Source organism: Ambystoma mexicanum, chromosome 4q, assembly GCF_040938575.1.
Source record: "Ambystoma mexicanum isolate Mex_15411 chromosome 4q, UKY_AmexF1_1, whole genome shotgun sequence".
In the NCBI taxonomy this organism is placed as follows: Eukaryota; Metazoa; Chordata; class Amphibia; order Caudata; family Ambystomatidae; genus Ambystoma; species Ambystoma mexicanum.
This window is the reverse complement of record NC_090928.1, coordinates 800898024-801042202: the sequence shown is the minus strand read 5'-3', so window position 1 is coordinate 801042202 and position 144179 is coordinate 800898024.

Here is a 144179-nt window from a genome sequence, read left to right as displayed (position 1 = left end):
CGCTGACAACTCCCTATTTCCCTTCTTTACCCCTCTCCCATTTTCTCCCCCCCTTCTTCACTAAATATAATTTCTAACCTAACTCCATGAATCCATATTTTTGCCAAGTCACGTCTTGTGCACATGCCCTTTCTCCACTTCTTACCAACTCAGCTGAGCAGGCGTACTTGGGACTTCAACCTCCCCCTAGGATACCCCCTTCAGCAGCACAATTCAGCTTGCACCTTCAGCTCTATCGTCCTCCCCTCAACCATGTGCATTCCAGCCAGCCAATAGCTGTGGGGTTTGATATATACTACAGGGCCTGGGGAAGCAGCCCTGTAGTTCTGTTTAAGTTGCTCAACTCATAGAAAGAGCACATTTTGGGAGGCTTATAACATTGCCCCCCCTAGACGAAACATTACCAAACCAATCCAAGCTAGCGCGTATGCCTAGCTTGGATTGGTGAGGTTTTGTTCAGAGAGGGCAAAGTTATGGGGGGGCGGGGCTAAAATGTGCGGTTTTCCTCATAGATGCAATGTAAAACAAAGTTTGCTCATGCCTGCAGCCCAAACCATGGAACAGGTTTTCACCAAATTGGCGCCAGGAGCGGTGGCTTGGTACTGAAAGTGTGCTTTTGTAAATCTGGTGTAAATCCATCCAGTATTCTTTTTTTTTAAAAAACAGCCAAAAGGTAGGTACAAAAATAGTGATATTTAGGTCCGGTCCTCTGACTCACTTTCCTATTCGGACCGCAGACACCCCTCTGGGCCAATCAGGGGCTGGCATGATCTTTGTGGACAGCGGGCGTGCCTGCTGATTGCATATTCAAAAAACGAAGATGTGTCAGTTATTTTGAAACAGACGCCATGTTGGATCCCCAAACTGCTGCCGTTGTCTGTGAACATCGCGGTAAAAACATATTTGAAAACACAACATTGCACTTGCCAAACCTATGAAACTATGTCTGGGGAGGTGAGGGGTGATGAGGATTGTATGGGATATGGCCATAAAAAGTGATGAATGTGATGTATTTGTTCCCTCTGATATCCGCAAACGTCTTAGATGTCCGGGTTCCTTTGTGTGATGTTCGTGGACATTTGAGATGTTCGGGGGCATCCATGCCTATTTCTGAATTACAGGGTTGGTGAAAAGCAGTTTTTGTGTGGCTTATAACTTAAGCACTACTCAATGAACTGCAGTAATTGTGTGATATCATTCTAGACCAGGCCTTGAATGGTTCTACAAAGTTTGGTTCTGTTTTGCCAAGAGGGAACAAAATTAGAGGTTGGGTCCCTAAATAGTTGAAAGGCTTATAAATTTGGTGCCATTTGACGAATCTGCACAAAATTGTGGAAAAAGATTTTAGACACAAATGTTAATGGTTTTGTAAGGTTTGGTGGGATTTTGTGAACAGGGGGCAAAATTGGAGGGGGGTCTCAACATTTTCAGATAGCTTATATCTTTGTTGACATTTCACAAATTTGCAGAATAGATAGCAGAATGATTATAGACTCAACCTTGAATTTTTGTGGAAATTCTGAATGGATTTTGTGTAGATATGGCAAAGTTATATGACTTTTTTTGTATGTACATTTTGACACTATTCAAAAAATAAAACATGGATGGATTTGCAGCAAACCTGTGCAAGAAGAATTTGCAAGGATCCGAAAGCATGGTTTCACAAATTTGTTTGCATTTTATTTTTTTAAAGTTTCATAACGTAGATACGATGGATTGTGTCAAGATAAGGTAAGTTATATGACTGTTTTTTGTACGTACATTTTGACACCTTTGAAAAACTAAAACATGGACACATTTGCAGCAAACCTGTGCAAGTAGCATTGGTAAGGACTCGAAAGCGTGGCTTTGGAAATATGTCTGTGTTTTATTTCTGGAAAAGTGTTATGCCATTAGGTAGAAACATTGTGATATACATTTGGTGACTGAGGTATTGCCTGTGGCCATGGGCAGTGGCCAGATTATGGCCATGACCCTGAGGTACTGGCTATGGGCTAAAGTGTTTTGAAATCGGGATAGGTTTCAACGGGAAAATGGGATTGCAGCAAATATGCATCAGAAGCATCAGCAAGAACATCAAAGCCTGCTTTTGCAAATATGTCCTTTGTTTTATTTTTTGTCAATTGTGAAAATGTAAATACACAACACAGTGATATACCTTTGATGTCTGGGCAATGGGCCTAACCCTCAGCAAGGAAAAATGTGCACTGTAATTTGCTTATTGGGGCATGCAGAAAGGCCGAAGCTGTAGGTTTGAATGGGAAAACAAATATTCTGCTTGAGGTTACAGCCTGAAGTTCTGGACTGGATTTCAACAAAGTTGCAGGACGAGCATCAGCAAGGATCAGTAAGCATGTTTTTGCAAATGTATCTTGTGTCAGAAAGTAAGTAGAACAACTAGTCATATAGATTGGTGTCTAGGTAGTGGGCCTGGCCCTTGGCAAATTCAAATGTATACTCTGATTTACTTATTGTGGAATGCTGCATGGCCAAAGCCCATTCCCCATGGATTTTGGAGACTGGTATGGCTGAAAGCCATGAGCACTGGCCATTGGTCACATTATTAGGATATATTGGACACTGAGCTAGGATGTAGGGAAGGTGAACTGAATAAAGGGGTGGTTTGGTGGGGCTGGGGTGATGGTCGAACCTCATGCCATAGGCAATTCAAGGATGATTTGCATCCCCAGCATGCGCTGCTGATAACAAAACACAGTTTTGCATTGTAAAAAATATGTTTGTTAAAGGAGGTTTATAGTTCTCCTATATATGTTAAAAGTGGAACTATTAATGGCTTATATACAGTGATGTAACATCATGGAACATTTTGACGTATTAAATTGACAGAATAAACGTTGTTAAAGGGATGTTTTGGGTAAGATGCACCCCATCCTTGGGACTCCTCCGCCCCAGCAGTCAACTAGTGGTCTCCCACCTTGGCATCCCTAGTCCCTTCCCTCATGGGCTCCCATGAGCACTTGCCCATCTGTATTGCCCTTTCTATTTATGCACTTCTCTCACTGCACATTGCATATGTGCATTTATAGGAGCACTGTGTACAATTATTGTATGCAAGTAAGAGAAATTCAGATGCAAAATGTTTGTACAACATTATTAAGTGGTATCTGGTTTGGGGAAGTATAATATGTTGATATGGTTATATGCAGAGATTTTGGAAGTGATTGTTGGATGGATGTGTAACTGTGTGAAAGCAGGCATTGAGGGAGTTTTACAAATATAAAAGTAAAAAGTGTAGAAGGGCTGTCCTGTGCGATGGTGGCCATGTGCCACCCAGGTCTTTTAATGATGCATGGCGTGGAAAGGGAACTGCAGATACCTCAGATACTTATAAAGGTGTATGAACTATGGGCCTTATTGTATGCTAGAGAAAAGTATTTGGGACAGAAAATTGGTTCTGACTTGTTATGCTTTTCTTTAGTATACAATTGTCCATTGTTACCTTTAGCATAATATAAAGCTAAAGTTACGCCTAATGGTCATATTGCATTTCATTATGACAAAGGAGTTATGTGATGATGTCATGTGAGCGCGATGGCAATGTTGGCCGTCGCGCATGTGCAGAAAATAAAGTGGGCGTTCCCAGGCTCTCCAGTGTGCGCCTGGGAACCCGAACTGTCAAGACCTGTGTCCTGCGACTCCTTCCAGGTATTGGCGGCAAGGCCTGACAAAGGGGTTCCTGGGGGCTAACCATCGAATGTCACAATAATGACCCTTTAACAAAACGTTTCCATTGAATTTCATATGCTTTTATTAGTGCAACTTAACCATAAGGTCCCTTAAACGTTTTTTTCTGTGAATTTCATAAGTTTTTATTACTGCAACTTAACCATAACAGCCCTTTAACAAAGTTTTTTCACTGAATGGTACAACTTCCTAATATCATATTTACCCCCAATATATCAGCATTTTCACCAGTCCAAAATGTTTTAAGTAAAAACAGTGCAATTCCCCCCATCCTAGCAACATTTGTAACTTTTAAATTAAGTTTCTTCATTTTTTTAGCACTGTTTCCTGTTCACCAACGTCCGCAGACTTCTGACATCACTGCACACTTTTCGGACAGTGTCACACAGTGTGATGTTGTGTTCGAGAACATGTCTGTGTTTCACGAATGGGTCTGGGCTTCGCAAAACAGTTAAAAACTGCATTTTCGGCTAGCAAGTTCTAGCAAGTTTCAAGTTGAAAATGTACCCTTGCACAGCTCCTAGACCTATTATTACTGATTTTTCATCTGCAGTCCAGGAGAAAGCACATACTTGGAACAATATTAGCACAACTGCTATTTAACTTCAGAAATGGCATCAGCCATGGCCATCCCTAATGCCCAGGAGCCACCACCACCACCTGGAAGGTCTCCACAACGGACACAATGCAATCATACACAAAACAATCAAGACCACCAGGAAGATGAGATAGAAGAAATCCTTGCCTCCAGCACCCAGAGAAAATCATGGTTTGGCAGTTTTTTACCACCGTTTGGGATGTACAGAAGGCTAAGGCTACACAGGTTAAATGCACTGAGGGCAAAATTGTACTTAGTCGCGGACAACCTGGGCAGTACTTTGCACACCTTGGGGCGCAGCCTTGCCTTGGTCTTTGCCGTGCCCTGGTGGCCGCAGTGGGCCAGCTCTATCACTCTCTTGACCAGCATATTCGGGATTACCATCTGCCGGCCTCGTAGCATCAATCCTTCTGCCGTTCTAGAGAGTTTGTGTCGGACTCGCCACAGCTGTTGTAGTTCGCGTTGAATGTCTGTGTCTTTGCAAGTTGTGCCAGCTAGAGTTGACCTCCATTCACTGCTAACAAAAGTGAGCCGGAAACATTCATATTCGCTTGAGACCCTTGCCACTCCTTCCAGCATCAGGGCTACTGGTTTCGCTGAGTCCACCACTTGGCTGACATGTTCCTCACTGTCCAAAGTCGTTGTCGCTGCCTGATCACTGCCGCACCGGGGATGTTTGTCGTGTTGTGGGTTCCCAGTCGGTATTGTAGTTTTACCCCATATTCCATGAGAGCTAGCATCCATATTTCTATCTGGGTAGTGGTTTGGAGGATGAACCCGCTAAGTTTGGAATTAGTGGCGTGTGGTCAGTAATCACAGACAACGGTTTTCCTAGAACATAGATACAGAAGTGCCAACAGCCCCACAGAACAGAAAGTGCCTCCCTCTCAATTTGAGAATATCTTTGTTCTGTCACCGTGAGTGCCTTGCTGATATAGACTATGGGTCTCATTTGTCCATGGATGTCGAGCTGAATAATTACTCCAATTAATTCAGACCCCTTCCCTGGACTGAAGAACTCCATGGTCTCTCCACCTGTAAGAGCTTCCTTTATGATGCCAAAAGCTTTCTGTTCGGTATCTGACCATGTCCATGCAGTGTCTTCCCTGGTCAGGGTCTTGAGAGGCTCTGGGAGGGTTGTCGAGTTCGGGATAAATCTCCCGCACTAGGTCACCATGCCAAGGAAACTCCTAACCTCTGATATATTTTCTGGGGGTTTCGCCTCTTAATAGTCGTTCACCTTCTGCAGGTCTGGAGAGATTCCGTTGGAATGGAAGATTAACCCAAAATATTCTATGCTGTCTTTGAGAAATTTGCATTTCTCACGGTGTAATGTTAGGCCTAGATTTCTGATCCTTTCAAGTGTCTTTTCTAACCGGCTCATTTGCTTGGTCTCTGATGCGGCATATACCAATATGTCATCACTCAAGTTATTACACCTTCCAGGCTCGCAGGGGCACCTCTGATGACATTCTGGAAACCTTTGGCCACCAAGGAGACACTGAAGCTCAGGTGCTTGTATTGATATAACCCGTGATGAGTTGTGAATGTCGTTATATATCGCAAGTCTGGGTGTAATTCTAACTGGTAATATCCAGATCGCAGACTACAATGGGGGACAACCACAGGGTTGAGCCGTCTATCTTTCTCAATTATATCAACGTCCACGAGGTTCTGTAGCTCTCTTTCTACTTGCGCTCTCAGGTGGAAGGGTATGCGCCTATGTTTAAGCGATGTTGGGTGCACTGTCTTGTCAATATGCAATTTGATGGGCTCACCCTTGAGTTTCCCAACGCCTCGGAAAAATGTGATCGGGAGATCTATCATGAACTATTTAATGTATTAAAAAATGTACTTATCTCAACAAAACATTATTTTGGAGTGTTGTTGTTAATACAGGAACTAACATGCATACACAAAGGAAATGGCTCCACCATACACCATAGAAGTACAGCATTTTTCATCTGGTAATATTGGCTAGTAAAATAATAACTTCAATCCTATCAGAATGTTGCCTAATGTTAATTATGGAATAAATAGCTAATAATTGAAGACTTACTACATACTTGTGTTAGTAAAACAATACATATGAAGACCCACAATATAAACAAATCGGAGGCACATACAGGGAAACTTCAGTAAGGAGGAAAGAAACAAAACCACCAAAAAATGACAACATTAGACTTCATCATCATGTACAGAAATGAATTGCGTGTTTCAAGATTGGTTATTTCCCCATGTATGTGCACCATGAGCTGTGGCCAAATCCTAAGGAAAGCACCTTAACAACATTCAACAAGTTTATTGTTATTGTTATTAGCACCTTTTGAATTTTGAAATGTTCAGTGAACAACACCACATGGCCTAGATATGTCAGTGAACAGAAAGAAATGGGCCAGATATGTGTTGTCCTCAGTGATGCCATCAATGACATTTGTGATGTCATCATTTTCCTGGGTGTTAATCTTAGCAGTGCACAGTGGTGTTGTGAGATATGGTTGCTTATCTTACCAAAACTGGTGAATTTCAGGTTTTGTCAGTTTTACTTACAACCCTAAAGTCCCTTTAACAACGTTTTTTCACTGAATTTCATAGGTTTTTATTAGTGCAATTTAACCATCACGTCCCTTTAACAACGTTTTTTCATCATTAAAACCATCACATGGAGCAACACTCACACATTTATCCTGTCATTTCTGATTACCCCATCCTAATTTCATGTGCCCAAACAGGTATAAAGGTCTTCATCTAGGTTATATCCTCTTGGTTTCTTCGTTTCCAGATCTAGGATGTATTTAGTCTCCATTTGATGCAGCTCAAGATCTCTGTTTCCCCCTCTACAATTTGTCTCTATGGTGTGTATGGCAAAAAACGTGAGGCCTTCTAATCTGCCATTGTGTTTTTCAAGAAAATGTACAGCCATAGGATAAGAAGGGTCGAAGTTCTTGATGGTTCTCATTTCCTGGAGATTCCATAGCATTGTTTGCCATTGGTAGAACCAACGTACCCCAGTGCACAGGGACACGTCAGAACATAAACTACATATTCATTGCTGCAAGTGATAATACAATTTAGTTTGACTTTGTGTCCCAACACCGGATACAAATAGCTGGACTTGTTTTCAGCAAACTTGCAGTGGGTACATTTATGGAACCCAGGCAGTCTTCTATTTAGCCAGGTTCTAGAGCTACCAGAGGTATGAAGCTTTGAACTAGCACATCTTTTAAGGAGGCAGATTTTCTAAATGTAATGTTCACTTTTTCTTCTAAGATGTGTGATGGGTTTGTATTCAGTTTTAACACATGCCAATGGCAGTGTATTATTTGTCGAATTGTAAATGATTTCAATCCGGCACACACCCAAGTCAAAGCCCAGCATGTAGTGCACAACTGAAACCCTTATTTATTTTTGTCTATAAGTTCAATATTCTGAACAATATACCACTCATATCACACCCTTATTTATGTATTTAAAATTGAATCACAATATGTTTTAATAGATAAACAACAATCACCAATGTGGTGACAGCACACTGAAGAATATCTTTAATACACTAGGAATAAGTAATGAGCAAAACAAATGCAGCACAGTAAATAATACTTTTGTGTTGGTTCAGATCAGATAGCACTATGGTTAGAGGTTCCCCCTGCAAAACCCCTCCACCCCCAATAGTCAATGCAAAGTGATGGGAGGAGAGAGTAGGTATTCAGCAATAGCACAAATCAAAAAGAATATCAGTCCCACTTCCCCCTTCAAACACAAGAGAAAAACAGAATTGACTTTTCAGCTGTCAGATTGGCTTTTACAATTGTCTTTAGAATTGACTGGGCAAAAACACCAAATGTGGTCAAAAATACTTAAATTGTCATACATTCTTATGAGAGCCGCTTTGAACAGTTGCACACAAGCACAAACAATGATTTGGTCAGCAGAAAACAATTGAAATCTTAAGGTCCAAGTCGGAAGCATTTTAAAGGTCTTTTATTGAGGGAGTTATTGAGGTTTTAGTAAAGGTCATTTTTGTGAAATAGGCATGAGAATGGAAAACAGAAATGCACTTTTGAAAATGACAAATGGGTTTGCTTACACTAGAGGATGACTCTGAAAAAGTGAATACCACACAGGGATCTTACATTCACTTGATCAGAGTGACCCGCCTGCTAAGGAAACTCGACTTCTTCAGATGAGAAAAGGGTCAGCGCAAAGATACTCCTAACAATACTGGTTCTGAATGAAAAATAGGAGGGGTTTGAGATAGGGATAAGGCAATGCCAAGATACTATGGATAAGTTTCTAAATGGGACCGTCAGCTCTGGTCATAGGATTGGGTCTGGTCTAGGAACAACAGCACATCAGGCACGGTACTGGAACAGCTAGGCCGGTCACCGGAATTGCACAGGATCTGCCCTCCTAGTCTGTGGGTTTTTGAATCAGCTGGATTGCTAGTTCCTCAGGCCAGCCTAGTGGTGGCAAGCCAGAGGATTTCAGGATACTGGTTCAAAAGGCCTTCTCACACCACACTGCGCTTTACTGAGCAGAGAGAATACATTTGAGGATTTGGGCCTTGCTGGAAATCAATGGCTCTCTATTGCTGGCAAGAGTTTTGGCATCTGGATCTGGAAGAATATTAAAGCTGGATGTAGAATGCTGGATCAGAGTGCTTCGCCGGGATCAGGAAAGTAGCTGGATCAGTGAGTTCCTATGTGTTGTCAGCTGTCTATATTTATGCTATAGGATGACAACGCAAAGGGGGTGTGTGGGCCGACTTAGCTAAGCTTGCCCCTGTGAGCTGGGATTGGACAACACTTCATCTCCGCCTTGCAATTTGAGTGATTGGATCAAGGCCGGATGATGTCAAATTTTATGATTTGCTTTACAGTCCTCAGAGACCTCCCTTTAGCCACTGGTCTCAAAATTGGATTTTATACTAAATGTACATTTATACCTTGGTCACCTTTATACAAATCACACACAAAGATGCCATATCTTATGTAGCAGCTATTCCTCAAAACCCTGCAGCGATGGGATCTTGCTTAAACTTTCTACAGAAGTTTGCCCTTTTCGCTATGAACAGAATTTCCAAATTCTAACAGTAATACATTTTGTATAAAACCACTTATATTGCCATTCCTGTCCATAACATGTCACACAGTTCTACTGCCTCTTCACACGTACAGCCAGAAATTGAATTAACAACTCTGTCCTTTTTCACCATTTTGAATAGCAAGTTATGAGTCTTTTATATATTTGTTCTTTGTTCATGTTTATCAACAGATGGTCCACCTCTTTTTGTCTCCTTGCAGTCCAGGGCATCCCCCTCCTTGCTTGTTCCTTTCAGAGGCCATTTACGACCCCCTTCTCACTTCCACTTTCCTGGGTTGCAGCTTTGTCATTGTTCCTTCGCTTTCTGTAGACAAGATTCTGTTCTAACCCGCAATTAACACCTCCCAGTGTGTTTCTGCTGAGAGGAAGGCCCTCCTTCTGGGAGGAAAACCTACTTTTCCAGTTCTTGCAGCTTCAGCCAGGCTAATTAACGTCTTAAACCCAGCAAAAACCAGATTCATTACAACAAACATAAATACATTTCTTTCTTGGCCTTAATATCTGTAGGAAAAACACAACTAAAATCTGTATTCCTTTTTGGCAACGATCCTTTTTATGTTTGTTAATCCAGAAAACCTTTTAGTTCTAGGTCCTTTTAAAGTTTCCTCAGTACTCCTCTGACAGCTGTCATTCAGGTAGCCCCGGGTACTGCACCCAGATTTTGGCCTTTGCTGTTGGTTTTCAGACAATCCAGTTTGTCTGAAGAATGTTCTGCTCTTCACATTGGGACTTTGTATGTTCACAATGTTTCATTGGATACATGAAATTTAGCACCATATAAGATTTTGAATGTTGAGAAGTGTTGTGTAAAGGCATTTGAGAGTTTTTAGCAACAAAGCAGATGCCATTTGTAGGCACATTTTTGGGTTTCACTTGCAAAGTGCTGCTTCTCTCTCTGCACTCTGTTTGCTGGTCATGGAGCCCACTGGCACAATTTGCAGGATGTGCTCTATCCCACCGTACATGCACCATGGGTGGCAGGTTGTGCATCCCTCTTCTTGTGTGCTGAAGCACAGGGTTTTTGTAGGTTTTTGGCACGCGCAAGGGTTTTGCTGCCATTTTGCTGCCATTGTTGCTGTTTCTTTCACCATAACTGGCAGGGTGATGCCACATAGCATAGCGGAGTGGGTCAATACATCCCACAGAATATGGCTGGAATGAGCCCAAAAAGCAAGAATGAGAAGACTCTGATTGACTTCTTGTTTGTTATCTTGTTTTTCATTTGTAGTCAAAAAGAGATCACAATCTAGATTTCGAGCTTTGGTGTACGCTCTTTCCAGAATTGCCTTAGTGTATCATTGTTTCAAAAAGTTTTGCCCGGTAGTACGGTATTACCTGTTGTATGTTTCTAGTTTGGTACAGTTATGGCATATTCTAATACATTTGGTATATGATATGCTCCATTTGAGGGTGGAAAGGTGATTACTGCTGGCAAAAAACGGCATGTTGAAGCTGGTTGGTTGTATTTGTAATTGTTACTCCACGTCATCTTGCTTTGAAGGTGAGTGTGTTGCACCAGAGCTATTTTATGATACAGCTGTTATCATTTCCCCTTGGTCATGTCTCACTACTACATCCCGAAATTGATTCTGTACTGTATTTTTCTGTGAACATATTTTTGTTTAGAATCATAACACATTTTTTAGAGTCTTTTTCGGTGCCTTTCCATAAAATGCAAAGATCATCTATATAGCGAAGTCAAAGTAGGATGTTGTCGGTATATTTGCTGTTGATTTCAGTCACGACTATGAATATTTCCACCAACCCATCAAAAGACGAGCATAGGTGCAGCAACGGTCGTACCCATAGCTGTTCCCTACAGTTGGATGTAGTAGTCATTGTTGAATAGAAACATATTATTTTTCAGGCAGATATCAACCATATCTATGATCATTTCACTATGTATTAAATAATTAAGAGACATTTGCCATCTGCATGTTGGATTGATGTGTACAGTGATACAACATCCAGTCTGGTTCCCATGCCATGTCATTGATTTTGATGAGGAAATCCTTTGTATCACGGAGATATGATGAAAGGGTATGTACTAAATGAAGTAGTGTTTCATCAACGTACTTGGATATATTTTCTAATAATTCTCCATTAAGCGTTACTATCAGTCTTCTGGGTGGTCTCTTGGCATTTTTATGTAGTTTGGGCAAGAAATAAACCGTTGGCTTTTTTAAAAATTTGATTAAAATTCAATCCTAATAATCCTGATCAAGAAAGCCTTTCTGTACTCAATTGTGGAGGATAATCGTAACATAAAGAGCAATTCCTGGAGTAGGGTCTTGTTCTAGTTTACGGTAGCAGCTGATGTCAGACAGTTGTCTCTTTGCTTCCTTTGTGTAGTCAACTTTATTTTGAAGGGCTATGTTGGTTCCTTTGTCGAAAGGTTTTATGATACATTCGGGGAGGTCGGCAAGTTCTTTAAGGGTATCCCTTTCTTTTTTAGTGAAGTTATTCTTGAGACGGCCTTGCTGTCGTCTGGCCTTTTTCATGTTGTGTACGACTAGATCTTGAAAGGCTTTGATATGCCCACCCAGTTGAAAAAGGGGATTGAACTTGGATTTGTTGTTTAGTTTGCTTTTTTTGGGCCAGTTGGTAGTTAAACATAGCGAGTTCAGGTCAGCAGCAGGGGCAGAATCATCAGTGGAAGCTCCAGATGCGCCAGATCTAATATAGTATTAATATCTTCTGTTGCTACGTGTGTTTTCCCTTCCAGATGAATGGTAGCTTTTTGTTTAGGGGGATTTATGCCGAAGATATTTTTTTCACCTAATCTTGCACATATATTGGTAAAAATCAAATCTGGTTTCTGCATAATTGAAAAGGCTGTTGGGCAGAAATTGAAGCCATACTCAAGAATGTTCTTTTCCTTCTTCAGTGAGTATGTGGTTGGAAAGATTCACAGTACATTTATTTTCATTATCCATATTCTTTTTGCCATCTTCTTTACAGAGCGAGTAAGCCTGGCAGTCTTTACCGGATCGTGTATGTTTGCGCCGTTGTCCCTGCCTTGTTTTCCTTTTCCTGCCGGTCTGCCTCAACCTCTACCTTTGCCTCGGATTATTGTTGTTGCTGTTTCTGCCATCCATTCCTAATAGCCGAATTTCTTCTAAAGAATTAATGTGACTGGGTAACGATTGACTTTTGCTATTGCTATATATATATATATCTATATATATATATATATATATATCTATATATATATATATATATATATATATATATATATATATATATATATATATATATATATACTATGGTGCAGCAATAGTAGCCACCCTATAGTTAAGGTGTTTCGGACTCCCATAGGAACCCCTCAAAATTCAATTATTAATAACTTTTGATTCGAGTAACGGATTTGACCGAAATTACAAAAGTGATTAAGGACTTGCAGGCTTCCCCAGACTGCAAAGTTCCGTAGAGATTCATTGAAAAATAGAAATGTTATTAAGAAGACCATTTTTTTTTATCCGAAAGTGTGGCCTACTTTCTATTCATTTTCACATAGACAAACAAGGTAATTTTTTGTGAAAACGCACAGCCCAAACCACCTGACGGATTTTAACTAGGTCCAAAACAACTTGGGCATGAAGCATTGACTTGCGATCCATGCATGGTTTTGAGTTATTCCATGAAGTAGTTATTTAAATATTTGACAGAGAAGGGGGGAACCCCCTTCTCAAAAATAGATAGCTATATCTCTGTGATGTACACAAATCCAGGTGTTTTTAGAAATGAAACAGCCGCCATCTTGCTTTTCTCTTGATGCACAAGATAATAGCGGTTATAGCCAAAGATAAAGGGAAACGAAAAGTAGTTAAAAAGCTATTTTCAGGATAAAATAATTGTAAATTAGTTTAGTCTGGAGTTGGGGAGGTTTCTGGAGGACACCAAGTAAAATTTGGGAGTTATAGGAGGTCCAGGGACTGGGTTTGCGGGGTATAGCCTCGAATAGCCGACATCTAAAAGCAAACTGCTTCACAGAAACAGTGTCTGTTGTGGGGAGAAGGGAGATGGCAAGAGAAATGAGGAGGCATCAGGGGAGTGGCGGGAGCTGGCACAGATGAGGGGGGCACTTGGTGAGGGCCTGGGCTGGCAGGAACACATTTTCTTTTTCTGGCCATTTTTCCGATATTCACAGCTATATTCGAGGCTAGACACGACTACAGATAACCATGGGTAAGTGTAGTCTCACGCCCGTGGCTATACATTTGGGGTGTCTGCGCTTTCATTCTTTTTAATTGGTATTTTTATAGGTATATTCCTGCCTGTGATGCGGTAGGTATTTGGTAGTCTCATATATTTTGGCTGTCTGTTTTTTGGACTTTCTTACATGTGACACTGTGGAGAAAAACAGAAGAACATTGTTTGAAAAAGTCAATACAAAAAGGAGCCACCCTACTCTAGTTTTAGATGCTGATGCACTGTATTTTAGCCTGTGTGTTGTCACCCATTTTATTTTATCTTGTATAATTGTACCAATTAAATGTATACCCACCTAGTTTACTGTCATGTATTATAATATACTGTGCTTTCTTTACCTTCATCTACCTTACATAAGTAAATGTGCAGTGTTTTACTGTATGGATCTTTTAACTTCTATTGTATTATTCTACCTGAAGTGAGTCCCCCCACTTTAACTAACAAGTTGTAATCGCAGTTATAAAAAAGTCAATGAACTCTAACTGGGCTTATATTTAAAAAAAACATTATTGGTATTATTTTATTGTATTTTTATATTTAAATGAGAAAGGTAGTCCTTAAATGAGTGGTATGGGGTACACTGAGTGTAGTATTTTACCACATTTGGACTGCTGTTTTGATGTTATGAAGGTACACTTTATTTCCTTCATCGATTAGGTGCACTCCATGTCTAGAGAAATTGGCTATGTAGAACTGTATGTTGTTGTTTGAAATCCATAAATGGCTGTGGTCTCTCGTGAATGTTGAAACTACTCAATTTCTGCCTCTGAGTCAGATTGGAAAAGATAAAGAAGGTGTGAGGAAAATATTCCATTTGTTTTTCTTGTTTCATCATTAAATTATTAAAGTAAGGGACACACCTTGTAAATACCCAAAATCATTGCCACCACAATGAATTAGCATGATGTTTGGGTGCCCTGTACTTTTCAGACTGAACAACTTTGAAACAGTCCTTTCTAAGATTAATCTATAATGTATGTATGTATAACAATCTATGCAATTTATATGCAAAACGTTCATATTGTAACCGTGGCTAGAAAAAATGTCAATGAACTCTAGCCATGGTTATGAGTGAAAAATTATTTTAGAAACGGTTTTTGTCTGTTATTTCATTGTATTTATGTATTTATATGGGATAGATGTTGTTTTATTGTATTTGTATGTTTATAGGTGATAAGTAATCATTAAAAGGATTGATTTGGAGTACACTGAGTGTAGTATTCTACCACATTTGGCATGTTCTCTTTATTATCATGTACTTTACATAACTCTTTTTAACTACCACTGTCTCTTTTGTCATTAATTTTCCATACTCTGTTTCTAAAAAAAAAAAACAATCCTGTCGTCGCGGCTACACAAAATGGGGCATCATTGGTTTATTCATGATCACATCTAGGAGTAGCAATGACTGGGGGTGTTTTTCCATGACTATCCCAAACCCACCCCATGTGCTGCTTTGTTACCCGCAGCTATATATTGTGCAGGCATGGGAAGGAAACAGCCACTGATTCGTTGTGCGTTGGGTAGCCGCGGCTATACACATTTATTGACATTTTTATATGTGTGTGGTTAGTTGTCTTGGAAAGTGTATTTAAGATGTATTGAGTGTGATATTTATAAACAGTTATTGTAACATTTGTAATTTTTTTATTAATTAATAATTAATTGATTAATAACACATATAAGTGTATGCACTTGAAAAAGGTAAATAAATATGCAAACAAAGTTTGTTGGAAACAAGTTTATTTGGGGGTGGATGTTGTTGTGGGTTTTCTTTTTCTTTTAGTTTGAACCCATGATACATCTTCTTTGTTAGCCCAATTATCTGGATTCTTACTGTCCATGATTTGCCTTACATGTTTAATGTCCTTTTTAATTAAGTGTACTTCTTTTTGAACATTAGTTAATAGTTGTTTTAATTCTGTTAATGAATCCATGATTAGTGTCTTGGGTAGTTCTTGTGGTGCTTCTTGTTTAATTATTTGTGATACTTGAATGACTTCTTCATCTGTTTGAAAATATTTTAAATCTTTTCAAACCTTGAAGATATAGTACACTTAACAAATATGTGTGTTGCTCGTACAGGCATTTAATAGTAGTTAGATAATCTATATCTGTTTGGTGACATATTTGTTCCTTACAATATTATTGTTTGTCACATTTTACATAAATATAAAGAATGGACTCACAAAATCCTGAATGTGATTTATTTTCTTCTGGTTCCTTTTTTTAGCATCTTCTTTTTAATGTCTTCCTCTGTAGGATAATTGTCCTCCAGATTCCATGTAGTTTTCCATTTTAGTGTGGTAGAAATATATACTGCTTGTCAATTCAGATATGGAAGAAGAGTACATGAGGAGGGAAGGTGGCATTTCTTGCATTTAATTTCTGTTTGGTTGTTCATTGTTTGTGTGGTGGATGGCTGCCAGTAGTATGTCAAGTACCTCAGATGCTGTTCAACTGTTGAACCTATCAGAGAATGTCCTTTTTTTAGTGATGTTTTGTATATGCCAAAAAACAGCAGCCAATGACACATTGGGTCTTGTCAGCGGGGTTATAGCTGGGAGTACCAGCGATCAATTGGACATCATGTATTTTTGGGTAGTTGCAACCGCAACTGTAACTATCACCTTAACCGCGTGTACAATGGTACCAATTCTTCTGCATTGATCATGATCTTTAATGGATTTTACAGTACACAATGCTGCATGTGTTTTTGATTCTATGCATGCCCTCATGTGTATCTTTGTGTTGTTTCCATTTTCACACCTTGTAAATATGTATTTTTGAATTTGGAAAATGTTACGTGTAGACGCAGCTACTGTTGGTTGACTGGAACTGTGGCTATCCACACTCCAATTGGACATTGTTATTTTGTGGCAGGCTTTGGTATCCGTGGGTATGAACCCACTAAAGTATCCACAGTTATAGCTGTTTGTATTTTGGTGCAGTGATCATATTATTTTATGGAGGTTTTAGCACAGATTTGTACATGTTTTTCTGTTGGATGTTCTCACCTCAAGGCATGTGTGATTTACATTTAAAACCTTTACAATATATGTTTTTTTCACTGCAATTTAAAAATGTACATGTACCTGCGGGTACGGGAAGGTACTTTCAGTGCAACCAGGGTTATAGCCGCGTTTATGTCATTTGTCAAATAAAAAAAATAGTTTTATTTAAATGTGTTTCTACATGTTCTACAAAGTATTCTTTAGAAGGATTGTTTTGGGTTTTATTGACTGTTATAGGTTATAATCAAAATGTGTTGGGTATTTTACTTGTTTGCTTTGTACAATCCTCGTTTTGTGCTATTGATTTCTAAAAGCTATGGAAGTGACCTTTTTGTGAACTTTTGACTTTCTGATTCCAGAACTAAGATCGTGCACATGTTCTGTGTTTGGTATTGGGAAGATCTGTTCATTATTTGGAGCAGCTGAAGATGAGTGATTGTGTGTTTGTCTATAGTTCATTTGTTGTTTATACACAATAAATTAGGTAGGTTTAGGTTTCCGATTTAGTCAAGTTTATAAGTATTATTTGGAAAGTAGGGTTTTCCATATTTTACTTCAGTGTTTTCAGGAGAGTGATCAAGCAGTAGCACATGTTATGCTATGATTATGTCTGAGAAAAAATATATTTCCAATTAAAGGTTGTTTCTCACTGACATTGTAATATGTGAAACACATGTTGGCCAATGGGAACTTTCACCTCCCCTCTAAAGCACTCCCTTGTGAACCTCCTCCTGAAGAAGCCTTCTGCTGATCCTTCCTCTCTGGCAAACTACCGCCGGATCTCTATCACTCCTTATCTGGGCAAACATCTAGAAAAGATGGCCATCTCCCAGTTTACTCTGCATACCAAAACTGTTTGTTGTCTCCATGACCATCAGCCTGGCTTTAGAGCAGCCAGAAGCACAGATACTGTTCCCTTGAACACATGTGAATACCTACTCTCAAATCTCGACTCTAGCCTTCCTTTTGGCAACATCCCCCTTGATCTTTCCTCTGCTTTTGACATGGTCAATCACGCCATCCTGATCAATCTTCTCTGTGAGAACCTGGGCATCATGGATCAGGGCGTAGCCTGGTTGACCTCCTTCCTCTCTGATACACCCTCCCAGGTCAAACTGGGGTTATTTCTCTCCACCACCTCTCTCTCTACATGTGGTGTTCCGCAGGGCTCTAACTTCTCACCCTGGCTCTTCGAACTTTACTTGGCACCATTGGCTGATGTCATCTCTACCTTCTCTCCTAACTTTCAGTGGTATGCGGATGACACTCAGCTCTCCTTCATGCTCCCCTCAACCTCCTCTCCTCTCTCGCTTATTCCTGATTGTCTATCCATGATCCAGGAATGGTGGGCCTCTAAAAACCTCTGCCTGAATGCCAGTAAAACTGAGATCCTTCTCATTGGGACCCATGTTCCTGCTTTTGCTCTTTCACTCTGGCTGCCATTCCTGGACCCTCTGCCTGTGCCTTTCTGCAAGGCAAAAACCTTGGTGTCATCTTCGACTCCACCGTCTCCTTCTCTCCTCACATCTCAGATGTCACTAAGAAGTCCCACTACCAGCTGCAACTACTCAGAGGTATTCTTCCTTTTCTCACTTTCCCCCAGAAGCTCACTGTCTCCGGCACCCTGGTTCTCTCTGGGATGGATTACTGCAACAATCTGTCTGCCTCTACTCTTCAACCTCTGCCACTAATCCAGCACAAGACTGTGAGAATTGTCCTTGGCCTCAAGCCCAGGGATCGTATCTCGCCAGCCCTGAAATCTCTTCACTGTCTCTCGGTGGCTGCAAGGAACATGTTCAAGACCCTCTGCATTGTCTACAAGACTTTCTAGGGCTGGGCACCACACTTCATCCAACTCTCGCTTCCTAAGCACTTTGCTTCTCGAATCCACTTCCAATGCTCTGGGGTTAAGATGCTTCTCCAGGCTGAGAGTGGGGGGTAGACATCTCTCCTCAACGGGTGCCTCCCTCTGGAAAAGCCTCCCTGTCTCTCTCAAACTTCAGCAGGACAACCTCAGGTTCTGGAAGCAACTCAAGACCTTCCTTTTCACTTCTGCTTTCTCTCTCTCCCCAGCTGATGTTCATGTCTGCTGCACTAACTGGTTACCTGGCATCCCTCTGAACCTTATGGGGCCCAGGTTCATTCATGACCAGTAGCCAAATGCACTGCCTCCAGGCCTACCGTGCACTTGGGACTGTATCTGAAATCCTACAGTCCATTGCCTCCTTGCACTTACTTAGAACTGGCCAACCCAGCAGCATTTATTTGAGCTTTGCTTAATGCACTCTCCCTTTCCCTCCCCCTGGAATTTCTTCTCTCCATTCCACATGCACTTGCACAATCTGAATGACACAAGGCCTGGTAAGATTGTTTGTTTGTCCTCACTTTGTCTCCCCTTCCTTGTCTTATTGCACCTAGAAACACGTGTGTACAGGCATGTTATAAATGGCCTATTTTATCATATCATATCAATGTTTTTTTGCTTTTTTATGGAGATGTCTGGAATCTACCAGCTGTGAGAAACCAGATGGTATCTCACCCGCTAGTCCCCAGGGATCTCTCTCTCTGGTGGCCAGGGCCTATGGATCCAGACACTGGGGGTGGACCAGAGCGGGGAATCACCTGGGTGAGGGGTCTTCAGGGAGTGGGGGTGAGATAGCCAATGGTGAGACGCAGTATACCCCCTTTTTTGTTCATCTACCCCATCCTATTTTTTAGGTTTTTTTCCAAAGTCCCAACGCCCCCCATTTTTTACACAAACACTGGGCAGAGGAAGAGGGTGCCTGTGAGTATCCAGACTAACTCTCTCACATCGTACTGGACATGTCCCTTTAATTGGGTCAGGCAAAGTGAGGCACTTTGGTATCCCTACATATTATCCCTACCAAAAATATCGTCGTTTATCTCGCCATAGGCGATATTTTTGGGGGGGATAATTTGTGGGAGCATGGGTTGCGGGGGTGTCACCTGCACATTTAAAAAGAATGCAGAGGTTTCGGGGGGGTGGGGGTCCCCCGCAGGGTCCATGGCTCAATATCGCTGGAAAAATATGGTGATATTTTTGTAACGCAATATTTTTGCAAGGATATTAACACATGGAACCTAAGCGCATACAGCCGATACCTAGTAGTTCTCCTCACATGAATAAAAGGCAATACCTAAAGACACACAAAGAGTAAGGCAGAACATGAGAACAAGCAGAACTACCGGCTTGAAGGAACACCTTCTGGAGCAGAGCAACAGACCAAGGGATGAGAGCTGCAGGCCGAAAACCCCAAGGCTTCCCTACTGGTGATTGTTGCCTTCAAAAGGCTGCGAAAGATGCGAGGAGAAGGCCATATCCCACAAGTGAAAATTGCATTGTGTTTCAAGAATGCCAGTGACCCTTCCGGGTGAATGGCAGACTTGACGAGGCAAGGTCAAGCCTGGGGTACTAACCTTGAGTCAAAAATCAGAAAACATAAAACAAGAAAGAAGCGCATACTGCCAGTGAGTTGGCAAGTGACCTGAGAGTCCGGTGTGTTAAAGTGAATGAAGTAGCAACGTCATATCACAAGTGAAGGTTGCATGTGTGTGAATGAGATGCGAAGAAAGGCAGACCCGTGAATGAACTTTAAAGTGAAATTCAAGTGAAAGGTCAGAGACTCTAAGTAACGGAGTGGTCCAGTGAAAGTAAGTAGCCCATTTGAAGGTCTCTGTGAAAGGTGCATTGTTTGAAGCTAAAGGGTGAACAAACGGCCAGAGTGAAAGTAAATAGTGAACATTGAGTCAAAGTGGTCCTGCAGTGGTCTGTAAAGAAAGCCATGAACTTTCGAAAGACTTCGACATCCGAAAGTGGTCTGAGCCCGATTGCGGGAGACCCAAGGTATATTAAGTTTATTCCCCTTGCAGTTGCCACTAGTGGCCATACTTTTTACTTATTGCTTTTATTTATTTTATTCATCCCATGTACTGCACTGTCCCCTCACCACCCCCTCACACTTTTACCCTTCGCCCCTCCCCTGCACTTGTGAAATCTGAATGACACCTGGCCTAGTAGGATTGTTGTCTATGTCTTCCCTCTGTTCCCCCCCTTGCCTCGTCGCGCCTTGAAACACTTGTGCATAGGCACGTTATAAATGCCATATCATATCATATCAAGGGAGCCCCCGTGCAACTTCATGTGAATTGTATCGTGAGAGGTTTAAGGCCGGTAGAGGGGGACCTGCAAGAACTGTGTGGTGAAAGGTCTGAGCCCAGCAGAGGGGGACCCTTGTAAACATTTTGGTTAAAACATTATTTTGAAAGTCAGAGAAAGGAACTTTAAATGTCAAAGGCCAGGTAGGCCTCGATCCATGGTTTTGACATGTGTACTTGGTTGGAAGCTGAGTCAGAGTGTGTCCTCCTGCCTACTTTTTTTTATTTGAATGTTTTTGAATGATATTGTTTCATTACAAAACTTTTCATTCATGCTTTATCAACATGGTTTACAATCACTATAAAAAAGGAAAAACAAACAAAAACTACAAGAAAACACACAAAGGAATTTGCATTTCAGGCCCTTCCTCAAGTTAAAGTTGAGGGACTAAAGCAGCAGAAATTAACTTTCATTCAATGAATGGCTAAGACTACTGGTTTCCAGTTATATTGTTCCAAAAATGAATAATGGTTATTATCAAGTTTTTATTGGTGCCTGCCAATATCTGGGCCCAATGCTTGTGTAGTGTTCTGAGGGGCACATGCTTTGGGAGTCTTTCTCTAAATAGGTTTCTTAATTTCCATAAATTTGGGACACTCCCTAATGATGTGGAATAGGGTTTCAACAGTGCCCTCTTGTTCGCAAAAGCGGCAAAATGCCATTGATTTCGGCAGTTGTCTGGAAATGATGAGAGCTTCATGTGTAGGTAAGAGATTCAGACGAAATCTGAGAAATCGATCTCTGATATTTCGATCTGGGAATATGGCTAGATATGCAGTGAGCTGGTTGATGGGTCTAATGTCTATATCGCAGTTGATGTTCATTTTGAATTTGTTTTTGGAGGCGATAGTCTTTATCCAGTCGTTCTGTACCAGTCGTTTTTTGCTGATTATGGACGATTCACAAGAGACTCCAAGGTTATGTAGTTTTCCCTCATTAGCTCCACTATGGCAGTTTTCCATGCCTTAAGAACAGTATCAGCTGTCGAGTTCTCTCTGGTGCGGAGGATGTCGAGAGCCTGAATATTGTCATTGTTTATGATTTTTCTGTCAAGTTTTTTCCACATGACAATGGAGCTGAGGGACAATGGGGAGTGGCCATCACATGCCAGATCCTTACCGCAGGGAATGAGTTAGACAGTTTTAGGATTTTCCGCCAGAATGTTCCTTCTAGCGTATCCCAAATAGCTCGATCGATGTTAATCAGGGTTTCACTCCCATACGTGATAATAGCACTCACCTTTTGCCGGTAAAACGTTATGACTGGTTTCATCGAGAACTTCCCATATTTGAAGTGGATTGTGGAACCTTGCCGGGCCACGGAGGCTGTCTTAATTTGAAGCTGTGAGATCCAGTCTTTCTCTATCTCAGAGTGATTCAATAGAATTCCCAAGTACTTGATTGAGTTTTTCCATTGGAGCTTTTTGTTATCCATGAAGAATGATGTAATTTTCTGTTTGGTTTGCCTGTTATTGGTCGGAGACATGATCTTGGTTTTGGTTGTATTGATCTCTAGATTGTTCTGCTTCACGTAATTCTCCATCTGGGAGATGCTTCTTTGTAAGCCTACTGTGGTAAGGTCTTGGATCACAATGTCATCTGCGTACAATAAATGTGGCACAGGTATGGCTTTAAGTTTCAGTGGGTTGGCTTTACGAAAGTGATGTTCCTCCGGAATGTCTGAGGTATATAGATTGAATAACGTTGCTGCCAAAGGGCAGCCTTGCTTCAAGCCATTGTTAACATCAATCGGCAGGGATAGCGTTCCATTACGAGGTGTCATCCTGCCTACAAGGTTCGCTATACCTCGTGAGGCCTAAAGTCAGGAGGAGAGCTGGTTCAGTCACATTATCATTTGAACACAGACTTTTCATTTTTGGATACATGTTCTCCTTTTTACACTTTTTGTACAAGAGATAGGGCAGTCATTAGGTTTTTGCTAGTATAGGCCATTTTGATTTGACAGACTCTAATAGGATTGTATTGTTTATCGAAAGTAACAACAGTGTGCTACGATCAATGCGCTGATACAGAAATAAATGCTTTGGGCCAATTTGACAAGCCCCCATATTCAAGAGAATCATGAACAGGTAACTGTCACAAAATTAAATATTCAAGTACCGTGTCCCATACATGATGCTCTTGAATGCGGGCTTGTCATGGGCTTGCTTTCTTCCACCATGATGAAATGATAATGAGATAATTTAATGTGTCGCTGATATTTGTTTTGTCCCGATTTAAGACACAGAATTAACTAATCTGCCTTGGCAAAGACCACACATGTCGAAACATGTGTTGGCACAAAGAGCAGAAAGACTGAAAATAAATCACCACTTGCTTTACACAACTGAAACCTTTATTGTCTAAAACTAATTTGTCCCTAACCATTTATTCCTGTATCAGTGCATTAATCTTGGCACATCGTTTTTACTTTTCAATAGTACGCTAGGCAGGGGTTAGCCTATCTGTTCCATAGTCTGCAGCTGACTACCACACTTCTAGTACAGTTTCCGTCTAGAGCCACAGCACCCACAAAACCTGGTATACCCCATTATCACTTATTCCTGTTTTGTTTATCGTTTGATAGTCAAGAGTACTCCCATCTTAGTTATAGGACAGAATAGGAGTTTTCTCCAACCCCAACATTTTCAATAAAGGCTTTACAAATTGTATCCATTGTGTCACTGTCAATATGTGTGATACCATGCCTTCCCTATACAGCTTACAGGGAAATTTAATTTCAAAAGGTAAGTTTGCAGTAAACATTTCTTCTCTTAAGAAGTGCTTTGGGAATTGTACTTTGAAGTTATGGCTAGAGTAAGCCAAGTATTATTAAAGTCCTTTGGAGTTTCGGGCAAAATATACCAAGTTAATGGTTACTGAGAAATTATGAAGCAAAGTGAAGAAGGTAAATTCATAGTTGTTAAGTGGCTAAAGCCTCATAGTTTTCATTCCAGCTTTTCGGCAGTAATCCATCAAATGTGTTTGCCTTTTTTTATATAGGTATGACCTTGCAAATCACATGGTTTATGCATATCTTTCTCTAATATATACATGCGTTATCATGAATTGTTTGGTTATGAAAGAAATAGTTACTGAGCCATATAAGATTATCTCACTTTTCATGTAGGCCTATCATCCCAAAAATGTACTGTGCCAACCACAGATATATCACAACCCGACAAACTCAGTGCCCGCCTAGTGAAACTCTACTTTGCTCATCTTATCTACGCTATATGAGCTGCTCAATACCATCCCACATTACTCAAGCACTTAGATTAGCGGTCTACATGGGGCATTTATTTATACTGTAGTATTTCCAATCTCATCCAATTGTTGCATTATGTAGCTCAGCTATGTTCAGTTTCTTCACTAAGAATATGTGTGAAATTGAGCATATAATTTCGGTCACAGATTTGAAAGTAGATTCCATCACTGTATTGTATATAGAACAGTGTAGGACTATAATGTTCTGCACCAATGCATGAACAAGTCTAACCTGTGTGGTAGACAATAGAAAATGTTGGTAGTAATTTATAAATAATAATTAGCAACCATACTTGGTATTTTCACAATTTGCTTGAAAATGATGTGTTTTGTAAGGGCAGGAACCTATTTGGGTTTCATGCTATGTAATCACTTATGTTGTTACACAATGCACAGATGCAAGGAGATGTAAAATGAATAAGGGTGCAGAGTAATTTCTATAATTAAACAAGCAGCATACCTATACCCATGAAAAATAGTGCGGCTGTGTTTGTGCTTTGAAGTTGGATATCATGCTCTTTTTGTAGGTAAATTGGTTGCAGCGTAGTTATTCTGGGGAGATTGTCTCAAAGGCGAGGAGTCAGTTAACTTTGATGCCCTAGCTACTTGTTGGCTTGTAGCACATGTTTTTCGACTGTTTATGTAAGCATGTAATCTCTCAATTTTGGTATACCTTGTTTAGAGCAGACTCAGTGGTTATATCAGCAGCTGCCTTTCATGTATGGAAATAATTTTAAAAATTAGTAGGAGGTGCTTGAAAGGCAAAAAGAAACAATGATAATATGCCGGTTTCAATTATGAAATTCTAGTTGACTGACATTTTAGGTAATTAGCAGAATGTGTATAAAAGGACGAAGGAATTAATAGTAACATGTCTGGTTGTAATTTACAATTTTTAAATCTGTATTTTCTATGAAATATATGTACAAATATGTAGTGTATAAGAATGTGATATTTATTATGTGTTTAAGGCTTGCCCAATAGCCACATTACATTAAAGAATTTTTTTAAAGAGTCAGTTTCATCATGTATGGATGCTGAGTGCACATCATATTAAAATAAGATACCTTCTAGTTAAACTGTATGTGTGTAAAACACCAAGTATGTCTCAAACACTTCTGACGGGAACTGAAGAACATTTTGTTTCTACAGTGCAAATGATAAAATAGTATGTGTACTTAGATGAAACACGCACAGGAAGTGGAAATGATGATCCTATGGTTTAAAATGATCTCATTTTTCAAAAGTATAAAAACATATTGCAATGTTTAGTTTGTCTTTTACTGAAAGACCTGACATTGTTTGCATATCTTGTTGGTGTATTCTTTATAAGTCTCAAGTGCAACTAGTGCACATTGAGAAGAACATTAAACACAGTCTACAAGATGTTTGGAAAGAACTGTATCTGTATTTGTTTGTAGAACAACGATTTGACACAAGTGAGGCACTTTATGTTTGTAGACATTGTGTTGGGTTTTATAATCAAACAAGTATTCCTCCAAGAAGTGACTTGAATGACATGGCAGTGCTTGATATCCCTGTTGTGCTTACAACATTACATTGCAAACTGTTCATCCTTTCCAAGTTACTCTTAGATTGCAAACAATGATGTCAAGCCTGCCTAAAAAATCATTAGTACAAGGTGTGAGAGGCAAAGTTGTGTATTTACCTCTCGATTTGTAAGAAAATTTCAACACTCTAGGAGTGAAGCATGACATTGCAGATTCTTTGTTTATTTTGGTAAGTGGTGTTTCCACTAATGATAAGAACATTTGGCAAGACACTTCTTGGAGGAACATTTGGCAACAGTTTATAGATATTGAAAAGGTGAAAAATGCATTGGCATTACTATTGCCGGTCCGATAGCACAGAGAGTAGAGCGCTTGCTTTGACATATGGGCAGAGCCTGCTGATGCAGTTTTGAATCCTTGCACGGCCAAACTCAGCCATTGATCCTTCCGAGGTTGATAAACGAGCACCACACACTGTGGGTAATAATAAGCAGCACCTATACCAGCACCTATACCAGCACCTATACCTGAGGGTTTGTAGCATTATATAAATTCTAAATAATTATTAATATTATTAGAGCACAATGATTTATACAAAGGCAGTCTGACTGTACCAGACTTTCTTGAGTCCCACAAAAAAAAGCAGCGAATGTCAGAGCCAACTTCTATCTGTTGCAGAAGGGAGTAATTTGTATGAATATTACACTATTCATCTTCTACACTCATGTGAAGTCATGGGCGACAGTTTAGAATTGTATCAAATGAAAGCAATGAAAGGTGCACTAGTCAGCATCTGGGAAAAGACGTTAGAAGCTTGTTGTTTCCCTATGCTTTTTTCTACCGGTAAAGGAGGCAGATTGGATGATCAGGATGTTTCAATCTCTTCTTCAGAGTATCATAGTACAAGAATGTATTCTGAGCATTCCCGATTCCACACCAATGTTGAATATATTTTTCACTTATTGAATGAAAGTGAATTTTCAACATTACGTTATGCTGTGCTCATACACTTCAGACCAGAACTAGATTTCAAAATCTTTCTGAGATGCTGCAACAGGTGAAAGAGAAAAATGAGGTTTTAGAGGGTAAACTTACCAATATTCTTGCTACAATGAGAGAAAATAAGGAATATTGGTATAGGAGACACTCCAAGGTTAGATGCCTCATCAGAAACTTGGCCCTACAACTTGATATGTGACTTTAAGTTGCACTAAGTATTGTTGGAATGATCTTGCAGAGTGGATTCCATGAAAGTTATCCACCAGAAGAAGGTATAGAACACATGACACCAGGAGAATTGTGTTGCATGGACCCTGTTGGTGTATGGCAGTTCTTTCCCCACAGATTTTTATACATGTTTCACTTCATATGTAATAAAGAAAATGGTCCTCTAGGCTCTGTGGAACATTTCTTTTGGAGAAAAGAGTACCATGCACGTGGGTCTTCACATATACATATGCTGTTGTGGATTAAATATGCTTCTCAATTTGGGAAAGAAAGTGATGGCTGTGTGACGGAGTTCATAGAAAAATATGTTACTTGTTCTGTTATATTCTGATCTATGGAACAAGGTGGAAAGATTACAAAGGCACTCATGTGGAAAGTACTGCCAGAGAAAATACAACAGTAAAGACAAGTACTGCAGATTTAGCTTTCCAAGGCATGTGACACCATTTAGTCAAGTGAACAGTTTGATGTCATCTGTTCGACACCATGTTACTGGTAAGTCACCAAGAAATACATATAATCTAAAAAGAGATAAGGAATTCCAATTAATTAATAATTACAATCCTGTCATTGCTCAGCTTTGGAATGCAAATAATGATGTATAGTATATTGCTGATGATACAACAGCTGTTGCTTGTTATGTTCAGCATACATGACAAAAGCTGAAAAGACCAATGCAGCTGAGGTATGGGCAGATTTAGCAGCAGTTAAAAGTCTTATTCCGAAACTTCTAAGCTTTGGTCTTAAAATGCTCTCACATAGAGAGTGTGTTAGCTATGAAGCTGCAGATCGGCTAACTAGTTTGCATCTTTATGGAGGTAGCATTAATGTACTTTGGTTAAGTCTTGGCCAAGCTAGTACTAGTACTAGAAATAGTGTACTGAAGCCTTTGATTGAAATTTAGCAGTTAGCAAAAACAGTACCTTATACAGACATTCTGAAAACTAACTTGATTGATACATATTATCAAAATTGATCTGTAGAGTTGTGCCTTGTTTGTAACGATGAAGTAAATTAACTGCAAAAGCAAAGCAAGGAAAAATAACTTTGAGAGAAGGTGAGAGTAAAAAGCTGAACATTGAACTTTGAGTCAAAGTGGTCCTGCAGAGGTTTGTAAAGAAAGCCACACACATTTGAAAGTCTTTGACATCCGAAACAGTCTAAGCCCAATTGAGGGTGACCCGAAGTATAATAAGTTTGGGGAAGGGAGCCCCTGCAATTATGGCTGAACTTTGTTGTGAAAGATCTGAGCCCGACAGTGGGGAACCCACGTGAACTTTGTTTTGAAGATGTCTGAGGCCAACATAGGGGCACCGGGGTGATCTTTTTGTTTAAACGACATTTGAAAGACCAAAAACAGAGACTTAAACGTGGAACACCAGGCGTGCCTCGATCCACTGCCGGTAAAACCAGCAAGGCTGCCTCCAACCTCATAATGAGGCCCATTGTCACAAAACTCAACCGGCCACTCTCTACTTTTTTCTGTTTCTTGTCATGATAAATGATGACTCACTGTCTGATACTTAGACAATATTGTGTGCATCCTGTAGAGCTTGTACATATCTTTTTGCCCAATAATTTTGAAGGTTAGCTTTGGTGCTGTGCACTAAATCAAGTGCCCTTGTGAGTCAAGTTTTTCATTTAATAGGGCGTCATAGATTCTGATTATCTTCTCAAGAATGTCATGACATATACTTAGCTTGAGCACTAATTCAAATGTGTAAATGCAATTGGGCAGAATATTTAGATCAAACAGCAGTTCACTTTTGTTTGAACAACTTGGGTGAAGTGTATCTGTGTCACCGAGGTGTGCCACCTCTGTGTGCACCACTTGAGTGAAGTGTATCTTTGCCATGGAGGTGTGCCACCTCTTTGTGAACCACTTGAGTGAAGTGTATTTGTTCCACGGAGGTGTGCCACCTCTGGGTGAACCACTTGAGTGAAGTGTATCTGTGCCACAGAGTTTAACAAGATCTTCTGGAATATTACAAACAGCATGAACTGCATCACAACGAGCACATCATCTTGTCTCGGACAGCCATTTCGTAGCGTGTGAATGCAGAAAACCCTGCAAAGCGTCCCATATTTTAATTGATGCACAGAAAACATGAGATCATTTTTGAAGAATCAAAAAAGGTCAACTGATTCTGTTGGTGTCTCTGCTGCATGAGCAACAGTTAAGTTCAAATTGTGAGGACAGCAGAGCACGTAGAATGTGCCTTTGTTACAGTTATTTATTCTTCTTCGAACAACCCTTTGCTGCTCTTAATTGAGCAGCATTATCATGGGTGGACTGAAAACCAAACAACTCGAGGCCCTGGAAATCATTTTCAAAGTGCTCCAATATTAAACATTTTGAGCAAGCCCAACCTAGGAGGACATTTGAAAATAAAATAGGTAACCACACAAAAGAGGCCCATGGGGCAGAGGCTCAGCAGGGAATCTCCAGAGTTCCCGGCAGGCCAGTCCTGCACTAAGCATTGACATAGCACTGCCCTCCAATGCTCAGTCCAGCGTGTTTCAGTCTCTGGATGTAATTCTTGCAATGCATCAACAGTTGTGTTTTTTACAAATGCAAATCCCAAGCCTGACTCCTTCATTACATAAACACCTTAGTGAAGCTTAACATATCTGGCAACGATTTATAGTTATTCCTATATGAAACATCAGGTGTGCAGGCCATAAGAGCACCAAAATAGTTTGCTTTCCGTACATTACAGACAATGAATTGTTCCAACTCTCCAGCAATAACCTGAAGAAATTCATTTTGACTGTCATGTTTGAAGTAGTGGACAGTTGTCATGACAGGGTCATACTTTGCAAGCCATTGGCATTGTTCTCTTCGTAGGAACTACCCCAAACTAACTCGAAAAGCCAGATTTTGACTTGCCAGATGCAGCACGTAGCTTAGAACCCTGTGCCGTGTTCTGTTCAAGTCACATGTGTTCTTCAGATTATTTAACGATTGTGCAGGATACTTTGTAGAGCAGTGGATAGGTCCATCCAGGATACAAATGCAATCCTGTGGCCCAATGACTTTCCATGCTCTTCTAAAGCTTGAGAAGGTCTTGACCATTGCCGTAGTCCACTTGTACACAAAGATGAATTATTGGAATTAGTGCTTGCCAAACAGCATGCAACAGAAACAAACATGAATCACATGTCTTTGAATATAGGAGGCATGCTCGTTTATTCTTCACATTGCCAGCATGCTGCCTGTAATGGTAAGAGGAAAACTGTCACTCTCCTGTTTGTGGAAGCCCAACATGCTGTTATCTTGGTTGGCTGTGGCTGTTGTTGTTGTAAGCCTATTTGGGTTTGGATCAGTTGTGCTGGTTAAGTGACAGAGGTGTTGTTGCTACTGCCTGATCCACCATTTCTGTTGCATGTGTGGGCACGGGGGGGTGGAGGCGGTATTATGATAACTGATGGCTCAAGGGGGGTGTTGTGGTTTCTTGTGTCATTTGGGTTTGCGGGGGACTGCAGTTCGTGTCTAAAGTCCAGCATCATTTGCTGTATGTCCCTCATGTTCACACACAATTTAGACAAAATATTACTTTTGTTACCTTTGCCTGATCATTCGCTTGACTTCTTCTTCTTTGGGGGTAGTGAGGTATCACCTAAATCAGTTGCCATGGGCATCCCTTCTTTAGGTAGGCCGTATAGGTTTTCGCTGACCCAGGCCCAACCATAGTGTTCAGCTGCCTCGATTGCTGCGTAAGCAGGTGGGGTGATTTTTCTTTTGGTGGTGTGCTTGCAGTCCCCTGCATTTTTTCGTTTGGGAGCCATCTGCCTGTCAATTCGAGGAAAAACGATTTTTATTCTGTGTACAATATTTGGTCACTCGTAACTGTATGGCTTGTTTCTGCGCATTTAAACTGATTTTCTTGTAAAAACAGGGTGGGGGGTGTGATTTTTAAAGAAGGACTGGTGTTTTATAAAAGGTTTTTGCCAACCTCCCTTGCTTGTGAACTGCGCTTTGTATTGTGCTACATGGCTCACGGGCTGCAGCCCTGCGTTGCTTTGGGTCGTCTTGCTTCCAAAGCAAAAGTGTTGCAGTTGATTTAGGATCAAGTAAAACAAACTATTGTTTTTCTACAAGAAAAAATCCCTGTTGAGTTGTGACACGTGGCGCCGTACTTGATTTAATGTGTGTGGTCCGTTCTCTATGCAGTTTGCCCCGTTGCTTGTTATTTATACTATCCATTAATATGTTTGTTAGCGTACAGTTTCCAAGCCATTGCTTTCAACTATTGTTACCTTTACATAGTACACGCCTTGTCAGTCACGCTGTTCTCTGCGTCGAGGTCAGGAGGAGGGGTTTGTATGTGCGTGTGCTGATCGGGCATGCTGTTCGGTGTATGTTGAGATTGCATACACAGCCAGCGTGTTGCCTGTTGCTGTGCAACCCGGGCTGGGGGCTCGACTTACTTGAAATTTGTAGAAAAACCGTGCCTCCCAGTGCAGGGCTGCTACTTTGTTTTCTTCTCCTTCCTGGATTGTGCCGCAGACACTGCCGGAGCTCACGGGCTTCTGCAACTCCACATTCTGCACGTCTTTGAACAGGACGATGTTCAATAGAGTAAAAGGGGGCGAAAAAGACACAGCGAGTATGGTGAACTTTTGTTTAGCTAGAAAGCCAAACCTTAAGAAGATGCCCAGTTAAAAACAAACTTCAAAAGGAGGAAGAGATGGAGGACAGTGAGTTCACAGTGTACCTCCAGCCTGTTTGAGTCCCCATTCAGGGTCTTCAAACAGATTGTGTTTTTCTGTTGACCTGGAAGGTCTTTGAAGTGTATTTGTTGGAGGCCGACCCAGCTCCCAGGCCGGCAGAGCCGAATGTCTGTTCCCCCAGGTAGGGGGGGGGGTGTTCCTTCTCTCTATGCCTGCCTATGTTAGATCCTTAAGGTGCTTAGCACCCTGCTGCTTATTGGAAGGGTGAGGTGCTTTTCTCACCTCCCCCTTCCTTTGCTTTATCCTGGAGGGAGACTGCTGTCACCTGACTAAGTGGTGGAGTGGAGAGGGGCCAGATCTGGATAGTGGGGGGAGCTCGCCCTCTCCCAGGCTTACTGGATGGTACCAACAGCTACCCTGCCTCACTTTGGGAGGCCATACAGCATTGCCCAGACTTATGCCACTCTGCTGCCTCTCATTACTAAGCACCATGTTTGTTTCAGATCCCAAAGGCTCTGAATACAAACACAACATGCGGACCAGGAGGAGGTTTCCCTACTCATAGACAGGTAGGACTATCCCCCATGCAAATAAAGCACACAATGGACCATGCTGCCTTCAACTCAGGAAAAGGACAGCCTCTCATGCTCCTTAGGGGCGAGCTGCCACGCTTGAATCTAAGATGGGTTGTGTTTTAGCCCAGTGATGTATGTCTTTGTTTGCCATAGTCCCTGTTAGCTACTGTTGTCCCAACAGTGTGTTTCTGTTTTGCTTTGCCTAAATGTTTTCTCTTATGGGTTGAGGACTCCCCGCTGGACTTGGAGCACTAGATGTCAGGACATTGTTCAGACTGCTAATCTTCAATGATGTGGAGTAAGTTGCAGCATCTTTACCACGTTGTGCACCTTAGGAGATTGTTTACATTTATGTTTGGGACCTCTAATGTTTTAAATACTCTAGCTTTTTCTGAATCTTCTTGAAATTGCAACCTAAGGGATCCATTGTAGGGAAGACATTTTCGACTATTTTATGTCAGGGACAGATGAAGTTGTGCAGTTATACTAAATTGAGGTGTTTCAGGGCACTTGTATTGCTCAGTTTGTCTCCCTTTTAATGGTTCGTTGTGTGCTGTTTTTTACTGTTTTGCTCGCTTTTGGCATTTTTGAGGAAATCCCTGTGTGACTCATTCCCCTTGCTTTCAAGATAAACGCCTTGCCCCTGAACTATCCTGCATTGCTTTGTTTGCAATTTGGTTGCTTCTTTGAATGGACTGATATCGTGTTCTTATTTTCACCTCCCTGTCAGTGGAGTTGTGCAACAATTGTGAGCACTGCTGATTTTGTGTGTGTGCTTTTGAGGATTGCACGGTGTTGGGGTAGTTCCAGGGTGTTGTGGCGGCATGGTTACTACTATGTGAGGATTGGATGATTGTATGCCACCTTGTCGGGTGCTCTGTTTGACGCATGCTTCCCATAAATGGCTTGGCTTGTTGTTTCCCCTTCTGAGTGTCATACAGGTGCAATGTGTTGGAGGGGTCAAATCCTAAAAATTCAAGTCGGGGGAGTCATCAACAAACGCAATGAGATGTGACGTCGCCAGAAATGTGCATATCAAGTTGAAAAATGCACATTTCATCAAATTGGCTTTGCATAACCATCCAAATTACACAGGACGAATGGCATTTGCCTGTCATAAAATCAACACACACACAAAACCAAGGGAGGATATTTTCCTCTAATAGTGTTTTTGAAAACATTAAAAGGAGTGCATGTTTCAAACTCCAAGAACCAACACAAATGTTTTCCCTGGGACTTGAAGTACTGAAATGCGACAAGTTGCAGTACCGAAATGCGATATTTCACCTTTAGTTGCTTGTTATTTTTCATCAGGTTAAATAGTGCAGTGCTGAAGGGTCTGGCCTGCAAACCTAAACCTGACTACTGCGTTTTGATCCCTGAGGTCATCTTTAATTCATAAATTCAATTTTCTCATTTTGGGGGGGCCTGAGTCCACTCTTTGAATAAAGTGGGGGTACTCCGTCCCCCTGCGTGTACCCTCGACTTGAGCCCAGCTGTTTTGTGTCCTCACCTTTGACTGCAAGTGAGGACATTCCAAGAGCCAATTAAGTTATTCTTGCCCCAAGTGGGTCTGGAGATGCTGTAGTCTGATGGGACAATAAGGCAGGAAGGCTTCTCAGTAGGCTGGCCCCACAGAGTTAATGCCCTTGTGGTGCTAATTGCAGCACCAATAAATCAGCACACACGGTGCTCACAGTGTCACGGGCTCTGGGCTTGCGCACTCAGCCATGCCTCTTTCATACATTGTGGCAGTTCTAACACGCATGACCTCCTGATGCCATGGGTGTGTGCTAGTAGGCGCAGTGGTGGGCCTGCGTTTCCGCTACCGTGATAAGTGTATACACCACCACATTCCTCCTCACCTTTAATAATGTTGTGCAAGTGTTCACTGGTTAATATTATCACCCCATTATAAAGTATTTTCACTTGGTAGTCTGGTACATCTCCTTTCTCTGCACTGTTTCTGAAGTGGTTCTTCATTGGAATGGTTAGCATTCTAATTCTCCTCTCGCAGTATGCAGTCCATTGAATGTTTCTCTACTATTGTCATTTCTGCAGAGGTTTTCATTCATTGTGTGACTGGTCAGTGGTTTTGTGCATTGGATCATTCAAGGGCACCACGTTGAAGTCTGAAGCGTTCCTTGTCATGGACAACTTTCTGCAGCAGGCAGTTACCATACTGCACTCCTTTGCAGCCACTGTGAATGGGCCTGGGGTCCAACAAAAGATTTAATTTGCTTTTATTCACTAGCATGTGTGCTCAGTTCCGGTTCCTTAGCTTCTCTCCGGGTGCTATCCACTATGTTGCACTTGATTTTTTGTGCTATGGTTTCTACGCATCTAAACTGGTGGGCGACCACCCTGTATTCGTTACAAGGGTCGCCCTTGGTTCCCTCGCTAAAAAAATGCTGGCATGTGCCATTCCTGTTGCTCTGTGGAGTGTGGACCTACATGCCTTCAGGATTTGGAATATTGCTATTTCTTTGTCTTCTTGGAGCTCCACTGCAATCCTGAGTGTTTTGTTTAGGTGTGCATAAAGCATTCTGCATCAATGCTAGACTTGGGCCAACAGGGCATAATTCTCCAGTGCTGGACACAAAAGTCAGTTCGCCATTTCTTGATTTTGCATCCACGAAATAGTAACCCAGTGTCACACGTGAGGGGCATGGGTAGGGCATGTGTGGGGGAGATCTTCTCAACTTTTCTGGTTACTGTGCTTGCTGCTGTGGAAAAAACTCTTTCCACCTATGGATAAAGTGTAAATACAACCATTAATACGTATGTGTGTCTCCCATCTTGCAAGGAGCCAAAGTCTGCAGAGACATTTTAAAGGGTAACTCCCCTCAGGGTACTGACCTGCGGGGAGCTGGTGGAGCAGTGGCCCTGTTACCTGACAGGGCATGCATCTTGATATAGATGGGCTGCGTTGGTCGTTCCTCACACGGGTGATGTGAGAGGAAGTCCACAAGGTTACCTCTGCAGGGTGGTATTCAAGATCAAAGTTCAATTCTTGAACTTGGAATGCCCACTTCTCTACGCACTCTGGAAGGTGAAACAATAATACTTTGAAAGAGTGGAGGAGTGACTTGTGGTCAGTTGAATTGTCTATGTCATGAGACAACAGCAACTGACTCATTCTTGATTTTAGAGTAACACTTCTCGGCGGTGGTCAAGGTGTGTCTTACTTCTCTAGTGGAAGTTCTCTGGCTGAGGTGAGTTCCTAGTCCATGGGGCTCACGTCCACCATCAGTTCTGTGGCGAGGTTGGGGCGGAAGTACACCATCTTTGTTTCTTCAACTAATGCTTTATTTTTGAATGTTCAGATGCAGGGGTTTGGAGTCCCTCCCTCATTCCCATGATTCCATTGTTTGGGTGAGGCAGATTTAAGTGATTATGGCAGGGTTGCAGATGAATCTAGCACAGTAGTTTATCATTCCTTGAAATCTTCTTACTTCTGATTGATTCTAAGGGGCAGGAGCTGCATTCGGGTCTGCTGGTATGACTTCTTTTTAAACACATATGTTTATTAGTTTCTTATTGTACAATACCAGTCCCCTTTTCCTGACTTCTTTTTAGAAAACAAATCCAAATAATTCTCTTAGAGTGCTCTAACCTGTAAGTTGCTTTAAAATGGGGGTCATTACGACCCGGGCGCAAAGGGATACCGGACACCGGTAATGACACCGGTGCCGGTAATCCCTTTGCGCCCCCTTCCGAGGTCCCTATGAGGGTCCTTCCTTAACACCTGGTTTTAGCAGGCGTTAAGGACGGGACCCGCAAAGGGACTTCAGAGCTAATAACGGTACAGTAATTTACGGTGCCGTTATTAGCAACCTCCCCATTCCCATTGAGCCCTATGAGGGCTTAAATGGGAATGGGGATTGCCCTTTTCAATGGGGACTTACAGGTCCCGGAAAGGTCGGACTAGACCGGTAAGTCCCCATTGAACCAGGGCGGACACGGTACCGGTAATGGTGGTAGTCATGGCGCTAATTGCTAATAGCGCCATGACTAGCACCAACCTCGGAATGAGGCCCAATGTGTTACTACATTGTTTTCTCTTCTTTGTTGTGAGCTTAGTTCAATACCTTTTGACTGCTGCACTGGATGCTTGCCTGTGAGTTTGATGCAGTGCATTCTTTAAGTACGAATTGCTGCGGGTGCATGTGAGGTTCCTGAGTGTTCCGAGAGTGGTTGAGAGTGAGTATGGCACCCGTGCTTATGATCATGTACCTCAATTTAGGGGTGGGCAACATTTCTGCCAGTGATACGAAATTGGTGAAAATCGACACAATTGCATTTTTCTGGCACGGTGGTACTGATTCACCATATGTGGGTGAAGTTTCCTCATTTCAATACATTTCATTAGCTTTGCCAGTGCTTGTAGTTCGTGTACCTCTATCTAGTGGAGGGCAAAATTGCTGACCGTTACATGAAATTGGCAAAATGTGCTCCAAATTTCATTTTTGCGCAGTGGAATTTCGAATTATTGTCCAATTGTCAGCGAATTCCGCTTATTTCTGTTTTTCTTTTGTGCTGGAAACAATTTGCAGACAACCAGCAATTTCCAGGAAAACAGCAACATTTCGATGAGAAACTCCTACAACCCAGAGGGATGTTGAAAATGGATCCGAGCCGAAGCTTCCCTACTCGTTTATGAAGAACAAAGTGCTCTTCTATGTAAGGAGTGACTCCACTAAATGAGTCATCGGTTAAATGGCAATAATAATGTCCTGACCTCCGATGAAGTAGACGATGATAACCTTGGATTGTGCAGGAAGCGACTGCCATTTTTGCAACGTGGGTTTGTGTGAGTTGGCACCGGATGATGAAGTTGAAAGCAAGATGAAATGCGTTGAAAAGTTGGCAAAGGGTGTACAGGGGAGCCTGGAGATTATGGTTCGGTGGTAATAAATGGGGGTAGCAGAATAACAGCGTGTGCTAATTGCAACCACTCACACATATTTCATATTGCTTTTTTTATTACCTTGTGGATCCAGGTGGGATGTGCTTAGGTTCATGTAACTTTATAGGCTGCTACATCATTACCAATCAGGATGAAGAAGTTAAGGGGTCTGCTTTGCCTCGGCTTCACAGGGCCTCTGTATGAGGATTAATGGTCTACAATAATGATTATGTCATCTGGAAAGTAGGCTTTTGGTATAGCACGCTCAGAGGTAGATTGGTAAGTGGGGAAAAAGGGCAATTGCCCCCCAGGCTGCCTGGGCGGCCGCCTCATGGGACATAGCTCTTAAATGTAAAAGAAAAAAAATGAAAAAAATGAAAAAAGATGAACTCCTTCAGAATCTTGCCACAAAGGAACTGGGTGCTTCAAGGCCTGCTTGTATTCCGTGTACTTGGGGCAAGCCATTCGTCTTCATTTCAGCAATGTTGTAGATGTATCTGGGTGACCCGCACACATGTGCCTCCACAGTTAGTAAGAGGGCGAGGAGTCTAAGCTGCAGGGGCATGTTCATACTGCCCAATGGCAATGTATGTATTCAAATGACTGATTCTGCGACCTTGGGTGGTTGGATGGTAATGTCACAACGCCTGCTTGCCAAGGAAGTAATGGTCCATATCTCATTAGAGTGTGTCCTCTGTTTGATTCTGTACGAATGCTTTCCCTACGTTCTGGTGAATTTCTTGATCACCAGTGTGTTCATATAAAAATAGTTTTATAGCGCCCTGAATAGCACACAGACATGTTACGTATACAGTGGTTATAGAAATGGCTGTTGGACTGTTTGTAGTTGTTAGGGCAGTTTTTCTGAAGTCCAACTAAGGGCTTAGTAAAACCATACAACTGAGATAGTACAAAGCTCTGCTCTTAGAATAAGGCTGCACCACCTGAGCATAGACAGAGAAGCCAGGCATATCTTAGGAGGGAGAGAGGGCTGCAGGAAGGTACAAAGAACACGTAGTATACCAAGGGTTCAAAAGAAACACTTTAAACCAGAGGCGTTATACAAAATAAAGGTTTATTATAAATACAGTTAGGCCAAGTTAAGTCTTGGGGTAAGTACTTTGTCATAGAGTCATAAACACATTATACCAACTCCACACAATGCTTTTAAGGTACACTGACCAAAGCATTAACCTTGTTTAGAAAAATAATTGTATTTCTAGGCAAGGCAGATCTTATCATTCACACATTTAGAATAGAACACACCTATTCATGGGGAGTAAAACCATACGTTACTTTCTGATTACTTTCAGTAATACAAGGGTAGTAGACCCTGGCAGTTGTGCAGTGATACTCAGTTGAGAAATCACATAATAAACCAACCTGCAAGTATACTATTCTGAATAGGGGAACACCAATTTAAGCAGCAGTAGAAACCTATAACCACAATCAGGATACCATACAGTTATACTAGGTGAGTAAGTCATTTTGGTGTAATATAAAATTACAGTTGCTTTTCAGCTCTGTTTAACACAGTCCAAGGTAAGCTAGAACGCTTTACAATGATTTAGGATTGCATGAGGCAGACCAAGGTCAGCTACACCTACAGAAAACAATTTAAGGATGGCACACAGCTATTCTTGGAAGGTAAAACCTAATGTTGTAATATTCTATTACAATTGCTCTTTAGGTCAGTGGAACACAGACTAAGGTAAGCATTAACTATTTAACTTATTTTAGGATGGCACACAGCTATTGAAGGTAAGTAAAACCCTTATACTTTTTAAAGGAGCTAACAGCACCTTAAAGGTAGGTATAAACTAAGACTGTTTTAGAATCTGTAGAAAACAGACCAGGGGAAGCAAAACCCAGTTGATGAACTTACACACTAATATTCTGAAAGAAATAGTTAAGTGAAGCCAACATCATTACTTTTGGGAAAAGGTGCAACTAATTCACTGGTGAGTAAAATAACCTTACATATACTTTTTAGACTGGCAAAACACATTCAAGGTAAGTAAGGACAATTGTGACTGTTAACTCTCAGAGTTACAGTTACCAACCAACTCTTTTGAAAAAAAGTAACTTTTAAACACTTGCTATACATTTCAAAGACAAATCATTTTCTTGTCCAGTCCATCCCTAGTCCATTACATGAGTTCTCTCAAAGGTAGAAGAGGGACCCTGGTGGTCTAGGAGACAGCTATAGGCAGGGTGAGATAGGTGGAAGTTGCAGAAAAAGTCTGAGCTCCTGTGGAAGACTGTTCAAACCAGTAAGTATTTCACTTTAAAGTTAGTTAGGACCCAGGGACCTCTAAGAGGACACCCTAGGAGTATTCCAGTAGTGGGCCTTGGTGAACTGGATGAGAGGACTCTCAATCATGAGAAACACCCAAAGCTATACAGCAATCACACAGGCTTAAGGTAAGTAAATACCCCAACCAACACAGTACCTCAGCACAGAAGAAGAGTTTGCAGCGGGGAGACTTCAGGATCTTCAGCCAAAAACCTGGTTGATTAATTCCTTGTCAAGACTGAAGACAGGTTTCTCGAATGGATTTTGCAGCAGGGAGAAATGGGTACGGCTCCGGGCAACAGTTTCTTTGTGGCTGGATGCGGCTCTGTGGTTTTGTCACCCTTTTCAGGAGCCAGAAGAAGACAGAATATCGCTTATTGGATTTGCGCCGCTAATCTGGTCCAGCCCTCTTGTGAGGGGACTTCAAGGACTGAAATCATGTCTCTGGAGGTCCAGCAGAATGCCACCAACATTTTAACTTGATTCAGAATTCTAAAGACCATGCACTGCACAATGGCTCAAGGTCCCAGGGTTTTGGGGTATTGTAGCCCGTAAGGTTGCAGCACAACATTGGACAGCCAAAATTCAGGTCTTCTTGAGTTTAGTGGATCTCACTGGGTCGGGTTGTCATTTTAGGAGTACCCGGGTTGCTTGGAAGGAAGGGTAACAGCAGGCTCCAGTTACTCAGCAGGGTCTCTGGTTGCTCGAAATCATCTCAGCAATGGTTTCTTCATCTTCCTCTTTAGATTCAGGTCCAGTGGTTGACTACTTCTCCAGCTTCCAGGATCAGACTTTTATGCGGGAACCCAGCCAATCAAACAGATGTGCAACATTGAAACATGGGGGATTGCCAGTCCTTTCAGGACAGCCAGCCTCCCAGTTTGAACTGGATTCTCAGAGGCAGGCTGGAAGACAAAGGGCTGCAGAGTGTTGTAGTCCTCCCTCGCCTCCTGCCTTCACAGACACTATGGCGCCTGGGCAGGCCTGATCAAGGTCTCCTGCCAAAGACACCAATCACAGAATGGACTTTCCCACCCTGCAGCAAAGGGGAAAGAACAGAAAGGGACAAGAAGTGTGAAAATGGCAAAAAAAAGACAGGGGCCATTTTGGTGAAATGAGAACCCACAGGTACCTTTACTGCAGTGGTGAAAACAGCCCCCAGTCATTTAAGGTACGCTTGTCCCTGTAACAGAATTGTTACAGTGCTAGAGCGAAAGAGGATACATTGTATCCCCCAGCACTCCACACAGAGGCATTGCTGGGGGGGCTGAGGGGGTTATAGCCCCAGTTCTTTTGGTTGTGGCCCGGATAGAAGCTCTGGCGCTACAAGCAAAAGACTAGCTAGCCCCGAGTCTTGATAGTCCCGACTTTAGTGTAGCCCTGAATCCTTTCCAGACTTAGAAACACCCCTGACTCCACATAATGTGGGATGTGCTGGTTTTCACCTAACACAATATAGGAGGAATAGAACTATCCTATCTACCCTTGGGAACTGTAGTTCTCACAGGGTTAGCCAGAGAAAATAAAAAAGGAGCCTAAAGGTCAACCTTGTAACAATAAAAAGGTATATACCAAAAGTTGTCAAAGAGGATCAAATTAAAAGGACACTGTGGAAAGTCTTCAAAATGACACTCATAAAAAGAGTAAAATGATCTGTGAGTGTGGAAAAAGGGTCCCACTCACTGAGATATAGGGAAAAATAAGCTACCAGTCCAGCAAAAAGTTCACAAGTGAGGTAGATTAAGCACTGAAATTAAAATCTTCCCTAATAGTAGTATTTTCTTTTGGACATAGCTAAAACCACACATATAAATATGTAATATTCAGGTAGTAATAATTAGAAAACTACAAACTAAGGGGGGCATTCAGAGTTGGGCAGATTTTTACATACTGCTGAAGAATGTTAGCAGCTCTGCCTGTTGTATTTCTAAAAATCCATCCTAATTAAAGTTAACCACCAGCAGAGTACCTGCAGTGCTATTTCAGAATTACCATCTCCGATGGCGGTAATATAAAAAGGTTTTTTAACATTTTCTTTCAGCCATTCTCTGCATCAATGTGAAGAGAGAAATAGATTATGTACAGTAGTGGCTCATATCAGTACTGTAGATTTTCTTTATGCACAAAAGGGTAAATTCCGGCCCTTTCATGCATTGTATGTGTGAGGAGTCAATCAGAGGTGCTCACCTTTTTAAACACTCAGCAAGGCCCTTAGTAAAAAAGAAATGTCACTCTAGTGAAGGGAAGTAGCTGTGCTTCCGTTCTGTACCGTGACAAGGTTTAATATGTGGTCACACTCAACTGAGAGAGTTCATTTCCCCCCCAATCAAGGTGGCACAGAACAAAGCACTATTATTCAAATTCAGTATGGTAAGTCCCCCAACCCTTCTTGCACCCAACCCCAACAAATACCTGGTGGCACAATGGACTAGGAACCAGGCCGGTATGTAGTAAGAATGTATATTTATTAATTTATTTAAAACAAATTTGACAAACAAACATCAGCCACTAATGCTGTGGCAACACAAGAACACAAATGACTTCCATAATGGCACCAACACAGAGATAATATTAAAATATGCAGTCACCAGTTACCACAGCTTTCTTTTCTAATCACCCACCAATACAGAAATATAACAATTCAAAACACACATTTATTGCTGATTTGGTTATAATACGTTTTACTCCCAGCAACCCCCACTATCCAAACATAAATTAGACTTGACCCCTCTGATTTGAAGGCCAGTGGCAGAGAGTGGGACCACAATGGGGAAATCGTTTTGAGTTCTGATAGAAATGCATTCTATGGAAAAGGGATTCAAGGGGAAACATTGTTTTTCACTTATTACCACAGATGCAGTATGAGGGAAAGATAAACAATGGGAACATTCACCTTGCCACACCTAAAAAGAACAGGCAGGGCTTTGTGGTTTGGGTCAGAGCACAATGGGAAAAAAGGGGAATTTTTTTTTCCACCACACATGCAAAGGACATACAAGGCTTCATACTTCTGATTTAAAATGAAGGGGATCAATGTTAAATTGTATTTTGCACCCTCCACACTCACTTGGAAACAAAGTTTTGGAATTCATTCTGTTGGATTCAGGACCCCTGCCCCTTCTGTAACAAAGCCAGGGGTTTTCTTGCCAATACTCAATCAAATCTTTATGTCTATAGTGGTTCAAAACACACTGGGAGGAGTTTGTTAGTTTTGAATGCTAACAAAACACATCTCGTGATTTCTGTAGGGGAATTCATTGATTTACTTTAATTAAATATGCTATGGATCTACACAGACAATCAGGGTATTTTGCTATGGGGAAATACTTCAAACAATGCTTGAGAAATGCAATGCCTACACAATCTATGGCTTTGGGATAGTTTTACTTAAAGGAGAGGCCTTGTTGTGGGCATCAAGGTACAGCAGGGCACCTCTGGGACAGCAAAGGTGTCAGTCAAGGATAGTCAAGGATAGTCCCCTCTGGCCTCTCTGCTTGGGTGTTTCTCGCAAGAGTTCAGCAGCAGGTTACCTCCCGGAATAAGTGAAAAGGCCCAGTTCTGATGCAAACTGGTTTACTTCTAGGGCAAATGACATCACAACTTGCAATGATTCCCAGGGAAGGGATTGGTTGGTGTTCTCTACCGGCCTCCCACCGGTGTGCTAATAGGACAAGGAGATGAAGGGTGTGAGTTATGATAGTTTAGGGTGGAGAAAGCTTTGTTATCCCAAACTGACATGTGGGTTTGGCATGTTTAAACTCTGAACATCTACCAACATGGCAAGTACCCTCATTTTTCAAACCTTTATATGTATGGATATAGTTTTAAGAACTACATTTTAAGGCAAATCAGATGATGCTAATCTGAAGTCAGCCCACCCTTGCAGTGCGGAAATACAGTTTTCCTTCAGTTACTCATGTACCGCATCAGTGAAAACTATGATACTTCATATTTCCCATGTTAATTTTATCCTTCACCCTCACACAAACTTTAAAAACTCTCGGAATCATAGGCCCAATTCAAATTTTCCATAATAACTTTTGTTATATTTACCACACAAACATCGTTTTGGCATGGTTCAAAGGGGATTACTGTCACCTGCAATAAATGCCAGGAAGGAGCGTTGTGGAATATACACTGCCCTTTGTATGCAATAACATGTATCTTTCTATTAATTAAGCTCCAGCCTCACAGGCCTCATTCACTCTGGCCCTTACTTTTTTCTCTTAAATTGTATTTCCCTTTGAGCATGTGACCAGCCAGACGCTGGCTCATGTTTATCTTAGCCTATCCCTTCTTGGCCTTGTAATGGTCTGGCTGAAGCTTTAATGCATATTGTATGGGAGATGTGACCTCAAGGTCACTTCTGCTGAAAGAACAGGCATGGCTTTATCTATTCCCACCGTGGATTAAATCTAGGCAGTGTATTTCTTTGTAATTTTTAAGCAATGGGCCTGATTGATTGTTGACAACCAGACCTCTCTCTCTGGGACAATCAGAAGAAAGGTCTTTGAGGTTAACCTCTTAAGTGCCATGGGTGAGGTATCTCACCCATGGCACTTAAGAGGATTACCTCCCTGTTGCCAAGGATGAGATACCTCGTCCTTGGCACTTAAGGGGGTAATGAAATAGAAAACGTTAGAAGGTATTGTATGGCCAAATACCAAAATCACCAAAAAAGGCCTTGGCACTGGGGGGGTGGATCCAGGAAATTAAAAGGTTAAAGTTTCATTTCAGGAGAAATGCCCGGCTGCAGGTATCATCCTGCAAGAAATGGCTTTTAACTCACACACAAGGCATTTTACAACACATCTGGGCCTTATATCCATGTGTAATGTTCTTCTTTAATCCCACAGTTGCAAATGACATGAGTATCACTTCTGCATTGTCCATATGTATCGAGCAGTTATCTGAGAAAACCATGTTCAAATTGAAACCAATTAGGCACCTCTCGCTGTGTAATGTCATTTTGTGATGAGGAAAAAGGAAGTTCTTTTATTTCTTATAATTGTAATAAGCTTGGTTTAGCTTGAGATTTCAGGACCACACTCTGGTATTACATTGAAGATAATGTACACACTGTTATCAGTCTCTTTCAGTAGAAAGTGTAGCTTTCCATGGATTTAGTAAAGCAACATTGTCAGCCACACGTCTGTCTTTTCCTTGCTGAAATGCATTGCGCATATCTTCGCACTTTTGAGATTTAGGCATGTTTTTGGTTCAATAGGCCTCTTTATTTCTGGCATTCACTATTTCTGTGCTGGCTTTAGACTTCAATAGGTCTTTATAAATCGCTCTGGGCTCTTTATTTCTGGAATTCAGGGGGTATATTTTACCCCACAACAGCAAAAATAAAGATTACAAAAAATTGGTGCCAGTTTGGATTTTTTACCTCCACCTTTAGGGTGGAGGTAAGCATAGGTGGATATTCTGCAACATCGGTGAATGGTTGGTGAACCCATGGAATACCACCTACGGTATTTGATCAAAACCTAAATTGGGTGGATAGTAACATCAACTGTATTTGCCAAATACGGATGATTTTAATGTTACCACCAAGCTCTGAATGACCCCTAAGCGCCAGATTCATGGAATTACAATTCAAAGTGACTTTGCCCTGCTGACACAAATGCTGATTCATTGAACTGTGAAAATTTTATTTTTGCAGTGCAAAGTGAGCGCAAAGTCATTTTGTACCGCAAAAATGACTTTCTACTGACTTTGCACTGCAAAAATACACTTTGCACAGTTCCATAAATCGGGGTTTGTGTGAGCAGTGCAAAGTCACTTTGAACCATGCAAAAGATTCCATGAATCGGGCCCTAAGTCTGTTATCATTTTCCACTGTCTTGTCCAGAACACTCTTCTCCTATGTTACCAACAAAAGAAATGCATTCAAATTGACACCTGATTCATATTTTTATATGCAAATGCACATGAACACAGACACATCATTTCACATTTACACTGTCACAAAAACACTCAAGCACAAACAAACCCCACCTTATTTGAAGACACAAATACATTTACTAGTCAGCTCTTGTTCCCTCTTCATCACCAGTATGATGCTTGGGCTAAAATATGGCACTGCGCTGGTGCGCAGTGCATTCTGGGGGCACTCAGAGCCATAATGGATATTTATTCCATGCCTCAGTGGAAGCTGCATTTGTACACAGATTTTCAGCTTGGTTAGCAGTATTTCACTGAAAAACATGTTTTCAATGTTAGTTGTTGCTTGTGTTGATTTGCCTGGCTCATCCAAGGACACAGAGCTCGGAGAGGCTAGCATCCGCAGGTGCCGGCTGGTACCAGATAAGAAGGTTTGTTATGCCCCGTGCGAAGGTTGAAGATGAGTTATGGAAGTGTTTTCCGTGGTGCTTTAGGAGAGGGAAGCACTTTGCTAATTGGGGTTACCATCGGTCGACACAGCCGGCAACCAACGGTCACTCATCAACACGCAAGCGCTAATGCCAGAAGGTTCGAGAAATTGCCACCCCTTTTAAGGAGGGCATATAATGCAAAGTTCTGCAAAGGTCAGGTGGGAAAAAGCACAAAGACCTCAGTCGGCGTGGGGACGCCTTGTTCCGACATACCTATGGGCTTTTGTGCTCTCAGCCTGGCTGGTACCGGGGTCTTCCAGCAGCTTCTGGCGAGATGAGGAATTCAGTTACGCCCATGTGGTGTATTTTTGTTAGTTATCTTTTCTGTGATTTATTCTCTTTTACAACTTATTGCTTTATATATGCTTAACTATGAATAAATAGCCATATAAGTGCTACTTATCTTCTAACTGTGCGTGTGGGTATGAATCATTGCTTCTGCCTACCTGCGTTCAAAGTATTTGCTTTGCTATGCAATGTACTGGTGATTAATAACTGTCTGTGCACTCTTAGCGAGCAAGACAATTTGGCGACGAGGAGGGGATGGAAACATTTTTGACTCAAGAGACCCAGAGAGCAGCTCGGACGGTGAGTCAGATTCTAAAGCATAACTCAATCAAAAGACAGTGATGGCTAAGATGGTTAGAAGATGGCGTGCCGGACCCCACCCGCAGAATCCTGCAGGCGGGTTTGTGGATTTAACCACGCTGGAAGATTACACTCAGCAGGAGGTTGGGGAAATCATTACTTGTTTGAGGCAAAAGTCAGGGGAACCTTTACTGACATGGATGATGAGATTGCTTGATGGGGCGCAGCAGAGCTGTTGGTGGACGCGACAGACTCACCGCGCTACCTGCCTTTGTCAACTGACACCAGTATAAAGGAGGTCTTAAGGGCAGCGTTGGCCCCTGAGGATGATGGGCAGGCTTCACAGGTGTCTTTGTTGCACATGGCGGCCTATGCATGTAACCGCAAGTATCCTATTCCCACATCCTGGCCTAGTGAGGAAAAGCAGTGGTACACTTTAAAAGGTCAGAGAGCATGCTATGAAGGAGGCAATTCACGTAGATGCACCAGGACACATGGGGGCCATACCGCTTTCAGTTTCAACCAGGAATATGGTGATAAGAACTGCCCCACCCACATAAAAAGGTGTCATTATGGCATTGCTAGTAGGTCTGATGGGCAAATCCACTGATGAAGTAATATTGGTGATGGACTAGAAGAAGATGAAGCCTCCCCTGCTTTCTGAATTGGAAGCTGTGGAAAAAGGAACACAGGCATCAAATCCCCACCTTCCACACTTCATACATGATGTGACCCTGAGCAAATCTCTTCGTCACTGTGCCTTATATTCTTTAAATATCTGTGGGGAAAGCCTCACTCAAATGGGTTTATACTCTACTAGTGTGAAAACCTGTCTACACAGGCCCAAGTGCGTGACGAGAGACATTTTCAGAGTGGTAATACACTTTATGGTATATTTGGTTGTAATTGATTGTAATTAATAGAAAAAATATTTCTAGGTTTTCATTAACACAGTAGGAACACAATATATCGTAAGGCAAGAACCTCCCTCAATCAGTGACAACTGTCGAAGCATGCAATCTCTACTGTGCATGACTGTATTGGACAAGCATATGTTATCAGTGCGATGCAGAAGATAAAGTACATATCCTAAGGCAACAGCTCCCTCTAGCAGTGGCAACAATTGAAGCGGGCAGTCTCTACTGCACATGACTGCATCTGACAAATAAACATCTAGCCTTTTATTATATTGTATGATAATGTTACTCTCTAAATAATTATCATTTTAACAATTGATGTTAAGAAAACTGGTGAGGAAGCAGGATGATAAGTGAGTGTATGGGTACACAGGGCACAGGTATGGCTCTATTGTAAGTTTGGGAGGCAGGAATCCAGGCATAGATATGTTGCCATGCCAGTTCATATTTGTTACTGAGAGCAAACCTAGAGCTTTGGTTCAGCAATGGCTTTGCTCTTCCTACTTGCAGTGTTTCCCAGGGGTCTAACCTTTCACCCTGGCTTTTCAACCAATACCCGGCAACTCTCGCACACTGCATTGTCATTTTCTACTCCAGTTTTCAGTGCAATGTTGATGACACTCAACTAATTTTCAGGCTTCCCTCGGCCACCTCTTCTCCTTCTCTCATCTCGGATTGCCTATCTGCCATTCAGGATTGGTGTGCCGCCATGATCGCTGCCTGAATGCCAGGAAGACGGAGATCTTCCTCATCAGCACACCTTAACCCTCCTTTCCTGTCATGCTTTGGCAGGCCTCCCTTGGCCCTCCTCCCACCCCCACCTGCGAGGCTAAAAACCTCGGGGTCATCTTTTACTACAAGCATTCCTTCTCTGCCCACATCTCTGATGTCTCTAAAAGTCAAACTTCCTACTGCACCTCCTCAGAGGTATTCCTGCTTTTTCTCTCCTTCCCCCAGAAGCTCACTGTCTCTCGAGCCCTAGTTCTCTCTAGGTTGGATTATTGTAACAGCCTCTTTCTAAATGTATTTGCTTCTACTCTCCGCCCTTTACAACTTATCCAGAACAGGACTGCGAGACTTGTCCTTGGTCTCAAGCCCTAAGATCGTATCTCTCCATCCCTGAAATCCCGCTACTGGATCCCAGTGGCTGCAAGGATTAAATTCAAGACACTGTGCATTGTCCACAAGGCTTTCTGGGGCCTGGGTCCAAAATTCCTTCAGCTGCCCCCCCGTAAATACTTTCCCTCCCGAGCACTTTTCTCCTCAACCTCTAACTCCCTCAGGGTCAGTCGTTTTTCAAAGAAATTAGCTGGGGCTAGATCTCTGTCTTCGGCTGGGGCCTCCCTCTGGAACAGTCTCCCTGCCACTCTGAAACTTGAGGAGAACCATCTCTAGTTCCAGAAGCACCTCAAGACCTTTCTCTTTGCTTCTGCCTTATCTCCTTATCTCCCCTGCTGATCTGTTCTGTCTCAGCATTGTGCACCGTATCACCCTCTGACCTTCGGGCCCAGAAACCTGCTCACCCAGCCACCCACCTGCACTGCCTCCTGGCAATCCCTTGCGCTGGGGTCTGTATCATTAACCCTACACTCCCCCCAGACTCCCCTGGCCCCTCTTTTTTTTTCTTTTTGTTCTGCACTTATCAGACACTCCCTGTCTGTTGCCTTAAATCTAGCACTTGCCACTTGCTGGCTACACTGCCAATCTTTGTTGCTTTTATTATTTATTTATTTAAGTCGGTCAAGTGGCACAGCGAGTAGAGCGCTCGCCTTGACATCTGTGCAGTGCCTGCTAACGCAGGTTCAAATACCGCCAGGGCCAAACTTAGCCTTTCATCCTTCCGAGGTTGATAAATGAGCACCACACACCGTGGGTAATAATAAGCAGCGCTCAGATACCTGAGGGTTCGTAGTGCTATGTAAATGCCAAATTATTATTTATGTTTATTCCTTTTGCTCAGCATTTTCCATCTCTCCCTCCCTCCCATGCACATTCCCCTTTCCCTCTCCAATGCACTTGCGCATTCTCAATGTCACTGGGCCTAGTAAGATCATTGTTTTGTTCTTCCTTGTTCTCCTCCCTGCCTGATCGTGCTCTGAAACACTTGTGTACGAGCGCTATACACATAAAATATCAATATCAATATCTACCAATTAATTTTCTAGCTCCGCCACCTCTTTAAATTGTTCTAAAATAAAGATGGGGTGGGATGAGAGGAGATGTAGCCTGCTGTCCAATTACAAATTGCAAACCAATGAAAACATTGCTCTAATCCCAGATTACCCATTTCAACAATAATATTTTCCAGATTAAATAAATGTACAGTTTGGTAAGTGGGAGATTTTCCAGGGTCGGAGTCACTAAGAAACCCCAAACACAACTGAAAAATATGTTGCATAAGAGGAAAATAATTTCAATAATGTCTATAATACATACTTGACAATACGCATGGGGGAGAGGTTGGTATTGAGTTTAATTGTTCTGGAAGTTGGGGCCGCTGCACTGTGTGCTTGGGTCATTGCACTATTGGCCAGAAAAGTAAACTTGCCCATAGGCCAAATGTTAACAGTCCTCCCGTGAGTACGCTACATGTTACTGATTATTACTAGATATGTCAATGGAACTGTAACACTTAATGATATGTGTAAGGCAGCGCACGGAGGAAGTGTGACTTTCTTAATTGCACAGAAAATAAATTGTGAAGTTCCCGTAAATCTTTACAGAGGGGTGAAGCTCCTAAGCATTCAAGTTGCCAATAAATCACAGTGCAGTAGTGAAAATACAGAAGCATCACACACATCACAGTGTTACCTACAAGAAACATACTTCATCCCATAGGACAACATCTCAGCTCATGCGCCCGAGGTCGAGCCATGGGTGAAATCATTCAAAGGGCATGCACAGAAATAAAAAGAAAAACAAGAAAAACAATCCCCGATAAATGCTCTGCTTATCTGATAGTACAAACCATGAAACATGTCCTATGAACGCATGTCTTGCAGAAATCACAATGACCGAATATATATCGATACTTTTTTTTAACACTGTGTAGCTAATTGGGAAGGCAGACCTCTGCCCTCAGGATCTCATGGGCAAGGGACCAGATAAAGGAGGTCGAATATATGAGGGTTTGGACATCACCTTAAAAATATCTCTTGCACCCACCTGCATACTCAACCTTCACATCATCTATAGGCCCCCGTGAGCCATCTCCAGCTTGAAAGACAACATCTCAACACTCCTGATTCACAATATGAAACCTCAATCTAAGGTAATCATTATGGATGACTTTAATCTAGGTCTGAACGACCCTTCCGACATCCATGCAGACCATCAAGCCAAGTCTATGGATTCACCCATAGGATTCTTGCCCCCACCCACGAAAAAGGATGGACTCTTGATTGGTTAGCAGACACTAACTGTATCACCAACATGCTATCGAACACCCCTACACCTTGGTGGACCACAACACCATAATCTTTACAACTACCATCAGCACTAAAAATCAGAACCTTTCCGTTTTAGCATCCACAGCCCCGTCTAGAATCTTTAAAAATATGAATGAAGACAATATGTTACCTCACCTAATGCTTTTCTAGGCATCTAGACAGTGACCCATAACCCTTAGTATGTCAATATAATGAAATCATGTTAGAAGTTATTGATAAAGTTGCTCCCCTAAAAACCTAAAAAATAAAAAAATAACACTCAGCACACATCAACAGCTAGTTCACCCCAGAACTCAGAACAATGCATGCTTTTAAAAGATCTGCAGAAAATAATTTGCGCAAATCGCCAAATACAGCAAACAAAAGCCTTTTCCAGGCATCAGCTAATAATTACAAAAAGTAAATTCTTCTAGCCAAAAGTGAAGTATATAATCAGAGAATAACCAGTGCTCAATCCAATACTAGAGAACTTTTCACCATCCTCCGTGAATTAGAATCTCCAGCACCTGCCGCTGATAATATGGTGAAAGAAGAACAATGGTGTTCTAGATGCAAATGTGACATCGGCCCTGCAACTCTGATAAAAGAATGCGCTTCCGAATTTGCACCTTTCATCACCAGCCTTATTAACAGCTCTTTTGCCACTAACACGGTTCCGAGTGACCTAAAAACAGCCTGGGTTCTACCCCTACTCAAGAAACCAACACTAGACCCCAATACCCCCACAGACATCTGTCCCATCACTACTGTACCGTTCTTATTAAAAATACTTGATTGTGCAGCCTATTTGCAGATACAAAAATATCTAGAAGAGACAATCAGGCTTCAGGCAAGGTCACGGCACAGAGACTGCTGTACTACATTTGAAAATGCAAATGGATCAATACAAATACAAGGTGAACTCTGCATCCTTCTTCTCTTAGATCTCCCTGCAGCATTCGATCCAGTTAATCATGATATTCTCTGCCACCACCTAGAGTACGCCTCCCAATTCTCAGTAGACTCCATCAAGTGGATCAAGTTGTTCCTCACCAAACACACCATAAGGGTTTTTTCGGACAACTCGGCAGCCCCGCCAGTCCCTGTGACCAGTGGCGTACCACAAGGCTCTTGCGTGTAACCCACACTTTATAATGCCTTCATTAAGTTCCTGTTTGATAAATTAGATAACAAGGGTATCACGTATACAATCTAAGCGGATGATATGCAAATACTAATACCTATTACTGGATGCCATAACACCAACTCTAAAAACCTAAACAAGATATATCTGGCCATCCAGGTATGGATGGCACTTAATTAATTGTGTCTTAACAATGATACGACCAAGCTAATTCTCATTGGCAATAAAACTAAACTCAGCAACCTCCTTCAGACATACAAATCCTTCATTATTGACAGTAATAATATTAAAGTCGCCAACGAAATAAAAACACTGGGCGTGTATATCAACTCCTCTTTTACCTTAAACAGACAGGTTAGCGCTGTCGTCTCTTCAGCAGCTCACACCACCAAAGTGATAATAGCTAGCAGACTGTTCCTCTCTGCTGACAATCTCATCACCTTGGCCAGAGCCCTGATATTATCCAGGATAGACTACTGCAATTCACTATTTGCAGGAACCAGCTCAAGAAACATCAAAAGATTACAGGTTGTCCAAAACAACACCATTAGAGATGCCTTAAACATTCCTAGACATGATCACATTTCTACCATCAGGAGGAAAATCCACTGGCTCCCTGTCCAAGACAGAATTAATTTCAAAATACTGACGCTCACCCAAAAATGTATTGCAAACAAGGCATCCCTATACCTCAGCAATCCCATCCGCAAAGCCCATTCCAACAGACCAACCCATCCCCAGTACACCAATCTCCCCATCACCCCCAATTACAAAAGACAGAAAGCAGGAGGAGCAAGTTTGCCGATTATAGCTCACAAACTGTGTAATGCCCTCCCTACTTATCTCTGGTCCTTCAGAAAAAGCCTAAAAACCTTACTATTCATGGACGACCTCCTGCATTAGCTGTTTAGACATTAGCTGTTTAGACATTAGCTCAATACCAGCAGGACGCATGCAAATAAATTGTACATAAATGTATATAAGTTCATATTGTACTCTGTGTAAAAATTGTAATTCTGCAACCATGAAGTTCTGTGCTTAATAATTTGTAACCACCTCCTTAAGTATGTAATAGTGCCTAGTTGCCTCTGGGCTTTGAGTGCTTTATAAATGTATAAATAAATAAATAAATATAAATAAACCCCAAGCGCAGACACATGAATGAACACCATAAACTCTGCTCTACGACTGCAGAGGAAACATGCCAAGACCCGGAGGGAAGCCAGGGCCAATGTTCCCTCTAAGCTGTGCGCATGTGCGCTTGCCCAGATTTCTTCAGGGGGCTGCTCAGAAGAATTTTTACAGCACACACAGACAATTCTCATCTAATCAAAAAGATGTAATAAGGCACAAACCACAGCAGGTACCTAATATTTGCTTCTCTCAATATGTAGCTAAATTATAATAACTTGTCTTGATTTTCTGGTCCAGCCTTCTTACTTTGCCCTACTATGCAAGCTTGACCTTAAACACCCAATGAAAAAAATACACCCACAAAAGGTTAAAAATGGATATGAAAAAGTGGCTCCATGAACAGAAGGTATACCTAAGATATGCCTGCAAACATTAACAAAATTATCTTCCCTCCCCACCGATGCTTCCTATACTTGACTGTACCCCATGTATACCTTATGACTAGAATATCTGCCCTACGAAACATTCAGATGTTATCAGACAACCTTGGCTGTCTACCATGGCTTTGTAAAACGTTACCAGACTTTGACGAAAATCCACTTGTTTTATGTTTGGTATAATATGAATGACATTCAAGCACATGAATTATCTCCTTACTCATGGTGCCTTGGCAAAAGCATCACCTAGACTATGTAACCAAACTGTCAGCTCAAATATCAGATACTGATTGTAAGTAAGCAGGCTACTTTGATGTGTATTGGACATGCATCACACAAGCACTTTGAAGAGGCCCCTTAACACATTCTAAAACTCAAATATTCATTTCCCCTATAAGGAGTTTGAGTAGGCAAATGTCATGCTCAACGTCTCCTACTTTAGCATTGCTAACATTACTGTATAAGTGGAGAGCAACATTGCAACATCATTGACTTGACCTGCAATTGATAATTGGTTTGGACTATGCCTGGCATTTTTTGCATATAATATTATGGCAACAGAAGTTCAGAACTAGAATGCTTTTCACACAATCTGCAGCCCTCCCAAGTTTTCAGAGTTCCATGGAGCATAGACCTTAACAAATTCTATGGCAGTTCACTTCTATACAAAAATGGTTGCACTTAGCACTTGTATAATCCTAACCATCAATGTAAAGATGGACTATGTTGCAAACAATCTTGTCTCCACTTCATATTAATTATGCACATACAGATTGATGACATTTTCTTAAACTGCACATGATATCATGGTGAGGCTTTACATATATTTTGCTCACAAAGTAGTGTGGGTATGCAAATATCCCAGTTAGTGTGTAGAGCACTGTACACTAGTATTGGAGGCTAGCACAGGAGCAGTGTAGGGGTATGGTTGGAAGATCACAGTAGAGCAGTCCGTCGGGGTGAAGTACACATCAACTTTTTGAAAACTAAATCAAAGGTTTTGGCTGTACAGTACAATGAAGAAATTGCTAAAGGATTGGAAACTCTAGTAACAGTCTAGGAAACTGCACCTTCTGTTTCTTTCTATGGTCTGTTGCAGATGGCTTTTCAATGTAATCATGTGTTTGCATTTAATGCCTCTAGCAACCCTAATGCATCTTGTTCAACTAATAGCAGTGAAATGCAGAAGAGTGGTCACTAGTTAAAGAAGAAGGCTCTGAATCTGTTGTATCTCTGAGCATTGCCGCTATTGACTTAAAAGGCAAATATGTGTGATTTTCTTTAACGGGGCTCCTGAAGAAACCTCAAAAAGGCTCTTGTTAAATGTTGCTTAGGCTGTGGTGAGGAAGGGTGGGCAAAACTATAAGCTTTGTTATGTGCCTTGTCATTGCACTTCATATGTCAGCATTACAAGCATGGTTCTGGTATGATTGTGCTCCCTACTTGGAATCAAATGATTTTTCAGGGAATAAAAAAGTTATTAGCTAGGGATATTTCATGCTTATTAAAATGTTATTTCCCTTAAAACGCCTCTTGAGATTATACAGTAATATTATTTGAGTTTGGCACTGCTCTACTGTTCACAGATTCAAAAACATATCAGTGGATCAAAGCAGAGAGTAGGCTCCTAGATGTTCATGGTTTCCCATTTTTGTTGGTCACCTTTTCCTGTAAAAAATTGATGGTGTATATGCCTCCTAGCTCTAAGCCCGGTTTTGACCAAATGTTGTCACGACTCACATGACAGCGTAATGTGGATAGTAAGCAGAGCCCCAGGAATTCCGATAATCATATTCTGTGGTGCAGTTATTCTGATGCAATTGTCACTTCACAAATTATGAGAGGCATGTTCTCTTGGCCCCTGAACTACTTAATTCAAGTGGCACATGAACTATGGTTGTCTGACACATTCCTTTTAGTAGCCATTATTTCATTTGCAAAAATTGTACCTTGTCTACATCTTTTGACAGTCACATCAGTGATAAGCTATGCGTTTTTTTTAATAAAGATGAGTGTTCCTTTCCAGTGGCATTAGACACTTTCTGCAATGTCTCTGAGCAGTGTTGACAAATGAATTACCAGAACTAAACCTATTGTTTATCCTGAGCATACAAAGCTTTTTTTGCACATACACTTTTTTCACTGTAAAGGAATACTCTTGGTAGGTATTATGGCATATCATGAAGTCCTGGACTGGATGATGAGCTCCCCTTATAATCACATATGAAATATTTTGTTGTTTTAGCCTATATGTTTGGAAAACATGTTGTAAAATGCCCCTTTTACACTGATTTGTAACAAATTGCAGTGGTTGGGAAGGGGACATTTCCTTCCAAGCTCTTTGGAGATTATAGCTCACTAACTACGCACGCTCACAAAGTGGGTAACCTCGTTATTAAAGTGCGCACATGGTAAAATAATGTGTCCACGAAAGCTTACCATTTCTGCACTTAGGGAAAAATAATTAGAGGGAACATTGGCCAGGACGGTGCCCAGTTACCTGGCCCTCCCACCCAAACACTACCTCAACATGCACCCATAAAGATTTCCTACACTAAGACCAGACTGGACCGTTAAGGCTAAAGAAAATCCAATCAGACTATGTTTTCTTTCTACAAATTCAATTGCTGCTACTAAGGGCATGGCTCATAAGCTGCACCAGGTCGACTTCGCCATACACACACTGCACAGCCTTCTGACAGCGACAGAACACACAAGGAAATGTATAAACATCCCTTCCCTATCTGTTATAAAGCATTACATCCTCGTCTGTCTTCCTCACCGCAGTCCATATTCTAGGATGTCAAGGACTGTGAGGAGGTAGACCTGCACTGAGAGTAATGAAGATTACTTTTAAGTAAATGGGACATTAAACACCAGGCTGAGATTCAAAATGCGGCATACTCACCTTGGAGGCCAGAACATGTTTTCTTCGTGATAACATTATTAAAAGTAAGGCATAATAAAAGTATTCCAATTTGTATTCCATAAAATCCGCTTTTAATGGCCAGTGTTGCTGCATTCTATGAGATGCAGCACCCTGCTATGAACAGCCTGGTGTTGAAATCCGTACCCAGAGCACTCCATCATAAGGAGCTTGTCATTCCATCACAACATAATCCTGATTTTCATTTTAAAGGTGTATTCGGATTGCTCCCTTAACAATACACACGTACAAACATTAATCCACATCAAACTCAGTTATTGCCACGTGCATTAATCAACAACTTATTTCAAATCAGACAGTTTAAACCCTATAGGCAAATATTCCAGTGTATTTCACCCACTAATAACTGCTAGCTTGCCGAGTATTAGACATTCAACCCTTTGCCGCAATTTGCATTTTAAATAATCTTATGTTTAAAGTCATATCCAGGAACTTTATCAAGTCAGAGAGAGACTGGGGCTGCACACAGTTAAACATTAAAGCCATAGCCTCCTTACAAGATCTGATATTATGAACCAGGAAGTAAGGTCTAACCATGCCATCCTCCCGGCTTCATAAATAAATGGGCAAATCAAAAGAAAATGTGCCAGGTCTTCATCCAACCCCATACCGCACAGGCATGTTGTCGATGCCTTGAGCCAGCTTGCTCTTTTGGCGAGCGGAAACAGTTTTAGCCTTGTCATAATCAGTAACCTCCACCCCACCGGTGAGCTGAGTCTGCTGATGGGTCCGTCCGGGAGCCGCAAGACTCCCTTTGGCCTCAACATACATTGCGAGTGAGCACAACGGTTTAACACTGTCTACAACCACCAACAACGCCCTTTGTCTAGCTCTTAATTGCTGATTTCAATTGAGCCAGATTGGTCTTGCAAATGTCCATCCCCCTTTTCATATAACTGTCCGTCCCAAAGACTACTTCCTTTTTTTAACCCTGCATTTGTGTTCATGCCCAGAACTTCCATCATCACTGTGAAGCCAGATAGGGCATTTGGGTTGGTTGAATACGCCAGTTTTAGTTAGGAGAAATATGTCAGGTGTCTGGACTGTGCCATGGATGAAATGCTCTGTAGCCCTAATTCAATTATTAATGCACTGTTCAGACAACCTAGGCATTGGCCTAAAACTTGGCACCAGAATTGTGTCAGGACTATTTCCAGAGGCTTACAGTTTCTGCATTCCCAGATCTCGCTCCTGTACAGAATCTATGATGTTACCTTAGGTTTAGAAACATCCATGGACTTATCCAGCCTAATAGACCCATCTTTAAAATAAAATCTCTGTAGCATTTTAAGTCTGACCTTTGACCTGTCAGCCTGTTGTTTATTATGTTCCATCCGGAGGCCGTTCCTTCTAAACTTTAGGCCTAGATAAACCTAAGAGTCTACTACTCCAATCTGTTCCCCCCCGATTTCCCACCTAAAGTGTTTCCGCTTTTTCCCGAAAAATCAAGATGTTAGTTTTACTTTTATTTAACTTCAATTTGTGGGTTTCAAGGAAGTCCATGGCATAGTAGACCCCTTCATTTAGGCCAGCTAGGTTTGTCAACAAAAGGACAGTGTCATCGGTATAAAGTAGTGCTCTATATTCCTTATTCCCCAGCCCCAAATCTGATATAAAAAGGATAAATAGCAGGGGGGCAAGCAGAGAACTCTGTTTCACCCCCCACCCCATTGATCTTTAGTAGGGCGTATTAACACCCACTCCTCCATACCTCACTGTTGCCATTGCCTGGTCATGACATATTTGCACCAGTCTTAGTAGGTTGTGAGGGATTCCCAATGCATTTGATTTCCTCCACAAAGTGCCCCTGTCAATTGTGTCTAAAGCATTTTCCAGCTCTAAAAAGGGAACAAACTCACTTCCACCAGAAGTCTACAGTATCTATCTATAATTGCAGATAAAATGAATCAACATTCAATCATTGAAAAACTGCGCTGAAAACCTTCCTGTAATGGCTGAAAAATATTATTCTCTGGCACCCGATATTCCAATCTGTCAAGAATACACTTAGCGTACATTTTGAAAGAAATATCCAGATGAGATATAGACCTTTAACAGAGGAAATCATCCAACTTGCCTTTCTTAAAAAAAGGTACAATAATCCCACGCAACTTCGAGGTTTCACCAATTGCCGTAAATACTGTTCCAATATTAGCTCCCACCAGTTGGCTTTCCGCATCATTGCGTAACCCATCTGGGCTGACAGCATTCCTCCTAAGTGGTCGACAGCCACTGAAATCTCTGATTCAGTGGACATAATATTGTACCCATTTATCTTTATCTATATTTTCCACTTGTTGACAATCCTTCTGAACTGGGTTGCCAGCCCTCTAAGATGAGTTGCAATACCCTAGAGATAATACCCTAGAGACGGATGGGGGTGCAGATTTTATTCATACATCAATAATCAAGATGTCTCAGGTAGTTTGGCAAAAGGGAGTCCATTTTAATATCAAAAGGTCTAAAACAGGGAGTACAACGAACATCAGCATTCGCTCGATCCTCTTACTCGACTCATTTTAGTAGAAACTGAAGTTATATAATATAAAATCATCACCAGTGAAGTGTTGACCTGCGTCACTACCTACGTGGAAAACTTCCAAATCTATCGGAGGGAGTGATTGGCTCTAAATGAATATCTAAGTATAAGTCCCATATCAGTATAGAACTGTGAAGGAGAGTGATAGGGTACTAAACATCAGGTGGGGCAACTAAGCCCTCCCCTAAAAATAGTCATTATGAACGTCATTAAATACACGACATTCCATTGGCTACACAAACTATAGGACCCTTAATTATGCAGTCCTCTACAATTGGTTGGCTTCTAACACCTGTCAGTACTTTTCCACCTACGTCTAGCAGCATGCAGACTGAACGTCAAGGTGCTGGTGGGCTCGTTTTAACACTGGCTTCACACCAATTAACATATCAATCCATCATCAACTCAATGGTCCAGTGTCCATTAGTCCTTTGAAGTTTGGCCTTGAGTTTGTACTGTGCTCTGAGAATTTTTAAGGAGTGCAGGCACAGCCTACCCTCATGCGTAGGTGTGATTCCCTCAATCGGCCAACTTCCTTCTTTCACGTGACTGGACACCATGATATCAAGCATTTTCGAGTATTTAATATTATTTTCTAATATTCCTCTTACATCTTTTGTTTTGCTCAAGCCTTCTGAACAGCAGTCTCTGTTCTTGCGCACAATTTGTATCCAATGTCAGCCACTTCCAGTTCTGATAAGACCTTGACTTCTTGGCTCATCCAACTCCTTCTGCTGAGATTCACTTGTTATTCAATTAACTTCTTTCACCTGTGACACCCTGAAATGAGGCCTTCTTGTTAACTTTCAGCACTGCTTATAGTGCGTTAGTGGAAACATCCATCTTTTACTTGTCCATATGCATCTATTTATATACATTGGCGTTTGCTGCAATTCATTTAATGTAAAGCTTGAGGCTAGCTTTTAAGATTACTTTGCTGCTTGCATTTCTGTTGCATCTGTACACATTTAAACTAGCCTAATATCTTCATCTGTTTCTGCGGCATAAGCTTCTTCACCTTGATCCCAAGATGTCACTTATCCTTGAAACTTTCTTCATGCCTTATAGAATATCGGCATTCTCTGGTCTCTGCCTCTCTTCTATGTGCGTCAGTTCATCTCATTTGTGATGTCACCATTCATCTTTGCCCTTCATCTGCTCTGCTTCTTCAGGAATCTCATTTAAATGGCCATCATATTGTCTTGTATGCAGGTATGGTTTTCTCAATGGGTACCTTGCCTCCCAGATCGTCTTAGGTATAGGTACTCTTATTGGCACTCTGCTCTTTGCTGGTTCAATTGTTCTTCATTTGTCACATACTTTGGTTCCCACTCTATAGGTAATATATGTGGGGCAGTTGGAGGGGTGGTACTTGGCTTCTCCTCTATATTCCCCCCTCTGGATGATTTATCGACCAGTCTCTCATCATCCTTCATCTCTAGACACTCTCTTCTGAAAAAGAGCTTTTTAGGGATCCATAACTTTATGATTCCCTTCAGGCATCCTGCTGATTTCACATGCTCATCCTTGTTCCATGTCATGAGCATGCATTGTCCACTTGGACTGCAATAGATCAATCTTCCCACATATTTCTTATGGTTCTTAGGGTACAGGAACTTTGTTCCTTCAGGTGCATGGATACTGGCCTTCACAAACTATCTGATCTCTTCATCCATCAGATCTCTGGTCTTCCATCCTGGTTCAACATCAATCATAATCTTCATCCCTATGGCTTTCGTTGCTGTCTTCTTGCACTGTGAGATTATTATTTTTATCACGCAAAATCCAAGTAATACCATCACGATCAGGGCTCCAAGAAACTTGAACATGTCTGCCATCCATTGAGGAACCCAAGAGAAGAATGATCCAAACCAGCTATCAACAGCAACGTCTTCTACTTCGTCTATCATCTGGCCATGGAGTTTCATCAGCATGTCTATGGCCTCTGTCAAGGTTCCATTCTCGTCATCGTGAGAAGGTAACAATGGGCAACATGATTCTCCGATTTTTGCACAAACACCTTCATCCATAGCTGTGATCATGTCCATGTGATCATATCTGTTCTGAAGAGTCATCAGTCTTATGGCTCTCAACTCTTCTCTTATTGCACTGAATCCTTTTATAGAGTGTTAATTGTCTGCAGTAATTCCCATCTGGTTATCTGCAGCCACTTGGTATTTGCTCCAACCTGGATTCTTGGCATGAAGATCAATGTGAGCACTGAAGAAGTCTGGCTGAATAGTCTGTGTCCATATGGGATAGAATTAAATGCTTCTATTGGCTTGGCTGAAAATTAGTTATCTATCTTCATCAGCTCCACAGATCTCTTCTTCATCAGGTGAGCATCTGCTTTTGGGAAACAGTTGAGATTCAGATCACTCTTTGGAATCACTAATGATGGAACATGGACATTCACCAATGTGCATACCCCCCCAATCTTTAGGTAGCCTTATGTAGCCCTTGGATCCACAAGTCCAATAATGATCCATGATCACTTCTGTTCCATGCACCATTCCTAATGTATCAAAGATACAATCGAATTTCTGATTCTCTCCAACTTTTCTCGTGCCATTATTCCTGAAGCACAAATTTGAGCCCTCCAAAGGCACTATTTGCAGGTCCTCCTCTGTCTTTGACCCATGTCAATAGTTTAGAAAGTCTTGGCCACAACGGTTTGAACACCTCTTGTGCATTCAAAATAGTTGATTCAGGATGATTAGTTATCATCCAGGCTCTGCAGATCACCATTCGTGTTTCCCATCCATCTGGTGATAACACTGATCCCCAGATCTGCATCTGACCTCTGTTCTTCCAAATTTGAACATTGTTTGCAGATATTCCTGCGACCTCAAGTTTCTTGTTCACTTTCCTTCTGATTTCAGCTCCTTTTACTCCAGGGTTCTCATATCTGATCACAAGACTTCTCATCTTTCACAGCTCTTCTTCTCTCTTCTTTTCTTTCTTCTTCCTTCTCTTCTTCTTCTTCTCCTTCTCTCCCCATTCCCTGAACCTTGGTATCCATCTTGACCCTCACCTCTATCTATCTCACCACATTTCTCTCACTGCTAAATCCTGTCGCTTTCACCTCTATAACATTTGTAAAATTCGACCCCTACTTACCTTTCACACCACTAAACTTTTAATTACTTCCCTCCTCTTCTCCAGACTCTTCTACTGTTCCTCCCTTTTCTTGGGACTCCCCTCCTCTCATCTCTCCCCTCTTAAATCCATCTACCACTCTGCCATCCGCTCCCTATGCCTTCTCTGACCTCTTGATTCCATCTCCTCCTCCCTCACCTCTCTAAGTTGGCTCTCTTTCCACTCCCAACTCAAGTTCAAGTTCCGCTGTCTTGTCTTAAAATCCCTCTATGATCTTGCTCCCCCTTACCTCTCCTCCCTTCTTTCCTTCTACACCCCTTCTCGTCCTCTCCACTCTGCTAATCTTTTCCTACTCTCTCCTCCTCCTCCACCATGTGCCCCCTCCCGCTTCTGCTCCTTCCAACTCCTTGCTCCTTTCTACTGGAACTGCCTCCCCCTTCACATCCGCTCTTCTCCCTCCTACCCTTCCTTTCGCTCTTCTCTAAAATCTTACCTTTTCCACTCACCTCCCTAACACCCCACCTTCCCTACCTCCTCCCTTCCCCTTTTACCCTTACCTCCTACTCCTCCTCTTCCTTACCCTCTCCATCGCTCTGACCCCTTCCTCCCTTCCCCCGCTTGATTCTTGTCTCCCCTTCTCCGCTATTCTTCCCTCACATTCCTGCTTGTTCCCCCATCCTTACCTCCTCTAACACCTACCACTCCCTTGCTAAACTCCCCCCTCCCACATCCTCCTCACCTCTACAATACTGTAAGTTGTTCTTTATGCTGTTTTCAGGTTGTGGTTCAATTGTCATCTTATGCTTGGTGTATGTTTACTTGTTCTTATGTAAAGCACTTTGGAGTAAAGGGCTATATAAATTAAATAAAATACAAATACAAAATCTTTGCATTGTTTCCTGTCTTTATATCTTGAATATAGTCATCTTCATCTGGATCTGTCCGTTCAGTTGCCCATTTGAGAGAAGCATCACTACCCATGAACTGGCCTCTGGTCTTGCAAAGTGCTAAGTGTGAAAGACAATGTGCTATTTCAACAGCTATGAACATCTTCGACTTCCCCGTGCTGTATTGCAGGAGTGCACACACAAAGCATTCCTCCTTGGAAGTTGCTCTCCCAACTTTCTTCATGTGTTGGTACCATATGTTATTTCCCAAGTGTGCTGTGCTGGCCAGGTAATCATTCAATTCATAATTATCTTCCTGTGTGCTTCTTTTAGGTCTCATTTTTTTCATGTGACCTTCCATAATCTTCAACCCTTAGATCTGTCCCTCGACGTTTCTACAATGACCTGTGATTTCGCTCAGAATAGATGCTCACTTGAATAATAATACCTTCCAAGATCACATTCAGATTTGCAGTGTTTCTAGGATCCCTTTGAAAGGTGTGCACATCAGTGTGCCGCCTAACAAGGTGTGGACACTCTTCAATCTGACGAAAGAACACCACTCTGACTAGTCTATGAGCTGCTTCGTTTGATAGGGGCATTTGTATTCTCCTCGCTGTACTCAGGTAGCTGCAAGAATTGTTCAGTGATGAATATAGGCAATTTTCTTATGAAAGCTGGAATGCGAGTGGTTATCCCCATCAACGAAGAGAAAGTGTGCAACACCAACTCGAAATAAGTAAGAATGTGCCTAGAAAGGTCATCACTGGGTGACACCATGGGTAAATCCAAACAAGAACTCAGTGTCAAACGGGTGCTATACCCTTTTCCAATTGCTTTGTCCGTGATCAAAATCTGGCATAATCCGCTTCTTATCAATCCTTAAGCATGCCTCAGTCCAAAGTTTATAACCTCTTATCACTTTCTTCTTATCAAGGCTTAAGCATGCCTCAGTCCAAAGTCAGTAAGCTACTGTGGCCTTATGAACAAAAGGATCTTCTTTCACCCTGAAATGATAGCACAGAGTGTTTGAACTAGTTTTCCTAATCCCTTTTATAAATGGCTTAAAAGGAGTGTTCCGAACCAAGTCAAAGTCCAAGGAATTCCTTGTCTTTCTATTTGTCAGTTTCTGCGTCCTTCTCCCTCGTCATAGCTCTCGTATACACATTATAGTGTCAAGTTTCAAGTTTGTTTATTTACACATATAGCAAAACAAATGCTTTGTATAACAATTGACAATTCATCATCACATATAGACCCCAGTATAAAAATGTACCAGCACATGACTCACAATTCATATATGTACAATACAGTTCATCACAGAATCACTCAATACAGCGTAAAATCAGTACTATCTGTTTATAAAAAGCAGTCATAAAATATATCAAATTTAGGTCATCACCACGCAAAAATTGGAGCCATAGATCTTATATTTCACTAGGATCATAGCAATTGTTATAGGCCTTCATATGTTTATATCGGACAGCATGCAAACTATCACATAAAATTAATAAGTGATATAGTGTCTCTGTTATATTGTTTCCACATAGGCGGCACATACGCTTCGAGCAAGATAGTCCCATTTGTGCTCCTTGAGTTTCAAGAGCCACTGTTTTATTAAATTGGAGTAGGAGATATAATTGAACAGTTTGCGGACTTGGATACGCATTAATATAGCCTGGTGTACAAGACCGCTATGTGATTTAGTGGCAAGGTTGGTTAGCTGTTGTTCATAACAAATTTCTTTCAATACTCTTTTCAGCTTTAATTTTATACTGAAAATGCCGAGATTGCTATGTGTGGCCACTAAACCAATCCAATTGGAATGTAGTTTTTTCAATTTGCCCATTATTCCAAATGAAGCAGGCCTGTCCAAACTCATTATAGCGGTGATATATGGTAAAAATATGGTGTCAACATTCAGACGATTTAACTTTTCGAAGTTTAACACACAATGACTGATGAAGACATATGACATTCCTAGGAAATCAAATTCTAGATAGATATACTCCAAATTTATAGAGGTTGGTAAACAAAATAATGCTTCAAACCGTTCCACCAACTTAATGATATTGTGTCCCCAAATGATTATTGCATACATTAATATGGCTCTAATTTTGGGTATATATATGGTCAATACTGCGGATACGGAGTAACCACAGTTTCTGCCAATGAAAATGCTGAAGGCGTTGGTAGCAATGGTGCAATGACTTTGAATAGGTGTCCACTGGGCATTCCAATTCAGACGGTCATCCACGATAACACCCAGATACTTATAGGATCTTACTTGTTCCACCTTTTTGTTATTCAATTGCCACACATAGTTTTTTGGATTTCTTTTTTTAATGAATACCATCACTTTACTCTTGTCAATATTGATAAGTAAACCATTATCAGAGCAGTATTTATCAAGAGAGTTTGTTATCGTTGGTAACTGATCGACCCAGGGTACTGCTTAAATGATTACACCATTGTTCTTCTGTTATACAGTTGATAGTAAGGGGGCGTGGGTGAGAATGTTGAAGTAGTTGCCATATACCTACGGTATTACTAGTGCTTGCTTTTTCAGCAATTTGTTTCCATAATTTAACACTGCACTTCAACTTATGGTGTGACAACCATTTCCTGTAGTTTCTTTTTAAAAGTTTTAATTAGAGATGGGACAGTCAATGCGGATGTACAATGACCATGCTCAGCTAATATCATATGTATATCTTTACGCATCTTTCTTTTGGCGTCACTGATGGCAGCGTCAAATCTCTCACGCCGTTTGTTTGTCTTTGGGCAACCTTTTCACTTATTTTCAGCATCATTTCTGAAAAATTCAATAGCAAAGCCTCTGCTTCATTCACACCACCAGAACCAGTTAGTATGAAATTTGGTAACAATTCTGACACAGCGACATCCGTGCGTGTAATATTGAGTTCATGCCATCTAATTCGATTCCCACCTTCATTTAGGGACAATTGGCCATTTCCGTCATATTCAACAGCAGTTGTTGTTTTTTCGTGGCATCTTTAATAACCAACACAATGGCACATGATCACTTTCATATCGAGTGACCGTGCGCATGTCCAATATGTAGGGTATACCTTTCCGGTTTGATAGTGCACAGTCAATTGTGGAGGCTGACCGACCCTCAATTCTAGTAAAGGCCATGTTGTGATCGCCGGGTGTCAATCCGTTCAATTTCACTATCCCCTGTGCTGCTAACATGGAGTGCCACTTGGCCCCTTGGTTATTAGTTTTCACCATAGACGGCTCTATCGAAATAAATTCAGAGATACCTGCCGTGGAAAGAGGGAGATGACCAATTTTCCCATTAAAATCACCAACCAACCACACCGGGATTTCATAACTATAATTCCGTAGCAGTGCATCAACAGTTTTGACGTTTGCTGCAGTCATAGCCATATTCGGAGGGTCATATACATTTATTAACAGAATGTTGAGGGTTGCCATTGAGAGCATTGTGGCCAAGATGTGCTCAGTTGACTGATTAAGTTTCACTATCCGCCATGGAGGGTACACGGTTACAAGGAGGCCTCCTTTTGGGCGTCCCTTAATGCCTTGGGTGGCGATCTGATGGACTGTGCTCCGACCATCAATTTGTATTTCAGCCAGTAACCATGTGTCCTGCAATGCCACCACACTAGACATACTCATTTTACTCATCAGGCCATCATTGTCAAACAGGTGGGTATGCCCTCTTCTATTCCAAGATAAGAGCATATCCACCCTGTCGCATCACTGAGGCACGGCGAGGAAGTGAGTTTTAAATGCCATAGGCAACCACTGCCAATAACCGTCAGGAGTATTGGGAAGATCTGCGCTATCCTTAACAACGGTTTCTCGTAGCATATTGGAATTATGCAAGTCCATTCTTAGAGGTAGATTACAAGGAGGACTATTCGATACGTTGGCAGGTATTACAATTTCATTCTTATTTAAGGGAATTTCAACCCTTGAGATATTGTAGCCCAATTGCAGGAAGTCAGCCTCAAAGCCCATTACATAATTCAAGGATGCATCTGCTGAGTAAGAGATGTTTGTTATAAATTGGTTCTTCAGTACCGCCTGATCTACTATTCGTATGTCATTAGAAGTAATGACTCTCAGCGGTACAATAGACTTGAATATGCATAACACTGCTGACCTATTTAGTGGTGTCATAGCGGAGTCTTGGTATAGTTGCACTAATTGAAGAGCAGGAATCTTCGTATTACTTACAGAAGTATCCATTACTTTAGGATCAGTGCCTGCATGTGTATCAGTATTAGATGCATGAGTACTCTGTGGATTAGCTCATAATGCAGGTAAAGTAGATTGTTTATCAGAATTCTTTGATTTTGCAGCTTTAGTCTTTGGCAATTTCGGTTTTGATATTTTACTCTGCTGAGCTTTACTGGGTTTCAGACTTACATTGTTGGTTGGGCTACTTTCAACTGTGATAACTTCCACCTATTCAGCAAGGGATACTGAAACTAGTGGTACAGTATTTACCGCTACCACGTTGTCAACCTGAGCTACCTCAGAGGAACATTCCTCGACCCTACATACAGCTTTTTGGGCGGACGATACTTTCCTACCTCTATGTTGTCTGCGAGGGCGTCTGCAACCATACATAAAGGCATGGTGTACAGGAGCCAATCGTGGAACATTGGTTCTAGATTTCTTCAGTCTTTTTTCCTTTAGTATAATATCTGCGGAAGAGGAGGCTTTGCGAGGGGATGGCCGAGACATCACCCTATTACTAGTATGACAACAACCACGCATATTCTTGTGAATTATCAGGGATTGAATGTTGATCTTCTTTTCTAGTGTTTCACACTTACTAATTAATAGTGTCAACAGATTTTCAAGCGCATAAAACATATCATCAGAATTCATACTTGTATCTGTGGGATTCTCACTTAAATTAGGCAATTCCTTGGAAACGGGGAAATGAAAAACACTCTGTGTCCTAGTATTGGTAGAATGAGAAGGGTAAAAGGAGAAGACAGGAGGGGGACATTCATCCATTACTGGTGGTGCGATAGGTGTAGGGGGGTGCCTAGTGGTGACTACACTTTGTTGGTCACAGAGTTTACTGGGAGGACTGAAATACATGGGTGTATTAACAGCCTCCAAGACAGATTGCTCAGGGTCAAGGCCCATGTATTCCACCTCAAGATCATACAGTGAGGACTCAGGGAGATCAATAGATGGACATACCCCAGTGACTGAGACTGGTAGTGCGTGAACTAAGGCTATATAGCCATTATTGTGCACTAGCTCATCGTTGTTGCTAATTCCACTTTTAGGTGAAAAGTATCTACTGTATGGGTCACATTATTATTAGGAGGTGGTGCAATATAAGTGTGAGCGCCTAACACATCACTTAACAATTTGGAGCTTACACATCCCAGATTTGTTGTAAGATCATTCACTAGATCAACTTTAACAGACTCTAGTTCAGAGTTAGACGGCACACTTAGTGATGTTTTACTATAGTATTCTGTTATTTGCTTACACTTAGGTAACCCTATTTTCGGGTTAGAAATGACCTTTGGGATACATATCCGTCTGTTCTGAAGATTTTTGTGTATTGCGAGTTCACTCGCATACTCTTCATTATTACTGATAGCTAGTTTACTAGCCATAGCCATAGTATTATGTGTGGGTCAAGACTATCTTAGATAGATGTGGATGTTAAGAATACAATCATAATACAGACTAGGCTTAGAATAATAAAGGGTGGTAATAAGCGAACAACTCTCTTAAAAAAATGTCCTCTACGTTTAACCTCAATGGGGGCACAGATAGGTAAGCTTCTTGCTCCAGGACCAGCAAAACGCCTATATACTGAAAACCCTGTTTGTACCAAACAACTTAAACAACTTAAACACCTATGTTAACTATATGTGATTATATGTGATCGTAAAAGACGTTTCATTAAAATTTTTAAGCCTTTTAGTAAAACTATATGCTATATTCTACATGAATTTAGTGGTAATTAGTAGTATCGCGCACAACCACAACCACTAACTTTTCAATTTCAAGAATAAGTGCATACACATTATGTTGGGCTGCTTAGTGCGCGCTATGTCAGCATTGCATAATTAGATAGACTACGATTAAACATTGAATCGAAGTCAAAGTCAAAAATAAAAACAAGGCACTACCTTAACATGGTTAAAAGGCTCATAGTAAAAAAGCTTGTAATAGAAAGAAGCTCGTATTCACAGTGAAATAATATGCTGTAGATGGGATGTAGCTACGAAGCAACAAACAGCAACAGAATTGCCGAGCAGCAAATCCTTATGTCAAACCGTAAATCTTTCGGCTCGGTTCGGCTCAGCTCGCTCAATGGCTTAATGGCTTTTTAAGTTAATTTAATAAAAAATGAATAATTATGAATAATTATGAATTAATAATATGGTAGTATAGCGCCGAATGCTGAATGCGCCACGCAATCAGCACTTACTAAATGCACTTCCTTGAATGCGCGCGCATGAATGCGCACGTCCGGTGTATATATCGGTGCTGCTGGGAAGGCAAAGGAGGGGCCAGTAGCTTTAAAGGAGCTGCAAGAACAAGAAGAATAACACGTGTTAGGACCCACTAGTGTAAGAACCCACAGCGTGACTCTCCACCAATGTCCCTCTAATCCACAGTTCCTTTACTTGTAGCAAATCCGTACCAGGCAAAGGCAGGCAAACACGGCTCCAGGCGATCAGCACTTACTAAATGCACTTCCTTGAATGCGCGCGCATGAATGCACACGTCCGGTGTATATATCAGTGCTGCTGGGAAGGCAAAGGAGGGGCCAGTAGCATTAAAGGGCCAGGCAAAGGCAGGCAAACACGGCTCCAGTCGTGGCTCCAGGCGATCAGCACTTACTAAATGCACTTCCTTGAATGCGCGCACATTATGTGGTTCTTGCCCGTTGCTTGTACTTGCCTCGTCGTGTACTGGTGCAGGAAGAGGAGTTTCTCCAGCAAAGATTTTAACGTCTCCCTAGAAGATTCAAGCACGTCTGCCCAGCACTTTGACAGCAGACGGCGTGATGTCTTCCACAATGAACAAACCGTTAAATCGGGGTTCATCCCACCTTTTTCTTACGTGGTTGCGGATCAAGACTGCATCCAGGAGGAATAGCTGGGGAAGATGAAATTCTTGAGATTGGTTTGTTGCAGCAACTCCTTCTGTGTTCTGTACTGCTCTACACACTTGTCTCTGCAGTTGTCCTGAAATGACAGAAATACTGGATGTCATACAGATCTAATAATCATGTAATTCCAACCCTTACAATTCTGTAGTTGGCTGAGCATCACTTCTAACTCTGGATGGATGCATTAGAGGGGGTTCTCATTCGTCTCCCTGTCACTTTTTCGTGGGGTGGGAGATGGTGGTCAGAACCCGGATGGTTCCTTAAAGCATATAATGCCAGTGGTAGGTAATGTAACCACCCCTTCTTCAAGGTCAGCTTCAACGTGGCTATTCTTTCTTTAAGCAAGCCATTGAGCCTCTCACAAAATCCCATTTCCTTGTGGATGATAAACTGAAGAAAATGTGTGCTTTATACCAAGCAACAAGCTGATCTGCTCAAATATCTGATTTACAAAATGCGGGCCATTATCTGACCTCATAACTTTCCATACACCCCATATAGGAAATACTTACCACACTAAGAATTTTTCTGCACATGTAGAGTCTGGGTGTGTACGTGGACCTGCTTCTATCCATCTTGAGAAAGGACACACCACAACGATTAGGTATCTATATCCATTACATACTTTTATCATGTCCACATAGTCGATATGCAAGTGCTGAAAAGGGCCATTAGGTCTTGGAATTACTCCCCTAACTGTACGCAGTGTATGCCCAGCCGTGAATTGTTGACACACAATACAGTGCACCATAAAAAAGCAACCTGCTCCATTAAATATGGCACAAACCATTCCTCAGCAATAGTTGCAGCGAGATTCTCCCTAGCTGTATGCGTGGGTTAGTGTAGCTGTTCCAGCGCCACCCTTAATAAGGCTATAGGCATCACCGGTTTACCAGTGCTGTCCTGTCACCACAATGCTTCAGAGGGATTTAAAGAACACCCTCTTCTCGTCCACAAATTCTTTTCCTCTTGAGGTGCTTCCCCCTGGACCTCGATTTACTGGCGGTTTTGACAAGTGGTTATATCCTTCAGATAGTCATCATAATAATGTTTTAATTCACATTAGGAGTTTCAACATTCATCATCTCTTTATCTGTGATCGCTACATGCTTGGCCTCAGCGTCGGCTGCTGCTTGATTTCCACATGAGATAAAGTCTGCCCCTTTAGTATGGGCTGCACATTTAACAACTGTGATGCCTACTGGGAGTTTTAGTGTGTTAATGAGCCTATCCAAAAAGGCAGTGTGCTGCATTGAGGTGGCGTTCGCTCGGAGGTAGCCCCTCCTTTTCCAACGTGCTCGCCCTGCGTGCACCATTGATGTCCCATAGGGGAGTCGCTGTACACTGTTACTTACTGGTCTGCGTGATTCTCGATCGCGAGTATCAAAGCCAATAATTCTGCAGCCTGTGCTGCAAATTCCCCATTAGCCAGGTGCTTTACCACAGCGGCATCTATATATCTCTGTCAGCCGCTTTGATCAATCCTTGAAGAACTGTCAATAAAAACAATCTCTCCTCCTGCTAATGCATTCTCCTTTATTCTGGGGAGCTCATCACATAACTCTTCATAGTTCGCACAATCGTGTACAGGCTCTCCCTCTGTCATTTGCTCAGCTATAAACATGATATGATTCACTATTTTACATCAAACTGTTTTGATCACTGGATTTGATACGACTACCACATAGGTAGAAGCCCTTTGAGAAGTCAACGTGCCTTTCGGTTTTTCTAGAATGGCAAATAGTGCATGCTCAACAAATAACATCATGGCACATCCCATTACTATGCTTGCAGCCTTCTCTATGGCAAACGCGGCAGCTGCTAGAAAATGACCTCTCATCACTGGGTCTAAGAGTCCACTGTAATATGCAAGAGGCTTGTATCCCAAGTGGTTCTTTATGTAAGGACTGCTGTCATGACAGTGTCATCTGTATGTAAAAACGAAAAGAATTCCTCAGCATTATTGGAAATCCCTAAAACTCGAGCTGTGCAAATTGCTTTTTTCAATTCATCAAACCCTTCTTCCATTTCCTCAGTCCACACAATTTTTTCCTGCCTTGTCTGTGCTTTCTTTAGACCCTGCAAGCCAGGCCTTATAAAAGAGCTTTGGTCAAAGACCCATGCTCTGGCGTAGTTACATAATCCCAAAAATATCTGCATGTGTTTTATCGTGTGTGTGGTTTGGCTGTCTTTAAAATAGTCTCAGCTCTTTCAGGATTAACCTTTTTCCCTTCGTGCAAAATTAATTGGCCTATAATAATTTATATGGCGCTACGAACCCTCTGGTATCTGAGCGCTGCTTAATATTACCCAAAGTGTGTGGTGCTCATTTACTGACCATGGAAGGATGATAGGCAGAGTTTGGCCCTGCTGCGATTCGCACCTGCGTCAGCATGCTCTGCACAGATGTCAAAGTGAGTGCTCTACTCGCTGTGCTATCAGGCTGGCTATCAGAGCACTGGCTATGTACAACACTTCTTGTTGACAATATTGTAACTTTTCTTTGTCAACCTTATATCCTTTGTCAGCGAGTATAATCATCGGCTGGTCAATATCGCATCTGCACACTTCCTCTGAGGTACTGCAAACTAAAATGTCATCCACGTATTGCAGAACAACACTTTCCAAATCAATGGGCCTCATTACGAGGTTGGCGGTAAGTACAGGTCATTACCGGCATGGAGCAACTACCATGTCCGTGCTGGCAATAGACCGCTAAAAGAAGCCTATTACGACATTGCGGGCACAAGCTTTGCGCCATGCCGGTAATGACCCCACCGCCATGCCGTAAAAGGGTGAAAAAAAATCACCCTTACCGGCATAGCACAAAGCGCAAATAGCTCCATCGCCATCCAAGCCATCAGCATTAGTGGTGACCGCTAATATGTGGAACCAGAAGTAGCGTCATCGCACAGGAACGCGAAAGAGCACAGCGGCCATCTTTAAAAACACAATCCATTGCCATCCTCCACAACCAGGAGCCAACTGACCACCACACCTCTACCACACCTCCACCACTACCTGCTGCATCTTACCATGCTGAAAGCACTCAAAAAAAGCGCAGAGCGCCTGCGCAAGGAGCGCTTCTCCCAAGAGGAGTTGACCATGCTGGCAGAGACGCTGCAAGAACATGATGATTTCGTCTTCTCCTCCGACATGTCCCGCCCTGCAGTGCAGCAGAAGAAGCAGATATGGGCGGAGGTTGCGCCGAAAGTAAGTGCAGTTGGCACCATACCCCACACTCCTAAAGATGTCCGGAAGGGCTGGGACGATCTGCATTTATGCGTGCGGAGCATCCTCGCCGCCAACCGCCAGCTGGGGATGGCGACAGGCGGAGGTGTGGACTCCCCCATCAAGTTGCAACCCTGGGAGGAGATCTACGCAAGCAGCATAGGGATGGAGGCCATTGAGGGAGTAGGGGGCATGGAGCGTGGAGGCCCGTCATCGGCTGATGAAGGTAGGTGTCCCAAACGAAACAATGCAAATAGCAAAACGATGATGTCCACCTGAACTGACAGTGCAATGATGTAGAGCAGGGTCCACCAGACACATATATACAAGACTGCCTACAGGCAGTGCACAGCACTATCTTGTCCACATGCATGATGCACCCCATGTATGTTTCAACCCAGACGCTTCCATGCATCACCCACCCAAAAGCCAAGCAACACATATGTCACTACCCGAATGTCAATCAATTGCTATTCCACATGAATGCAGCAACCCCAATGCATGCCTGATGCCTATAGACCCATCACTAACCCTCTCCCTCTATTGGTCCCCAACAGGCACACATTCAGACAGCGATGACCAGGACACTAGAGAGGATGATGCGAGACCACAAAAGAAGGCCAGGGGAATGGTGGGAGAACACCGCCCATCAATATCAAGGGGAAGAGGCCAACCTGCACTACTGCGGAAGGGCAAGAAAACCCCAGAGGCCACACCACCAATGTGCACTACGGCCCCTCCATAGCACCCACACCAGCCACCAGCACACAGGAGCCAGTGGCAGAAGGCAATGCATCGGCTGCCAGCAGCACAGTGGGGGAGACAGCTGCCACAGCAGCCGTGTCGGACGATGAGGCAGATGTTCTGCTGCATGGCGCAACTACCACCACAGGCCCCCTGCAATCACCACAACTCTCCCCATGCAGCTTGCACAACAGCAGCATGCAGAGGCTGTCTCCTGGGGATTCATGGCCCAGCAGTTTCACCCCCACGCCAAGTGTGCATGAGGAACAAACCATGTTGGAAACCCCTCACACATCTACCACTGTCCCGACCAGCCAAGAGGGGATCAGGGCAATTCAGAAGCGGCAGGAGGAGCTGACAGGGCTGTTGACACAGCACATTACGGAATGTGGCGGGGCAAGGGATGACATTAAGGAATATGCTGTATCCCTGAAAACAGCAATTGAGACCACCTCAAAGGACATTTGCAGTGAATTGGCAGCAGTGCGACAGGTCCTCTCCCAAATGGTGGCAGCAATTGAGGCCATGCGTCCGGTGCAGGTTGCAGAGCAACGTGGGTCATCTTCCAATGCAAGCTCAACTAAGTCCAGCCCCATGAGTAGGTCTGGCCGGAACCTGCGTAGATCGGACAGGGGTGCACCTGGTGCTGGAAGAGGGGTAGTGCTGTAGGTTCAGCCAGGCACACTGGTCCCATGTGGACTTATGGTGCACGCCAGTGCACACCATGTGTGGGGGAGTTGAGGGGGGACGGAGCAGGGGAAGTGGGTGTGTGGGGAACTTGAGGGGGGAGGGGGAGAGGGGAGTGGGTGTGTTGTGTGGAGGGCTTGTACACTTGTTAGTTACATATTTTGAATACACTTGTTATGCAATCTGATTTCACATGTGAGGATATTGCTTATTGTGTACGTGTGCTTTATTGGTGACCAGTCTACAGTGTCCATGTCCCAGACACACCCAGTGCCCTGAGTTCCACCTCCATGTCACACTCCCCATCCATGTGTGCTAGAAACATTGGTCAATCAGAGTCTGACACATGGCACCTCCCTCCTGTGCATCACTGCCTCCCTGAAGTGCAGCCCCATCTCCAACCTCCTCATCATCATCGTCAGGTGGTTGCAGTTCAGTGTCAGGGGGCAGGGGCACATTCCGGCTGATGCACATATTGTGTAGCATGACACATGTCATGACAATCTTGCCCACCTTCTCCTGGCCGTACAGGAGTGCACCACCAGACCTGCTGAGGAAGCAAAACCGTGCCTTCAAGAGGCCAAAGGTCTGCTCAATCAACACATGGGTATGTGTATGGGCACGATTATAGTCCTCCTCGTGCCTGTTCTGCGGGTTCCGGACTGGGGTAAGTAGCCACCTCTTCAAGGGATAGCCTGCATCACCTGCAGGTGGGCAACAATGATTATGTGTAAGTCCTCACATCACATGGGAGCTGTATCAATGACACCATAGCAAGCATTCATTTCCTGTATGCACCCACAGATCCATGCATGCGTAGAGACACATGAAGTGACTGCTATGTGTGTATTCCACTTATAGGCAGGTGTGCGTGCCATTGTCAATTAGGTGCAGGGGGGCAAATTCCTTGTGGTTGCTCATGCACTGTGGTAATCCACGATGGCTGTTCCCATGATCTGGGTGATGTGCAGTGATATGTATGCTACCATCCTGCCAACGGTGATGGCAGCGTCATGATGATCTCAATTTGTATGAACAATGCAGACATGCTGTTTTGGTGGACCTCAGTGTTGGTGTAGGGGTGCGTTCTTGTATCTTGCCCTCATGTGGCTCCTCTGTACGCAGTAATGTAGACCTGTACTTTTAGTTGAGCCAGGAGCCAGTGGCAGAAGGCAATGCATCGGCAGCCAGCAGCACAGTTGGGGAGACAGCTGCCACAGCAGCCGTGACGGACGATGAGGTAGATGTTCTGCTACATGGCGCAACTACCACCACAGGCCCCCTGCAATCACCACAACTCTCCCCATGCAGCTTGCACAACAGCAGCATGCATAGGCTGTCTCCTGGGGATTCATGGCCCAGCAGTTTCACCCCCACGCCAAGTGTGCATGAGGAACAAACCATGTTGGAAACCACTCACACATCCACCACTGTCCCGACCAGCCAAGAGGGGATCAGGGCAATTCAGAAGCGGCAGGAGGAGCTGACAGGGCTGTTGACACAGCACATTTTGGAATGTGGCCGGTCAAGGGATGACATTAAGGAATGTGATGCATCCCTCAAAACAGCAATTGAGACCACCTCAAAGGACATTTGCGGCGAATTGGCAGCAGTGCGGCAGGTCCTCTCCCAAATTGTGGCAGCAATGGAGGCCATGCGTCCGGCACAGGTTGCAGAACAACCTGGGACATTTTCCAATGCAAGCCCAACTAAGTCTAGACCTGTGCGTAGGTCTGGCCGGAACCTGCACAGATTGGACAAGGGTGCACCTGTTGCTGGAATAGGGGGAGTGCTGTAGGTTCAGCCAGGCATACTGGTCCCATGTGGACTTATGGTGCGCGCCAGTGCACAACATGTGTGGGGGAGTTGAGGGGGGGAGGCGGAGGGGGCAGTGGGTGTGTGGGGAAGTTGAGGGGGGAGGAGGAGTGGGGAGTGGGTGTGTGGGGAAGTTGAGGGGGGAGGGGGAGTGGGGAGAGGGTGTGTTGGTTGGAGGGCTTGTGCACTTGTTAGTTACATATTTTGGATCCACTTTTTATGCAATCTGATTTCACATGTGAGGACATTGCTTATTGTGTGCTTTATTGGTGAACAGTGTACAGTGTCCATGTCCCAGACACACCCAGTGCCCTGAGTTCCACCTCCATGTCACACTCCCCATCCATGTGTGCTAGAAACATTGGTCAATCAGAGTCTGATGCATGGCACCTCCCTCCTGTGCATCACTGCCTCCCTGAACTGCAGCCCCATCTACACCCTCCTCATCCTCATCATCAGGTGGTTGCAGTTCAGCGTCAGGGGGCAGGGGCACATTCCGGCTGATGCACATATTGTGTAGCATGACACATGCCATGACGATCTTGCCCACCTTCTCATGGCCGTACAGGAGTGCACCACCAGACCTGCTGAGGTAGCGAAACCATGCCTTCCAGAGGCCAAAGGTCTGCTCAATCAACACACGGGTACGTGTATAGGCACGATTATAGTCCTCCTCGTGCCTGTCACCTCTGCAAGGGATAGCCTGCATCACCTGCATGTGGACAACAATGATTATGTGTAAGTCCTCACATCACATGTGAGCTGTATCAATGACACCATTGCAATCATTCATTTCATGTATGCACCCACAGATCCATGCATGAGTAGAGACACATGAAGTGACTGCTATGTGTGCATTCCACTTATAGGCAGATGTGCGTGCCATCGTTAATTCGGCGCGGGGGGGGCAAATTCCTTGTGGTTGCTCATGCACTGTGGTAGTCCACAATGGTTATTCCCATGATCTGGGTGATGTGCAGTGATGTATATGCTACCATCATGCCAACGTTGATGGCAGCCTCATGAGGATCTCAATTTGCACGAACAATGGAGACATGATGTTTTGGTGGACCTCTGTGTTGGTGTAGGGGTGCTGTAAGCAATATTCAATCAACACTACAGCTAGGTCAATGACTAGTCTGGGATGCTGAGGGAAACCCTTATTGATATATTTTTAGGTCCAGTTCATGTACTCTGGATGACAACCCTTATATAAGACCCCTCTTTTAGAATCCCCCTGTCCCCACTGAGCCAAGAAGTAGGTTTGTTTTGCAAATTAAAAGGTTTATTTGAAAAATTAAACAATATATATATATCACACTTTTATAATAAATTAATATCTGACAGTACACTGAGACATATGATGTGGATCCAAAATGGGTAATGTTACAGTGGTACACTTGATAACTTAGGAGTAGTATAGAGGATGAGGTAGCTGAAAATGCTTTATGGTTTCAAGGAAATGCAAGGTGGAATAAAATGCAGTACAGCAAATAAACTGATATGGTTTCACAAGAGATAATATGTTCACTTTTCCCCTGGTGGCAATTCACCCCCCCCTATATGCAATGCAAGGAGATGGAAGTAACACACACAGTCTTCAGGAATACAATCAAATACAATACGGAACTCAGTTCCCCCCCTGCAAGTTTAGAGGAAACAGATAGAAGTTTGAAACACAGGCCCAAAATGCTTTTAAATGTGATGGCAATGGATGGGAAAATGTGCTAACTGATTTTAATTCCCTCTAGAGATTCAGGGTGAGTGAGAGATGCTTGTTGGTATTAGTGCAGGCTCACTTTAGCAATGCTCTATGAGTTATTACCAGGTCGCAAGCGGATTTTAACAAGGAAAGAATGGAGCTGCTATTTTGACAAGTGGAGAATTTGAGCCAAATCGCAAATCGTGGTAAATTTCGCGAGTGCGTAAATCGCGATTGTGGAAAAATATACTGAGTAGCCCAAACGGTTCAAGAGTTGCGGACGATTTAATAAAGGTAGATTTTCAGATTTAAAGTAAAACTCAAAATGACAGGTGACAGTTTGCAGCTTTAGAATGACAGATGACAGGATTACTAGGAGGCAGTTCTACTTAGGTTGCAATAGTTTGGATTAGATGATTTTAACTAAGAGATTGGTTCTGCACAGTTCTGCTAGGTACTCACAATATAAATTTGAAATAGGCCTCGTCACGGATCTGGTCAACACATCCAGTGGCGGATCACTCTGCTCTGAGGGTCAATCAGGTACCGGTTCTGCTCACAGCAATCCAGATCTCTGGTTCTGCTCACAGCGGTCTGGGTCTGGTCTGCGGTTCCGGCAAAAGTTCTTGGCACAGAATTCAAACAGCTCACCCACCCGGCTGTGGAATAGTTTGCAGATGATTTTAAGGATGCTGAATCCTGCTGAGAAGAGTTCTCAGTTTGTGGGTTTAGGCCCTTGCTTTAAGTTCTGAAGTAAAGTTCTGGTCTTTGGAGATTGATGGATGTGAAGTCTGGAGTCTCCCAGCAGAGCGTCCCGTAGAAAATGGAATTGAATGTCTCTACCTGTCCCAGCAGTCTCTTTTTATGTGTTTTAAAAAGTGGGTGGAGAGGCTAGCATCACTAAGCTTATCCATCTCTTGATTTGATAGATCAATAGATTCTTTGGTCCCTGATTTGGGAAGGGATAGTGTGTCAGAGTGATGTCATTTTTATGACCTGCAGAAATGACACTCCCCTGGTCAATGTGCACACAAATCTATTCCTGATCCAAATACATATTTCCCAGGTACACAGTTGTTTTTACATCACATACACACATCACATATTACTAAAGATAGTCCCTGTCCCGACTCTGGCGTTTCTAGGAGCTTGCATTCAAAAATGGCAACTTATTTTCGATTTTAGTGTGTTTTGCAACATTGGTTTTTCATCAAAAATTATACAAAGGTACATTTCCCTTCCACATATATCCCAGTAATTTTCCATGTCTCTAGCTTAAATAGTGTCTACAATATTCATAATTAGCTGGGTTTTGCCCCAGAACATGTTACAAATCGGAGTTTGGACTCAAATCGTGAGGGCATTTTCCATACTAAAACTCTCAAAGTTGTACATTCCTGTCATTTGGTTACAATAAGTTATCACTGTTTCTATAAAATATATATATGTTGCAATTCAACTCCCCAAAGTGTTTGGGTCCGCCTCCAGAATTCTGGGTGGGTCAGTGATCACATGTCTCTCCTTGCTGGCAGAGGGCTGTTGACAGGAAACACTCAAAATTAACATACCCCATTCAACTGAAAGGGGCTATTGTCTCTCTCCTCCAGGCTGGAGGGGAAACCCCCTCCCTCTCACTCAGAAGGGCCATGTGATATCCTTTCTCCTGTTGTGAGTCTCTGGGGTGTTAAGAGTTCTCAGCCTCTTGGCCTCTGGGAACAGCAGGTGGCTAAGATTTTCAATTAACCAACAAGCTTTGAAGTCCCTGCCCCTCTTGCAACTCCTAAATACAGTTTCCCTGTTAGAGTTTAGACCGCTAGTGCCGCCCTGGGGAATTTGTCGGTACTGCATCCATTTTTGAGTTGTCTTGAATTTGACAGGAGATTTTTGCTATTATTTTGATAGGCATCCTTACATTAGAGTGGTGATGTGGAACCCCCCACAAGAAGGTTGTATCTTTGGAGTGGTCTTGTGCCAACTGCGCAGTTCTCCTGGATTCTGGCCTGAATGTGGGCTGCGACAGCTCATCCCCACATCCACCCAGTCTATTGATTTAGTTTGTTCTGGGATAGAATAATGGGCGGCGCCAGCTCATCCCCACATCTACCCAGTCTAAGGATTCAAAATGGGTCAAAACCCTTGACAGTGCGTTCTTGTATCTTTCCCTCATGGGGCTCCTCTGTACGCAGTAATGGAGACCTGTACTTTTAGTTGATGGTATTTGGTGCTGTGCATTGGCCATCCTCATTGCTTGTTGCTGCATTGTGCTGTGGGGTCTACAGTCTGCTTGCGTGCAGTGTACATGTTGATGGCTATGTGATGGTTGTTGCACTGCATCATTTTCGTGGTAGTGCAGCTTACGTCTTGTATTAGTGGTCAGGTTTCGGTTCAAGTCTGGCCAGCTTTGGGGTATGAGCATGGTACATCCTCTCAGGTGCTGTCAGCCAAGTGAAATATGCATCTCTCCCCCCAATCACCTACCCACATCGCATTTCCATGAGCCTAACATGGAACTCACCGAGAAGCCAGGATCTCTGCCCTGCATGTCGCTCCATGTAGCATCGTATTGTGGAGTTCCGCATGACCATTGAATCATGGGTTGATCTGGGGAATCGGGCACAACAATGTGTGATGATCTTGTTTGAGTCACATACCATTTGCACGTTGATGGAGTGGTATGACTTACGGTTGCAGTACACTCCACCGTGGCATGTGGGGCCACCAATTCGACATGGGTGCAGTCGATGGCGCAAATGCAACCAGGGATGCCGGCCAGTGAATGGAAACCAACTTTGGTGTTGGAGATCTCCTGGGGTGTCCGTGGTAGGAAAATGTGCTCGCCTGTGTGCTTCAGGAGTGCATCGAGCACTTGGTTCAGCGTACATGAGAATAATGGTTGTGATATGCCATGCATGTGCCCCACTGTGTGCTGGTAGGTGCCTGTGGCCAGGAAGTGGAGCACAGACACTACCTTCAGTAGAGGTGGGATGGCGGTGCGTATTTCAATCAGGCTGACAATGTCGTCATGTATCATGTCCACACTGGTGGTGATGGTGTCCCGGTCCAGACAGTACAGGGTGTTGATCTGCTCAGGGGTTAGGTTGAATGGACTGGCTCTGATGCGAGGGATTGGGGGCTGCCTGCGTGGTACCACTGGCTGCACTGGTGGGGCATGCTGGGCATGCCTCACCCTCATTCTCCTCCTGCGTCTCCTCTGTGCTGCCTGTTGTTGTTGTTGTTGTTGCTGGAGTTACACTGCAATCATGTCCAACAGCCCCAGCATTGCTAGTAGTATGGGAATCCTTTTGGTGTGTGAATGGGTGTGGGAAGGGGTAGGGTGTGCTCCTTTTGTGCTGGCCCAGTCTATATTGCCTCCACCTGTGCTGATTATGTGCACCTGTGGCAGTTGGGAACACTGCACATGGTCGTTTACGGATGGTCTGCGATGCCGGTATTTACTCCATGCCGGTAAGGTACTTTTCGGGCTTCAGCAGGCCGTTGTTTGTATGTCCGCCTGACTTGTGATGTCCTCCTGTTTACGCCATGTCGGTATTGCCGGCATGAAGGGTCGCGTGCCCGCGCCCATGCCGCTATTAGAGGCACCGTTATTTACGTGCCGCTAATAGCGGGTTGGCAGGTCATAATCGCCCGGAACGGTAAGCGATGCCGGTAATCCTTTACCGGCATTGTTTTTCACTTACCGCTAACCTCGTAATGAGGCCCAATGTTGCTTAAGTCCATCTGAAGGACTCTTTTGAAAATCGATGGAGACTCACAATACCTCTGAGGCAAATGGGTACTTTTCTGTTGTGTTTGTCTGAACTTAAAAAAACATCAGATCCTGCGAGTCTTTATGCAATGGGATTGAGAAAAACACATTTTTCAAGTTAATCACAGTGAAATATTGTGCTTCAACAGGTATATTACATAGGATCGTAGACGATTTAGGAATTAAAGGGAACTCGGCCTCTACAATTTGGTTTATTGGGTGAAGGTACTGCACTAAACACCACAACACACCCTTACTTTTTTCACAGGGAACACTGATGTATTACACAGTGACTCTGATGTCACTAAGATGCCCTGATCCATCATGGCGGAAATCGTCTTAAAAATACCTTCATCCGCCTCTCTGGACATAGGATATTGTCATGCTCGAGGTAAAACTGCTCTTGGTTTCAATGTAATCTTCAATTCTCCAACACCCTTTAGTAGGCCTACGTAATATGGGCTGGTAGTCCATAATGAAACTAGTACTTTCGCCATGTCTTCATCAAATTTTTCGGGACATTTGTTTTGTGCTATCATCATTTTCTGAGGAACTTCTCTTTTAAATACTCTTAACCAATAAGTAATGCACATCTCAAATATTTCTTCGTCATCAGATGGATGATCTCCAAACAGATCTTCATCAGTGACGTCAGTTAGTCTGTAACCCTGCACGATGGCGATTAAATTGCGCCATTGTTTTCCTTCATCATCATGTCCATAGAGCAAAGCCATTTCCCCTTGCACTATGGCTGCTTGTATTTCTAAGGGTAAAACTCGTCCCTTCTCTTCGAGCATAGGTATGCTTGTTCTGAACAAAAATTCATCTGGACTTCTCATTGGTCTGCCTGTTAGGCCTGGTAACTATGACATCAGAATATGTACTCCATGCTGAAAAACCTCTGGTTCTAATGGAATTGCTCTCATAGCTAGTTGTCAGGCATATGCCATAATCATTTAAAGTTTACATAATGCATTCCTGGTGTTGAACACACAATACTTTCATTAGTGAACGAGATTGTCATACTTAGTCATTAAATCTCGTCCCAATATATTGACAAATGTTTGCCTTGAATATAGCAGTGGCACTTTCATGTCACATTCTCCTATGGAAACTGGTAATTCTTCAGTAAAAAGGAACTCTGATTTTAGCTCCTGTGAACCCCTGAGTATTCATGGCATTGCCGGACATTGAAAATGTTCCCTCTCGTATACATGAGCACATCGCACCCGTGTCTACTAAAAACATGTTCACTGTCTGCTGTGAGTTCGATCTGTCTATGCTGGTCAACATTTCCCTTTCAGTGGCATACTTGGATAGTTTCTTCTGCACTAACTTTGCCTCCTCGCCTCTACGAGCATCGTCCTTTTTGCAATTCTTTTCTTGCAAGAGTCTGCAGTAATGAATTTCCGGCCACGGTTTAGCTTCTGTCCCTACTAACTTCTTGAGCTGCTTCTGCACTGGCTCTGGCAGCCCTTGGCATAATATATGATAGAATACTGGTATAGATTTTCCCAAAGATGTGCGTGTTTCCAAAGCCCAAGATTCCTGAAAATGTTGAATATAAACCAACGGATCATCTCCTCCCGTCATCTTTTTCATCACTATAGCTCCCATATCGGACATATCCGGATACAGTACTGGAAGCGCTTTCCAGTCTGCCACTCTACAGTTATTAAATAGAGCTCCATTGTGAGCAGTGTTGACTGTGGTCACACTAGCATATCCTTCCCTTGCCCACACGTCTTCAACTCTCTCACCAAGTATGGCGATTAGAAGACCCTTAATGTCCACTATGGCCAACGTGTTTCTTCTCGTTATTTTCTCCAATTCGTGTATCCATTTCCCAGCACCAGAAGATAAAATCGGGAGTTTACACCTGTAATTATCTTTTTCCATCTGGAGCCACGGTATATACTGTGGTCGGGCCCCTCCTTTTTAAAAAAAAGGAAACTGTGATGCCCCAAACTCATTCTCATCTCTCATCATTTGTCTGTCCACTGCAGGGACAATATTGCCACATTGCGGTCTACCTGGCAATGATCTTAACCTATTTGCATAAGGCGGTGACTCCCCCTCTGACCATGGAGTTGCCCCCTAGGTCGCTCTAACTGTGTCAATGGCTCCGACACCTTATATACAGGCACATTTAAACCTGACCATCTTACTTCCTTATACATAGGAAAGCATCCCTCAGAACTGAATGCATTATCTTTCTCTTCCCCATGGAGGGCTTCCCTTTCTTCGTTTAACATTTCTTGTGCCCAACTCGTGCACCTTCTCTCTTTGTCATCTCTATTTAGAGTCAATCGGTCTAAAGACAGCTCCTTATGTCTCGCACTACATGAGGCTTCCTCCGTGTCATACAACTGGATGCTCTCGAGATGATCATTTTATCCCTTCCCGTTTGGCTCTTTCTGAGCTCTCATTTCATGGTATAGTTTATCGATCATTTCCCCAATGCTCCTAGAGTCAAACTCGTCTTCTAGATTTGCTCTAGACAGGCCTGTTAATGACTCGTATTCTGGAGAAAAAAAATCCTCTATATCCTCCCACGCTACTTTTGAATCAGGATATCTAATTTCCTTTTCCAAGTAATCGAGATTGCATGCTCTCTGCTGTGTTTTACATTCCATATCAGCGTCAAATTCTCTTTGCTTCCTAGCTTCTGCTCTCACCCTGTCTTCCTCTTTCTTTTTCATATGCATTCTTTTGTTTGCCCTTCGTATCTCCTCATCCGTTCATCTCTGTATTCTTTTATCCATTAACCTTTGTTCCTCTTCTTCCATTCTTTTTCTTTCTATCCTCTCTTGCTCATCAGCTGTTCTTTGTTTATTGTCATGCTTTTTATGCTCTTCTGCTCTTTCTTGTTTTTTAGCTTACTCGTCTTGATAGAACTGTTCTCGTCTATGTCTATCTTTACTTTTCGCTCCTTTGTCTTTCAATTGTTCTTCCCTTTCTTTGTCTTTATCTTGCTCATCTTGATCTTCCCTTTGTCTTACGTCCTCAATGCCTTTACCATCGAGTTTAAGCAAAATCAGAACTCCCATCCATGCGTTCTGTAAGAGTGATATCTCATCAGTTTTATCTCTTTCTCCCTTCCATCTCTTTATTTTTCTTCCTATATCTAGAGATGTACTTGGTCGATCACTTCTTTCCTTATCTAGTCTCTCCTTGTCCCTTGGGACTTTAGAGATTACATCTTTCTTAGTATTTTTCTCTGGGCCCTCGTCACTATTTTGCGCAGGTGACTCGTATGCCGGGGTGCTATACCCTGCCGCTGCTTTAAGTTCCCTTAATGGGTATAACCCATCGTCTTTCTTACTCTCTTCTTCTATTTCAGACAGGGTGGGTGGAGCAGAGGGCTCTTTACCCCCCTTCTTGCATACATTCAGTATCCAATCTAAAGGAGGCTCCTCCTCTTTCTCTTGTTGGTACATTTTCCAAAGCTCTAAGCTCGCTAGTCGCTTGTCTAGCTTCTTCCCAGTATATGCTGCATGGAAATATGTCGTCATATGCTGCAAGACTGCCTTTGATAGTGATCCGCCTTGTGGCAATGGCATAAACATGGTGTCTGCAGTTCCTTTAACCCATTCTGCACTGTATTGTCTAAGTTTAGGTGCATGTTTTGTCAATTGCTTGCAGAGATGCACAAGTGGGGTAACATCCTCCATCTTTAACCCTTCAATCTTAACTTGTTAGCGCTCGCTTGATTTTTAGTCACAGGTTTAAAAATGTGTTTCAAGAAAACAACACAGTATGAGCGAGCATCAGCCGTCACAAGTTCCAATACTGTCAATCACAATTTTACTTTAATCTTATTAAAAACAACCATCAAATACGATTAAAAAAAACAATTTGATTTCTTTTTCAACTTCACACTTCTCTATTTATCGACAATAAAGGGTCAATAGAGGGTCATCTTTCTCTGTAGTTTTTGGTGTTTCTTTCATTGAATAGTTTGTTTCCCCACCAGCTGTATAATTCACAAGATAGTTGGTACTATGAACCCCACTGATGCTTAGCTGGAGGTCCTTTGTCAGTTGTTGGACCAGTGGTTGCAGAACCTTTGCCGATGTGTGGAATAGACCTTCCTTCTCTGACCCTCCATTACCTCTTCCGTGTGCTATATAGGGACCAATCTTCCCTTTTCAATCTTATGGATTTGCCATACGCCTTCCCCATTAATGTTAATTTGGGCATCAGTACATTCTAATTGTTCAGCTACACTTTTTGGACCTTCCAGGTGCTATGGGACAGTTCCCCTCTTTAAAGTATTTGGAACCATAGATGAGTGCAAACTGGCATGCACTTTGTGCCCTCGCTTGTGTTCTCATCTGTCTTGCGCGGTTGAGGGTGGGGGGAATGTCAACAACTGGAGTGCCTTAAGAAGGCACTGCCTGTCTAGTCTGGACTTCTCCTGTAGACCTGCCATGGTCTGATTTAACTCAAACATGGTGTCCTCTAAACACAGCATAGCCTGCTACATGTCAGCTTGGGCCATCTGTTCCATGTTGCGAAAAAGACATGATGATGTGTTTTCTTTATTGATATTAGGACCTCTGCCTCCCCCAGATTGAATGGAAGGCTCAATCTCTGCTTCTAACTCAGCTTCCAACTCTGCCTCCAGCGTGTGCCATGTATATTTCACATTTTTTTATTTCCTCACTTGCTGGATCCATCTTGCAAGGTGTGTGGGTTCTGCAATCCATCACTCCCATTAGACTGTTGGGGTCCTTAATACTCATTAGGTATGTAATTATACCATCCCAGAACAATATATGGAGATATTCTGAAATTGGAGTGCCTGACCCGGCGGCTCCATCCTTGCTACTTTGATTTGTGTACTCTTCCATGTAAGGGCAGTTCTCTCCATACATTCGATCGATTGACCTCTCGATAGCTTAGAAGATTGATTTATATGATATATGTTGACTGCTGTGTTTAGGAGTATAGGGGATATTGGGCTGAGCCTGATTACTCTGCCAAGTCGACCCACTTCTATTCTGATTCTGGACCTTTTTATAGTCTGGATAAATAGGCGGTTTGTCAGTTAGATCAGGGAGGTCAGTCATCACAAGGTTTGGGGTGTTAAACTGCCCCTTGGCTGTTGCCCCATGATCTTCTAGGGGTACAAGTCGCCCATCATGTGGGGCATCATGTATGCAGTGTAAGGATTCCAGCAGATGGAAATTAGAGATCCGACCACGAGAATAAGCAGTCATATCCACAGGGATGGTCTCCTCCCTCCTTCCAAGGAATTGCTCTGCGTGATGTAAGTGATTCTTGCTAGCTAAAAGGCTTTTTTCAGGTATAGTAATGCCTATATCTGTACCAGCCATGGTGCCCGCTTTCTGGCAATGGTGGGCCCATTTAATAGATGGTTGCCTAGTATCTGCACTGCTTGTGCGCATTCCACTGTCTCCTCTGCCCTGCTGGCAACCTATTGTTTGTTTTTAGTTTTGGGGTTGACGTTGCCTTTCTCCTTTGACCCATCCTTAGCTGTGGATCAGCTAATAGATGGTTAGAGGCCTGGGGTTTAAGTTAAAATAAAAAGGGTAGACATTAAAGTCTAAGTCAATTAAAAATAACTGCAGCTTGACCCCTATAGATACACCTTTTCAGTTTGTAAGGTTTCGGGGGCCTTGACAGTATCGCTATGTAGCAGGATGGCAGAATTGCAGCACTAAATGCATCCGTGAGCTGCGTGGGCAGGGGTTAATACCCCACAACAATGCTGGGGAAAGAGAAGTGAGGTCCTATCAGCTCCAAGTCACCTCGTTGCAGCCACTCTCTATTGAGGCGAGGCCAGAGCAGTAAGCAACAGCAAACAAGCAACAAAGTTCCATGCAAGTGAGAATCCAGGAGCCTCTAGGCCTCGAGGCAAAACCGATAAAAGGTGCAAAAGGGGGTAGGCAGCACCAGGCAAGGACACTACATTCTCATGGTGTTTCCCGGTATTTCACACTCCCTGTTTCATGCTCCTTGCTCACAGGGTGTGTCAGCTAGCTCTGTGCACATAGAGGTACCAGCTTCTCTCTACCCATGGCCATTTGATATGTTATCTTGTATCACACTTCTAGACATTTTCCCCCTTTGCTTTAAGGTACCTGTTTCTAACCCTCCCGACACTCTTCCCAGTGTCCTATGTCCTGGTTCTAGCTAAAACAGGCAGCCACTCTGGTGCCACGCTATTACATGGGTTCCTATACAGACACCGCTTTTCGGTGCGCCAAAACATCACTTACCCCACATCACATATTCTATACAGACATATATTGTATATATATAGTATATAGTATCCGATCACAGAATCAGAATCACAGCTGCAGTGGGACTGCACACATAACCAGCCCGCTCCATTCCCATCACTCTGGCATAGATAACGAATTCCATTTTAATTTCCCCAAAAAGTCGACATGCACTTACTTGATGGAACAAAATATGTATCCCCCTACAAACAATGGAAAATAGACAGACCAAAAGCAAAATCGCCCAGAAGATATGACAATTTAAATTCAGAGCACCTTTACCAATTTCGTTAGCCTTTGCATAAAGCAATAACTTTAGAATTAAGCACTGCAAGAGTACAGTCTAAGTGGGTGGGACTTTCTTCGCCATCCCACAAAGGCTCTCTGGTGCAGCCATTTTACAGCAAATATTTGTCTTCCCAAAATACTTCAGCAACATTGTATTACCACACAACCAAGCAACCTAGAGGGTTTTCAAAGTGACTCATGGAGAACACACCTCAGCTCACACGGATTTCAACGGTGTCGTTATAAAAGCATTCCCAAATGCGCAAACTAACATGATCACCCTTCCTGCACACTTATCACTCTTTGTACAGTCAGCTGCACTAAATGTCTTGAAATAATGCCGGATTGAGTAGTGCATGATAAGCTTTAACCTACATTAATAGGTGTGTCGGACAGTGGAGACTGTGCAAGTGCATTCAGTAGTTCCACTTAAACTGTATGTCCAGGCATGCACCTTGCCGATGTTGGAGGCAGCTGAGCACGTTGGAGCAAAGATAAAACTGAAGTTAATAAAAACCATTTGGACAAAATATCGAGAAAGAATATAACAAGGGGATATGTGAAGCAAAGAAAGACCACCTCAATGGCGAAACAGGTGACTGCATAAATATACAGAAAGAGTTTGCTGGTGAAATTACTAAGGCACATGCTAAGATTGCCTTGGAATTTGTCTCAGATGTGTTACCTGAGCATGTCTGAAAAATCCCAATGGATAACAATTCTCTCTTTAGTTACAACTACAAGACCACCTGGATCAGGCTGATATATTGCACCCCAGGCATTCTGGATTCAGATGTAATCATGAAACAGAAAGTGTGTTATTAGACCTCCAGACACAGATGCTGGATATTGTAGATGAGAGTAAAACAGGGCTGTTGATGCTGCTGGCTCCTTCGGCAGCTTTTGATCTTCTTGACCATAGAAAGCTCCTAACTACGCTATCTTCTGTGGGGCAATGTTCAACTGTGGCCATTGCATGGATTGAAGCTTTTCTCTCCAACAGCATGTCCAGAGTTTGCTGGGGACAGGCCTCCTCCATCTATGAAACATCTGCTAGTGGAGTCCCCCAGAGTGGTTGTCCGTCACCAGCATGCGCTTTATGTAGCATCCTGGACAACATGGGGGTACGATTCACAAATTATGCTGATGACATGCAGCTGCTGTTTCAGTTAAGTGGCTACTATACTAAGGACTGCAGGAAAATCCAAGACACCTACAAGTTGGTTAAAGACTGGATGACGGCCAACTTCCTTTGTCTTAATAGTGAGAAAACTGAGGTGCTCATAGTTGGATCCCCTCAGACTAAAGTGAAACTGGTCCCATGTTTTGCCAATTTCCTAATTGATGGTCATTGTATTGATACACAAGATAAAGTCAAAACATTAGGTGCAAATGCCCAGGGGGACAGCGTGACTAAAACATCCCTGTATCACCTTTAACTGTGCAGATTTTTGAAACAATATATCACAAGAAAAAATTGTGTGTGCCATCATAATGCCCAGGCTAGACTTCTGTAATGCACTACTAAGTGGAGGTGATAATAATATTAAGACATTGCAAAGACTTCTAAATCACTCATCACAGTGCGTCTTATTATGAATATCCCTAAAAGGGAGCATATTACTCTTGCCAGAAGGGAACTTCACTGGCTGCCAGTTGTGCCACAGATCCTTTTCAAGATCATCACTCTAACACATAAATCTTTGCATGGTTCGGCCCCTGTAGGTCTTAAGGCAAGTCTCAAACTGCAACAGCAGAGAAGGACCACCAGATCCACTCACACCTTTTGGGGAATATGCCCAAAGGTGAAGAGAACAAGAGGGAAAGGATGTTCCTTCCCTGTTCAGGCTATACATGGCTGGAATGGATTACCGGTTGATTTGTGTAAAGATACATGTTTTATTACTTTTCACAAGCAACTTAAAATACATCTGTTCAATTATTTACCTTCTCCCTGTGATGTAACATCAGCGGAATTGTTTGTCTCATTGTTGTTGGTTTTTGATGTGCGCCCTGATGCATCTGGGCTGCAGCGTGTGATACATATATAAATAATTAAACGCACACATTCATGCAGTGGGAGGGAGAGAAGGTGGGGCATGACGCAACCACAGACCTCATGTGCTGGCCAGAGCTGGGAAGCACCATTCTCACACAATAACTAATTCATAAACATTCACACAGACACACACCTCTTCCATATATACGCAGGCATACACACTTCTTTTCTAAACCTACCTACACAGCGTGATCTTGGTGGCCATAGGGGATGGGCTCATGGCATTGGCGTGGTCCCTGAGATTATTGCCAGGGCCTATGACAAGGAAGGTATTCAGATCACTGTGCCACTCCTTCAATGAAAGTTGCAGACATGCAACATGTTAGAACAATGATGATTGACACACGTATTGTGAACAAACCCATCATTGATGGATATGGCGGAAGACATCTGAAATCAACAAATAGTTTTTCGGTGAATGCTTAACACTATTCCCAGTTGCCATGGCAACCACATTCACTGTTGAGAAACACTCTACTTCCTTTCTCTTTTACCTGTAGTAATGCTTTTGGCCTACTGGCGTTGATTCGCTACAGCAAATGTGCCAAAATCAAGAAAATGTTACCACTATTATAATGTTGACATTTCCACTGTTGGCTGAGCATGCTCGATAATGGGTATCGATAATATGGGCTCAAACATCCAAACACTAAGCATGGTGCCTGGGTCCTTACTCATTCAGGGTTTTAAAGAGTGTGTCCAACAGTAATATGTGAGAGGTTGTAACAGCCAGTCATCTTCTGGCACAGTCAATGTTGTTGACTTGAAGGTCCCAGGCTCAAAGTAGTCCAGCATATGTCATAAATCCTGTATGCGTGTTCAGAACAGCATTTTTCATGTTGTGAATATGCAAGTACTGAGCACCCACATCTTTCTCTGTGTGGTATTTGAGAGGTCACTTTTTACTACCATCACTGATAGGTCCTGCAGTGCCTGACCTGCTTGTGTGAAGTGGTGACAAACTGTGGTTTCAGTTTCGTGGTTCAAAATGGTGTATCTATGCAAGTTCAGTCTTTCACTTAGTCCCTTGCATGTCTCACCGCCATGCTTCTCTTGTGGGCACCTCTTGCATTGGATGAGGTATATCCTTAATCTACCCTCTTCTTGTCTACAACCCCTCCAGCTAATCCAGAATAGGCCTGAAAGACTTATCATTGGCCTCAAGCCCAAGGACCTCACCAATACAGTCCTAAAAGCTCTCCTTTGGTTCCTGGTTGCTGCAAGAATCAAATTCAAATCCCTCTGCATCGTCCATAAGGCTATCTGGGGCCAGGGACCATGCTATCTACAACTTGCTCTCACCTAATACTCTCCCTCCAGATCTTTACGCTCCTCTGGCACCAACTCCCTGCGTCACAAGCGCTTGGCTAAACAGCAAGCTAGTGGCCAATCATTTTCCTTGGCAGGCTACCTCCTATGGAGCAGCCTCCCCCTTCCTCTTCACCTTGAGCCAGATCTCCTCAAATTCCAGAAACTCCTCAAGACTTTCTTTTTCACCTCCTCCTTCCCTTCCTCTCTCCTCTGCTAAACCCACAGTTGCTGTGATTGGGGACTAGGGCCCTTATGTTTCCTATTGGATCCTGGCCCTCCTCCCACATTTGCCTTCAGCCTTCAGTCTCTGGCCAGTCCCAGCATTGGCCTTGGCATCCTCTGGCCTATGCCACCACATGCCTGCACCACATATTTATTGGCAGTTTATCACTTTCGCCTGAGCAGCTGCTCACTCCCTAGCACGTCCCTCTTGGTACACCTAGCACTTGCCCGCCCCCACTTCCTCATCTCTTTTCTCTATCTCTGCACTTGCACATTTTGAATGCTCACAAGGCCTAGTAGGTCTGCCTCTATCTTTCATTGTTATATTTGATTTTCATTCCCTCCCTGTTACCCTGTGGGCGATTGAAAACACAATTTACTTGATGTATAAGCGCCTTACAAATGCAGAATAAATAAACAATAAATAAACTCATTGAACGATTTGCTGTTGTGTGTGCCTTATGTTTGTGATGTTTGATTATGTAGAGGTGTAGGCTCAAACCCTGGCATTGGTGGCTACATATAAAATTAAAATAAAACAATGTACAGGAGAGAATGATGCTTACTTTAATCTGTACTTTAAAGCACAGAGTGTGCATGTGCCAGTGTTAATTTATCCAGAACAATGCAATGCAAGGTAAACATGCATTATATTACACTTTAACCTCTGACTTTAACACAATGAAGCTGTCCAGTACTTGGTTGTCTTGATTATCTTGATTAGCCTTTTAGGTGTTAGTGTGTGTTCCCACTTGTGTGGTAATCCTACTTGTTTGTTCATACTTTCCATACCAAGTGAAGGAGACTCAATTTTGCTGGCTATCTATCATCGTAACGCTCTGTGAGCTTGGCGCTCGTCTCCGGACAGATGGGTTTTATGTGCATCACCGGGATAATGCATTCGGGCACCACAGGGAAAGCAGATGTATAAGTCACAGATATAGATGGTGCATTAGCTCAAGAATTGCAATGTCCAATTAATAACTACGTTTTTTCTCTAGAATGGGGTAGTTTAAATTGGATAGAACTGCAGTAAGTGATAGGGTACTGTACTATGTTAAGTATAGATATCAAAACAGACTTTATTACGAGTTGGGGGGTGTTCGGCCAGTAAATCTGCTAGAATACTGCCAAACGGAATTACCATTACTGCCAATTCGTCCTGTCGGTTGACCACAGGATTACAAATGGTGGTCGGCAGTATAAATCCTCAATTTATGGAGTCCTGACTCCATTGGGGATTTTTGACCAAATAACCACCAGCAGAAAGACTGAGTGGTAATTTGTACCGATTTTTGGAGGTAAAGTTGAGGGGGACGTAGCTCCTGCTCTTTACTTCCAAAGATCGGAGGAATTACCACTCAGTATTTCCACCAGCGGTAATTCTTGGAGGTAACGGAATTACCTCCACTTTTTTCATGCGCCAAACTCGCAATATGGCCTAGACATTTTCACTGCAGTCAGAGAGAAATTTCCCATATGAAAAGGTGTGAACACCTTTTAAGGGACCAACGCCAGTCTGGGAATTCTGCAGGAGGTTAACATCTACATATCAATGGGGAACAAGTATTGCACGACATCTGAAGCAGAAATGATAGAGCACTTAATGAAAAAGTTTGACAAGAAATACCAGCCTTGGTGCTACCCTGAAATACATTAATAATAAAAACACAGGCCATAAAAGCGCAGCTAGGCCGTAGCAGCTGTAAGTCTTTATCAGCAACAAAATAAAACTCACTACATGTTGTCAGCATATAAATAAACAAATTGATGAAATATAATCAGCTTTGGATAGTAATAGGATCCAATATGGTGTGAATAACATGGTGCAAGCACTTTTAACCCTCTTTTGACTTTTTTCCCTCAGCTATCTAAGCTGCTAGATCAGTTGCACAAGATAGAACATAAGTCTCTTTATTTTAATGCTACAGTCCAGTAAGACGTAGCATAAATAATACAATGAGAATTCCAAGGAGGAATTGGCAGATGTAGTATTCAAACTCAGCTCGCAATTAAAGGGCCATGTGTTACCCACTTAGTCTTTCAGCGATATGTCAGTAAGGCCCTTGGAAGTGAAAATGAGCGATACTTCACCTTGGGGTCAGCTCAGGCAATGCCTTACAGATGGGCTGTAAAGTGTCCAGAAAAAAACAACACAACATGAAGAGACTGGAGATATGCAGATATTTTCTCTTGATGCATATCGGTGACAGAAAAAAAAATCAAGCCAAGTCACTCGATAAGAGACATCCTGTCTCGCATTCATCATGTGACAGCCGATGTGACAACTCTCCAGGACAGTTATGTGTGCATTTCTACTGTCTGCTTTTTCATCAACCTCAGTTGAGTGCATTATTGATTTGACTCCCAACTTGGTCCTTTGATAAGTGAGTTAAACAGACACAGTTTTAATGAGTGCATTGTACTAGAGGGGTGTTGTAGGGGAACATTAATGGAAATAGAGATTGACAGAATTATAGTGCAAAATGCTGACATGGGTGCCTTGCTTCATTCACAGATGGTGTACCTTTCCCCAACCATGAACAAAAAGGGTGGTGCTTTGCTGGCCTCCGATATAATGCACTTTACCGAACTCTGCAAAAACGAAATATGGAGCCTGTGAAATGCAGACAGACATGTGGTTATATCATAGGCTGCTTCATACAAATGTGTGGAGCTCACAAAAAACGTATGTTGTCGAACCCGCACATGATGTTTTCCAAGTACAGGTTATTCAGTTTGCATATGTTAAAAATGCAAGTAGAAATCCAACTAGGAACTAGTGCTTGTTTGTACTGTTTATTTAATCACCTGGAAACTGTTTCCATGTAATGTTGAATATAAAGTGTGTTTCTCTTTCACTAAACAGCAAAAGATCTATCATATGAATTGTTGTTTCTCAGAAAACGTGAGCAAGAAATCACTGTAATGAAACTAAATGAAGGATTGTACACTTTAACTGCATGGGAAATAAATACACATACTTAGTTTATTAAAAATCATGCATGGGAAGTAGCTTAATGAAAATGCTATGGCCCTAAATTTGTCTTTGCATATAATTGAGATTGTCTGTTCTTCAAGCAAATCCCATGACAAGAGGTAACAGTTCTACATTTTGTACTCAAAAGCAAGAAATTGGGATGTTCAGGGTAGTTACAAGTTAAGCCATCTGGAAAAGCAAACTTCATATCCAGCCATCAAAGAAACACATTAAACCCAGAAACGTAATAGCATCACATGCTCAGCCTTAGAAAAATACCTTCTCTGTACATTTTGGATTCCAAGCAAAATAAAAAATTGGTCTCCCTAGCCCATGAAATCTGAGAGGTGATCACATGGGGGATGATCTGGTTTCTGCAAACATGCACCTAAGGAAATAGACCTTCACTTTCTAGGCAGCAGCCTCTGGAACACCATTGTTGTCACAATCAGGACTGCTTCAAATGCTCCAGTAGTTCAGGAAGGAGCTCAAGACGCCCCTCTTTAGGAAATTCCTTGGGGTCACTTAGGAGCTGCTACTGCTACATATATAGACCTCCTGGTGTATGTGTTATCTAAGCCACTAAAGAATGAGTAACTTCCCCTTGCACCCACCGCTGATAAACCCACTTCATTTATAAGTGCTCTGATGGTTTACAAGCCATGTTTGTGCTACATAATCTCAAATACAAGTGCAAATAGACGATGGCTGTCCAATTCCCAGTTATGTAAACTTCTTTCTTTGGCTCAATGGCATGACAGGATCAACATGACATACAGCACTAAACTGCCTAATACATAGGGCCCCATTCATGGAATTTTTTGCACGGTGGAAAGTGACTTTGCACTGCCAACACATGATTCATGGAACTGTCCAAAGTGTATTTTTGCAGAGCAAAGTCAGTGCAAAGTCATTTTTGCAGTATAAATTGAACTTTTCACTGACTTTGCCCTGCAAAAATAAACTTTGTTCCATGAATTAGAGTTTGTGTCGCAGTGCAAAGTCACTTTTCACCAGTGAAGAGTCACTTTGCACCATGCAAAAAAATCCATGAATCAGGCCCTATGTATATAGCCCTCTGCTGCCTTGTATACAGTTGATCACAATGTTCTCCTTAACCACACGTCTTAGGTAGCTTGTATCAGTTCAAGCACAATCCAGTTGCTTACCTGCTTTCCTGAAAATTAGCAACCCCATCACATCAAGATAAACACACTTGCAAATATCCCTGATCCCATGTGGTGTTTCGAACTCGGCCTCACCCAAAAAGTACTCCACCCCACACATAACAAAGGTAGAATACTGGATTGGGTGGCAGACTATAACTGCAGTGCCTCCATTGTGTTGATCTCCCCCCAAATTTGGACTGACCACTACTTGGTGTTTTTTTCATTAATGACCAAAAGACTGACGCCCACCCCTCTCCAAATGGCCCTGTCCATCCCCACAAGAAATAAAAAGAACATCATCACTGATAACCTACTCCCCCTCATCCTCCCAAAACTTAACTCTCTACCAGATACCCTGGACCCAGAAGCCCTGGTGAATGAGTATAACAGAATTATGACCACCTCCCTTGACTTAATTGCAGCATTCAAATTAAGGCAAGGTAAACCCAAAGCCCATCTTACCTCGTGGTACACTCCACAATTAAAAACCTTGCGTACAAAAACAAAGGACAATGCGAAGCATCATGGAGATTACTTCCTTCGGACGAAAACAAAACTAATCGAAGTAATATAAGCTCTCTTTACAAAAAGGAAATAATACTGGCCAAACGTGACACTTACAATACCAGAATCTCTCAAGCTAACTCTAGCTCTAAAGAACTCTTCATTATCTTGAAGGAACTAGAAACGCCTTCCCCAGTACCTGACAACTGTGTAAAAGATAAATCCTGGTGCTCCAACATACAGCAAGCGCTGGCCAACAAAGTTTCAACCCTTCAAGTCAAAATTGCCAAAAAAGTGTCACTTACTACCAGCCCCTCCTATAACAGTTCCCTGCTATCATCCCCAGTAATACTTCTCCAAGCCATACGCAATTTAAATTTGTTAACGTTTCTATCAAGGAAACGGAAAAAACTATCCTTTTGCTGAAACCCTCTAATTGTAAGGGAGATCAATGCCCTCTCCAACTAATAAAGGATGCAGCCAGATATTTGGCTCCCTTTATCACCAAAAGTATTAATGCGTCATTCTCCACGGGTACGAGACCAGGCAACCTCAAAGAGTCGTGGGTGCTACCTCTACTTAAAAAACAGACGCTTGACCCTGCCGTAGCTACCAACTACCGGCCAATCACTACAGTGCCATGTCTGCAAAAAATTATAGACAAAATGGCGTATTCACAAATACTGAATTATTTGGAATCTCACCATTTGTTAGGTTCACGTCAGTCTGGCTTTCACCCTCAGCACGGAACTGAAACAGCCCTTATCGACTTAGAGGCCCAAATCGACGAGCTCATGGACACGGGTAAATCAGCCCTACTCCTCCTATTGGACCTTTCAGTGGCATTCGACCTGGTAGATCACAAAGTCCTTTGCAACCACCTAGTCACGGCTGCCCATTTCTCAGACAAAGCTGTGATATGGATCGAATCTTTCCTTAACAACGGGAATATGAGAGTCTTTTCCCCCACAGCCTCTGCAGATCCCATCCCCATCACCTGTGTAGTGCCCCAAGCCTCATGTGTCTCTCCCACACTATACATCATCTTCACGAAAGCCTCTTTTCGATGATCTAGACCATCTCGGTATCACCTACACTAACTATGCAGATGATACCCAGATTCTCCTGCCTCTTACTGGTGATTATGAAAATAATTTGGCCTTGGTGAATAGTGTGTATCTCATCATCCAGGCATGGATGGCCACACATGGACTATGCCTGAATGATGACAAGAGGGAGATCATCATGGGCACCTCCACCACTCTTAAAAAACTAGTACCCAGTTACTCATCCTTCAACATAGACAATAACCTCATCACTACAGCCAACGAGGTGAAAACTTTGCTGAATGCATTTTAAGTCACTGTTGGGATTGTCAAATTTAAGTGCCTCTTTCGGTATGTATCTTAGTCACTGTTGGGATTGTCAAATTTAAGTGCACTCTGCTGAATGAGTTTTTAGTCACTGTTGGGATTGTCAAATTTAGGTGCACTCTGCTGAATGCATTTTTAGACTCTGTTGGGATTGTCAAATTTAGGTGCCTCTTGCGGTATTTATCTTAGTTACTGTTGGGATTGTCAGATTTAGGTGCACTCTGCTGAATGCATTTTGGTCACTGTTGTGATTGTTAAGTTTAGATGCCTCTTGGGGTATGTATCTTAGTCACTGTTGGGATTGTCAAATTTAGGCGCACTCTGCGGAATATATTCTTAGTCACTTCTGGTAATGCTAAATTTAGGTGCCTTTTGCTGCATGCATTTTAGTCACTGCTGGGATTGTCAAATAGAGGTGCCCCTTTGCTATCTGTCTCCCAACATGTGCACTACCAAGACTTGTCTTATATACACTCTTTGCTCCCTACTCTGGACTATTCTAACTATCACCACAATAATGGCCCACACTAACTCCACACCTTGCAACGTGCAAGAGAGAAACACGCGACTTAGAGTGAGACTGCCACGTCTTTATGACCTTAAAAACAAAAGAACTAGACCATCAGGTTCTATATCAACTCTAACTGCCTCTAACCCTAACCCTTTTTCCCAAGGTCCACAAAGGTGCCCTAAAATACAAACTGTCTCTCTCCATAACCAGAAGAGACCCAACCCTCCCAATCTTAGACTCATCAAAGAACAAATCAAAACCCCTACCTTTTCAGGAGCCCTTATCAATGCGAGGTCCCTCAGGGCACATAACACGGAAATTGCGACATACTTGCTTTGGATAACCTAGATCTTCTCGCTATCACCGAGACCTGGCTCCATGATGCCCAAGGTCCCACACTCATGATTACCATACCAGACAACTGCAATATACTAAGAGTCGATCGGCCCAACTCTAGGGGAGGTGGCCTGGCCATCATTGCCAAAACTAAGTTAGCTGTAAGACTTACCCCACACCCAGAAATTACATCCTGCGAACTTCTCTCTGCTAAAATACCTATCTCCAATAATAGTACACTAACTATCCTTCTGGTGTACAGACCACCAGGCCCACTAGGTAACTTTGAGGAAGACTTATCCAGCCTCCTCACTAATAACATCAAAGATTCTACCCAGCTCCTACTACTAGGTGACTTTAACCTGGATTTCAATAATGATAAGGACAAACAGGCCGAATCCATCCAATCAATCTTAGTCGATCATGGCCTCACCCAAAAAGTTTTAGCCCCTACACATATAAAAGGACGTACATTAGATTGGATAGCCAACCCTAACTGTGCTACTACCATCTCTAATATCTTACCACAAACCTGGACCGACCACCACCTCATCTGCTTCTCATCCACTATAGAGCCCCCTAAATTAGATAATCCGGAAATAGCACCACCTATGCCAACTAGAAGTAAAAAAGAAATTACAGCTGTAAAACTACTCACACTCCTCCTACCAGCTCTCACGGCTTGCACTACTAACTCTGACCCTAATACGCTAGTTAAGACATTCAATAACACTATGTCCAAAGCCTTGGACATAATTGCCCCTATCAAACTACGTAAAAGTAAACGAGAATCTCACCTCAACTCATGGTTCAACCCTCGCCTCAAAGAACTCCGAATCCAAAAACGTAAACTCCAAACTATCTGGAGACATACACCCTCAGTTCAGAATAAAACTCGACTTGACAACCTTGCTAAAAAATATAAGAAGGAAATAATTCAAACCAAAAAAGTCACATTTAATGAGAGAATTAGTAAAGCTAACTCTAATTCCAAAGAACTCTTTTCCATCCTCCGGGAAATGGAAAACCTGATTGCTCCCACAGACAATGTCCCCAAGGACAAACAATGGTGCATCAGCATCCAAAATGCCTTAGCTAATAAAATCACAACTCTACAATCTAAAATTGCAAAGAAAAAAGCATCCCTGAGTTCCACTGGAACTCATACCACCCACCTGACAGATACACCTAGAACCGCTACACAAAGTAACTGCAAACCATTCAGATTTACCAACATATCCATATTGGAAACTGAAAAGGTGATATCATCCCTGAAACCATCTAAAGGTCAAGGGGACAGCTGCCCAGCACAAGTTATTAAGGACCCAGCTAGAGACCTAGTACCCTTCATCTCTAAATTAATCAATGCCTCCTTTAGATCCAGTACTGTACCCACAAACCTCAAAGAATCTTGGGTATTGCCTCTCCTTAAAAACAGACCCTTGACCATGCTATCCCTACCAATTATAGTCCCATTACCACGGTCCCATTTCTCCTTAAAATCATTGACAGAGTAGCCTACCTCCAGATCCAAAACTACCTGGAGACAAACCAACTATTAGGATCACGCCAATCTGGATTCAGACCACTACACGGTACTGAAACGGCCTTAAGTGACCTTAAGACACAAATGGACGAGTTGAAGGATAAAGGTAAAACAGCTATGCTCCTCCTCCTTGACTTATCGGCGGCCTTTGACCTGGTGGACCATGCAGTGCAGTGTTATGCAACCACCTAGCGTCCGCCGCCTATTTCTCAAGCGAAGCTATAGCCTGGGTACAATCCTTCCTAGCCAACCGTACGATGAGAGTGTTCTCCCCCTTAGCCTCAGCGGACCCAATACAAATCATCTGTGGCGTCCCACAAGGTTCATGTGTCTCCCCCACAATATACAACATCTTCACTAAGCCACTCTTCGACAAGCTTGATAGACTGGAGGTAACCTATACCAATTATGCCGATGATAGGCAGATCCTCATACCACTATCTGGCAACTTTGTCAAAGACACAGCTCTAGTAAACAAGATTTACATCCTCATTCAGGCATGGATGGCCTCCCACGGCCTCTGCGTGAATGACGACAAAACAGAGATACTGATCCTTGGTTCCAACTCTAACCTAAAAAAACTCCTCCACTGCTTACACCTGCAAATTAATCAGGGCCTGCAGACCCTACCTTTCCAAAACCAATTGTATCACACTAGCCAACGCCCTAGTAATGTCTAAATTAGACTATTGCAACGCCCTATATAAGGGAGCTAGTAAAACTGCCATAAACAAAATGCAAATACTGCAGAATAATGCTCTTAGAGCAGCCTTGGGCACACCCCGCAGAGCGCACATTTCCAACATCAGGAAAGACCATCATTGGTTAAAAATTAGCGAGTTCTCCTCAAGACGCTATCTCGCACCCATAAAGGACTAAACAATACTGCACCCCCATACATCTCGGCTAGACTGACCAGAAAATCTTCTAGTCACCACACTAGAGCTTCTAACCACTTCCTACTTGAAACTCCCAGATTCAGACTAACAAAAGAGGGCGGAGAAAGCTTCCCTGTTAGAGCTGCCCGAGCCTGGAATGCACTCCCTACTGCATTGAGAGCGAATCTACCCTACTCTAGATTTAGACACAATGTGAAAAGCTGGCTCTGGACCAAAGACGACCAAAAAAATGATCCCCTGCTCTAGGCCCGGACCATTGCACATAACTACCTTCATAAATACTGCTGAAACTAGACTATAGACTATCTCATTGCCCTTTGTGATGTGAGGCACCCACATCTGGTATCTATTGTATATATGTATTGCAATTCGTTAATATCACTTGTAATCTTCTGTATGTATCCGATGTATGTAACCTAACCCTAAGTATTCTTATGCTGCTGTGCCCGGCTACCCCTGGGCTTGGAGCGCATTATCAAATAATAAAATAAACTAAACTAAACTAAAACATTAGGCGTCTACTTGTGTTGCAACCCTCACTTTCAATAAGCAGGTAAATACGTTAGCATTCTCCACTGTATATACATGCAAATTAATTAGAGCTGGTAAACCTTTCCTCTCCAACAACAGCTGTATCACCTTGGCAAGAGCGCTTGTTCTGTCGAAGCTGGATTACTGCAATGCTCTTTAAATCGGAGCCGACAAGGCAACCATTAAAAGAATCCAGATCCTCCAGAACAATGCCTTGAGAGCAGCTCTTTGTATTTCCAGGAGAGAGCACATATATGAAGTCAGTAAACTAAATAAGTGGCTCTCTACTTATGAGATAATCCAGTTAAAAGTTGCCTCACTCACATTCAAATGCCTGAACAAGGTAGCACCTTGTTACATCGTAAACAGATTCATCAAAACCAGCCCTATTAGGCACACCAGATCATCCAGCTCAAACAGTCTCCTAGTCCCCAGATTCAAACTGTTCAGAGTAGGGGGACGATGTTTCCAGGTTAAAGCGGTGTTACTCTGGAATTCTCTACCCCCGCCTTTGCGAGTGGATCAAACATACCCGAAATTCCGGCAGAATTTCATAACATGGCTCAAAGATTCTGTCTAGCAATGCCAGATGTTACTTTCTTGACGGACAAACTATTCTGACTCATGAACCACTCTGCTCTTCTTGCACATTATCACCTACTGTGTAACTAAGCTATTTTTTATATGACTCTATTATTTTGTATTATTGCTGTGTAACTTTCCTGTATATAAGCACACTGTCTTGTCTACTGTGTAGATGAGAGGTACATTGTATGATAGCATGTCACTCTAAATATTGATGTGTAGTGTAAATTGTATAATATGATGACGCTGTGTAACTAACCTGTGAGTCCCCCTTTGCAATGCACCCTGATATCCATGGGTCTGGAGCGCAATACAAATAATAAAATACAAAAACAAATACAAATACATGTATTGGTTCTATTACTGATTATATTCAATGTTTAAATGTCCTCTCTCACCAACATAATTAAATCCTAAAAATCCCATATATATATATGTCAATTATGCTCAGCTACACCTAAATATGGATATGATATAAGTCATGTACACAAGTGTTTCTAGGCGCAACAAGACAAGAAAGGGAGGACAGAAGGAGGAGAAACAACAATCTTTGTAGGCCTTGTGTCATTCAGATTGTGCAATTGTGGGGGGAGGCGGAGAATTGCCAGGGGATGGCCGGGGCTGTGCAAGGTTGATTATGTGCTGTCGGGAGGTGGCTCATAAGTGCAGAGAGTCAGGGGACTCTAGGGTTGCAGATACACTCTCTTAAGTGGTTGGGAGGCCTGGAGGCAATGCAAGGGCAACTGGACATGCAGGCTTCTGGTTCTGTAAGTTCAGTGGGTGGCCAGTAACCAGTATACGTAGCAGACATGGACATCAGCAAGGGAGATGGCAGTTTCTTAATGGAGGCCCCAGCTGAGGATCGATATCTACCCTCTACTCTCTGCCTGGAGAAGAATCTGACCCTCAGAGAGTTGGAGGTGGATGAGTGGAGGGCTCAAGAAGGAAGATGCTTAGGAAGATAAAGTTGGATCTAGTGTGGTCCCTGGTCCCATAAAGCCTTGTGGACGATGCAGATGGTCTTAAACTTGATCTTTACAACCACAGAGAGCCAGTGGAGAGATTTCAGGGCAGGATATATATGAACCTGGGATGGAGGCCATGGACAAGTCTCACAGTCCTGTTCTGGATTAGTTGTAAAGGGCGAAGAGTAGTGGCAGGCACATTTAGAAAGAGGCTATAGCAGTAGTTCAGCCTAGAGAGGACCAGGGCTCTGGAGAAAGTGGGCTTCTGGGGGAAAGTGACAAAAGGAAGAATACCTGTGAGGAGGTGCAGCTGATCATGTGACCTCTTAGAGATGTCAGAGATGTGAGGAGAGAAGGAGAGGGTGGAGTCGAAGATGACACCAAGGTTCCTAGTCTCATAGTAAGGCGCAGGTAGAGGGCCCAGGGTGGGCAGCTAGAGTGAGAGAGGGGAGTCAGGATCAGTTGTCCCAATGAGGAGGATCTCAGTGTTATTGGCATTAAAGCAGAGATCGTTGGAGACACACCATTCCTGAATTGTGGACAGGGAGTCAGGTATGAGAGAAGGAGCAGAAGAGCCTGAGTGTAGCCTGAAGTAGAGCTGGGTGTCATCTGCATAACGCTGAAAGTTAGAGCATAATGTAGAGATGCAGTGGGCCAGAGATGCCAGGTAGTGGTTAAAGAGCCAGGGAGAGAGGTTAGAACCCTTGGGGACACCACAAGTACAGAGAGAGATAGAAGAGTGGAAAGACCCAAATTGGACCTGGGAGGGTCAATCAGTATGAAAGGAGTTCAACCAGGCTAGGGCCTGACTAGAGATACCCAGGTTGTCAAGGAGACGATTGGGAAGGATGGCATGGTTGACCATGTTGAAAGCAGCAGATAGATCCAGGAGAATGAGGACAGAAGGAAGTTTAGGCTCAAGATTGGAGAGCAAGTCTTCATTGGAGTTCAGAAGAGCAGTTTCCATGCTTCTGGCTGTTCTGAAGCCAGACTGGTGGTCATGGAGACAATCAACAGTCTCAGTATGGTAGATTAAGCTGGGAGATGGGCAGCTTTTCCAGGAGTTTGCCTGGGAAAGGAGTGATGGAGATCAGGCAATCATTTGCAAGGGTGTCGATGTGGTCCTGAATGGTTCTGGAGGAGCAGGGGAGCAAATGCTTTGACAAGAATTTCATAGATCGAACTTGTCTAGAAACATCGTTGGGAGTGAACAGGGGGAAGGAGGAGAAAGGGTGGAGAGGGGCCTGGAATGGTAGAGAGAGAGGAAGAGGAGTTAAAGGAAGAGAGAGTGGACAGGATGTCCTGAGTTTTAGTGGTAAAATGAGATGCCAAAGCAGTGCAAAGGGACTTGGAGGGAACAGAAGAGGTAGAGAATGCAGCAGGATTGGCTAGCTCCTTGCAGATTTGGAATATTCAGCCGAGTTGTTAGATCCCACTAAGATGCAGGCTTGGATGTGGGCTCTCTTCTTAGAGCGGAAAGAGAGTCTGTATTGCCTTTGGATCAGGCTGCAGGCCAGTTTGTCAGAGGATGCGCTTCCAGTCAGCCGTCCCACACTTGCACTTATAGGTGATTAGGTCAGAAGAGTTGCACTTGGATGCATGCTTCAAACAGATCCTCATGACACACGTTTCATGGGCCGGATGGCAGAGAAGGTGGGTGGCAGTACTGGGGTCATATTAACCTGAGGGGCAGAGAGCGACAGGTGAGAGGAGAGAAGAAAGTGGTTAGTCCAAGAGAAAGGAGTGGTGAGAAGTTTGGAGAGGTCTGACGAGATTATAACATCCAGGGTGTGTCCTGCAGTGTGATTCAGGCCAGAAGGTAGAATAGAGTGAGAGAGTCAAAGAGGTTGCGAAAGAGCCCTGAGGAGGGGTTAGCAGCATCCAAGTGAATGTCAAGGTCTCCAATGAGGAGAAGTTGAGAGCAAGAGGCAAGGAGGGACGAGGGAAGGTCATCCCACTCGGAGAGGAAGAAGTAGACCCAGCCAGGCGGCCTGTAGATGGTGGCCACAGTGAGACAGAGGCCAGGAGAGATTGAGAGCCTGTAGACCAGGCATTCAAAGGAGACATAGGCCTGTGTAGGAATGACAGGAGCAGAGATCCACTCCAGTAAGATCAGGGCTACTCCCCCTCCAGGACGGTTGGTTCTGGCTTCGGAGACTATCTTGTAGCCATCAGGGAGAAGAGTGTCAAAACTTGTGACAGAGCTGGCAGTGAACCAAGTCTCAGTGAGACCGAGTGAATCCAAATAAATCTCTTCTAGGAGACAGCAGATGTCTTTGGAGTGTTTGACAGCAGAGCGAGAGTTAAGAGTAGCGATGTGGAGCAGATTGCCACCTTTGCAAGACTTCCATGGAGGGCTACAGGCATGTGATGAGCCCTGAGGAAGTATTAGGGGGTGCCCTAGAATGGGCAGAGGAGGAAGGAGGAGATGGCAGGGTAGTCATAGAGGAAGAAGAGGGTGCCAGAAAGGTGGCAGAGGACGGAGAAGGCATAGTGGCCAGAGAAACAGCGGACGATGACAGAGAGGTGGCAGAGGATGGAGGCGGAAGAGCAGCCAGAGAAACAGTGGAGGGTGCCAGAGAGGTGGCGGAGGAAAGAGGCAGTAGAGTTGCCAGATAGGGGTAGGTAGGAATAGCAGGAGAAGGAAGGAAGTTGATAAGATGCTGGAAACATCTATCAAAAAGGAGAAGACTGGCCTGAGGGCCCTGGGCCAAGATGATACAGTTTAAGTAGACTTTAATGATGGTTTTAGAGAAATGGAAGGGGGCATGAAGGCCTCCCAACGGGTGCCACCATTATTGGGAGAGGAGGAAAAAGGAGAGCGAACAGAGTGCATATGTGGGGTCCATTGACTGGAGAGGGAACGACAAAGAGGATGTCAGTGAGGGTCTGTCTGGAGGAAGCACTGGGTTAGGTATGAGCAATATGGAGGCCTGGGTTGAAGACTAGGATGTCCCTTTTGAGCTTCTTCCTACCAGACTTAGTGAGAGGGATAGGATAGTTGACAGAATAGCAGTTAGAGAAGATAGGGGCGACAGAGAGCACCATAGAGGGTGCTGGGTGGAGAGTAAGGGGGGGTCACAGGCTAGGGGCAAACAGGAGGGAGGCACATGGGAGGTTACATACAGAAGAGGGGGAAACAAGTAAGTACACCACAGAGCAATAACACTGGAACCTTGCGGGGTCCAAGCGTGAGTGGAGAACACATGTACACTGCAATGGAACTCAAGGGCGTGAGAATGCAAGTACAGTCCAGAATACACTGCAGGTAATCATAGGGGCCTGAGCGGGGAAGAAGAGAAATGCAAGCAATGCAGAACATATACAATACAATAGTAACCCCACCGAACAAATTACACAAACACTGGTAGTCCAAGGAAATCTGGAAGTAAGAGGAAATACAAGCAATGCAATGCGATGACAATACAATAGTGAATACAATGCAGTGGAATGACAATGGTCATAGTACGAAAGGGGATAGTGATGCGAGACACAGGCAGGAAATAATAAACTGGACGTGGCTCAGAGGAGCCTTAAGAGGGAAGCGGGTCTGGGTTGCATGGGGAGCAACACTAAGAAGGATGCGCAAGGTCGGGGGAGCAGGGAAAAGTTACCTGGGGAGCAATGCAGATTGGGATGCGCTAGCCCAGGGGAGAGGAGGCAGTTGTGTGGGGAGCAGCAGTGAGAAGGATGTGCAAGACCGAGGGAAGCGGGAAGAAGTTATGTGGGGAGCAACATTGAGAGGGATGTGTTAGGATGGGGGAATGGGGACAGGTTGCGTGGGGATTAGCGCTGAGAAGGATGAGCAAGGCCGGGGGAGAGGGGACAAGTTACATGGGGAGCAGCGCTGAGAGGGATGCACAAGGCCAAGGGAGCAGGGATAAGTTACATGGGGAGCAATGCTAAGAGGGCTGCGCAAGGCCAGGGGAGCAGGGACAAGTTATGGGGATCAAGGCAGAGAGGGATGTGCTAAGCCAGGGTGTGGAGGCAGTTGCATCGGGAGCAGCGTTGAGAAGGATGGGGAAGGCTGGGCAAACAGCGACAAGTTATGTGGGGGCAATGCTGAGAGGGCTGCACAAGGCCGGGGGAGCCAGGACAAGTTACGTGTGGTGCAACACTGAGAGGGATGCACAAGGCCGGGGGAGTGGGGACAGATTGTGTGGGGATGCACATGGCACAAAGTACAGGGGAAGCTGGGCTAAGTGGTGAAAGAACACACGTTGCATGCAATAGAGGGGTAGCAGAGTCTAAGTTGGGAAGGGAGCAAACGAGGGGAAGGGAGAAGGGTGGACGTGCAGGCTGGGGAAGCGGGGAACAGTTGCAAGGGGGATGCCCGTGTGGAAAGACAGAGATTCGGACAGACGCTCAAGGTCAGGAAGTTGCGTGGAGTACAGCAATGCTGATCTCCCTCCCCGCACCCTCTAACCTTGCAGATGCAGATGGACAGTGAATTCATGCTCACAATATGCACTGCTACCCCATCGCCGCAAAACACTTGCATCGCACAACACTGTGGCCTGTCCTGTGAGGGCTTGGCTGCAGAGGGCTTGATCCTTGGATCTTAAAGGCTCGGAAGTGTAGAAAGTTGCATTGCATCTACGTGTTGTCAGGCAGCATCTCCCATGCACCTGAGTTGCACAACAATGTGGCCTTGTCCTCTGAGGGCTTTGCTGCAGAGGGTCCAATCCTTAGTTCTTAAAGGCTCAGGATTGTGGAAAGTTGCATTGCGTGCTACGTGTTGTCGGTGTGAAGAGTTTTGACCCATTCGGAATCAATAGACTGGGTAGATGTGGGGATGAGCTGTCGCCGCCCATCATTCCATCCCAGAGTCCAGGAGAACCGCGCAGTTGTGCGCATACCAAAAGCGCCAGGGGTGAAAGTTGGTGCCAGGGAAAAATAGCAGCACCTGTCAGAGCAAAAGCGCTTTTAAATCGCCTCTGTTTCTTTGAGGGTAAGCTCCAAATGTCAAGTCCAAATATTGCAAGATAGCTAATACCGGAGACCTTTGTTCAAAAATCTGTTTTACTGATGTCAAAAAGTTGCTGAAATCATGGGCACAAGACCACTCTAAAGATTCAACCTTCTTGTGGGGGGGGTTCCACATAACCACTCTAATGTAAGGATGCCTATCAAAATAATAGCAAAAATCTCCTGTCAAATTCAAGACAACTCAAAAATGGATGCAGTACCGACAAATTCCACAAGGCGGAGTTAGCGGTCTAAACTCTGACAGGAGAACTGGCTGACAAAGGGACCTGAGTCAACTGGACTTCAAAGCCTGTGGGTTAATTAAACAATCTTAGCCACCTGCTGTCCCAAGAGGCCAAGAGGCTGAGAACTCTTAACACCCCAGAGACTCACAACAGGAGGCAGGATATCACATGGCCCTTCTGAGTGAGAGGGAGGGGGTCTCCCCTTCAGCCTGGAGGAGAGAGACAATAGCCCCTTTCAGTTGAATGGGTTATGTTAATTTTGAGTGTTTCCTGTCAACAGCCCTCTGCCAGCAAGGAGAGACATGTGATCACTGACCCACCCAGACTTCTGGAGAGGACCCAAACACTTTGGGGAGTTGAATTGCAACAAATATATATTTTATAGAAACCGTGATAACTTATTGTAACCAAATGACAGGAATGTACAACTTTGAGAGTCTTAGTATGAAAAATGCCCTCACGATTTGAGTCCAAACTCCATTTTATACCATGTTCTGGGGCAAAACCCCACTAATTATGAATATTGTAGACACTGTATTTAAGCTAGAGACATGGAAAGTTACTGGGATATATGTCGAAGGGAAATGTACCTTTGTATAATTTTTGATGAAAATCCCATATTGCAAAACCCACTAAAATCGAAAATAAGTTGCCATTTTTGAATGCAAGCTCCTAGGAACGCCAGAGTTGGAACAGAGACTACCTTAAACAAGGTGTAATATGTACATGTAATGTCAACCACTTGTGTACCTGGGAAATATGTATTTGGATCATAAATAGATTTGTGTGCACATTGACCAGGGGAGTGTCATTTCTGTAGGTCATAAAAATGACATCACTCTGACACACTATCCGTTCCCAAATCAGGGACCAAAGAATCTATTGACCTATCAAATCAAGAGAGGGGCAGGCTCAGTTATGCCACACAAACACCCACTTCCAAAACACATAAAAAGAGACTGCTGGGACAGGTAGAGACATTCATTTTCCATTTCTGCGGAGCATTTTGACGGTCGACATCACATCCAGATAGAGACCAGAACCAGAGACCCATAGACTACAGAACTTTGAACTAGAAGGCCCACTGCAAGCAAAAGTATTCTCAGCAGGCCTTCAGAATCCAGCAAACCTAACCAAACTATTCAACAGCCGGGCGAGCTGTTTAAATTCTTTGCCAAGAACTTTTGCCGGAACCGCAGACCAGACCCAGACCGCTGTGATCAGAACCGGTGTCTGATTGACCCGCCGAGCAGAGAGAACCGCCGCTGGACGTGTTGACCAGATCCGTGAGGAGGCCTATTTCAAATTTATATTGTGAGTACCTAGCAGACCTGTGCAGAACTCTTAGTTAAAATAATCTAATTCAAACTATTTTAGCCTATTAGAGCTGCCTCCTAGAATCGTGTCATTCTGTCATCTTTAAAACTGAGAACTGTCATCTGTCATTCTGAGCTTTAAAACTTTAAATCCGAAAAAATACCTTCACAAAATCGTCCCTATCTCTGGAACCGTTTGTGCTAGGAACGAGATTTAACTTTCCTCTGAAAGCTTAGAATCTACGCTTTCCAACACGCCTAGAACCGACTTCATTCTCCTTATACTTTTACCGCAATTGCAATTTAGGCACTCGCAGAATTTACCGCGATTTGCGATTTGGCCTGATTTCGTCATCTGTAAAAAGATAGTTGCTTTTGCCTGAAATTCGTTTGCAACCTAAGAACCATCCCTGAACCATGGTTAGGGCTGACCTGAACTGATTTAAAGTGTCTACCACTCACCCTGAACCTCCTATAGGGAATTAAAAGCAATTTTAGCATTTTTCACTTCATTGCCACCACATTACAAAGCACTCTTGCTGTGTTTTAAAAAGCATACCTGTTGTCTAAGCTTGCTGGGGGGGGAAATGAATTCCGTATTTTATTTGATTGTATTCCTGAAGACTGTGTGTGTTACTTCCATCTCCTTGCATTGCATATAGGGGAGGGTGAATTGCCACCAGGGGAAAAGTGAACATATTATCTCTTGTGAAACCATATCAGTCTATTTTCTGTACTGCATTTTTTCCACCTTGCATTTCCTTGAAACCATAAAGCATTTTAGCTACCTCATCCTCTATACTACTTCTAAGTAACCAAATCAGTTTACCAGTAGAACATTATCCATTGTTGATCACTGTCATATTTTAAGTGTGATATCCAATATTAATTTATTATAAAAGTGTGATATATATATATATATATATATATATATATATATATATATATATATTGTTATATTTCTCAAATATACCTTTTAAATTTGCAAAACAGACCTACTTCTTGGCTCAGTGGGGTCAGGGGGATTCTAAGAGAGGGGTGTTATATAAGGGCTGTCACCCAGAGTACATGAACTGGACCTAAAAATATATCAATAAGGGTTTCCCTCAGCATCCCAGAGTAGGCATTGACTTAGCTGTAGTGTTGAAGTGAAGCCGCTTAACATCGGGCAGTGTCTCCTGTGTAGCTCAATCGCACAACACCGCAGCCTTGTCCCACCAGGGCTTTGCTGCAGAGGATTTGATCCTTGGTTCTTAAAGGCTCCGGAGCATGGAAAGTTGCATTGTGTGCTATGTGTCATCAGGCAGCGTCTCCTCCATACTAGTGAAGTGGGAGAATGGAAGACCAGGCTCCCGTCCTTCACCTCTCGCGCTTGGCCTAGAGGGTCACGGCCCAGACACCCGCCGCGAGAAGAGTTTGTCCATTTACCAGACGACCAGGTACCCTGGTACAGGAACATACGGATGTGTCCATCTGCCTGCCCAGCAGCCCGCACTGGCCATGCCGACACCTGCGGCTCGGATCAGCTAGACTAAAATCCACACGTCGTTAGAGATGCCATGACGACCTAGACAACGGGAAGCACATCTGTACAAATATACACACTGAACATCTCCACACCAATCTACACGAAGAACATACTCAGTGCTCTGACGTAGGCGACAGGCATATTCACGGACGTGCATCTTTATTATTTTTACATAGGCTTTCAGAATGCAGAAACGCAAGACGCATCATGAACTCATCTATAACGCTTGCTCACGCTTCTCTTGAAACCCGTTACCACCATGAGAGGTATAATGGAAACACGATACTGGTCATGGAAATATATGCTATTATACCCTAAAAGCACCTATGTACCAAACAGACTACTTATGCACCAGGCCCAAGTAGGCCTCAACCAAGAGCTCCCATGGACATTAACAAAGCAAGAGTCAGGTTGCTGATCCTGCAGAAAGAACCCGGTGGAGCAACCAGCCAAGGTCGCAATGTTGCAAACCCACATCCAAGAACAAATCATCAAAGGCACGATGTTGCAACCTCGCACTCCGCGCCTCAACGATAAAGGCACGCCGGCAAATTAAACCAGACGCGCAGTATAAAAAACAATATTAATTGTGCAGAATTCTGCCTCTTTCACGGTCCCTCCCCACGTGACCAAGCCGAACCTAACGAGATGCCAAAACCCAGGAGAGAAAAGGCGTCTGGGTCCCTCGCTACGAGACACAGGCCGATACACTTGAAAGGATCAATGGACATCTGCTACAGTGGGAGCGGTCAGCCTTCCACCTATGAATAAATCCTCACATTGTCTGCACGTACCCATATTGAAACATTGTTGCAATCACAGGTACACCGAGAGCTGGGAACATTGGTGGTCCCAGGCTGGGAAGCTCACGAGTGCACCAATCAGAACATGGGGCTCTTATCTCAGACGTCAGTAATATTAGCCAATCCTCAGGAGTCTTCATGTAACAATTCTTATGTATCTAATTGTAGGGACAACCCAGATATACCACCTGACTACACCTTGTCCACTAATATCATTCTCTATATGTGTACTATACTAACCCTACCACTCGAGCAACCAATTAAGAGTGGCGATAGGTTTTTTGTTAACTTTCTGAAGTGACGCAAGTAGCGCGTCATAATGCAGTAAAAAGGGCCTGCGAGCCCCACGATTGTGTGTGTGTCAGGACGAACGCGTACGCTCCTTGACCCATCCCTGCCGTTTTGTCTAAATAAACAGCAGAGTCACCTTGCTCCTTGTGTGTGTCTCATACTCTATCTCATCTGGGATATACGGGAGGAGTTGGGGCCTCCCTGCCCGGAGGTCTGCGGACGGCCCGGCCGACCCCGGCAGAATTTCCCCCCGACAAGTTGGAGGCACTGCTGAGATCTGTTTAAGATTGACTTTTATTTTTAATTTTTCCAGGCACTCCCGTTGCGAGGAGGCCCGGCGGCGCGGCCCCCTCTGCCGTTGCCCCCTTCTGAGGACTACAGGACCATCGCGGAGCTGCGAGAAGACCGGACAGCGCAATCCGGATATTGGCCCTCGGGAGCCGGTTGAGAAGTATCCCGCCCGCGGTCGGCGAGTGTCCAGACGTGGTCCAGAAGAGGGGAGGTGGCGAGCCGCTTGGAGGGGTGCACGCAGTCGAGCGGCCCTGCATCGAGAGAACTTGGTGAGCATGACACGCACAACAAGCAATGCGAAATTGTGAGGGAGGGGGAGGAAGTAAATAAGGGAGGAGGGAGGTATTGTACAGATGTGCGGCGAAGGTTTAACTGAGGGTTGCCAATGGAATGAATGGTAGCGGACGAGTGCGAGAGCAGTCGGCTAAGTTACGCGAAAGAGGGGGGCGGGGCACGAAAACATCACGTGCAGCCGCTCGTAAGACACTGATGGCCTAGATTGCGACTACGTGTGAGGGTGGGTGTGTGTGGTTTCCTACGATTTGACATTTATTGATCAATGAGTAGATGAGGTTCCCTATTGTTCGAGCAAGAAACTCGATAGGTAGATGACGTTTCCCTGTGGACGGTAGCTAGTTACATAGTTGCCCAAAACGGAAGATAATTGGCTGGTTAAGCCCTCCTGTTGAGGGGCGTATCACACGCGAGGCGACGCAGCGTGCGCAGTCCGGTTATATTATTGATGAGATTACCTTGTTCCAGGAGAGACAGGAAGACAGCTGTAGGGTTAGCGGGGTAGATTGCAAGTGTATTTTGAACTTAAAGAACATAACGAGAATGTACCAGTAGCTCGAAGAAATCGGTGACGTCACCAGTAGGGATTTAATAAGATATCGCGAGCACAAGAAACTTTGGGTTTGAGAGTGGTGGGGAAGAGAAACATGATAAAGGAGCGGATACGGAGATAAACGATAAACGAGTGGATCGAAAGAGGAGAAGGGGAAAAGGGCGTGGCTGCGCACGGAGAACGCCGGCCACGGCAAGTGTAAAAGGGGGAGGAGAACGGAGAAACAGGACGACTGTATAAGATCGTCGTAAGGGGTACGCAGCCGCGGGGGGCTGCGTGCGCTTCGGCCGCAGGGGGCCGTAGGGGAAGGAATATAATCTAACATCATACATATATACATATATATTTGTTTTTATTATTATTATTTTTTATTTTTATTTTTATTTTTTTATTATTAGTATTGCATAATTTGTCAAAGGATTGTCGTAAGTCCCCACACTTGCGGGGCAAGGTAAGCAATATAAGGTTGTATATTGTAAACTGCTAGTAAAGGGAAGGGTAACAAGGGGAGTGCCATTATGTCATACGGGAGAGGGTCGGGAGGGTGGGGGAATACCCTCACTACCCCACTACAACACATATGCACCACACTGCCACCACATAGGGAGAACTTAATTAAGTACAGCATAGAGTGGACCCAGGGGACGGACAACAAAATGTTAACACCATGGCCGCCTAATGGTAGTTTCGATCCATATGCCCAACATTCACTACTAAACCATCTGCACAATACGTACAAGGGGAAGAAGTTGGCAAACCATGTGGAAGTGTTTAACTTATGGAGGATGTTCCAGGGGTCCCGACCAGGACCAAATGGAATGTTCACTATGGGGGAAACACCGGAAGAAAAGGAGATTAAGAAAGAAGGAACGGATGGGGAAAAGGGGTGTGAAAGGACAAAGAATACGGGGAATGAAGGACAGGGAGGAGAAAAGATTGATAAATCAAACGACATAAAAAAGGAACCGAACAATGAGATACCCATAACACCGGGAGTGAAAACAGAGGGAGGAGGGTTGTACCCTTTAAGAGAATTAGGAGAAATAGAAGGACAGTTCAGGGCGGCTGAAGGATACTCGAACCCGGCATACAGCCCTCCACCATATGTGGCTCATAGGAAGATACCAATGGGGGAAGGGAGGATTGGAGAAGAGCAGACTGTAGAGATAGGAAACGATGAGTGGGTAGCTGCACAGATATTATTGAAATTACGAGGCTCACTAACTGGAGAAGAAAGGGAGGCGGTAAAGAGAACAAACGAGGATAGTGCCAGAGAGAGTGAAATGAGGGGAGAGGAGCTATTACGGCAGAAGGAAGAGATTTTGGAGGAAAGATTAGCAAAACTAAGGGATGAGCAGAATGAATTGATCAAACAACTTGAGAAGGAGGAAAGAGAGAGAGTGAGGAAAAGGAAAGAAGGTAAGAACGAATTGGAAAAATTAATGGAACGAAATGAGGAGCAAAAGAGAGAAGCTGAAAGGGTAAAAGCAGCAGCAGATAGGGTATCAAGAGTAGTGCTGAGAGAGAAGAAGAAGGAAGAAGAAGAAAAGGAAAAGGAAATGGAAATATGGAGGATGAGAGTACTATCAGAGACAGCTAAGAAATATGAAGAGGGGAAGGTAATAGAGAGTATAGTAGAAAGAGAAAGGGTGAAATGGGAAAGGAAGAAAGAGGATGAAAGAATATTGGAACAGATGAGCAACGAAGTAATGGAGGAATTGAAAAGGAAAAGGGAGGAAAATAGTAGGGAAATGGAGGAGAGAAGTGAAGGGGGAAGAGAAGGGAGGAGTAGGGAGAGTGAAAGGTGGGGAGATGTATATAAAAGTAGAGAGGTAGTAACAACATCAGCACTAGGGGGAACAGTTGGTAACAACGAAAGGGGAGAAAGAGACCTAATAGACTTAAAAACAGTAACAATAAAAGGAAAAAAGGCAGAGTGGGGGGTGCCATTTATGAATGACTTTTGCAGTGAGGAGGAAGAAGGAGTGGAGAAGGATGGAAGAAAGAGTGAAAGGGAAAGCTTAGATAAGCTATACCTCACTAGAATAAACATAGATTCGCCCTGGATGAGTAGAAGATGGGAGGAGCTGGAGAGAAGTAAGGAGGGAGTGAAAAGAATAGGGGAAACACAAACCCATGAAACCACGCCACCCACATCCCCATCACGCCCTCCCACGTCACACCCTACATGTTCAACCACCGCACGCTCACTGCACAGAATAAAGCTCGCGCCCTTCATGAACGAACTTACACCTTATGCATGTCGGCTTAGGGACCTCCCTAGTCGCAGGCAAGACAGACAAATAAACATACCCATATTGAACACAGGAATTGACGAAAAAAGGGGAAAGGAAGAAGAGGGAGGTAGGAGCAGAGGTAGTAAGGAAGAATTTGAAGTATTAAAGGAAACGGGGGAAGAGGAGGGGTGTGAAGACTCAATATTATGGAGCGTAAAGGGTGACACAAGACAGAATTTAATGCCACTGTTGGAGAGAGGAGGGGTTAGACCACAGTATGTACCTTGGAAACATACGGATAAAGAAAATATAAAATGTAGGCTCCCATCACTAAGTGGAGGTGCGGGTAAGTGGATATATGAAATGGAAAAACACACTGCAGGACAGAAACTAGCAGTAGGAGATGTGAAGGGCCTGTTAATATCAATATTAGGGGATAGAGCGGATGACATTTGGAAAAGAGCGGGATTCCATGGGGTAACAATAACGAACACATCGCATGATGGGGCACCATTTGCAAACTGCAGACATGCGCTATGGCAGGCACTGAGAGTGCAGTACCCAGACACATCAGACATAGGAGCCATTACTTCCCGTAAGATGGGTGAAAATGAGGATCCTGTTGATTATATCCAGGATATTCAAGAGAAGTGGCGCATGGAAACTAGAGAACAATGGGACAAAACACCAGCCATATTTTATCATATACTAGTACAAGGGCTCCCAGAAGGAGTTCAGAAACAACTAAAGAAAGTAGTGGGGATGGAAGCAAAACCATGGCCAGAAATACAACTGACTATAGTACATCACTGCAGGACATGGCAAGGAAAAATGAAACAAAAGGAAGAGGACAGGAAAACAGAAGAGGCCAAACTGGTACAGAAAAAACTTACTAAATATACAATGGAAGGGGCACTAATAACTACGCCCACACCAGTGGCCCAAAGCCCAACGCAAGTAGTGGCTGCACAAGATCCCGCTCAAATAGCGCCTCCACAAGGTGTAATACAGCAAGTGCCGCATCTGCAATTACACGCACCAAACATGGGAGGAGGGTACCCAATGCAAGGAACTGGGTATCATAGTTATAACAGAGGGAGAGGAGGGTTTATGAGGGGGAGAGGATACGGATATAATACCCAACAACAGGCTGGGGGACTTAGAAATTGCTACCCCACAGGGCAACCCGTATACCAGGACAACACAGGGAGCTTCCCATGGCAAAGCAGGGAACCACCCGTGTGTTGGAGCTGCGGACTCAGGAACAGGTACTTTACATTGGCCAACTGATATCCCAACATGGAAGAAGGATTGCACCACAAAGAGCACAGGCCATCTCAAGCACTCCCGTGCCACAGACTGTGAGAGAACTGCAGCAATTTCTGGGGCTGTGCAACTACTGTAGAGCATGGGTATTTGATTACAGCTCATACATAGGACCCCTGCTTGAGGGTTTGAAGGAAGCAAATAAAGGGGAGAAAAAGTTGGGATGGACTATGGAAATGAGGGAGGCATTTGACGAATTGAAAGACGCGATATCAACTGCTCCAGTACTGGCATCCCCAGACTATGAGCGACGCTTTTTTATATTTTCACATTGCGACTCAGCAGTGATGAAAGCAGTATTGGCACAAAAAACGAGCATGGGCTATAAACCAGTAGCATTTTACAGCGGGCACTTAGACCCTGTGATGTTAGGCCACTTCCCTTGTGAACAAGGTCTTGCTGCAGCTGCTTTTGCAGTAGAAAAAGCATCAGCAATAACTATGGGGTGTCCAACTACACTGTTTGTGGAACATGCACTATTTGCGATATTGAATAAACCTAAGTCCACACTAACGACACAGAGGGCATCAGGTTATGAGATTATTTTGTCTAAAGCTGAACTAGCAATTGTTAGATGTAGCACGGTTAACCCTGCAAGGTTCCTAGCAGAAGTAATTGAAGAGGGAGATTACGCCCACGACTGCACCCAAATAACTAAAATGTACTCATGTACTAGAAAAGTTGAAGAAAACGCACTAGAGGGAGGTGAGCTTTTGTTTATTGATGGGTCATCGACTATTGATCAAGGAGATGGGATACGAAGGACTGGGGCAGCAGTAGTAAAAATGATGGAGGCGCCGGTGTGTGTGGCTATGAAGTGTGTACAATTACCACAGCATTACTCTGCTCAAGCCGCGGAACTGGTTGCACTAATATTGGCATTAAAGGAAAGTTTTAATAAAAGAGTAACCATATATTACGACAGTGCATATGTTACATCCACTGTCCACTCAGGGTTATCAAAATGGAGAAGAAGAGGGTTTAGGAGAGCTGATGGCACTCCAGTACAACATGCCCTCTTGTTGGCTGAACTAATTGAAGTAATAAACGACCCCCAAGAACTAGCCCTAGTCAAATGCACCGCACACACCAATGGTGAAGACTACGTCTCAAAAGGGAATGCAGCAGCAGACGCACATGCGAAATATGCTGCATACTTTGGTGAGATATGGAACCCCACAGACTCACAGAGAGGGAGAGGGAGGGGAATAGCTAGGGAGATGTTAATAAGAGAAGGGTACACCCATCTCCCAGCCACACAGATTATGGAGCTACAAGCGGCTGCACCAATGGCCGAAAAAGAAGTATGGGTAAAAAGAGGATGTACAATGTCCCCAACCGACGCACTATGGCGCCAGGGTGGCACTGGGAAAGTTGTAATACCGTTGGCACTGTTAAACACCGCCCTGAGCCAATTACATCACCCTGCCCATACAGGCAAGGAAATAATAGCAGCACGAATTAGAGAAGATTGGTTTTGTCCTGAGTTAAACTCTCATGTGTCAAATTTTATCAGCAATTGCCTCACATGTCAACAGTTTACGGCCGGTCATACTCTAAAGGTGATAAGAGGTACCATACCCCGGCCAGAAGGACCTTTTCGGCACCTTCACATTGACTATGTTGATATGATCAACATATGTCAAGGTAATAGGTATATGATTGTAGTAGTATGCCCATTTTCCAGGTGGATTGAAGCAGGGCCCTGTTCACACCCTGATGCGTTTAGAGCAGCCAAATTCATAGTAAGGGAGGTTTTCCCCAGGTGGGGAGTGTGCGAGGTGTTAAGATCAGACAACGGCCCACATTTCGCAAACGAAATGTTCCAGCATATCACATCCCTGCTGAACATTAAACACAAATTTGCATGTGCATACCACCCACAGGCTAATGGTGTATGTGAACGCCTGAATGGCTTATTGAAGGAGGCAATTGCTAAAATACAACAAACAACAAAGAAAAGTTGGTTGTATTGCCTTCCGTTAGCTTTATTTGAACTTAGAAATAGGCCAGGGTCCGACCACCACCTCACCCCTCACGAAGTGGTTACTGGACGTCAAATGCGCCTTCCCCTAACCCCAACGTCAAGGGCATTCACCGACCACGAAAGTTCAGCGAGTGTGTTAGGTGATGAAATGTATCAATATGTGTCTTCTTTGATTACTAGTGTCGTGTTTGTGTCTCAACAGCTCGAGCGCACACGGGGCGGGTCTACCAGCAATCAAGAAAAAGGCGCAAGTACAGAATTGGGAAAGGAGAACTTGTGCAAACTTGCCAAAGGTGACCACGTGCTACTTCGCAATTTCAATAGAAAGTGGAACGAGAAGAGGTTCACTGGCCCCTATCTGGTAGAGGACGTATCAACAAGAGCAGTAAAACTAAAGGACAAGCGTGCCTGGAACCACCTACATGACATAAAGATCTACAAACTGCAGACCCGCCCCAGCGCCAACGACAGGTCCATTGGAAGAACAGCAACAACATCCCCGACAGCGGAAGAAAGTTCCACCACAGACAACGACCCAATTGTCCCCTCGGAGACGATAACTGACGAAGAAAGGGGTGATCCCCATACTGCCCACCCCATGGTCACACGCTCAAAGAGTAAAAATACTTCCGCCATCTGAGCGCAAATCCCCCCCCCCCCATTGACTGCTAAGTACAGTTGTAATTAAAACTGGAGGACATTGCTTGCACCAATACACATGTAAACACGTGAATGTTCTCTTTTTTCTCTCGCACATACAGGAACTGCGTAATATTGTATTGTTAAGAAAAAGCTAATTAACAAGTTCAGTGTACAGGCGTAGATGGTGCTGCCAGACGATAACTACCCAGAAGAATTGTCACATCAATTTGTATACGAAATAAAAAGGCCAACATACCTAAAAAGGAGAAGGGTACGTGTCTACTACACAGCCTTCCTCCTGGCCATAGAATATTACATGCCCCACCTCCGCCCATACTTGCCGGTCCTAAGAGACCGATCACTTAGAGTAGCGTGGGAGCAGCTCTTCGCCTGGGCACTGAATGACTACTTGATAGGGAGAGCTTAAAGGAAACAAAACTAACATTTAATAACGAGCACTTTTGAGAATTTTTAGGCGGGCAACTTTAACGTCACAAGAATACGCTGCCAGGACTGCAGCAAGGTAAGAGCAAAATGCAGGTGAGATTAGCATATGTAATAAAAATAATAGGGATTTTTATGATCACCGGGTTCTTGGCTGCCTCTGTTTGGCAGTACAGCTATGCTATCGATTTTATTGCTGCACCCAAACCTAATATACCCCCGTTCCCTGCTGCAACAGGTGTTACGTCAGGTGGTAATAGTAACTTTGCACCCAAGAAAAATAGAGTTAAACGCAGCACATACTCAGACAATAAAGGTATTGATAATTATGTACAAGATTCAGCACACGTCGCAAACAACATGTGGTACCAGCACATGACCCGCATTGGTAAGCAGACAACTGAGGATAGCTGTTACGTTTGCTCATTAATACCATACGCCATGAGCGCTTCACAAACATTTGTTGCCACAGAAATAGATGAAAAGACAGCACAGTGCATAATATATTTGGCCCTGTTCCAAACGAAAGGAAGATTTCAAGGAACAGTAGTGCACATGACATGGAAAACACGAGACTCATACCCATATGAAAACAACTTCCTCAAGACCTATCTGAGTTATCACAAGACCAGTTTACATGCTGAAGCATTCAGATACATAACAAGTGGCCCTGCAAAAGGAGAAACAAAGAAGGTAACACTGCAGTATCTACCATGTGATTGGTACGCCACTGAAGTTCCAGGTAAACAAGGATGCTGGGAGAGGCCGCTACTGACGATAACAGGAAAGGTGTATCTGGGCAGCAGCTGGGAGATAGGAGTGATTGGCAGCAACATGGTAACAAAAGAAACTATCTCAACCATCGAGACACACAATCATCGATGTTGGACGACGTGGATCAAGTATGTACCAATGCTCACGTGGGTAGAAGAAGATGAAGACCCAATAACTATACTACCATTGACTGCGCCCAAAGTATGCTACCAGCATAAAGGAGAGGTGGACGTAGGATATAACACCAATTGTGCAAGCGTGGTGGAGTTACCTGAGGGGGGAGCGGGAACAGCAGTAATAATGGACCATTATTGGGCCTGCGGAGAAAAGGCATATCATACACTGCCTCCCCTGTGGAATGGTGTGTGCACAATGGTACACGTCAATGTACCATCACTAGTGGTACCTAAGAAGAATGTCGATGTGGCGAAATTTCCTAAAATGGATGAAGGGGATAGGAGAAGAAAGAGATCTGCACCACTTCAGAAGGAGCAAGAGAACAGGACCAACAGCAATGATACTGTCCTAAATAGGAGAAAAAGACAAGGAGAGCCACTGACAGGAAATTACCTGTGGGGAAGGTCGGAAACGGAACTAACATCAATACCGCCAGAACACAGACTATTCAGCAGAGCAGCGATGTTCTTCTCCTCAATAATACATCCGGGACTGCAGGCATACGCAAACGCAAAATGGCTCCAAATAACCAGATGGGAACTAATGATGACCATCAATTCAACAGTAAATGGGTTCAACGCAATTAAAGAGGAGCTGCGAGCTGTAAGGATGGTAGCACTCCAGAACAGATATGTATTGGACCTTCTCACAGCAATGGAAGGAGGAGTTTGTGCAAAGATAGGACAATCTTGCTGCACGTTCATACCTGCCAACGATGCTGACAATGGTACACTGACAGAAGCAGTGTCACAATTGGCCCAGATGCACTCCAAAATGATGGATGAAAGTAACGGTGTAGACAAGGATAAGAGCTGGTTCTCACTATTATGGTCATGGATGCCATCTTGGCTGTCAGATGGACTGAAAATAATAGTGGGGTGTACTATTTTGGCTGGAGCTACTCTGATCATAATTAGGTTTTGGAAGGCCCGGAAGGCACGCACGACTGACGAGTTGCTGGAAATGGTGGGAATGCACCCCTTAATGCCAGCAGATGACGGCCAGCATACAGGTGTGATAATACAAGAGAGGGAGAAGTTGCGCACCCAAATCATCACCAACCATCTAGACCCACCATCAGTGAAGATCGAGAACCCAAGGAACCCCAGGAGCTACATAGGAAGATGGGTATACTGTACTCCTGGAGGAACATGTGAATATATGTATTGGTCATTTGAAGATCATGTAAACCATTATGGACATCTCGGAGGGATAACTAAGATATGGAGGGTAAGAGGAGATAACGAGAAGGATATGTTTGTGGTCGACAAGTCGACCAGAGGGGGGACTGAAGTGGGAGAATGAAAGACCAGGCTCCCGTCCTTCACCTCTCGCGCTTGGCCTAGAGGGTCACGGCCCAGACACCCGCCGCGAGAAGAGTTTGTCCATTTACCAGACGACCAGGTACCCTGGTACAGGAACATACGGATGTGTCCATCTGCCTGCCCAGCAGCCCGCACTGGCCATGCCGACACCTGCGGCTCGGATCAGCTAGACTAAAATCCACACGTCGTTAGAGATGCCATGACGACCTAGACAACGGGAAGCACATCTGTACAAATATACACACTGAACATCTCCACACCAATCTACACGAAGAACATACTCAGTGCTCTGACGTAGGCGACAGGCATATTCACGGACGTGCATCTTTATTATTTTTACATAGGCTTTCAGAATGCAGAAACGCAAGACGCATCATGAACTCATCTATAACGCTTGCTCACGCTTCTCTTGAAACCCGTTACCACCATGAGAGGTATAATGGAAACACGATACTGGTCATGGAAATATATGCTATTATACCCTAAAAGCACCTATGTACCAAACAGACTACTTATGCACCAGGCCCAAGTAGGCCTCAACCAAGAGCTCCCATGGACATTAACAAAGCAAGAGTCAGGTTGCTGATCCTGCAGAAAGAACCCGGTGGAGCAACCAGCCAAGGTCGCAATGTTGCAAACCCACATCCAAGAACAAATCATCAAAGGCACGATGTTGCAACCTCGCACTCCGCGCCTCAACGATAAAGGCACGCCGGCAAATTAAACCAGACGCGCAGTATAAAAAACAATATTAATTGTGCAGAATTCTGCCTCTTTCACGGTCCCTCCCCACGTGACCAAGCCGAACCTAACGAGATGCCAAAACCCAGGAGAGAAAAGGCGTCTGGGTCCCTCGCTACGAGACACAGGCCGATACACTTGAAAGGATCAATGGACATCTGCTACAGTGGGAGCGGTCAGCCTTCCACCTATGAATAAATCCTCACATTGTCTGCACGTACCCATATTGAAACATTGTTGCAATCACAGGTACACCGAGAGCTGGGAACAACGGTGGTCCCAGGCTGGGAAGCTCACGAGTGCACCAATCAGAACATGGGGCTCTTATCTCAGACGTCAGTAATATTAGCCAATCCTCAGGAGTCTTCATGTAACAATTCTTATGTATCTAATTGTAGGGACAACCCAGATATACCACCTGACTACACCTTGTCCACTAATATCATTCTCTATATGTGTACTATACTAACCCTACCACTCGAGCAACCAATTAAGAGTGGCGATAGGTTTTTTGTTAACTTTCTGAAGTGACGCAAGTAGCGCGTCATAATGCAGTAAAAAGGGCCTGCGAGCCCCACGATTGTGTGTGTGTCAGGACGAACGCGTACGCTCCTTGACCCATCCCTGCCGTTTTGTCTAAATAAACAGCAGAGTCACCTTGCTCCTTGTGTGTGTCTCATACTCTATCTCATCTGGGATATACGGGAGGAGTTGGGGCCTCCCTGCCCGGAGGTCTGCGGACGGCCCGGCCGACCCCGGCAGAATTTCCCCCCGACACTAGTGTTGCTAGCATAGCACAACACTGTGGTCTTGTCCTGTGAGGGCTTTGACGCACAGGGTCCGATCCTCATTTCTTAAAGTTTGAGGTGCATGGAAAGTTGCATTGCATGCTGCGTGTCATCGGGCAGCGTCTCCTGCGTTCCTCCGTTGCACAACACAGTGGCCTTGTCCTGTGAAGGCTTTACCGCACAGGGTCCAATCCTCGGTTCTTAAATGCTTAAGAATGTGAAAAAATTGCGCTGTGTGCTATGTGCCTTCGGCTAGCGTTTCCTAGGTACCTGCGTTGCAAAACACTGCAGAATTATCCTGCAAGTGCTTTGCAGCAGAGGGTCTGATTCTCGGTTCTTAAAGGCTCGGGAGCATGGAAAGCTGCGTTGTGTGCTACGTGCCATCGGGCAGCATCTCCTGCATACTTGGGTCGCACAACACTGCGGGCTTGTAATGCGAGGGTTTTTGATGACAACACTAGCAAGTAGTAGCCAATGAAACAATTAAATGGTTGGATAAAACAAAACAAACTCTGTTTGAAACTGTTCAAGGCAGCAATCATCCTCTTTGGAGTAACAGGCCCAGTGTCCCTCTCATCTCACTGCCCTTGAAATTGTAGGTGCTCCTGAAACCCACAGTCAAATTGGAAACTTTAGCAATTGTGGGTGACAGCAACCTCTCCTTCATTATTGCTGAAGTGGTCTTCCACTATCTGAAGCACTTCCACCCCAACTGATGAAAACACAATCTCTGTGGTAGTCACTGTAGTGGCCTCTCAACTAGACCATTATACCGTGGCCCCATTCAATACGACCATCAAACTACACATGGAATAAAAACATGGCACCAGAGACATCTTCATATTCCATGTAAAGAACTGAACCACTTCAACTCAGATAATTTTAAACAGGTTTCAGATAAAGGGATAGCCTAATTTGAATCCCTATTATTGATCAATACACAGAAGCACCGGACGTCCTCGCCAAAATCTTGTCTAAATATTGGCTGATGAGACGCTGAAGGTTCATAAATTTCACAAATGGTATTGTTTTTTTTGTGGAAAATCAGGATTTTTGTTCCAACTCAATGTCACTCATTTGATCAACTTCAGCAGGGTGGGTAGGAAGCTGAGGTTTTCCTGAGACATTTGAACATGATAAATAGTTAACACATAGATGCCTGCAGCAGGAATGCTAACTAACTGTGCTGTGTTACCAAACAGTAATACAAACAAAGGTTATATCGATATAGCACAAATGTGACACACAAAAGTAAAACCTGAAAACTCTAAATCTAAACATTCTTCATGTATAGCCTAAAACAGCAAGTGAGTTTCTGAACTTACATTTTTAAGATCATAACTACAATGGTAATATGTTGCTATTTTAATGGCTGGATTACAGAATTGGTGGGCCTCGTGTGTGCAGCACAAAGTCTCTTTACTGAATGAGCTAGAGCCAGGACATCCATAAAGTCTTTATAATTGGGCTGCAGTTTTTGTTCCTAATGTTCCTTTACGAGCTTCCTATGATTTTTAGGGTCCTACCATTATTTCTATTTGTATTGTACTCTGGAAAAGTGTTATATGTCTAATGGCAAGCAGTTGTTCTTATTGGTATTTGGTCTAATCATTTACAAACAATAACTTTTCTTTTACAGTTTTTGAAAACCTTTTATTTTATCTGTAGCAAAACTTCACAATTTTGACATGAATAGATTAAGTTTGCTCTTGCATAGGCCGCCAGCCAAAAATACATTCTACTTGTGGTAAGCCTTAATACTGACACTGTCTGTTTCCTGAGCTTCTCAGAATTTGATAAACTAGTTTACATCAAGTCTAAAGTCTGAATGAGTTTTAATATGCTGTCCCTTACTCCCTTCAGTTCAACCTTGTAGAAGCAGAAATGTCAATACCATCTAAAATAAACATCTGGCTGCTAATGTCCTACTTTGTCACTAGCAGTTTGGCTCTCTTCGTCCTCTAGGACTAGATACCACGTTGGTACATAATTGGAAAGACTTGTTGATGATGGGAATCACGAGAACCTAAAAGTGCTCATTCATTTTGATTTCAATGCAACATGTGATACTGTTGTCCATTTAATATTATTTTGCTGCCTATTCTGCAGAATTCAGGCGTGAGCAAAGATTTGATTTGACATTTCCCCTATGGGAAAATGAGTGGAACAATGAAAAACACACCCTCTTTTTAACCCTTTATACCTTTTGAACCATAACATAGATTTGCACACAACCTTCAATTCCTGGGGGGCCCGGGCCCTAATATAGGAATTTCAAATGTCTTGCTGATACATGCTGTGGCTCTGAAGTTATTAACCATAGAATCTGTGCTTTCCCTATACAGGATAGGTTTTACCTTAACTAGAGGGTGGATATATTCCCTGGTAAACAAAATCCCAATACAAAACAAGTGTTTGTGGCCTTGTGGGTATCTGCACTGGGAACATGACAACCTGAGTGAAATCCTGGTAGCCAAATACTTAATCAAGCTTGCCAACAAACAAAAAAAGAAGGGGTTGCTTCCGGCTTCTGAAAGAAAGTTACCTTGTCCAACCACAGGTGTCCTTTACTTGTGCCATGAAAAGCAGCCACAATCACAGGAAAATAACAGCACCAGGATTACAAACTCTCGTGCCACATCCTGGCCAAATACTGATAACTTACTTGCCCTCTCATCATTTCCCCTCCTCAACCCATGTTTGGCTTTTAGCAATACTCTGCTTTATAAAGATAACTTAAAAGGTACACATAACATAGTGTCACACAAATATATAAATCCTTATAGAACTATCTTAGGCAAAAAAGTGAACAATTGTATTATTGCTCCCCCATCCTGATTAGGAGACTACAAATACCATAATGCAATGTATATGTATATATATTCAGTGAAAAAACTTTGTTAAAAGGATGTTATGGTTAAGTTGTGCTACTAAAAACCTATGAAATTCTGTGAAAAAACATTGTTAAGGGGATGTTATGGTTAAAATTAAAACCGGAAACCCCAGAAATTTGTCAGTTATGGTAAGCTAAGCAACCATATCTCGCACCACCACCGTGCACTACTAAGACTAACACCCAGGACATCAAAGATGACATCACAAATGTCATTGATGACATCACTGATGACATCACATATCTGGGCCACGTGTTTTTGTTCACTGACATATATAGGCCAGGTGGTTTTGTTCACTGACAGTCAGAATATTAAAATTGAAATGGTGGTATATTTCTAGATGTTAACCTTGTCATATGTTCTTAAAGTACTTACCTTAGAGTTTAGTCTCAGCTCATGGTGCACATACATGGGACATGAGCATGCCTGAAACACACAATTCATTTGTATACATGAAGATAAAGTTTAATGTTATTAACATTTTCTGATGATGATGTTTCTTTCTTCCTTACTTTAGTTTCCCTGCATGTGCCTCTGATTAGTATGCATTGCGGTTCTTCTGATGTATTGTTTGTACTAGCCCATGTGTTGTAAGTCTTGAATTGTTAGCTAGTTATTACATGTTTAACATTACTCAAACCTCTGATAAGGTGGCATTCATTATTGTACTATCCACAATTACTAGATTATAAATAGTGTACTTCTATGGTGCATGCTGCAGTCATTGCCTATTTTTATATATTATTAGGTTTCTGTATTAACAACAACACTCCAATACAATGATTTTAGATGAGCACATTCTTTAATAGATGAAATAGTTCATGATAGGTCTCCCGATCACCCCTAATAAAATCATCAACAGCATTTGGACCAAAAATGTATCTATTTATGACCAATTTCATTATTTTGAAGAACTTCACTGTCCTACGTTCACTTATACCCCTTCTCCATGCCCCAGTCAACCATCCCCAAACATTTCCCATCACCAGAAACGGTATGAATGGACCTCAATCCCTTCCTCCCCTAACACCCAACCTCTAGGAACCCCAAATTCCCCTATATATGTCTTAATTTCTGCTTCCTCCCTCTTTTATAATTCAAATTAAATATTAGTGTGTGTAAATAAAGTCACAAGTATACTGTTTCTGTATGTGTCTGTGTTTTTTTAAAAAAGCTCATTTGGGTGTCCGCGGACAGCACGACTCTCCATAATGTCCGTAATAAACCAAAATGGGGTTGTCCTATGGACTATATACCTGTTCATACTGTTCGCAATCGAAATGGGGGTGTCCATAGGACACAGAAACTGTTTGCCTGTCCGCAATTAACCAAAACGGGGTGTTCTAAGGACACTATATCTGTCCGTAATGTCTGCAATCAAAATGGGGGTATCTGTGGGACACATAACCTGTCCGTAAATAACCAAAATGGGTGTGTGCTAAGAACACTTTACCTGTCCGGGCTGTCCCGGATCAAAATCAAAATGGAGGTGTCCGTAGAACTCCGAGCCTGTCCTAATGTCTGCAAAATTGTAACACACCTTTAATTAGTTCTTCGTACCCAACCCTGTCCTACAAACATCGTGCCTGTCCATAAAAGTCTGCCACAAGGGTGTCACACTTTTAATTAGTTTGGGGCCCATATCCTGTCCGTAGAACAACGGCACGCCTGCGTACAACCGATGCAACACAATACGTGTCCTACTGACAGCCGTTCCATTCGCAAACGTAGCCGCAACGTCATCATGTGACCGCACCCACGGTGAGTGCAGGCCTTGTTGCCGAACATCTCCGGGCCCTCGGACATCCAAAAAATGATTTTTGGGGCAATCCAACATGTTTTACTGTGAAACTTCACCTTGTACATGTCCCAGACCATGCCCTTGACGATCTGGATATTTTTGGGAACTTTTTGAGCCCTATTTAGTGTTTGAAGTGTCTGTGGACAGCGCCGCTGTCTGCAAAGCTCTACCCAACACCCCTATATAAGGCCACACCCCAGAACTGCTCCTCATCCTGTTTTTGGATTTACAGGACAGACATTACTCCACATTGCAGGATTGCTCTTTCCTGTCTGCTGATTGCGGACTTCTTGGTGGTCCCTGAGAACTTTGGAGATGGCATCTGTGGCGGCTCCTGCTGCTGTTGTTTCTGCCTCAGCACCACCCCCAGCCCCTCCACCACCTTGCCAAAGGCCTGGAGAGGGGAACAGGCGTGGAGATGCAGAGAGGGATGAAGAGGAAGACGATGATGAGGTAGAGGAAATCCCTACTAGGGCCAGCCAGTGTGAAGCTTGGGTGTGGAGGTTGTTTACCACTGTTGGAGGGGTACCCAAGACACGTGCAAACAAGGTGCGCTGCCCTGAGTGCCAGATGGAGCTCTGTCATGGCAAACCAGGTTTGTATAGCTATGGGACCACTACCATGCGACGACACCTAAACTTGTTCCACAAGGTGGCACTTCGGAGGTTTGTCCTGTAGGGTATTTTGTGGAGATTTGGGGCCTGACGGTATTTTATTACCGCCGAAAAATAACTTAGCAATAATCACTCTTTGTATTCAGATTTGGCCATGTGCAACAATAATACAATGGACATGCATTATTTCAGCACCCAGACTTGCATATTTGGTATACGTGGTTGGTGGTATTTTGGTGAGCATAATTCCCTTGTTTTATTTGTGGCCCCAATGTCCAGAATCCCTTATCTTCGCTTAGATTTTTCGTGTGATCACTAGAGAGACCTCAGACCTGCATTCTAGGGATACCACATTTTCCAGTGATAGTGTTGGTGCGCCACCATGGGCAAACTCACTGACTTATTTACGACAGAGAGCTATATGTGGTAGTTTTGTGGTAATTTCCACTACCTTATATACGGTAGGGAGCTATGTTCAGAGAGTCTCTCTTCCCGTTGGCTCATGTACCTCCAACAAGTTATACTACAGTCACTCACAATTATTCATACTGATTCTGACATGCACACATCTGTCTTAAAATGACCATTGCACTGTTTAAAAATCTCCCCACATCATTGGCATTGTAATGGTAAATAGAAAATAAACCACCCGTCTGTTTTCAAATATTTTCTGTATTATAAAAGTTGCATTTAGACATGATCTCATTCTTTACAGAAATAAATAAAATGGTACAGTAAAAGCATTTTCTATGACACACTGCAAAGAGCGTGGCGGAGAACAGAATTCAACTTGCAACATTGGTATTTGATTAAGACACGCACAGGAATCCTACACTGACTGCATATCACCGTACACACTCAGCTCCCACACTTCTCATTACCTTATCTCTTTAGTTGTTCTCTTTGTGAATGTGGCTCTCTTGGATTAACTCCAGCAAAAAGGAACGCTTGCCTTCTCAAGCCGGGGTCATTGCCTGGAATTCTCAGCTTTTTCAGATAGGAATGCCTCTGCCAGTGGAAAGGTTTTTCTTTCAGCTTTCCCCAGTCTCGACTGCAGCAGGACACCGGAATTTGCATTCAGTCAGGACCCCACAGCCAGGTCTTCTCCCCAGTAGTGCAGAAAAATGTCTGCCTGTCTTTTTCCCTGCTACTGCCCACTAAAACTTTCCTCTCAGCCCTCTTTATGACGTGTCCCAATGAAATCCATCATCTCTCATCCTCCTACTCTTCAACAATAGCTTCGCTTATACATTTGCAATTGTTGCAAATCTGACTTCCTCCTTCCTGCCGTTACTGTGCACAACAACACGGATAATCAGGCAGAGAAGAGAAGAAAAAAAAATCTGCACACTCATTTAAATGGTTTTCAGAGTATGCCTAATTCTGCAGTAGAGAACACATTTTATTAGTGGGTTATATTAAAATAAGGTTTTATTAGTCAGGTTAATGGTTAATAGGTTAGCTGTTAATTTCCAAATGTGTCTCTAGCAATATAGGCATTTCAGGTGAAAAATAGTGTGCATTTTTAAATGAACACGTGTGCTTTTAACTGTAAAAATAGATTTGCATCTTATATGTTAAAATCGTTTTTTACTGAATAGTCTGTCTTTCCTTGTTAATCTGCTAACCCATATAGCAATGCACCGCACCCTTGTGGTGGTGGTGCTGCAAAAAAATTGTGCTACTTGTGCAGTATTGCTGTACTGTGTACTGTAACACGCCAAATATCCTTACAGTCCCTTACGATAGAACTAGTAGGTTGATTTCCTCTATAGCATCCTCTAGATCCGCTCCTGTCATCACAAGAGACACTCCTGTGGGGCAGCGCATCCCTGAACCAGCCTAGAAGGCCATACAAGATGCAGTAGACACTTACCATTCAAGGGTCACTGTATTATGTATGTACTGCAATGCGGTAATCTGCAGGGGGGAGTCATTTTGGAATGCTTTCGAGGCTGTGGTCCGGGAGCATGAGAAAGACTGCCAACTACCTAAATAAGGCCCATCCTACATCTTACTATCTCCACCTGCCTTTTCTTATCCCCGTGGTTGGTGTCCCGACCCTCCTTACCTTTCCTTTCCTTGTGTGTCATCTAAAAAAACACCAAAGAAAAATACAAAATCACAAAACAAAAACAAAACAGAGCCACCTTTCTCAGTTTAAAAATAGAAGTGCCAATTAAATGCTGCAGGGCCCTCTGCATTTTTAGAAGTCCATGGACAGTCCGCAGACTTTTAAAAAATGTTGCCGCAAAGGTATCAAAAACATTGTACTGTTTTTCAAGGTTAAAGAGGTGGTTTTTGTTTTCAGAAAAGTTGAATTAGTCAACTCTTACTGCAACAATGGTTGCTATACTTCCAAAAAGTGCTGTAATGCATTTTTAATATTATGCAGGAAACCCTGATTGCCAGCATCAGTCAGATGGACTCCATCCCTGCGCTTTCTCCATTTGTGGACCAAATGAATAAGCCACATTTGTCTCTGTGCAATACGAGAAAAAATAACTTGAAATTTGGAAACATGTCCACCACTTTCCCAAGTCCTTCTTTCATTGCAAACTGCAATGAGATTCCAGTAACATGTCCTAAACTATTCCCTCCACAATGAATAATAATAATGTCTGGATGACGGTATGTCACCAAAGTGGCACAAAGAGGGACCAAATCCAGCCACTTCATTCTGCGCACTCCCCACCACAGCACAACCACATGATGGAATCCAAGATCTGCAGCTACTCCATATTTCTGTGCATGCACCTCCAACCAATATATCCACAAGTCTCCCAAAATCCAAACACTCTGCTTCTTAAAAGACACAGCCATATTCATAGGCATCTGCTCTCCTTTAAGCAAACAGATATTCTAACACAATCACTCCTTAGAAACCACACACAGTAAACCTTATTCACCAAACCCCTTACATGCAGAGTCCCATTTCCATGCCTACCAACCACAAAATCCCCGGATATAACATGCGCAGTCCGCAGACTACCGCAGTGTCCACGGACATATCATGCAATTTGTGGCAATAGAGACACATATTTCAACCAGGGTAGGAGATTTAAATGTAAAGTTGTCTCTTAAAAGAAACCTTTTTTTTGTAAAGGTGCTTGTAAACAAACACCTTTACTTTTTTTATTTAGTCATATTTTCCTATTCGTCACATTCTCACAGACGTATAGGAACATTTTCAAAGCATCCCTTAGATTGAAAAACCAAACAGCATTTCCAATAGTGGATAGAGAAATGCTGTCTGCATTGAAAAGCTAAAAATGTGAGGATTAATGTTGTCATTGTCACAGGAGAACATTCCACAACTGAAAAGAAATGCCGACATTACCCTGTTAACAACAACCCTTCCAATATTTTGCTGGGGACATAGTACATTTGGATTTTTCCATAGTGCTCTAGGTGTTATATAAGAAAAAACAACTTCACACTAGGAAACAGCAACATCAGTTGCTCTGCCAACTGCTTTAAGTCTACAAGCAAACTTCCAGCACTAATACATCCCAAATTCTCTCCGCAGTATCAAAACATCAGGACTGCCAACAGTAGTCATATCTCTGAACAAATTAAACAAACCCTGCAAATTACAGCCTGGCACAAAGTTCCAAAAAGCCTGCACACCTGGAAAACCAAGACTTCCAGAAATGTCTCTTCCCTCAGCATAGCTCTTCAGATAAAGCACAACAATATCTCCCACTATCCACACAGTAATACTCTGTCTCTCTTTAACACTAGCCATCTTCACTACACAGCCAACAAAGGAATGGAAAAAAAACTATAACCCTCCCTTCCTATACAACACAGTGTTAAAGTTTGATTGGCTAATCCTCAAGTATACTCCCATTTTCATGCAAGGCACACACAGAAGCCCCGGATGTGGCACGCCCAGTCCGCGAAATCCTGTGGTGTCCGTGGACATGGTAACACAGAGACAGCCCTTCTTCCCTTTACACTTCCCTCTCTACAGCACTCTATGATTGGCTACTGTTAAACAGTCACTCAAATATCCACCAACCACATCCAATACCTCTATATCTAACTCTGTCATCACAGTTCAGCAAATTAGATCTACTGTTGAACACTTTCACTGCAAGTCTTCTGTCACTGGAAAACACCAACAGCAAAAACTACTGTAATACTCTCCAAGATTTCTTCTTCCAGATTGATCTACATCTGCATACATCAACACAAAATACAGGTATGAACACTTTCTGTATATTTGAATTGCAACTCTATTATAAATGCAAATAAACAAAATATCTGCACTTACCCTGCAAAACCAACAAAAAAACATACAGTATTTTCTCTCACATCCTATCATCAAGTTTCACTTGCAAATCTATCTGCTTTACTAATTTGCATTTACCAAAATCACTCAATGTAATATGTAAACTATATTTTACTTCTTTACATTGCTCATTTTCTCAACCACTTACCCCTTTACACACGTGTTATGAAATTGCTACAATGGACATGCAACTGGGAACCAGTTTGTATCTTACCAAACAAAGTAAACTGCATATATATTAGCAAACCATACCAAGTGCATCCTTTGCACAACTAACAAAAGGCACAATTCTTGCAATCACACATATAGAGAAAGATTCATTCATTTTTACATACAGAAATATTCTCCTCTACAATTTATAAATCTTTCTAAATCTTTTTTTCTCACCCTCCTACAACTTTCAATAATCAATTTACACAATAAATACTACAACAACACAAATAATTTCAATAGTGCACCAAATACAAAATACAAAAACATTCTGATGACGTGGGAACGAGAATCATCAAAAGCAACGCTTGATTACATATTCGCAACTGGCCAGCTAGCACAAATCATAACTTTGTTCGAGGTGATACGATCTGCTGGAAGTGACCATAATTTGCTCAGCACCACTTGGTCAGCAAAGCTCACTACAACTAAGAAATCCATCCCGCACTTGGAGATAAACAACCAAGGTTCAAGACAAAAAATGTCAGTCACAGCTATAAGTGATTTGAAGATCAAATATTTAGCTCAAGATTATTCGGAAGCTTCAAGCCGATTGATTACTTACCTTTACTTTCGATCTACAAAAAGACACAGCACAAACAAAATCGCGCTGGACCGAAAAGACATGTGTATGACAACATCTTGGTAGACAAAAGAAAAGAATTAAGAAAAGTAAAACGAGAAGCTAGACTCTTAGGCCCAGTGAGGGCTAACCTGGTAGTGACAGAGGCCATGCGAAGATATAAAACATGGCTTAAAAACCATCGTATTGCGCTGTATCAGCAAGACGCAGAAAACATCCAAAGAGCCATAAGCAGTAATAAAAGTAGAGAATTTTGGTCTCTTTTGTACTCGACCAACACATGGGTTAACTTCTTTAGGACTCTGTTTCAAGACCCAAAGAACAGCCCAAACTCAAACCATAGCTCAGAGTCGCCAGAATGGGCCTACCTAGACAACAAAGAAGAGATAATCCGGCTGGTTAAGAACCTCAACAATTAAGAGCACCAGGGCCCAATGGAATCACGAACATGAACTTAAAGGCACATCCGGCAGAATGGGCAGACCTCCTGAGCAAAAATTTCGTAGATGTGCTGAGTTAAAATCGGTCCCTCCTTCGTGGAAATCGGCAACGGTGGTGCCAATCTACAAAAAAGGAAAAAAGAGCGATTCGACCAACTACCGACCGATTGCACTACTGGACTGCATCGGAAAGGTGTTTGGGTCTATGCTCCTAAACAAATTCAAGGCATGGAAAAAGCGGCTCCATGTGAGGACTACCTGCAAACAGGGTTTAAGAAAGACCTAGGAACAGCAGTTAACATTCTGACGATAAACATCCTGAAGAACAAGGTCTTAGAAGGGGGCCCGCGGATATTTATTGACTTAGTGGAGCTCACTCAGGCATTCGACCGTGTGGACAGGCCACTCCATTGGGAGAAATTAGCGACTTGAAACTGCCCCGCCTCACTACTGGCACCAATTAAAGCCTTGCACACGGACACAAACATGAGAGTGCAACTGGACCAACAAGGCCTACTCTCAGTAGAAATTCCAACCCTAAGAGAAATAAACCAGGGATTCCAGGTGGCACCGGCCTCATTTTTGGCTTTTACAGGAGACATTAAAGACTCAGACAAAGAGATACGATGTTTCCCTCCAAATATGGGCAAAACTCCCATAAACAGGCTTTTGTACGCAGACGATTTGATCCTACTCGATTATACACCGATAGGTTTGCAACACCAACTCAGCAACCTACAGAAATACATGACAAACAACAACTTTGAGGTCAATGAAAACAAAACTAAATTTATTATTGTGTCCGCAGGTACAAAAAGAAGAGAAAAAATAAAACTGGGACTGGATGGAAGACAGATAGACAATGTATGCGAGTTCAGATACTTAGGAGTGATTCTTGACAACTCTATGAACGAAATAGTTATGCAAACATTTTTTAAAGAAAAACCCCAAAAACTAGCGGCCCAGGGATGCGCAATCGAGAAGAAATTTGGCTGCTTCTCACTGATTCCTGTGCTGAATTTTTATAAAATGAAAGTAGTACCAGCGTTGACCTATGGAGCAGACGCAATGCCCAATATTTCAACGTCACTGTGGCCTAAACTGGAGGCTGTGTTCTGGAGAAAGGGTCTTGGTCTTCCAAACTGCACCTCGATAGTCTGCATTAGGAAATGCTATCCCTTGAGGCCACAGTAAAATGCAACACTTTGATGCTTTTTCGAAAATGCCGGTTGTCAGAAAAACCATCAATCTACAATCTTATCTTCAAGAAAGTTTGGGTTCAAGCTGCAAGATCTTAAATCAGTGGACAAAACAGAACTTGGAACCTTTACACGATGTTGCTATGGAGGAAGAGGAACTGAACACCAACCTGGTGAAAGTCCTGAGCAAAGTAAAATAGCTTGTTTGAATTGTGACAGGAGAAGCAGCAGCCACCAATAAACTGACGCGACATCTACCTCATAACCCTAGGAAACTGAACGAATTACAACCGTTCATAAAACAGTTTCCCTCAAAATAGGCTCGAAATCTCCTAATGAGAGCAAGATTCAACCTACTACATACCAATGACATCTTAACCATCCGAGGGCTGGCAGCCACTAACGAATGTCATTTTTGTGGCCTGCCAGAAGTGGTAGATTCTATTCGCCATCTACTTCTCTCCTGCGCGGGCACATCAAGTATAAGAGCACACTACTTGAGACACACATTCTCCAATTTCGCATTGAGAGATGAAGACTTATGCTGGTCAAAAATGATGATTGGAGACAAACTTTGTGGTTATTGGCCACACACAAAATCCTGCAACAAATAGACAATTCTCACTCTCATCAAAACGGCCAGCGTACGCTCGACTGCAATAGACAATGGCCCTCATTCTGAGTATGGTGGTAGTCATGGCGCTATTTGCGCCATGACTGCCTCCCATACCGGTACCGACTCCGGTTTGGCTCAATGGGGACTTACTGGTCCATTCCGACCTTGGAAGGACCGGTAAATCCCCTTTCACCAAACCATTCCCCATTCAAATTTGAGCCCCCATGTGGCTCAATGGGAATGGGGAGGGCGTAACTAACGGGCCAGCGTATGCCAGGCCCGATATTTGCGCCCAGGTCCCTTAACATGTCCCATCCTTAACATCTGGTCAGACCATGCGTTAAAGAAGGGACCCGCTAAGGGACCTCGTAGTAGGGCGGTAAGGGATTACCCGGCACCGGTCTCCTTACCGGTGCCCAGTATCCCTTACCGCCCACCTCGGAATGAGGGCCAATGTGTCTTAGTATCTTAGTTTCTTCTTTTATATAGACTTTAAAGACTTACTTGCTACTTTTGTAAAAATCTATTTGATAAATATACAAATAAAATTTTAAAAAATACAAAATAATTACAAATACTCCACTAACTACCTTACAATGATACTACAACTCCAAATTACCCATTCATATACACACCTCCATAATTTAACACATACAGTACCTCAACTTGACAATAAATCTTTCTGCAAATTTAACTCATCTAGTTTTTCAAAAGCAATTACGTCACAATTAGCACATATATGTACTAATTCCTTCTTTTGCAATTACAGCGAAGACCACACGCCTCTAGGCCAGTGGAGTATCAAGTGCAAAACAGATCCCAGAAGAAACCTCCTTTTAACAGTCAACAAAGTAAGTACAATACTAGTGTACTGTTCTGCCTATTACTAAAATAGTGCAGTGTTTTTTTATTGCAAGACACACCAATACATACAATTGTATAAACTCAACCTTATTTAATGCAGTATTACTAATTGCACCTCAACAGGTGCACACTTTGTATTATCATGTGAACATCAGCATAGTAACATGCAGAAACAAGTACAGCCCTCCCAAACTAAACAGGCAATTGCACAAGCATACACCTCTACATGTATGCCTACTATTATACTCAGACACTCATGCACAGTGCACACACATACAATACACAACCTCCAAACCCAAAGTCTTTTATTGTCTCCAACAGACACCAAAGAATGCCTACCAAAAAGCAACTCCGTAGACAGCAACGCAGAAGTAGAGCAGATCAAATTAAAATTGTACAAAATAGGCATCCTCCTCTAGCAGAATTTATCCAAAAGGTTCAAACAAAACCAATATTACATTCTCTAAGCCAAACTAAAACACCTTGTAAGAAAGAAACTATGACCCCCTTTCAAAATTTAAGAATAAAAAGAAATTCTCTAAGAAGATTTCAACAAGCACTAGTAAGTAATACTGCACTTACCAATGTTAATATAGCTTCAAGAAAACATTCCCAAAAAATAATTTGACAAAAAATGTTCCACAACAGAATCCTTCAGAACCTTTTAAAAACAGACAAAAAGCAATGCTCAACCCTTAAAACTTACTGCAGAAAACTGATCCTGGACAGTGCAATGTTGCTCAAAAGGAACTTCTTCATATTAATTTTAAACAGAATGAAACCACTAACAAAGTGAATTGGTAAACTAGAACAACTACTTCAAAACATATGCAATATCAGCAGAGATAACTTTGGATACATCTGCACAGGTGAGTGGTGTCACACCACCAGCACCGAACCATATTTCAATGAAGAGGCATACAAACAAAAGCAAACAAACCAAATTGCCATACATAGCAGTGGTTGAGGGTATGAAAAAGTAGACAATATAATTATGAAAGAAGAAACACTTATTTCAACAATACCCCAACAAACTTAGCATCGACTCTCCAAACCACTGAACCAATACACCCTGTCTACAAATGGCCATGCACATCAATGTGTAAAGTGCAGAAACAAACTTTCAAATCTTTGCGAAAGTTCCTCAATCAACATGTAAAAGCCAAAGACAAAGCAAAACTTTAAATACTGCAAAGTATGCATTCTTGTCCCGTGCACAAATACACAGGACTACAAGTACATTCATTAGCCTGCATTTCTGCACCTGCTTGTAAAAGCACCTTCCATCAAAATGTTAGCAACACACCATTTTGTTGTAAGACATCTCATTCATACTTTGCAAAAAGTCCTGCTTTGGCACTGGACCATTTTAATAACATTCGCCTACATGGTACAGCCAAACCACTCCTCAAAGTAATAGAGCACATCAAAAACAAATATTTTGGAAATGAAGAGCTATCTGAAAATCCAGTGACTTTAGAAAACAATACCAAAACTAATCCAATGTCAACCTTCTATTACAGACATACAAAAAAGAAATAACAAAGTTTAAGCGAACATCTGCTGAAGTACCAAACAAAGTATGTGTATGTTGCCGCATATCTTTTTATTAAAAAAAGCTGCAAAACTATAGATATAAAATCTAAATAGAAGACAATGAGGAATCCCAATCATTCCAATTAGCTCTCCACATTGCAGCAGAAAGCAAATATGAAAATAGCAACCCCTCAGTACTGTGAAAATGCTGCACAACAAAACTAGACAATAACAAACTGCCTTCACGAGCAATCAGTAATAACTTAGAAATATACCCACTGCAAAAACCACCCCAACAGCTTCACTTATATGAGAGCATTATAATCCAAAAGTACACCCATTTCAAGCGATAATACACCTTCAACCAAAAACAGCAACATTGCCTCCCTCTGAATTACTAAAAGAAATTAGAGGCAAAGTAGTCTATTTGCCATTAGATCTAAAATAAAATGTAAAATGTAGATACTTTAGGGGTACAACGTTCAATAGATCAATCTTTAGGTATTTTAGTGAATGGTGTACGTACAAAAGACAACAGAATTTGGCAACAACTAGTAGACGTAAACAAAGTTAGAGAAGCCATAAAATATCTTAAAGGCAACAATGAATACTACAAAGAAATACACATTGAAGAAAACCTGAGGGAAACCACCGAAATAATTCAGGATTCCTCAGAAACTGGACAATTTCAAGGTTTAGATCACAATGCAGCATCCAATATTTTAGACAACTATACAATTCACTCATTGCACTGCAATGACAGCATAGACGATGCACTGGAAACATATCACATGCAACAAGCTAGAGGATCTCCAATAAGCAAATGGGAAAAACGCGTAGAAGCACAAGCCTTTCCTCTACTTTTTCCTACTGGAAAACGTGGAAGGTACAATGAAAGGTCCAAACAGATATGTGCATCTGAATACCGCTCCTTACGAAGGTATTTTGAAGAACCCATGTTCAGACAAAATGTTGAATATATATTCCACCTCCTGTTTGAAAATGAACTAGCAACTCTATGTTACAGAGTTGCACACACATTAAAAGCAGGTGCCAATTTTCAAAACATTTCTGCTACGCAGCTACTTCAAAAGGTGCAAGAGAAAGATGAAGTTTTACAGTCCAGTATTACAAATATCTTGGCAAACATGCGTGGAACAAAAGAGTACTGGTTTTAAGGTCACGCAGATGTACGATGTATGCTTCGCAACCTTGGCCCACCCACATGGTTTGTCATTTTAAGTTGTGCAGATTACGCATGGGAAGACTTGCACATCTTCCTGCGCATAGCTAACAAAAACAAAGCAAGTATTAAAATAAAAACACCAGGAAAACTCTATTCTCTGGATCCAGTAAACATATCAAGGTACTTCCATCATCGTTTTATTACCATTCTGCATTTCATTTGTAATAAAACAGTTCCCCCGCTAGAAGTAGAATACTTCTTTTGGAGAAAAGAATATCAAGCCAGAGGAGCATCCACATGCTTTTGCGGATTAAAAATGTCCCAATATTTGGTCAAGACAGTGATGCCACTGTTTTGGACTTCATTCACAAATATGTCACATGTGAAATTCCTTCAGAAACTTCACAGAGTGACGTACATGTCCACATTTTGCAATTTCAAAAACACAAATGTGGCAACATTGTCGGCTCAAATATAAAACAAAGGGAAATATTACACCAAATGCTGCTTTGATTTCCCTAGACCATTATCAGCAACTGGCCAAGTGAACAACTTCATGTCTTCAGTTAGACAAAGTGTGAAAGGTAAATCACCTAAGAACACATACAACATAAAAAGAACTGAAGCAGCAAAGTATATCAATGACTACAATACAATCATTAGCCTCCTATAGAATGCAAATATAGATGTGCAGTACATTGCAGACATTTCCACTGCAGTTGCATGATATGTCACAGCCTACTTAACTAAAGCAGCGAAAACAGAGCTAAAATACCTCTGACATATCATCTGAGAAAACACTGACAGCAAAAATTGTACAGCTTCGGCATAAAAATGCTATACCATGGAGAATGTGGCTGCTACGAAGCTGCAGACCATTTAACCAGCACTGCCTTATATGGAACATCTGAAAACATAATCTGGCCAAGCCTAAGTCCTACTGCATCCAGAAAAAGAGTTCTTAAATCATGCCAAGATATAGAAACAATAGCCAAAAACGATCCCTACAGCCAGGACATTCTGAAACACTACTTATTAGACACATACTACCTAAACAGAGGTACTGCTTTGGAAACAAAGTGCCTACACCATATAGCCCAAAACTTCTCATACAAAAATAATGTTAAACCAGATGAGAGAAAAGGTAAATACATAGTGAAAGGTTGTGAAGGCAGTCTAGTTAAACTTACCAAAGTCAACCTCATTAATCATATGAAGCTATCTTCTCAACATAAAGTACTATACTAAATGTCCTTACTCCAATGTTTTAAACACAGCACACAAACATCTAAAATATATGTCCTCAATACCAACTCTTGCAAGCTGTGCAAAATTCAATGAAACAATTCTGAAAAAAGAAATGCAACCACTTGAACAAATTAACTCCATAGACAAACTGGACGTGGATGGTATGACACTACTTATGTGTCAACAAGCCACAGCACGACTAAATTCCTTAGAAAACTCTATCTTTAACACAGCTGGCTTAGACAAAATATTAATACTATGGTTAAATTGTAGAGTGATGCTCAAGCGTATCCTTGATGTGGAACAATGTTTAGTTCATGGAGCACTGGGTATCGTTGTAGGCTTCTAAACATACGCACATGACAACCACATTTAGTTTGTCAATGTTCACTTCAACAACCTTTCAGAAGTAAAAAAATAGGATGCTCAACAGCCTGATTCCTTCTTTTCAAAGACATGTATGTACACAGAGAAAAGTTTGCTCTGTCTCTAGCATATGCAGTCACCATTCATAAATCGCAAGGCATAACTCTAGATCAAGCATTGATTGATATTGGCAGCACAGTTTTTCAAGAAGGCATGAGTTACGTAGCACTATCACACCTATGTACACTTGAAGGACTATTTCTAGTCAACTATTATGCAAATAAAGTCAATGCAGACATTCCTTGTATCATAGAGTACAATAGATTACATGCACTCTGCACATCTACACACCCCATTTGAAAATGTACCCTGTTCCTCAAAAACACAAACTTTGTAAAAGAAAACTCAAGCAATCAGAACTTACACAGGATCTCCCAATAGTACCACCAAAGAAATTGAAATCAGCTAATACACCTCTTACTACAAGCACAAAAGGATATACTGAAAAATCAAATGCATACCCAACTCCTCAAACAAAAATGACCTCTGCAAATAAATCTCATGGACTTCCATCAAATGACACAGACACAGAACTGCCTGGTCCATTCAAGTTTTCCAATACAACTGGTATAAATTGCTATGCAAATGTAGCAATCAATATTCTGTTCCAATTGCCACCAATTCTTGAAAACATTTACTTAATGGTGCAGACCAGTTGCATTTGCAAATGTTAGTCCTTCACAGAAATGAGACACACAATCCTAACAACACTTACAGTGTTTCTGGAATAAGACAGGAATTAGACTACTTTGCAGGAATGGTGAAATTCACAATAAACACCCAAGAGTATCCACAAGAATTTCTAATGTACTTACTGCAAGTACTAGAAAACAAAAAAAGTACCTATAAATGAAATCTTCCAAATTTCATACAAGTGGAAACATACATGCACTCTCTGCAACCAAGTAGTGCAGGAAACAAGTCCCTTACAAGCGCTTAGTGTATGTATTCTTACCTAACTGTGAACCCATTCCATTTCAACAGCTAGTAGAAAAAGCAAACCATGGCATGTTATGTACTACTTGCAATTCCGATAATCGTTCCACTTTACACATACAATCGCATAGCAAATACGTAATGATAATGCATTTACGTTACAATGTCGATGGTACTAAAAACAACTGGAAACTTACTAGCTTCACACATGGGCAAGTATCACTTGGCAAGAAAACCTTCACAACAGTAGGTATAATCTACCACACAGGCACCACAACAATGCAGGTCACTATACTGCATACATTAAACAGAAATGTGGATGGTTTGAATACAATGATACATCCATTACTCTAAGGCAAAGACTACCAGCAAATCTTGCAAATGCCTACTTAATATTTCTGTAAACCAAAATGTACTAACTAATCCACAAAAGAAGAATACCTTACAAAAATCCATTCTATGAGCAACAACCAAGTGTCCTAAAACCAATCACAGATAGATTATCGCAACAAGAGTATACAGTACTAAATAGTGTAAATGTACCATCAAAAATGAACGTGCTTGAAAATATATCCTGCAAAACTACAAAACTGTAAACAGTTAGATTACGCCAACAGGTATCTAACTGCAGCAATAGTACTTCACTTTTTCTTCCAGCAATCAATCTGCCAAAAGACCTGCAACCATAGTACTTCAACATTACTTCCAGCAATCAATCTACCAAAAGCAACCTTCGGGAACAACACTGCTCCAAACAAACCCTCAACAACTCCCAATCTATCAACAGTTAGAATATGCTAACGGGTATCTAACTACCCCCACAATTTTCAATATTACTTAAAAATCTTCAACAACAACCAAACATATAAACACATACTGGTAAATAGAACAAAAAGATAAACAGTTAGAATACGCCAAATGGTATCTAACTACAACCATAGTAATAACAATTCCAAAATGGAAATAACCTCACCTATTGCTATAAATAGTGCTAAATGTCACTAAACCAAACTAATTAATGTAACAAAAATTAAACATAGAAGGTTTTTATTTTATCCTGCATGGATTCCCCCCCCCCGACCCAATGATTATGCTAAAAAATACAGGAACTGAGCAGATTGCACAGTACACTTGTTTAAAGCATAGTACTAGTTAAGTACTAACTATGAGGGTAAACAAACTATTCAAATGTCTGCAATGTAAT